The sequence below is a fragment of the Haemaphysalis longicornis genome, unplaced genomic scaffold (assembly GCF_048455015.1).
Source record: "Haemaphysalis longicornis isolate Haplotype H1 unplaced genomic scaffold, Haemaphysalis longicornis Haplotype H1 scaffold_1, whole genome shotgun sequence".
Lineage (NCBI taxonomy): Eukaryota > Metazoa > Arthropoda > Arachnida > Ixodida > Ixodidae > Haemaphysalis > Haemaphysalis longicornis.
The window spans coordinates 69,887,168-70,029,992 of record NW_027526203.1 but is presented as its reverse complement, the minus strand read 5'-3'; the positions used below and the strand labels follow the sequence as shown (position 1 = coordinate 70,029,992).

Genomic DNA, 142,825 nt, shown 5'->3' with positions numbered 1-142,825 from the left:
AATGGACTCAAATTCAAAATGTACTCAGGACTCAGAATTCACTAGGTCTCAGGTGTACTCAAACTCAATCGGACTCAAACTCAGTCAAGATCACTCGTCTCAAACTCACTCAAGCTCAAACTCACCATGCCACACTAGCCTCGCGCTCACTCATACTCAAACTCACGCGTGAGTTTGAGTCCAAATGAGTCTGAGTGAGTGGACTCATGAGTGAGTTCGCCGACCTCTGGATAAATTACAGCCCCAATCGGGCACCAGTTGTGGTTTTTGGCCGCTGCGAGTCCGCGCTAAACATTTCCCAGGCAAGGCGACTTTCCCCTCAGTTGCCTTTGTTCCCTCAGTTCAATCAGAGTCATTGAAGGACCCTGGTTCAGTTGAAGGAATTGCTCTGTTCAACAACCGGTCCTATTCATGACCAGTCCTATTGTTGCCCACCGCCCCTCCCCTCGTTTTGCAAGGCGTGTTTCATGCGGGTGCGCGCGGTGGGTGGGGGCTTGTTCCCCCTCTCACGACCGACCCGCAGAGGAAGTGCGTCAAAAGCCTGTTCTTGCGTCTTGTATTCCGGGGTGAGGCTGCCTGGTATTTTTCTTTTCTGTCATCTGCACCGAGCGCAAGAAAGAGCGACAACACAGAGCAGCAGAAGGTGCTTTGCGTCACCGAGAAGCACACTTGTTGCCGGGAAAAAACGATTTGCAAGTAAAATGCAGGTTACTTCGAATATACACGAAAACACGCTTTTAACTATTTTCAGTAAGCATCATAAAGTTAAATTTATTTTAAAAAACAGTAATACTGAAAAAATGAATAGGAATTGATAGTTTTATGTGTAATTTTTACATCCCTGTCACGTTTGCACCGCAAATTCTGCGCTATTGAAGCAGAAAACAAAAATGTGAGACCTACTTCTTATCAATGCGGCGATCGAATTAGCACCCATTGGATGATCTGGTAGATTTGCAACCAACTCACACCTACAGTGAAAGCCAGAGGTTCGCGTTATTTTGTTTCGTATTAGCCATATAAAGTACAACAGTATTGTTATGGTGCGTCAGCAACAGAGGAAGGAGACACGAACGCCATTTCCTAGCCTGCTCGGACATATGCTTAATTGCAGCCAAAACAAGACGCTGGGCGCGCTCAGATCGATTCTGAGGTGTACATGTATTGAAAAGGAAGTAGACGAAGCTCAGGCGTTCTTGGTCTGCGCGGGGCCTTCTGTTCTGTAAATACGCCTTGTTGGTTGATGGATTGTAAGGTTTAACGCGCCGATGCAACGCAAGCGATAAGGCGCGCCGTAGTGGAGGGCTCCGGATTAATTTTCACCACCTCGGGATCTTTAACGTGCGCCAAAATCTCGTACGGACGGGCGTTTTTGCTCTTCGCCTCCATTAGAAAAGCGGCCGCAGCGGCAGGGAATCGAACCAGCATCCTCGTGTCCAGCAGCACAACGCCTTAGCCACTGAGCCACCACAGCGGGTGTGAATACGCCTTGTAAATACATCTTCGTTTCACGTCTTCCTCTCCGTAACATGTTGGTGGCGGTTGCTAACCATACATCCGTGCTCCTGCCTCGAGCCTATACGAGCGCGTAAGTGCTCACAAATGATGATACCCAACGCTCACGCTCGCGCTACAAACGGGAGGTTCCCGTTTGAACCCATTCCCATTTCGCCCTTCCCGCTTGTTCCATCCCGTTTCAACCCGGCGCAAAACGACCTTCCCGTTTCGTCCTTTCCCACTTGGCCCGTTCCCGTTTGAACCCATTACCATTTCAACCTTATCGTTGGTTCCTTCCCATTTCAACCCGTGGCGAAAGAACCTTCCCGTTTCGTATTTTCCTATTTAGTCCGTTCCCGGAATAACGTACCCAGTTTATGAAACGTTATAAAAACATTTTCATTGTGTTTTTCATTTGGTTACAATTCAAGTCATACCAATTAATTATTTTAATCTTTTAAATTAACAAAGCCTAACCAACAAATTAACAATTAACAAATTAACAATTAACAAATTAACAAACAAATCTTTAAATTAACACACCAATTAAAAAATTAACAACAAATTAACAAATCACAAACACGTCGCTTATGAAAACGAAAACAGCAAAATACCTAAATGCACTTAACTAAATGTATTTAGGTCGCGAGGGTCGCCCTGCGCCTGCCCTCGTTTGCACTTGTTTGGTCGACTGACTCTCGTCTCTAGCTTCTTTAAATCCACCCCCAAAACACCAGGCCCTTAAGTTTTATTACATTAAAACGACGCCATCATGGCCGTGTCCCGAAAGAGTGTGAGGAGGAGCTACTAACACACACGATCAACCAAAGGTTTATACACAAACATATATTTTACCACACTCTAGAGCTAACTTTAACTCAAGCTTCAAAATATTCCTCAAAGGACGAGTAAATAACCAATTAAAACAAATATTTGAAATCCCCCCCTCCAGAAAAGACAACAAATGTTAGAAGTGAACTAAATAAATCAAAACTATCTGATACTCCGTTACCAAAAATGATAAAATCAAAAAGCCCAGAAAAGCGCCGCGGAAGCACAAATAAAAAATCGCAAAAACACCCCCACTTTGAAAGAAATCGTATTTGTCGGACTAACACATTTAGTCGTTATAATAGCGCAAGTGTACATCAATGTCGAAAAGAAACAGACGAGAACTATAAAAGATAAAAAGATGTATAAAAATAAAATAACCCTATGTATCTGGATACATATGTCACATCTGGCTATAAAAAATCGCAGTCATGAGAAGCGGCGAAAATTATAAACTTAGCTTTGCGTTTTATTGATTCGGTTTATTCCCGTCCCTCTAGTGTACTCAATTTGCATAATAGAGCAAACCTTCACAAACTTAAGCAGCGCAGGGTCGTCTCTAGCCTGATTTTTTTTTTACTACAGAAACTTAAAATTGTCGCGGGAATACTACCTCCAAGGGCCTTTCAGACGTTTAGCGGGAAGACATCATAGTAAGAATATTAGGCAGCCAATCAGCTAAATTACTATTCGAAAGTTCTCTGTTTCCTCGTGCGATTTCTTACTGGAATAAGTTAACTGAACGAACAAGAACTCGGTATCATTAGAAGAATTTTCCCCACGTATTGGAAATGTGTGTTCTGGTTGAATCGTGGTGTTTTAAATTTTGAACACATTACGAATGCATATCGTTGTTCGGACCCCTTTGCGTTCGGACCTCTTTGCGTCTATTACATATTTATGTCTTTTACTTATTTGTGTTGGGCGTTTTTAAACTACGCCAACCAATACTGATGTGTTTTATGTTCACTCCTGCATGAGCCCGACCAGGCCGTAAAGTATCGGTAAATAAATAAAAAATCTGCCCATTACTCACGCAGGAAAGGCATTAGTAGCCAATTCTCAGATTTATGCACATGTTTTTGCCTTTTTTAAAGTCTCTCCTACAGACATCTTTGATCTATAGATCTCTCGAACCCGAAGACAAAGCTACGCTCGAAACAATGAGCATACGAGTGGCTAATAAATAAATTTCTGCCGCACGTACGAACACCAACTGCAGAAAAATCCAATGCGTGCATTACTCAAGATATTGGGTATCTTTCTAGTACGCTTTCGCCGCTACAAATTTTGTGTCAAAAGGGCAGTATCGGCCTAAGGCATTCAGAAACTTTTATCGGCCGGAAATATCGGTCGATTCCGGAAAATTTCCTGCATACAAGTTTTCAGTGCATGACCCGTTGCTTGTAAGCACATTTTGCAGAACAGTTTCGAAGACGGTAACACATATTTTCAGAAATACAAATGGGTTGGAACGATGCGGGCTCAAATGAGAAGGGCGCTTTGGGAGCGGGTTGTAACGGGAAGGGTGTTTCGGGAACGGGCTGAAACAGGAAGCGCCCAAGCGGGAAGGTCGTTTCGGGAACGGGCGCACACGGGACGGGCCAAGCGGGAAGGGCGTTTCGGGAAGGGGTTCAAACGGGAAGGGGTCAAACGGGAATGGGTTCTTTCGGGCTACACCCCTACAAACGGCTAGCCTCCTGGTTATAAGTTTAGTCGGGAAATAGACTGCATGTTGTCGATGGGCGCTGGACCCAAGGTGAAGTCAAGCACCGGAACCCTTGCGAGGTATTTTTATTCCCTTGCAAAGTATCGAACCAAGCTGCACAGCCTTCCTTTGTAGCCGCATAACTGTATTTCAAAGTGGATTTCAACTTTTAACGTCTACATATATAAACTGCACTCCGCTGTCGCTCCAATTCAGCGCTGTGCTGGCGGGCACAATTGCTGCCTCAATATTTTGATTACTGCTGCTGCGGTCTTGTTAATTCACTGCAAAAGCTATTATATTTGACAACTGTATTACCTTTGATGAAACTTCATAAAAATATTTAGGCGACGAAATTGAAACTTTGAAAACTTCCCTTTGCGGCAGACGTAATCGATTCGTCAATTTTGATGCAAGTCTAGGTTTATCCGCCGTGTAAAAGCGCGCACCACGTTGAAATACAGAGTTACCCGTACAGTTAAACCTAGATGTAACGAAGTTGATAAAAATTCAAATTTTTCGTTACATGCAGGTCTTCATTATATGCAAGTTTCGATTTAAGGCACGCGTAAATGAAGCAGAACTTAAATCAAAATACTTATATCAGGAATCGTGAACTCTCCCTTCAGGAATTTACTTCACAGTGAAAAAATGCGCTATTTGCGGCTTCTGCTTTCCCACGAAGTTCTTCAGTACACGGCAGTCCAAAGAATCAAGGTCACTTACCCCTGTGTTCGCAAGCGTAACTTAAGTATCAATTTTGCCTTTTGACATTCTTCGCTGCCTTAACCAGTTTCAAGGAACAAACGTATCTGAAAGGGCGCCTTTTCGCGAACTTGATGCTATGTAATTGCTGCTCTCAAACTTTTTGAGAAGGTGCGAGCTGGGATACTGTACCGGACGACAACGTTGATCCTACTTGCCGGCGCAGACGGCACTTTAAATTGCGAGCTTGTCTTGAAAAGACAAAGCTTTTCGTTTTCTAGTAGAAGAACTCATCACCAATGAACCTACACCTCATAAAGCAGTGACGCGCGACTATACACACCGACAGCTGGGCCTAGCACTTAACCGACACCACACTCACATTGGAAACGCGTGGTTCTTTGCAGTGCGGGCAATGTTCGCTAAATTAGTGCATATCTCCAGCCAATTTTTCAGAAAAAGTGCAAAAAACAATGGCTCATCAGCGTAGCAAATTCGTTACATCAAGGTGTAACTGTTGCCATGCCTTCGTTCAATGGGGATTTGAAAAACGTTGTTAAATCCAGGAATTCGTCACATGGAAGTTCGTTACGTCCTGGTTCAAATGTAATTGAAATGACTCATTTTTTCCCATTTTGTGCCTTGCAGACATTCTGCTAACTCAAAGCCAGAATTCTTCACACAGGCAAGGGCAAGACGATTAGGAAGTATTCGTTCCTGATAATCAGCCGAAGGGCAATATTTAGCCTCGAATTACGCGGACTTCGTTTAACACCTTGAGTTGCGTTTGTTGTTGAAAAGTTACATACCCATATTTTTCCCATCCTCGTGTGCGGCACAAAGACAGGAAGCCCTCGAAAAATGGGGAGGGTGGAGGGACGAGGGCGGGAAGATCGAGCCTTTTAGCGCCCACTTGGTTGGCGCCTATGCCATCGAGCTAATATGAAACGAATCATCCGATCACAGTGTCTCCCTGTTACTGTTATGACCGGGTCTGGGACATTTCGGTGAAGCACGTTTCGGCGCACGGGCTTGCCGATGCACGGACGTCTCGGTTCACAGGCATTTCGATGCGAAAACATTTTGAAGAACAGATATGGTTACTCGTAGTGTGCTCCTAACGTGCCACGATGGAAGAAGACAACGACGGTAGAAAACGACGACGAAGCGTTTGAGTACGCAAGCAGTGCACGTGCAGTTTTCTGGAAATAGAGGTAATAAGACAACGCCAGCGGTGCGCTGTCTCGAGCAGGTCATGTAAAATATATTTGTTGGTACCAAGTTCCACCCATTATCAGGAGCAAAAAAAAAATGAATAGGCTAGTGTGACGAGAGCGGCAACAGTCGCCTTCCAGTTTTCGAAGTCCAGTCGACGCAATGCTGAAGCACAAGTGACACCCCTCTCTCTCTACTTAGGGGGATGATTGCCGGCGGTGCTAAGCTTTCCCCTCCCCTAAGTAACGCCACCGTAAGTGCGATCGTTGGTTTGTTAGTTTTAAGTAGAACTGACACCGAATGCAACGAGGGCGAGATTGATTGAGAGATTAATTAAACCGAAATGCACACGCGCCTAATCGAACTCGTTTTTCTGTTGTTTTTTTGCGGAAGTTTTCCTGGGGGGGGGGGGGGCGAAAGGGAAGGAATAGACTAAAAGCAGCAGCGTCTTGCACCGTTGGGTGAAGTGAAAGGAAAGCGCTTTGGTAAAACTTAAAGTATTGGGTTGTTCACATGAATGTTAAAATAACAGCAAAATGGTTGAACGAATCCAAAATAACAACGCTAATTTTTACCATCTGCTACAGAAATTGGGTTTCACGTGGCAATGCTCCGCCAGGGTTTAGCGTTCGTTTCCACGAACGGCGGCGCAAGCACAAGTCTCGAACGTAAAATCATATCAAGTCACGAAATTACAATATTAAAGCTAAAATGTTCAAAGAATGCCTGGGACATCCACTCACTCAAAATGTCTGGGCCAAGACGTCGTGCACCAAAATGTCCGTGCACAGAAATGTCCACACCGAACCGTCCTGGACCGAAATGTCCGACACCGAAATGTCCGGATCCCGTTTAGCAGTCCGTCCGTTTCGTTGGCTACGTTGTTACCGGTTTGACCGGGACCGGTCTGCTCCTGAGCGCGCGGAAGGGCGAGTAGGAAGGGTGCGGAGGCACGGACATGGCGAAGGCAGGCCCGCGGAACTCATCCCCCTACCGCGATGAATGCCCAAGTTCCCAGCCGGTTCCCCGTCAACCCAGTAACAACGCATACGAGAGAACGGACGGACTGCTAAAACTCTCCATTTCCCCGCCAGGGAATAATTCTATATATCGGCCAGACGCGCATTCTGGCCTCCCCAGACAAACGATGAAGGGTGAAAAGCATTCTCGCGGCTACGCTATTCACCCGTCGAACGCCGCGCAGGCAACCAACATGAAAGCAAGCACAAGCTGCGGCCCGCTGCGTGGTTATTCTTCTGCCTTTGATCTTCGAGGAAGCACGTACGGCTGAAGGGCGGGCGAACTGACCATCTTATACGAAGAGAAACGCAGTAGCGCTTTGGGGATTTTTGTACTCGAGCTTTGGCATCAAAAACAGCAAAATCCTAGCGATGTAACGGCAGGAACGCCGTTCCTGTCGTTCCTTTAAAAACGTAACGAGTTACCGTTACAGTTCCACCGACCCTTAATGGAACGGTGGCGCTCCTCCGTTCCTCCAAAAAGGAACTAGTTCCAGGAACTCCGTTCGTTGTAACGCCGTTCCGTACAACACTGGTACCAGCCACCGACTTCTGTCTGGTTCTTGTATGCCTTATTTGCTTTGAACGTATTGTTGTATTTTGATTTTGGTAGACTATTTACTGCACTTACTGAATTGTTTTATTAATGCTGCGTTTCAAAAGTTTATCTTACGATTTGTGTCCATTGTTATGTTTTTCTTTAATACACTTGAAGTAACACCTATTATAAAGCCGATTGATTTTACTCGTTGTGACTTATTTCCTATTAAGTTGTGGTTCTTTGGGCAGGGGAGAGATTGCTCTAGATTCACTCAGAAAACATTTTAGAAAACATTAGAAACCGCACTTTCTAGCCGTGTTACGTAATATCTAGTGATTTACTGTGAAACGATATCTCATTATTTCTAGTCGTGAGACTGTAATTTTTCGGAGCCGTTTAACAGGGGGGGGGGGGGGGGGGGGACTCTATGTGCGAAGGCGTTCCTGGCGAAGGAATGCTTTATCGGCAATCAGGCGAGAATTAAATTACGTAATCGTGTTCGCTAACAGTGCTCAAGGCTGCAGGGGTAACTCGCTTGTTTAAAGCATACGTGTACGAAAAAAAAGAAACTTTTTTGTAGTTATGTGACCACACAGCAGTAGTTATTCGGTACGCACCTGCAGCCGGACTGGTTAAGTTGCCCACAATTCTTTTTTCATTGAAGCATGATATTTCTGACTATAGTGAATCGAAACGTTTCAGCTCTAGTTTACAAAAAAAAATGTCACTGGTGTTTTTGACAAATTTTCTCCCTACATCCCGGACTACTATAAAACTGGACGTGTAGCCACTCGTATTTCATGTTTGGTTATGAAGCGTTCCTTGATTCGTGCATCACGATCGATCAGTTTCGTTCAAAGTCATGCCTTATGAAACAATGTTAAATCTTGCTCGCGAGTCCTCCTCATTCTGTTCGTCGAGACGAATAGGTAAGCCTCAACGTTGGGTAAGCCTGTCTTCACATTGGAATGTAAAAGGCGAACCCCGCGGCGCTGTCCCCAAGGGCGGGTGGATAAGTGTCCCGTCGCATTGTGCGACGTTTCTTTGTGTAGCATCCCCCCACGAATTTTTGTTCATTCAGACAGGTTTCAGCCGCAGACAGCGGCTGCGGAAAGTTGCTTGGAGATCCCCTGCCTTCTCGCAAGGGCCCAAGGGGTCTTTTCTCGCCACTGCCAAGAGGACCCCGTGCGTACCCAGCTCCAGTCGTTGCACCAGATCGTTTACCTGGCACACTGCAGTTGTAGGCGTTGTTCAGTCGTAGCATGTTCGACGGAGTTATATCTTTCTCACTGGTCTGTCCAACCGAGACCCGTTTAATCGCGGGATATGCAAAACGAAGCGCCAGAGGCGGCGTTTGGGCAATGTGAGCGACATACAAGGAAAACAAGAATTGCGGAAGGTGTGCAGGAGCAGCTCGTGAGTATTTTCTTGCTTATAAGCCCGTGCAGCGACGAAGCAACGCGATTTCTTTCGCGGCGACAAATTGGCCGAGACCAAACGACAAAACTGTCGCCGGGCGGCAAAAGCTTCCGAAATCGCGTCGCTTCGTCGCAAGTGTGAAGGGGCCTGATACGTTTGGCGAAATATACTAGGCAGTATTGATGGAAGAATCGATGTTACGGGTTCGTTGCATGGAAACGATTTTTGCGCGCACACTCGAACGATTTTCACTTCAGTCTGGCAAGTGAGGTAGCGGCATGGGCGCGCGAAACAAAGTAATATGCTTCTCACGTTAGTTCGCTGTGCTAAATTCTGAAGAAAAAAAAAGCATTACGTTTGCCCCTAATTGTCTGGCGATGCGATAATCATGTTGGGAACGCCCGGGTTCTTTAACGTGAAAAAAAATTCACAGCATATCCACGGGGTGAATGATGATGAGTGGGCGAAGCTCCTGAGGGGAAATCATCGGTAAAACCGTGACTCTTCAGTGAAAGTTCGCCCACTACATCTGTGTCCGAACGTAACGTCTAGAAAGTCTCGCTTAAACCGCGCGTCGGCACCTTGGGGCTGAGCTCGCCTGATGCGTTTTGCAGACGCCTCACGAGCTCTCACTGCATCGGGGTCTGCCTGCCGATACGCGCGCTTTCTCGCCACTTCCCGTTCTCTGACGTTTTGGAGATCCTCTTCGCGCCGCAGCCGTGCCGCTTCGCGTACGGCAGGGTCCTCGCGCCGTTGCCGTGACGCTTGGGCCTCTCGTTCTCGAACGCTGGGATCTTGGCGGCGTCGTCGCGCAGCCAGACGACACGCTTCGGCCTCCCGCTCTCGTACGGCAGGATCTTGGCGGCGGCGTCGCGCAGCTTCACGGAGCGCTTCTGCCTCGCGGGCTCGCACATCTGCAGCCTTATCCATCGGGCGACTCCGAGCGCGCGCCAACAGCGAACGGATTTTATTACAACGCTCCCCGCCATCTAGTAAACAATCCAAGAACTAAACTAGAGGTAGCCACGCCGTCTAGTAAACAATCCAAGAACTAAACTAGAGGTGGCTACATACATACGTCGAGGATGGACAGACCCACGCCTTAAGGAGCTTCGCCCCTAAAAAAAAGGGTGGGGAGGAGGTGCAAGCTACTTCGGAATATAGTCGGCACTGCAAATGAACAGGTCAGAATACACCCCTTGGTAGCCTATTTTGCTGCTGGTTAACGTAGACGGTATGACGGTGTACCTATCGCAAAAAGTTCGTCAAACTTCTGCGCTATTGTTAAAAGCTGCAAACCTGAGCCGTTTGTCGTAGCTCTCTTCGCTGGCGAGAAGCAACCAGTCAACCTGCGTGACTATACAGCCAACTTTGTTAGAAAGGGGCACTTTGAGGGCTGAAGGTGCCACAGAGGGTGGGAAAAAGTGCGCTGTTGGGAAAAAGTGGGAAAAAGTGCGCTGTTCGAGTACATGCGCTCGTTTGCGACTTACATTTTTGAAATGCATTAAGGAGCATAGCGCGTTCTTGAGTTGTGAGAAATGCACCCCAAAAGGCTGGTAAATAGCTGCAGCTGGTAAAGAGTCGAAGTCACTTTCATTGCAGGCTATGGTTTTAAAGATACCCTCAAACCGGGAAAGCCGCGGAGTTCATCGACAATGAGTGCCAATCCCGAAACCATAGAAATTGGTGAGTAAATATTGCTCGATTGTATAAATGGCTAGCGGGTTAGCGAATCAAAATGGAAAAGCGAATTGAATCGATAACGCACAGCACAACAGGAGCTGGAATGACCCCGGGCAGGTGCCGCTTTCAACTAAGCCGATAAAGATCCGGAGTGGGTAATTGGGGGAGGTACTCATGCTAGCGATCACCCACTCCCTCTAAAGGGAGCCGTTCCGCCAAAATGAGGTCACTCTGGATACAGAATTTTGTCTACTGCACGTACTTTATCAGAAGTTTGGAACCAACACTCTTTCATTGCGGCCACATTGAGCATGCACAGCCGTCGTTCGCCGAAATGAAACCGACATGCTTCGGGCATATTCGCCCCGAGCGCGAACAGAGTCGGCCCCTGGCGGCGGCGGGACGAACCGCTCCTAGTGTGGATGGCGCTCTCGCGTCGTCTGCTTTTTCACGTTGCGTGCGGCGCAAGACGCGTGCTGCACACGACAAAACAACCAATATGTGTGCTCGTTTGGCAGTAAGCAATGACATAGTTACCTCTGCTTGCGCATTTCCTCTAGAAACGCAATAATCAGCGGCCGTTGAGGGTTAATGCGCTGGCTTAATTCCATGAAACATCTTCGCCGTGGTCACCGCTTGAGTGTGGACATTGCTTACACACATTGCACTTTTCCTATTGCTGAGTGCAGTCGTCTGCCGTTTCGGGAACGTCGAAGGGTGCTTATTGAAGGTGGCGTGGTGATTATTTAAAGGATAAAAGTTTAGTACGCGAAACGGGTAAGAAGCGACAAGACCTGTGCATACGCGTGCAAATTCCACACCCTTGTAAAACTGTGCTGTGTCCTTATAGAAAAAAGAAACAGACAAAAACATTTACACTGCACACGACCCCTGAGCTATCGCCCATACATTACCGGACACGTATTTTACACCAGCAAGCGCCTGTGTGATCGCGTCCTTACCGTACCTTTTCTAAAATAAATACCATTTTTGGACAGTCGTTGTTTATACTGAGGAGGAGGAATAAACATTTATTCAACTGTATCGAGTTGCTAATTTTACGTATTATTTAAAATACGTTTCTATGAATGCGCAAGAGTATTTATGGGGGATTTTTCGGTAAAATTAAGCAGTTGTGAGTTTGCGTCTGTCGTGTGGCATTTCGTGTGTCATTTTCATATATCATTTTCAAATCCGACATGAATCACCTTGTCCAGAAACGTGTCTCACTCAGCATAACCAAATGCCTAATATGGTCACGTCTTAATCTCTTAAGGTGGACCTAAGTTTAAAGAAAGAGGAGAAAACGTGTAATATAATGCACGTTGTTGCCCACATGTGTGAGGAGTGTGTGCCTTGACTCGTTGATTTTTTTTTAATTTTTTCCCGCAATTCTTGCTTTCAATACATTTTTGAAAAAGGCGAGCCACAATTCCTGGACAATCTCGGACCAAAGGGGGCTTAATTAATTTTGAAAATGCGTGTTAAAGTACTGCTTTTTCACCGCTACAGAACACAACGCCTAGTGTAGTTTCCATTGTAAGTAATACTGATAACCATAGTTTAAATTGGCTTTTCGCGTTACATGCGTTCTCTTCTCGCTGTTCTTGCAACGTTGGCAGGACCCCCCCCCCCCCCTCTTCCCGAAAAAAAAAAAGGAAATGCACAGAATTTCATTTTTTAACCAATCCTCAAGAATTAAATGCCAAGACAAAGGTGATATTCAGTTTGCAAAATAAAGTAGTTACCGGGAACCCGTTGCGCTGATTCGCAACGAGAAATAAAAAGGAAATGTTTTACTACATCTGCAACAGCGCAACTTCGATCATTTATTGCCATCTTTAGGGTTCGTAGGCGACCTTATAGGTAGGAATACAAACACATCTCGCTGTTGCAGGCACCTGTTAGATTTTAAAAGGAACGCAAATGGTCAAAAGAGCAGCCGTAACAGAAAACTTGTGCTCACTGTGAGATCCCAGAAGCTTGGTTTGCACACTGTAAACCTGCTTGTCACTTTGCTAAAACCTAGATAAACATGAGATGTGATTGTACTGTGTGCGTTGATAATTCAATTCGCAAGTTCACTTGCGACGAAAGCCGTAAATAAGTGATCTGAAACCGTTATTCATCAAACCTTCCTTCAGAGTCGCTAAAATTTAATTTAAAAGACCCGTTGGTTACATTTATATCTCTGCGCTGATCAAATTCAGTAATTTTATGTTGCCTTTTGAACGCACAAAAAATATCGCAAGTTCTTAGAAAGAATTTCGGGGCAGTTAAGTTGTGTAACCATTTCAGGGCATCCCACAAATGCTAGAATGCGTCATGCTACCAGTGAAAACGATTGAGATTGCCGTTGTAAACTGAGTTTCAGAGATCGAGGATTCCTGATTTGTTTCTATTTATGCTTTTATTGAAGGCTCAAAGCCATAGTCTGGAAAGATCGAGGTTGCTACGAGCCACAGCGTACAAGTTCATTGTCACAATTACGGCAATTCTGAGATTCCCGATGAGCCGTCGCTTTTTTTGGCGTAGTAATGAAAACTGACTGCCGCTTCCATGCTATACATTGAACGTTGAGGAACCGAACTACAGCATACCACTCTTGTTTGCGCCTTTCGTGCGCACATACTGCGAGAAAAAAGCACGAAGCGCGCCCACAGTGTGCATTCTTACGGGCCGCTCAGCGGAGCATCCACACTAGCAGCGCGACGGTGTCGCCACCTACATGTCGAGCTCGCGGCGAATAGTAGTACTGTCCATCGGTGGTGCGGTTTCGAACAGTTTGAATCAAAGGCTTTTACTTCCGTGGTTCCAGGCGCACTTGCCAACTTTTGAAAAATCCTGTAAATGCTCAGTAGTGATGAATAACAGGCTGCGTTTCATATGACGAAGTAACAACGCCGAGCGTGAAAAAACAAAAACCGTGGTTAAAGTGAACGCTAACAAATTTAGTGGCTGAAATGATGCGCATGGCTTTGACTGAAAAACTGAACCTTCCTGCATTCGTGCAAAAAAAAAAAAAATGCCCCGGTTGTTGTAAAATGCTCAAATTCTTCCTCCTTTCTTTCCCCTAGCCTGCTCCAAGCAAGTATTAAAACACGCAAAACAACTTTTTTCAGTGCTGAGAAAGACTAGGATCGAAGTTGTTCGTTTATGAGTTCTCACTTTGGTTCTCTTTATTACATAAGTAAACTTGGACCATTATACACATTCGTGTTTATTAATGGGTGTGTTATTTTGTGTGACCCATCTGTAATACCTTTGTAGCACTAGTGGACTTTTTTAGGTGAAAGATCTGCCGGGCTGGAGGAGCAAACGTCGCTTCTACAACCAAGCGAATTTTCAGATTTGTTGTTTCGATTGAGGCAGCTGTCATCTATACACAGTTGGACAGTAAGAAAAGAAGAAAAAGGTCCGAGAGGCTTAGAATCCATTCCCTAGTAGTATTTGGTGAGTGTATAAAATTTCTGAGAGCGTATTTTGATTTGTTTTAGTACAATTTATGAACTGCTATGCAGCCCATAACTAGTCTTGCCCTATGCTTCAAACTGCTGCGGGTGTGACCCAGGCCACAGTCGATAGCGGGCCACATCTTTGGTGACTGGCTCCGCTTTGCAAATATTATGCTTACAGGAACCCACAAGGTGGTAAGCAATAAACTGATATTCTCAAAATTTAATAGTGCATTAATATTTAAATCATTTTCATCCTAATTTCTGCTATATAATAACAATACATGAACCATGCAGAAGACATAAGACTCCGCAAGCGAGCAACAGTGAACTCGGGAGGTTCAAGTTGGGAGTCAGGTGACCCAAAATTTTGTGCGCTTGCTTTCTTCTGGTCATATGATTAGCACGAGTTGCTGCATAGCTGCTTGTTCATTTACTCTCCATTTAGTGTGTGCGTGTGTGCGCTCTTGTTAACTAAACAAATCCTTAGGCGGCAACTACTTTTTCGCGCGAAAACAGCCTACTGCTGCAGCGTACTGCAGTAGTAATTGTTTGCTTTTTCCACACAGACGCAGCCAGCCCCTGGATGGAGCCTCTTCCTAAGCCTGCAGAGCAGAAGCGATGGAGTGCAAATAAAAAAAAAATATATGTAACCATGCAAAATTAAATAAAATTTTATTTAAAATTTCACTTTTCCTTGTTATTTTGAAAATACTTTAAAATATATCGTATCCGGTATACGGGGATAACAGAAACAATGCTCAACGATATACATTCCACACGTTTGGCAAAACGTCACTATAACGTTCCTGGTCCACATTCTGAAAAGGTTTTGAAATGTTAAAAGATCGTTTCAAGCGTGTTTTCTGCAACGTTAGGTAAATGTAAATCCAAAATAATTAATATGTTGTCGAAATGCTTCCTCACAGTTTCAATAATGTTTGACGAAACGTTACTGTAACGTTTTTAGTTGTTCTTAAAATGTTTTTCTAGCTTGTTTCTGCAACGTTAGGTAAACGTAACTCCAAAAGTATTTATTTGTTGCAGAAATGCTTTCTTACTGTTCGCATGACGTTTGGCGAGAATTGATGTAACGTTTTCCATTGTTTTTAAACGTTTTTTGAACGTTATTAGATTATTCGCTGCAAAGTTAGGGAAATGTAACGTTAGCATTAAAAAGATGTTGTAAAAATGTTTTGCAGACGTTTAAATAATGTTTGCCAAAACATTATTGTAACGTTTTTGACAACATTAGTTAAACCTTTCAAAAAAAGAACATTGCTCTAACGTTAACACCAAACAAAAAAATTACGTTCTTCTAATGTTTTGGTGCTACTTGGGGCCCATATCGTGGTGTAACCATATCGTGTGTATAACTTGTCGTGGTGGATCTGGCGGTAGGCGGCTATCGCAGATTGCTCGTCGAAACATTTATTTCGCGCCGCCTAGGTTAGGCATTCATTGTATTTCTAACGCTGAACATGACAACATTTCGCAGCACGAAAATTCCCCCCTCCGCGGCACTATTTCACAAAAAAAAATTCTGCTGGTGGTGATTGCAGAGGATTGACGAACAGCATCGTTTCATGGCACTAATCAGCGTGGACTGCCAATGTAGACAATGTGATTGCCCATTGAGGAACAGCAGGCGTTCGAAAATGGGAAATGTTGCAACGAGTAAGAGCAGACCATGTCGTTGCTTTGGCCGCCAGCCTCTCCGGCGTATTGCGCACGTCAATTTTCGCCGATATATTTTCTGGGGCGCGAAGGAGTCATGCCGCTGCCATTGCTTGCGCGATTTGTGTAGCCGCGGGCTTAAGACCCCACCGGTATCGGAAAGCCAACACACGAACAGAAACTTCACATTTGCGCGCGTTCAAAGCAGCCTCACTGCATACGCGCCGCGCGTGCGTCGGCCGTGATGTCACGGCCGCGGTGTGACGTACCCGGGGAGAGGTCCATTGATAACATGTTCATTACTTACAGGTTCACGTGACCGATGACGGAGACGGACTGCTGCAGCTCAACACGAGCACAGGCTGTGAAAAGAGCAACGCTTCCCCTGATCCGGATCGAACCCGAGTCACTCGCGGACCGAGGACTATCCGATTGCGCCACAGACGCGCGGTTTTAGGAGCGAAGCACCTGAGGGGCTCGGGCTGGGTGTCTCCTGTCGTCGTTTCCTGTCGTCACGGTAAATGAAGTTGTCAAACGATGGTCAAAAGACAAGGTATAATGGATGGAACCGGTTCAAAATAAACTAATTACATGCTTTAAACTAATTCAATTACAGGAATAATCCGGATTTGTTGGCAGTAATAACAGAAATTTGTCAAATTCCCTCTCGAAATTGGTTTCAAACACCAGGTTTTCTCCTGTAAAGCATACTTCTTGGCATGCTGCGGCGTGTGACACGAAGACAACTTACGGCCAGTCTGTATCTGATTTAATTGCTTAAATCCGGTTCAACGCAAGATAGGGCACCACCACTTCACCAAGCGCGATTGCTCCTCCCCCCGGCGCTTTTCCGGCGCCCAATCAGCGCGTACCGTGTGGGAAGAGAGAGGCAACGGCGCGCGTTGGCTCCAGAAACGCTCTTTTCTGCGATGGATGCTGAAATTATACGTATTGACGGGGATTAGCTACGCGATTGCTGATTGTATATAATAAATACATACTTGAAACAAAATCGTCTTCTGTCTCTCATTGCCCATTAGCAGCTATTTTGCTGTGGGAAGCACCGGCGCACACTGCATGCTTCCAGGCACACGATTTGTGCCAAGAAGAATATGACTTTAGTTTATATGTTTGTAGACTGCATCAAGCTTAGCAAAGTCTATGAAGTCAAATTTGTAGCTCTACTCAAGCCACATGCGACGCTCCGCTGACTGGTACGCTAGCTAGTAGAAAATCTATGGCCAATTAAAGGTGGGAGAAGAGTCAGAGAAGCTAATATAGGCACTAATGAATTAAAATCTACCGAAAATTTTACAGTAAAGCGTAAAACCAAGGCGCAGGAAGCACATTTTGCGCTGGGTGAACCAGCACAGCGGTCAGCAGCCCTACCACACATTTGCGATCGCTTTTCTGCCTAAGGAATGCAGTTGCTAACGATAAGATATTTGTGGGAATTTGGGCTCGCTTACTGCACGAGCGTTATTCAAGAAATAGTCATCGAAGCTTCTGGGAATGCTGAATCTAAAAAAAAAAAAATAATAAACAGGCTATACCGTATATACTTTAGATTTCCCTCCGCAACAGCGCTTGGTTATGGCCCTGTTTTGCACCGGTATGTATCACTGCCGCTTACTAGCGGGAATTGTTGTCACTATTTTGTTCGCCGAATTCCGGATCACCCGTTTCACCCTGTAAATAAACTCTTTCATTACCGCGCCTATTCCAAATCGTTCAATTTGAACGATACCTTGGGAGCCCATTTTCATAGCGTTCCAGGAGTTTCTGGAACAGTAAAGCTATTTGGAGTTAGCCCAGAAAATGTCCTTTCAAAATCAGTTTTGTTTTCATTTTTGCAACAAAAACGTGATTTGTTACACTCGTTTGCATCACCTGGGTGTGGAGAAGGGGTGTGGTCATCACACGCCACTCCGTGCTACCAAAGAAGAATGCGTGCCACTCGTAATTACTCTGCATTACCATACCTGGTCGCAACTCCAAGAAAACTCTGCCACAATTTCGCCTCCTACAACTCGCGCTTGCCCACATCAATTCCCGATATTCACATATGGCCCACATTTTTACTGACGGCTCAACTACGCCTCACGGTAGTTCTTCCGGCGTCTTCATTTCGTCGACCGGCAAAGCCTAGCTTGTCCTACCGCCTGGAACGAACAACCTCATCTACGTCTGCCGAGCTCCATGCACTTAAACAAGCCCTGCGCTACAATATTCTTCGTAAGCCACCAGCCGAATGGGCTATATTCACGGACTCGAAGGCGGCGTTGCAAACCTTACGGCGTGCCAGCTACTTCAGCCTTCACGAGCATGTATCCCGTGACGTCACGTACCTGCACCATCTCGCCTACGTCGCCGGTCACCGAGTGACCCTACAATGGATGCCTGCACATTGCGGCATTCTCGGCAATGAGAAAGCGGATGAGGCAGCTCGCAGAGGCCTACAGCTGCGAAATGTAAGAAAGATTTTTTTTCACAAAACACGAGGCCGCGGCGCTAGCGAAGGAGCTTGCCTTAGAGGAGTGAAACCGGGTCTTGTCCTGAAACTCGGCACCCTTTCCTGCACCATATAGACCCTGGACTCAGAATGAGGCTACCAGAGCGGATTCCACGTAAGCTTCAAATCCTTTACCACCGGTTGCGTCTCAACGCAGTGCTCACGAACTCTCACCGCCATCACCTCGGTCTAACTGCAAACCCCTATTGCGATAATTGTGGATTGCCCGAAACAGTAGAGCACGTCCTTCTAGAGTGTCCGGCATACATCCAAGAAAGAAATCACCTCGCAGAAAAGATTGAGTGCCTCAACAACGCATCTGCATCTATATATCTTTGAAAGGTCTCCTTGGACCCTGGCCCTCTCCATCGTCCCAGAGAAAAGTGTTGGTTGCTTTATTTGACTATTTACACGGAATCGGCCTTGCAGAGACAATTTAGAACTTTACATGTGAGATCGTGTGGACTTTTAAGTCACCACGCAAAGCTTCGTGTTGACTTTTTCTTTTAATCTCTTCTTTTCTCGTCTTTCTTCTGCCCTGCTTCTTTTTGGGCCTTTACTCCCTTCTCCCCATCCCCGGCAGCATGCAGGCGGGAACATGCCGGCAAACCTCTCTGCTTTGATCTAATAAAGAGCTCTCTCTCTCTTTCTCTGCATTAGCGTTTGGTTTTTGTTATCAGGGCACGAATGGTGAATCAGATGATTTTCAATCGTCAGGTTTGCACTTTGACAGTAATAATCCTTGAAATTTAAATCAGCTGAAAATATCAAGCAGTGCCTGTTTGCAGTTACTTTATGATTTGAGTTTTTATTGCCTTTGCACACGTTGTTCCAAGTTATGTTGTAGTTCTACTTACCACAGAACCATTCGCAAACAGTTTACAACAGTTTAGGTTTCGTGTCTGCATCGCGAAATTCATATTTGGCGCTACTACGCAGTTACCCAACTACAAGCCTACCTGGTATGGCGTCTTGAGCGTCCGTTGCTGATGCTCAAAAAAGCATGCCGCTCCTGATTTCCCCCCACTTAACCCAATTTCTGCGATAAGAACTGCCGCTGAAAGTCCAAAGATAACACCCAGTCACTAGATATACGTTCCGACGAGGAGATAGCTCTCCAAACCACCCTTACACACCGCCAGCTGTTCGCCTGCCAGTTTCGTTTCGATACGAGGGTATCTCTGGAGGTCCATTGTTGCTTCTTAGTTGAACTGTCTATTTGGACAGAGTCTTCAACAAGTTTTGTACTGTTTTATTTCAAAAATGTTAAGTGGCGTTGCAATGCAGGAGGCTCCTAGTGCTCATCTCTTTCGTGGGCAACAGCCACTCGGCCTAAGTGTGCAGGGCAAGATTCTAGTGCATCGCACCTCGATCCTGCAAGCAGGGCTACAGCAGTGAGCCAGAAGGTGATAATAAACCGCAAGCTTATGTTTTGAGAGATAACTGACAGTGAACGTCAAGAAGCATCAACCATTGTGTTTATTCTTCAACTCCATGCATGTTTTTCTACACCGCGTGCTTATCCCGAATACTGTGCTGGCCGTAAATGCCAAGTGAGTCATTTACAAGATGTTTTACGTCACTTGGGGACAAATTGGTGCCTCTGATAAGGTCAAACCGCCAGATTTCTTCCAGGGAACCACCCAAAATTGTATTTTGAAATGGAGGTTGGGCTTCACCGCATGACACGGGCACCACGCGTGCTAACATCTATTATACCTTACAAGCTGTTCCGCGCTAGCCAACATTTTTTCTAGGAAGTGTTTTTGAAATGTTTCCCCACAAAATGTATATTCGAACTTTTTTCTACTATCGGTGGTTTGTTATACACAACTCCTTTTCATAATGTTGTTCTACAACTTGACAAAAAATTTCATTTTAATATTTTTTCGCAACTATGATGTATAAAAACATTTAAAAAATGGTGTTGTTGGAAATGGCGTTCAATCATCTGCATTTTTGATCCTCCAATTAGTGCCTAACCAATTTTTTTATCAGACAAAAATGTTTTCTTGGACCCCTAAAAATCGGCCAGTTTTCCCGCGGTAAGGAAAGTTAAGCACCAAGATTTGTAAATAGTTCATGTGTATGTTTCTCTATATTTGGATTATGCCATGGAAGAGAAAGAAAAAAAAAGATGGTCAAGTGGTCTGATGCAAAGCTCTACAGCACTAGATCCTTTGTTTTGCAGTTTGCAAGTTCGAATCCCCAATGGCGCATGTTTGTTTTCTTTGTGTGTTAATTTTTTTTGTGCTTGTGTAATGTTTTTCATACTGATTTCACCATTTTGCGCTGCAACCTTCATTGCTCTACGAGTGAGTTAGCAGAATGCGTGCACATTGACACTGATGCGCTGGCGGTCTAGTTGGCATGGTTTTGACATAAGCACCGACTGCTTGCGGGCACAGTGCTAAATCAGCTGACTCTCGGCCTGGTGCGAACATGCCTCTTACGACACAGGGATGAGCCAGGTCGCTCCAAAGGTGGGAGCAAAGCGCCTCACATTTCAGCCTTTTCTATGACACGAACGGCTCGCTTCAGCCACTTTGTACGCCTCGGCTAGTGAATATTACGATTCTATGCGGCGCTAGAAGGCTTATATTACGAATTCTAGAGCCGACAACATGGCAGAAGCGTGGTATGCCGATTCCTGAGATATCAGAATGCCCAGCGAACGATAGCGTCAGATGCCAAGCTGGTTTCACAGAACCGAAACTGAAACTGGTTTGAATTCCTATTGTGGACATAGTCCGATGCCGTCGCATCCTGAATACGCGTCACAGTTAGTTGTTGTGGCCGCCGCAAATGTCGCAAGGTATTTTTTTCTCCGTTCAGGCTTTATAAATTAAATACTGCTTTATTGACCGGAGAAACAATGAAAAGTGGGTTTATTCGAGCCAGTCTATGCGATGCAAACAAAAACAGAAGTCTGACAAATTCCCTTCAGTGTCCCTTTAATAAAAGTGGTGAGAGGCATAACTAAAAACTGACAAGCAAACTGAAAGTGAAATGGAGTAAGACAAGTTCTCCAACAGGTGCTTGCAATTGTGTGACGCACCACACTTGGCTGCACTCACAAGTCTAATGGACTGCTTGTGCAAGAGTCGCTCCCACACGCACACGCCTGTTTGCTTGCCCAAAGCCACCCCTTCCCCTGGAGCTCACTGCAGCATCAGTCAGTGCATAATGGTGATGTTCTCTCTACTGCACAGCGATAGTTTTGTGCATGCACCACAAATGAGAGTTGAAAAACAGTGAAGAGTCTGTGAACACATAATGCACACTGTTTAATAAGGACCGCATCCTCACTCAGCACTGACCGGAGGAGGAGGGCAAATGATCGTCCTCCAACTCAAACAGGATGCATGACAAGCTCTGCCCACGTCATGTGATGGGAAGGAGTGTGAAAAGACAGTTTTAAACAAAAGGATTTAAACCCAACAAAGGTACCGAGGCACATTGATATGTCCATACTGTTGCATCTAGAAAACTAGTAAACAGCCTCTGCCAATACTGTTGCATCATTCACTGTTGCATCTGGAAAACTGGTAAACAGCCTCTGTTAATACTGTTGCATCATTCACTATGTCCAACATTGCAAATCATAGTTAAATAAAATTTATGTGGCAGGGATGCTGTGCTTCCACGTTACCTACGCTGTTGAAAGTGTTGCATTCACATCCACAACCCTGTCATCAACCACTTTTCATTTTACAAGGAAGACTCGGTGGGCTAGTTGGTAGGGCGCCTTGGAAGGGGTTAACTGCGCATGTAGGCCAAGTCAGCCTCGTCTACCTCTTGCCATTAACCCCTCCACGTTTTAGTGTCCCTTACCGTGAAAATTTCGGAAGCTCTTCAGTGTGCGTTTTGACGTTTGCTGAGTAATGGTGGTAAGGAATCCAAGCTGCAGTTTACTGCTCGGAAAATGGGAGAGCAATGCCCAGCAGATGTGCGTGGGTGGGCCACAAGGTGGTTTTCATGAAAAGCACTGCAAAACTGGATGCATCGTCCTTTTGCTGGCTACTGAGGCAAAGTTGGGCACGCTGTCTCTTAGCCGCCCCAGCAGAAGGGGGGCCGTCCTCTCGCGTACGCCAGTGGACGGAACCGGGAGAGCAGCTCCTGCTTGCCAAGACCACTCGCGGGGTGGGCGCTCCACAGAATATCCCACACAGCCACTGGGAAGTTCCTTTTGAGGCCCACGCACGATGCCACTAAGTACTGCTCGCTATAACGAGCCGCCAAGAAAAGCGCCGCACACGTTCATGTTCCAGCGAGTGGCGTTCCGTCGTTGAGACATGGGCACAATGCAGGCCTCCTCCTTGTGGGGGACAACGTGCCAACAGTGGCCCCCATGGAAGAAAGGGAAGTCGTTTTGGCGAGCCTGGTTGGCGTGCCCTGGTGGCTCCTCTTCCTTCCACGCACCACCTGCAAGTACACGGATGGGCGTGATGCAGTCCACCCACCCAGCTCGTGACAATATGCATCCCACGTATCGTGGGCTTAGAGTCTAAAATTGGAACTGTCAAAGTGTTTGCAAAATCAGCTTTCAAATTATCTCAATGACACTTTATTTGCCCTGGGATGCAACTGGTTCTGAGATCCCAAATTGCCAGAAATTAATCTTTTGTATTATGTAGTAATATACCTGCAGTTTGCAAGTCCCAAAGAATGCACCTGCAAAATATTACACCTCAAGTTAGTTACAAAGGTTAGTTACACTGTAAAATTCCCTAAATGACCGTTTTCGCTTATGTCTCCAAACTTTGTGCCTTGTTTTCTAGGAACCAATTTTTGTTCCACAATGTCAACTGTCGGGTACAATATCATGGGATGCACCGGTCAGATCTGCGTAGGTTTTGCTTCCCTCGAAAGCTTATGAACTGGGCAGGGCAATACAGTTGCAACAATGTAACATTCACTTTTCTAGTGCAGTATATTATTACTTACTAACCTGTCATGTAATATGGTCCTAGCTTTTGTGGTAGCAATGCTAAAATTATTTCGCTGGTATGGTTACACTCCCTGATCCTTCTAGGGCACAAATGGATATGAAGTATTGTAGTCTTAAAGGGACGGACCACTGATTTTTGTCGCGTATATGTTCTCTAGCTCATATGAAAGCAAGCGTTTGATATAGCCCGGTAACCACAAGCAAATTATGAAAAAATTGGCGGAAATAAATTTAATTTGGCACCAAACTTTCTGATATCGGAAGGGTGGTGGTTTGTAGTGTGCAAACTTGACGCTACAATATGTGTCCCTGTCTCGTGACCTAGAAACCTAGCAGCTACTGTAACTGCTGAAACGTTTATTCATTTACTGAAAACCTTTCAACCCAAGTATTTGTATAAGTTTAAACTGTGTATATATTTTTAAACATTATTTTGAAAATTTTTAAGACACGCTCTTAGTGGGGCTAACTTCCCCGAATCAACGGCAGCGTTCAGTAAACAGACCCAATGAAGGAGCTTTGACAATTCTGCCTGAGTCAGGGGCGTTTGTTCTGGCAAAATATTCGATTTCAGTTTCCAAATACGCCAAAGGCAGCTTTAAAAAGAAAAAAAAGGTTGCTTTCGGGGAGGATCGAACTGTTGACGTCCACAATGTGAAGCCAGATTCTACCTATCGTCCATCCCAACAGATGGTGCCTTCGTGCAAAATAGTGTAGTGAATTAAAAAAAGAACACAAAGGAATAAGAAGCCTGAGATTCACAATTATTTTAGCTGGGGACAAGTTTTTAAATATCGCTTTTCATCTTGCACACAGACGAAAGTATGTTGCCCCACTACTGTATGTCATGGTTGTCAGCATTATTTTTGGGAGGACACATAAGGCTCGTAGATCTAAGAATTTCAATTTAAAAAGTGCTAGGGTGTTATCAGCAATACCGTTTCTCGTTAAGGTGCTTAAAGGATGCCCTTTCATTTGGGATAGAGGACCTATACTCAACAAAAATCTGTTGTCTGTCCTTTCACGTAGGTAGATAATAAAAAAAATTGTCCAAAACAGAATGGCATAATATGTGGGCAACTCCAAAATTAAATCGCATAGGCAGTTTGAAAACTGACTGCGTATTTGTGCTCAGGGCATTAAAATTCAGTGAATATGCAGATTTGAAGTGCATAAGTTAACAAATAACAAACAAGTCTTAAATACAGTGTCCGCTTTTCGAGAACTGGCGAGGTTGAACTTGTTACAGATACACGAGACCCAAAGTTGGCTAAAACAAAAAATTTGGTTACGCGGAACATTGCTGCTGATGATTTTTTACCTAGAGGTGAAGCAGCCGTGCTTGACTATAGTGCGCTGAGACAATGTCATTTCTAACACTGTTAGTGGATGGTGTATGTCACCTATATACTGAATTGACAAACTATTGTTAAAAACCATTGAAAAATAGGAAAACAACAAGTTTTCTGAAAGCAAAAACATCTAAAGCTGGTGCAGACAGCTAGTGGACACCAAATACTCAAAAACACTCATCAGCTCTTCAGGTGGTTCATCGCTGATTAACAAACTCCCAAAGAAAAAAATTATATCTGAATACATTAATTTCTTTTTTGTTCACGATGCTAGCCTGATATTAAAAGGTGCAGTACACATAGAGGTTCCTGGTAGGAGGAGCAACTGGTGTAGCATTGCCCAATAAAAAAAGCTGTGTCTCCCATGTCCAATGGGAGACAGCTTTTTGGGGTAGTGCCGTGCCAGCACTACCCCACAGAACCTTTTTTGATGTCTGTGCAGCTCCTCCACTTTGCAATGATGTCAGGTCAGCTTGCAAAGATGCAGTTCATCACTAGTTTCCCTGTCCCAGGCCTTGTACGTTGAAGAACAGGTGCCCCGTTTCAGCCAGTTTCTTTAAGATCAGTGAGGTAATAGAGCCGCATCGGAGTTAAGGTTCTTTGTTTTTGAAGCAAGAGGTTGCCAGCTATTTGTTTCCTGAGATGCCCATGTGGCTTGGAATGCAGAAGAATTTATCTTCAACCATTACGTCGCAGGCTTGAATGAAAAGGAGTAAGCTGTTTCATCGGTACTACACCAATATACATTACAGATCTTGGAATAGTGAGTGAAATGATGTGTGATAGCACTGTGAATAGCACAGTTCAGGTGTGAGCACACTTGCTACTTCATGTGGTCCAACCGACGCTTCGTCATAACTTAAGCCAGTTGTTGCACATGCAATCAGCACATAACATTCGGCAACAGGCAAAAACTCGGACCTCCTAGCACGAAATTCACTCGTTATTTCTTTGGGATTGCTACATTTGAGATGTTTAAACCTGTGCCGTGGTTGCAGGCATTGGCAAGGTTCACTCGGAACTGCAAGGTATAATGGTAGGCACTTCTTTCAATAAAACAGGGCTGGCATTCATCCAACAGTCTTACAGTGAGTGGAGCTGTTATAGGCTGACACCCCCATTCTTTTGCGTCTGTACGGCAAGAACAGCCACTCGTTCTCTCAGTTCCCGGGCCAGTGTGTACTGTAGCTGACCTCACGAGCTTTCCTCTCGCGCTGTATGCCCACTCTCTCCCATCGGCCACCCGTTTGCCTCCGGCGCTCCGTATTTCGATAAAAGGTGCCATGTACTGCCCTTACACAAAATGTCTTCCCAGCAATGCATTTGTGTTTAGAAGTGAAGCGAAGATTTGTGTAAGCTTGGTCTTTGTAAGTTGGCTTTTCTGCATTCAGTGTTGCACAGTGAAGCCTACTCGTAAAGGAGGAGAAAAATAAAAAAATAAAAGGAGCCCACTGACCAGGATCTGGCCACGGACAGCAAGCTAAAGTGCGATGGGAACCCCGAGTACCACGATCCCGAAAATGCAACCATACACGTCAATAACCTTATTAGTCGATTAGATTTCCCACTCTTTTGTGATTCTCACACTTGCTTGGGCTATAAGCCACCAGACATGAAACCACCCCTCCCCCCGAAACTCGTAAAAAAAGGCATAATCAAGTTGTCCTTCAACGATGCTTTGCCCACACGGTTCTGAAGTTTCCTTCTGCTATTAGGACACTTGCCTTCTTATGGTGGCTTACCCCTCACACCTCTTATCAGCAGTTGCAGCAAGCACGCTTAGAACAGGCCAGAATAAAAAACCCAGAAGATACTCTGACGACCACTCAAGAAAAGAAAGAATGTGGCTGTCATACCCTATATTCACAAAGTTGCGCACCACTTAAAAAAGATTGGTGAGCGTGCAGGCATACATGTGGTCTTCTTGGCACCTGAAAGACTAGTTTGTTTATGCTGAAAAGTAAACTCAAGGAATAAAAAAGTGTGAAATTGCGGCACAAAGCACCGCAATCAATTTGCAGCCTGCAAAGAAGAAGCTGCCCTTGCCCTCGTTACCCTTGTCCTGCACAAAACAATATGTTGGCCATTAAAGAAGATGCATTAATGACAGGCATTGAGAACACCACGACAATGTCGAGAAGCTCGTGGCGACAGGGCCCCTTGCCTATCATTGTAAGCAGTGTGGTTGCAAACCGCTGCATGATACGTGCAGCCTTGTAGTCAATGGTCGTGACAAGACCGCCCGAGAAATAATCGTAGCTTTGGAAATTTATTGGCTTCAAGAGAACTGTATTAGCAAGCCTTCTGTACCCCTATCGGATACGGTAGTGCTACACAATGAATTGGAATATCCAGCTGAGTGTCAATGAGAGAAGATTAGGGACTTCAAGTGTACTTGTCCTGTTTATTTCCATGGTATGTATGTTCAGCGTTTGCAATAAAACCTTCAGTTGTGAAGGTTGTGAAGCGCTGTGCCTGCATCCCTTTTTTGCATCCTGTTGCTGTGCACTGTGCATAAAAAAATGTGACAATGATGGCTAGCATCGCACTATAAGAGTCATACAAGTTGACGGTAAAATTGGGGATTAAGTAAGTGCTGCAATGGTAAGCCCAAGCCTACCCCCCGGGAGTGATGTACAGGCTCCCTTCAGCACTTCGAAACAGCCGTCGTACGCGTGCCACTCTGTGCTGGCACAAGTGAATCAGGCCCCACCCCACGCACACTATTTGACATCGTGGCCTGCCACCAAAACCCAAGAGGGAAAAGCCTCTGCGAACTGTTGGACCACAAGGGCCTCGTGCGCTCCAATGAGCTGCACAAACTAGAGTTCCTCTACCTAACTTTCACAGGGAGCTAAAAGTTGTGCGACCATCCGCCATTTTGTAATCTGTATTGGCGCAGGAATGTCTGGCATGTAGGAGCCGGGCCACCATGGCTCAGCCAGCCAAGCGGGGCGCAGCACTGCAAGTGTTAGCGCTTGTTCTTTTGCCCTCAATCTTCGTATAAATTTTATCGTCAATTTTATCGAGCTTAGCGGCGGTCTTTGCCTTATTCATAACAAAACACCTCATTTCACTGAAAATCCGCTCCACTACATGAAAGGCATGTCAAGTGCTGGTCCAGTTTTTATTGAAAAATATGCCCAGCATGAGGTGCTACCACTGTGCCAAGCTCGAGTGCGAATGATTTAGACGCTTCTTCTTTTCTACAACAATTATTTGCATTAGCTACCTTAACTCTTTCGTTACCACGCCTATTCAAATCGATCACCAATGATCGATGATTTATATTGCCTATTTCAACATGTTGTACTCGTTTCTCCTACACCTAATGCGGCCAGTGGTTAGTCTAGGCACTGCACTTTTAGAATCAGTTTAAATTTTCCTGCTCCGGCAACATTCAGATTTTTTACAGCGTTTTTTGCGAGTGGAGGCGCGTGTGTTTTTGAGGAAGGGAGCGTGGCCGCTGCACTTGACAAAAACGCATGCCGCTTGTAGTTAGGCTACATTACTATAATTTTTTTTCTGTCAAAAGGCTCCTGGCAAGTCAAGTACAAAATAATGTGTCAGATTTGTAATCCGACAACACTGAGAGGTGATAATTACTTGAAAATGACACCAGCTATTCACTAGTGATCTTTGGTTCGGAGAAAGGATAGCTTTATTCTGCCAAATCTTATTTCTGATGGTTCCTCGCATGTCTAGCAAGTGTGCCTGGCATTTTCAGCCAGTTTCCAACAGTTTCGGTTTCGTTTTTGCGTTGCAAAATTCATATTTGGCGCTACTACGCAGTTACCCAACTACAAGCTCATTTGCCATGGCGCCTCCGTTGCCCACTACTGTGCCTCGAAACAGGCGTGCCGCTCGTGCTTCCACTTAACCCACGCCTTGCTTCTGTGATTACAGCTTCAGGTGAAAATCTAAAGATAACACCAGGTCGGCGGATATCAGTTTAGACGAGGAGAACGCTACCAATCGGCCTTGAACACCGCCAGCTGCTCACCGGCCAGTTTCGGTTTTGTCCGAGGGTATTTCCGGAAGTCTAGTGCCGCTTCTTAGTAGAGCTGTCTATTCTGACAAAGTCTCCAACAGCCTTGTAATTGTTTCTTTTCAAAATTGTTAGGTGGCGCTGCAATGTAGTAGGCTTGCAATGCTGAACTCGCTTCATAGCACGACGGCGGCTTGGTGAAAGCTTTCTGGGCACGATTCTAGCGCATTGTACCTTATTCCTGCAAGCAGGGCTACCACAGAGAGTCAGAACATGATAATAAACCGCAAATTAAAACTCTGACTGATAAGCGATGATCAGAACGTCAACACGCATCTACCACAGTTTTTTTCAACTCTAAGCAGGTTTTTTCGCATAGCTTGCTTGCCTTCAATACTGTGTTGGTCATAATCATTGAAAAGGCGTTTATAAATCATGTGAAGGCTAATTGGGGTCTTTATGATGTCAAACCACCAGATTTCTTCTAGAGAACCATCCAAAATAGCAAAATTTGAAATAGAGGTTGGGCTTCACCGCAAGGCACAGGCACCACGCGTGCTAACATTTTCTTTTATATCTGACAAATTATACCGCGCAACGCAATCTTTTTTTTAGGATGGGTTTTCGAAATGTTTACCTACAAAATTTATATTCTACATTTTTTCTACTCGATGTGGTTTATTTACACAACTTACCATTTTTTATTTTCTTCGACGCCTGGACAAAAATTTTGAATTTGATAATTTTTTCCGCAATCATTATTTATGAAAACATAATTAAAACTGGTGTCGTTGGAAAGCGTGTGGAACCATCTGCATTTTATGTCACTGCAATATGTGCCTACCCAATACGTATAGCACAGAAAAAATGTTTTGTTAGACCCCTCAAAATTGGTCAATTTCTCGCGGTAACAAAAGAGTTAGCTACACTAGCTTCGGCAGTCGAACTACACTTCACATTAAACAGAACGCTGTAGCAGCATGTATTTTGTGCCAGGCAACACGGCACCCAAAAACGTGTTCATTTCCTGCTTCGAATGCATCCTTGCATGGTTGAGTGTCGCGACCAATGCGCAAGAGCCACTTCATTGGACATCTCCCTTCCCAACTGGAACACGGTAAAATCACTTTCGTGTTCTGTTTTGTTTGTAAAGCCAGGCAAGCAACGCAAAAGCACAGAAACAACACAGCAGTGCACGCAAAACCACAGATGCGCACGAAAACATGCTGCATACCACTGCACGCTGGATTCTTATGCTGTTGCTCCCAGCCATAGAGTTTCATACAAATATACACTAGAGGGAAATCTGTCGCTGCAGTCGTGGGCCGCCGTGGGCGGCGCCATTGCTGCTAGCGACGTTCCTCGCCTGCTTGGCTTAGCTAGCCATACGGCTTTTTTTTTGTCTCGAAGCAAAAGTCAACAAAGAAAAGTAACATTTTTTTTGTTCATCGTACATTAAGCTTCTAAAAAACTACTGTCATTTTGTAGGTTAAATTTATAATATCAAAACGAATTTTATGAACCCTCTGCGGTAATATTGTTGCTCTTTTTTTTGCAGCCATAGCCAATGTTTCAGCCTGTTCATGAGCCATGCCAAGGACAAGTGGAACGTACCTGCCGGGTACATGACGGAACGCTCGCTGAAGCGCGGCTCTCCTACACGGTGGCGCCAGATTTCCCTCTAGTATATATTAGTATGAAACTCTATGCTCCCAGCAGCAGCAACGCAAATGTAGAGGGGCCTTTTCTGCACGGCATCGGATAACCAGAGTGACGTCGTCAAGGCAGTGCGTGGGAAAGGGTCGCACAACTCTTAGCACCCTGCAGGAGCTCTATAGAGGAACGCTAGCACAAACTGTTCCCATCCCATCACGTGATGCTCAGACTGCGGTCCAAAAGAACGATTCAGTCTGTGGTGAGGATTGCTGTGCCATTTCCTTTGCTTGTATTTGTTATTAATTTCCTGTCAAGAGAGCATTTACATTTCAGGAATACGGAAGAGTATTGTGCTGAGCTCGATACCAAGGCAAACTGTACACTGAAGACAGCAGCGAGTCAGTGTGACACAGCTGGGCGCCCAGTCCACCTAATCACCGTATTGGTGACTGAGGGTGGTGCCAGGAATGTGAAAAAGACTTCCAACCATGAGGAGCCGAGGCAGCATTGAGTGCTGCCCTCCATAGGCTGGTGAAGACCGCCAAGGCTGCCATCAAGGCACGTGTGAACACTTGTGGGTGCCACATCCGTGCATTGGGCGTTCCGCTAACTTGGGGTCAGCTAGAACCACTAAATAAGCTACGCTAAGAGTAATGACACTGATGCACGGCGGTAGCTATTTTGGTGCCTGACGCCAGGGTGGCCAGCTTTATGCGCCCTATTGCGGTTGACATTGACGGGCGGAATTGGTCCGGGTGCCGCTCTTGGCAACCACGTCAGCTGTGTTTACTTTTCAAAGATTTAGACACAGTGCGCTGGTACGATCGGGTCAGGCTCGATTATGCTGGCGTAGCTTATTTAGTGGCTCTAGTTTATGCTAAAGCCACTAATTAAGCTACGCTTTTCAAGTGGCTGCAGGTTATGCTAGGCCACTGTCGTTCTTTCCCAGCAGGAAGCGAAGCAGGTGTTTTCCACCTTCCCGCCGGTTTAAACAGCCCAGTAAGAGCAGCACGGCATCGCTACTCTGCTTGGGGGCTTAAAAACTCACTTCAACGTGTCATACAGCCACACTGTGCTCTGAAAATCACGACTTATTGGAGAGCACACGCGTGGCAACACAGAGGCACCAAAATGTCTGCCCCTATGGGCCTTCCAGGGTAAACAAATGTCACATGACGCAGTTTGACAATGGCTGCTGTCGGCGGCATACAACAATGACAAAAAAGAGTGCCTACACTCTGAAACCTGATCTATTGGTCTGGGGTTGGCTTATGTGGGACAAACCAGCACGTGCTTGCATCATCGGCTGAGGGAGTACAACAACGTCCTGAACGCTGTTGTTGCCAGCCACTTCAAGCTTTGTGTGGGTACACCACAGCTTGACATGTTCAAGCTCGTGATGGGAAGGAGTGGAAATCAAAGCATGTGCAAGGGTACAGAAGCACATGAAATTGTCCGCCTAGGTAGCAAGTGCATCAGCACAGCATCCAACATGGCGTCCACGGCGCAAGTGCATCAGCACGGCAGTGGTGGGGCCGGACAAGAGAAAGATGGAGGGTAACACCGGCCACGTGTGAGCAGGCATCCCAAACTGTTGCTTGAGTAAGGGTGCCCGGTGTGGATTGATTAACCGGGTGTGAAATTCCTAGCTCGCCACAGGGAACTGTTTTTACAGCAACGAGATTGAGATGTTGGCCCACAGTTGGATTTGGAGGAAACGGCAAGGGCATGTGAAGTCTGTCACAGCGTGCAAAAAGAAGGAAATCCCTTTAATAGGGTTCAGCGGGTAGATACGGCAGGAGATAAAATTCCTCCGCGGCCAGTGTGGACAATTGGTCTGCCAACTATGGCCTTCCTAGGGTCAACAAACCACAGTTCAGAGCTCGTGATATTCCACGCTTCCTAGCCCAGAACGGTGTCATGGTCTAACGGAGGACCACAAGATGAGACAACCGGCAGCAGGCCAACAGCGCACTCTCGGAAGTTCCTGGGACCTGAAAGTGGTTGCTCCCCCCACTGTTAGCCCACGGGAGGGGTGAAGAGGCGCACACATCAGAGTTTGTACAAGTGGCACTTAAAGTGATACAGTTGGTGCTGTGTGTGGGCACCACAGCCACGAGGGGCATGCCAATGAAGCCGAACCAAAGCTGTCCACCAGGGCATGGCGATTTCATCAATGCTAAACATTCAAGGGGGCAGAAGGCTAGCAGATGGTTCCCTGTTTGGTGCTGGGTTATACGTTGGCCACGCCTTGGCGGGCTGTGTCACTCCTTGGTTGCGTGTTAGTGGTTGACAAACAAAGCAGTTTTCAGGAACAGTTTGTAAGTACCTATTTATAAAGCAAGAAAAGAAATTTTGCAGCAGTGTTGGGTGTTTTTGCAGCAGCTTGAACTCTTTCTTGTGCCCCTCTGCAGCTCCTATATGGCAGTGTCAACACAACAAGGTCTCGAGTGTGACATTTTTTCTCTTTGCAGCACAAATGGAGGGGGCATCATAGGCTATGCCTTTTGAGGTGTATGAATACCGAATAGTAGTAGCTTTTGAATCGAATATCGAATACCGATTCTTTTTTTTACAGTCCTCGATTTTCTACAGGTTTTTGTGCAAAAACAGATGCTATTTTGCATGTTTGGGAGCAATGACGTTCTTTTAACGACCCAAAGAACGGGCTTTTCAACTCTCATTTGCAGCACTCGCCGAACCACTATGAGGCAGTACTTCAGAATCTGGAGCAGGCATGATACGCGTTGAAGAATGACGTGCCCCAGAGTTGCTGTACTGCTACCATAGGCAACGACTAGTCAGCCCCTCGCAACTCCGAAGCAAGAGCTTTGCTGGCACTTAAAGGCATGCGAAGCACGGCACAGCCATAATCACGGACCCCGATAACTCACTTAAAGTAGGCAGTGGCGTAACTAAGGGGGGGCAGGAAGGTACAACTGCCCCGGGCGCCACTTGGGAGGAGGCGCCAATCCGAGTCCTTCCAACATGTGCTCGAGGGAAAAAAGCGGCAGCGGGTTACCGTATATCACCACAGCGGGGCGGCACTGCCGCAAAAGTCGCTGTTGAAGAGAGCGCCAGTTTGGGCTTTTTGGCACATTGTCGCAAAAGAGGAAGATAAAGAAGGGAAGAGGGGGTCACACATGGGGCGCAATGTCGGGGGACACACAGGGCGCTAGCGTCCCACGCACCTCCCGGCATAGCACCCCGTATACGTCCCCCTCTGTCCATCCTTGTCTTCCTCAGCACTATTCTTTTGCTACAATGTCGCTGTTTAAGCAGTTAAAGTGCTTTCCTTGTCACGAAGCGGCACCACCAATGTGTGGATACTTAGGTACGGAGTCCAGGAGGCAACCCCAGATGATATCCAGTGTGTGTGCATGCTGTGTGTATGCATGTGCTTTCATCTGTTTTCGTTTGTATTCCAGAAGCAAGTGGTATGGTGGGGGGGGGGGTGCTCTTAAAGGAGCCATGAAGAGAAAATACAACTTCGTTTAATTTGAAAGAACTAGGATTCAGTATCTCACTCAGCTCCATTACAGCCACAAAAGGTGTTTTTTAACGAAAAAAAAGCAAGAAGTATTTAAAAACTTTCAAATTTTGCGCCACAGTGACGTGTTATGAGCAAGAATGACGTCATACGGGCCGACAATAAAACATAATTTTCAGCGCGTTAACTGCACGTTAGCATTCAAGTGATGCGGTCAAATGGAACTAGAGGCCCCATTACAGACGTCCAGTAATGTGTCGTCGCGACAGGTCAGTAAGGCGGCCGCTAATCGCACAAACAAGGTTCCGTGACGTCATAGAAAAGTTGCGGGAAATTGGCTAGGGGGTCGCGACTGCTTCACACGTTTTCTTTAATATATCCGTTATTTGTGCGAAGATTGCGATGATACTGGTATCATTGTTATCGGGACTAAGCAGTCTTTCTAATAAACCTAACTTGTATTTTGTCTTCATGGCTCCTTCAAAATTTGCACCCTTACAATTTGATTAACCCTTTGCAGGTATTCTTACAAGGCGAGGTGAACACGTGCAGTATATTTCAGGGATCCTCTTTTATTTTCACACCACAGCATTATGGTCGTGTTCCATCAAAAACTACCTGCCACTAATGCTCAGTGGAAGGTGTTGCGCGTCTGAGCTTGCGCGGTTGCGTTCTGTTTCCAGCCGCAGTGCTTATTTTTCTCATGAAGTTGAAACACCCAATAAACAACCGGTCAATGACGAAAGACCGATTTAAGAAGTTAGGCGATGGTTGTCGTAGAGAAGTGAGCCGCTCGTGGCTAGCATATCTTCTTTCAAACAGGCAGCATTTTGCATTCGTTGCCTCGTTTTTTTTCCCGCTCAGATCAACAATCATCTTTTGAGAAAGAAGGGCGATTCAACAAGTGGAAGGCACCCGAGAGCATTGCACTTCATGAAGATGCAAAAACTCACAGAATGTGTTTCACACAGTGGAAATAAATTTAATCGGTACCGTAAGAATAATTGGTGCTGCCCTTCAATCACAGATGGAGAAAGGAAAGCACAAGTGGCGTGAAATTCTGACGAGAGTCCTCCACTGCATAAAATTCCTTGCTATTCAGAACTTCGCATTGAGAGGGCACCGAGAGTCTTCAAACAGCCACGAGAGCAATGTCGGAAATTTCCTTGCTCTTTTGAAGTTGCTGTTTTTGACCCCGTCATGAAGCAACACTTCGCATACGTTGAATGTCATCCCGGGTCCACATCGTACCTATATCACGTCTTGCCCAAAACGAATTCATCCACGTGATGGCTGCCGCAGTTCGCGAGTTCTCGTTGCAAATAATCAGTAAAGACAAGTATTATTGATTGATGATTGATGATTGATTGTATGGTTTAACGCGCCGACGCAACGCAGGTGATGAGGCGCGCCGTAGTGGAGGGCTCCGGATTAATTTTGACCACCTGGGGATCTTTATCGTGCGCCGAAATCTCGTACACACGGACGTTTTTGCTTTTCGCCTCCATCAGAAAAGCGGCCGCCGCGGCCGGGAATCGAACCCGTGACCTTGTGCTCAGCAGCTCAACGCCTTAGCCACTGAGCCACCGCGGCGGGTAAAGACAAGTATTATGACATTATGTTTGACACGACACCCTACCAGGCGCACCGTGAACAAATGTCAGAGGTTGTGCGATACGTTGAAGTTGATTTCGATAAGAAATAAGTTAATGTTGAGGAGTCCTTACTCGGTTTTATCTAGGTAAGGAAAAAATATGCTGAGAGCTTTGTTGAAGTGATGTTACTCAAGCTAGAAGCGGACAAAATCTACCTACAGGACTGTCAGTCGCAGTGCTATGACAACGCTGCCGTGATGGCTGGACAAAAAAGTGGTGTCAGCCCAAGAATAGCGAAAAAAAAAAATCCAACTGGCAATCTTCGTAAACTGCGACAATCACTCGCTCAACTTGGTTGGAGTACATGCTGCAAAGCAAGACACCATGATGATGACCTTTTTTGGGACCACGTGTTGCGTGTTTTTTTCTCGCTCAACACACAGTTAGGAGAAACTAAAAGATGCTGTGCCTGTTGTCAAGTGAAAGTTGCAGAACAACCAGATGGAGTGTAAGGGTCAAAGCAATGAATCCGGTCAGTAGATATCTTGAGGAGACACTTGAAATTCCCCAAGGAACGGCAAATAACAGCGAAGAAACAAGCGAAACAAGTGAAGCCAAACTATTGCACAAGCGGATTTAAAGTTATGATCACTTTTGCTTGGCTTTCGGAACGAGATACTGGTTCGCATAGATCTTGTTCAGAAAAGGCTGCAAGATTCAAAAATGATTCTTTCACGAGGCTGCCTTAGATATAAAAGCTCTCAGAGATCACTTTCATGATGAAAGGGAAACGCTGGTGAGTGAGTCACTCGATGAAGGGCTTGGTCTCTGTGAGGCGTGGGATGTCGATGTGGAAAGGCGTTAAAGACAAAAAAAAAAAAGTCAGATGCCTGGTGAAAAGCTGAAAGGAGGAGGGTTAACGGCTAAGCATGGAATAGAGATTTACAAAATCCACACTCGACCGTCTTCCTTCTGCAATCGATGAGAAATTTACTCACTTGCACGACACTGATGCCAAGTTTGGCTTTCTCCTGGACATCAACAAGCTGTGCTACGGCGACAACAAGAACTCATTTCATTTCATTTCACCTTACTTATAATTCCAACAAGATAGTTCAAAAACTGCCTGGACCCAAAGCCAAAAGCTAGTAGTATAGGGTCCAATGTTGCGATACAAGACATTGTACAGGACACAGAATACAAGATGCGAAAACATAACGAATATCGAAAAGAAGATTAGGGCACTGTACAAACAGATATGTACACACACTCAAACTTGGGTAGGATAACAGAAATATGCAATTTTTATACACAGATAAAAGAAAGGCAATAAATAATAACAACTAGGCTGCAAACTTTCGCTGGATGTAGTTGTATTGGTAGAGAAGAGTTTAGATTTTGTTACTATTTCGGGAGTGACTGCTAGTCACAGAGATTGATTAAGGAGGGCAAGGAAATGTTTCTTTATATTAAGGGGAAATTTAACAGCCGATTTTATGTCCCGGAACAAACTGTTCCAGACTTTGGTACCGATGAACTGTAGTCATCGTTCTCCATATACGTTATTGGTGGAAGGTAGGTTGAAGTTACGATCAACAGAATTCCTACATGAATTATGTTGCTGTCCTTACAGAATGAACTAAAAATAAGTGGCTACACATTTGACGAGATTTACCGTACCGACGTTGACGAGCAGGATCTCTAAAAAAAATGTTCGATTGCCGACTGCCGTTTTCCGGCGGGTTGACACAGAAAGTGTCAAAACCTCAAGTTCTTCTGCAATTTATCGTACAGTATGAAGCGTACTTCCAAACCATCGCGTCTTTATTGAGATATAGCATAGCATTTTCTCTCACTGGCTGCGAGAGGTCCTTCAGCAAGCTGAAATTGATACTTTCCTATTTTCGGGCCTCAATGGACCAAAGCAGACTTTCTGAACTCTCTAGGCCGAGCGTGGGAAGAGTAGAAAACTAAAACACGAACTTTTATGACATTATATAGAACATTCTGCTTCATCGAAAGCACGAAAAGTGCTGCTACAGACTTTACGGAGTGCCCTAGTGTATAGTATTTTCATATTTGTGTTATTAAGATGTAAATAAAGTGTTTCAAACACAAAGAACGAGTTTTTCTTGGCAATTTGCTGACGATGAACATCAGCACTGGCATCACAAGCGGCAGTGATAAGCGACGAGGAAACAACAGGGATTGCCCGCAGGAGTTTTTTAACGCAGCATTAGCATTAATTAAAAAAATGTGGGCATAGTATGCAGATATGAAGTTTGCAATAAATAATTTTGAGCAATACATTTCATGGTCCTATATGGTGTCAAGCGAGACGAGAACCGGGGACCAACAAGATCTATTTCTTCTTTCACTTTTCTTTCGAACCTTGTGGACTTCTGGCGTATGGTACGATGCATACATAATCTAAGACGACATAGTTCACTGTAGAGAACAATCAATCAAAAAATCACTCATTCGCTTTCCCAAAACAGCCAGATGGCCTTTTTCAACATAAATGACGATTATAATAATAATAATAATAATCACTATCATTATTATGCGGGGCGCCAAAATGTATTTGCCATGGGCGCCATCCTAACTATGTAGTTACGCCACTGAACATAGGTAAAAACGTGCTCAGCCACGGCGCCAAGTTTTATATCGCTGGCCAGAGTGCCGCTACTTCACTGGTCTCGAGCATCGGTTGCCTTGGAAACCAGGCACAGGCTGCTCGCGCATTCAGATAAGGTCTGGGACACGACTGATGATCCCGGTTAAGACTAGGGCCCTACCTCATGAAATATAGCGAAATAGGCGTCCCCGTCACCTCCATAGTAAAGCGGGCGATGTGTTTGGCATTGAAAAAATACAGGAGGTGATGGTTCAACAAAGGGGTAATAAAACTATCACGCCAATTTGTCCCCTGTGGTCTAGAATGTACACACACAAAAAAGACATGCAATGAGCATAGACCAACTAGCCACCTCTTTTTTTTTTTAAATTAACGAAGGCGCTGTCAAAAACACAACAAAAGTGGCGGCAATTGCTTTACCGGAAGCCGCACTAACAAGTAAACATCCGGTTGCAGAATTCAAAAGGGCGGTCAGAGCCAATGAATTAGTGCAGTCGCAAACTGTGCTTTGATTTTGATTGATTGATTGTAGGGTTTAACGCGCCGACGCAACGCAGGTGATGAGGCGCGCCGTAGTGGAGGGCTCCGGATTAATTTCGACCACCTGGGGATCTTTAACGTGCGCCGAAATCTCGTACACACGGGCGTTTTTGCTTTTCGCCTCCATCAGAAAAGCGGCCGCCGCGGCCGGGAATCGAACCCGCGACCCACAAACTGTGCGATAAAATTTACATCCTCTGCAAAACGCACCCGCAGAAAGTGAGATTTCGATGAAGCACCCGCAGCGCGTGCTAGCTTGGCAGGGGGGTGCAAAAGGGGCACTTGCCACCACCAAGCCACTTCACCACAACTGCCCCTTCTCCCCGCCACCTCACTCTCCCCCCTCAATAGCAGGGTTTGCTCCCTGTGGCGTTGGTGGTGTGAAGTATGAGGGACCACAGAGGACCCCCCAGTGCAGTGACTTCTCGTGGTTGGCGCGTTAGCGCTCTGCTGCCACGTGGGACCATCGAAGTTTACGCTCCCACCTGCCACTGCCCGTATGCTTGCTTGATGTCCGTTCAGCAAGTGGTCGGGCCTGCCATGGACTGTTTATTTTTGCACATCAAGCAGCATTGAACGGGGGTTAGGAAATAAAGGCGGGATGAGGCAGCGAAGTGGCGTAAAAGGTGAGAAAAACGCTGCTTTATCCCCACCAGCATCCATTGTATGAAGCACACCGCATGCACCCGAGCATTGTATAATGGGGATTTTTACTGCGTTGTTTCTACGGGAAGTTTGCCAAGACCGTGGCAATCTGGCGTAAAACCGCGGGACGCATAATCGAGGTTCCACCGTACCAGACCCTACTGCTCCCCTTCCGCACAGCACCTCCAATGACAAGGGACAAGGATATTTTGAGGCAAAGTGAAAGGAAATAAAAATAACATGCCTCGGCCTGCACCAACCTCCAATGACAGTGGGGTTGGCAGCACCTGGGTTTCCCTCACGGCTGGCATGTTAGAGCAAAGGCCTACTTGCAGTGGGAGGTGACATTTCCAGTCGCCAAGCCCCCTTGGAGTGAACCAGTGCCTTTGGGCACACCCCACACCTTCTGGGTGAGGAGTGCCCGATTCCCCCTCCCATGTCGAGGATACTTGGGTCAAGGCTCGAAAAAGCCTTCTTTTGGCCATTGCAGTGGCGAGAAGTATTGCAGATGCTGAGGAATAGGACACACCTGAGCCTCTTCCCGAGCAGGTCAGAGCTCCTGGTGCGTGCGGCCACCCCGGGTGTCCTGCGGGTGGAAGGCCCAGAAGGAGGAGGGCAGGCCCTGGACGTCACGGTGGCGCTTGACGAAGGCACTGAAGGAAGACACGCAGTTGCCCACGAAGTGGTTGGCCAGGCCCAGGATGGCCAGGTCCGTATGCGGGTCGCTTGGCTCCCGGCGCACCGCCCGCACCTGCACCGGGGGGGGGGCATCATCAACACCAGATCCCCTACTATGAGGGCAGAAGGCTGCACTGGGAGCGGGAAAGGTTCTGCACAGCTGGATTGCTGAATCAATCAGAGGCCACTGTGCACAGTTCATTCTCTATCATAATTGGGATAGGGAATTCCTGCAAACAGAACAGTGCTCGCAGATTAATTTCCTAGAATGAGTTGCTTTAAGGAAAGAAGAAAACGTGGCACAAACTAGACGTGGACGAAGGAGAGAAGACACGACAGATACACGCACCAGCCTGTATCTGTCGCACTGGCACCTGCATCTGTCGTATGTTCTCTCCGTCATCCACGTTTAGATTGCACCACGTTTTCTTCTTTCTTTAAAGGAGCCATGAAGACAAAATACAAGTTTGGTTTATTAAAAAGGCTGCTTTGTCCTGATAAAAGTGATACCGATTTCATCGCAAACTTCCAAAAAATAATGGAGATATTAAAGAAAATGTGTGGAGCTGTGGCGACTCGCTAGCCAGTTTCCGGCAACTTTTCTATGACGTCACAGAATCTTGTTTGGGCGATTGACGGCGGCCAAACTAATCAATCGCCAGGACACATGACTGGACGATTGTAGTGAGGCTGCTAGTTCCGTTCGATCGAATCACTTGAATGCTAACGGGCACCTAACCCACTGAAAATTGTTTTTAGTGCTGGCCCATATGACGTCACTCGCGCCGATAACACGTCGCTGTGGCGCTAAACTTGAAAGTTCTTAAGTATTTCTTGCGTTTTTATCGGTTAAAAACGTCTTTCGTGGCCGGAATGGAGCTGAGTGAGGTACTGAAGCCGAACTCTTTAAAGTTAAACAAAGTTGTCTTTTCTCTTCATGGACCCTCTAAGTACAGTACAACCTCATTACAACAGACCATGATAGTGATCATGATTTCAGTCTGCCATAAAAGAAGTATGAACAATCCAAATACTGTTACTACAGACTTTTACGGAATCATGGATGAAGTCTGTTGTAACAAGAATTTGGACTTTTCAACTGGTAAAAACAAGTCACGCAATACTAAAAGTATGCTGGTCATTTCTCAAGATTCAGTTACAACTTAACAGGTTGGTATTTTAGGCCAACAAACCCTCAGGATGGCTTGGGTTTTTCAGCAGTTTCATCCTCTTGTGACACTGTGAAGCACATCACAAAATCACATGCATGACTCTTCTTACATTTGCTGGGCTCCTGTTCTATTGCACCCCCTCAAAGTTTTGATTCACTCATACTAATATTACTCTCTTTCACGTCTTCACCCTACACTTGCATTTCCGTTGTCTTTACATGAATATAAATGAAATGCAAGTAAAGATCTCATTGCTGAGCTTGGAGATTTAGCCAGCTATAATGTATGAGGGAATACGTTATTTTGTTTTAATGATGGTAACTTTCATATATTAGCATCTCATCTGTTGCACTTTAACACTTAAATTCTAAATCCTATCACTTGACTGCCAGGACATCACACTTGTGCATACTGCAAGTGGGTGCAAGAAGTTTCACTTCTACTAATTCACAATTATTTTTAATTGTTGCAAATTGTTTTTGTTTGATCACAAGTGTGAGGTAGAAGCACAAACTCTGAAAACGTACCTATCAAATGAATGGTTGGTTGCCTGCACTTGAAAAGTCCACTTTAGAGATGCAAACGTGGACTTGTTAACCTTTCAAACTGGTCTGTTATATCCGAATGTATGTTGTAACAGAATCTGCAGTAAAGGAAGTTTAATCAATGGTACAGATAGGAAGACCAACCAAGCATTGCAAATCAGTATGTTGTATCCAAATGTCTGTTGTAAGCAGATCTGTTGTAACGGGGTTCTACTGCATGTACCAACTAGCTCAGCAACAAGTTTCTTTAAAGAGTTGCTTTAAACGTTGCTAGAAAGATTTCACCGCGCAGGACATCTTGGTGGCAGTGCCAGATCTTGCACCACACTGCTTCCGTGCTACCCTGACCTTTGCGACACAAGAGCCCAGGGCACAGTCTCACCTGGAGCGGCTTGAGGGCTTGGTCCAGCTGCTCCAGCATGGCGTCGTTGTCCGTGGCCACGAAGACGGAGCGTGCCCGCAGGGCCCGTACCACACGCACCAGCTGGCCACCAACCGGAGGGAGAACAGGGGGGCCTCCCCATCACCATCTGTTTCCCACTAGTCTGTGCTTGGACACAGCTACTGGCACAGAGGATGCTAGGCCCGACATTGGTGGCCCCCCAAGCCACCAGAGCATCATCTACCATCGCAAGCAAGAGATTTCTTGGCTAGAGAAGGGGTCTCCCTCCCTCACTGAGCACACACAAGACTGCTCGCTTCATTTGTTCGCACACAATTTTTTGTGTGCTTGCATGCATGCTTGTGGGGGAAAATACAGCATGGAAAGCAGCAGCCCATAAAAATGTCCTGCCGCCACAAGCGGTGGCTTTGGCCTCATGCCAGGAAATGAACCTGGGTAAGCTCAGAATAGGCATTAGTGGTTCGAGGAACAATCATCTGTTTTGTTTCTTTGTTTGACAAGAACAAGGTATGCAGTTAAGGGCAATTGTGACTGCAAAAAGTAGTCACACAATGGGTTACTGAAGGCCATTAGAAGGCATGTGTTCGTGATGAATGACCCCATTTTTAGTTAACACAACCTCTTGAGAACGTGCCCACATGGGCTCCTCATTGTTTTATGGCTAAACTGACCAGAAAAGTTATCAGTCGGTGCCAAAAACTGTACTCATTAAAGCAATTACCACACCCGGAAGAACATTGGGACATTGCACTTCCCTCCGAATTTATCACCTCGAGAAATGGAAAACTGGTGCCAGCCAGGCTAAGGCTATGAGGGCAGCAACCATAAGCAGCAGACAGAGGGGTGAAAAAGAAAAACACTAAGACAGGGGCGCCCCCCGATTGCAGCGCTCCTGTTTAGAAGCACCGGTGGAATGCAGTGAACACCAGTTTGAAATTTCAGAGTTAGACCTCAGGAGCACATAGTTGGCTGCACGTGCAAAGGGGCAAAGTTGGCTTCCCAGCACATCAAGGGAAATGCAAGGCCAGTGGCACCTCTCATGTGCCCACATAGTTCCCCTGTTGTGCTCACATTTTGGCTAGAAGGCACAAATGATTGAGCTAATGGCAGCACACACGAGAAGCCGTTCACAATGAGCTGCTGTGGTGCTCCATCCCAGTGGCTTGGTCGAAACGCTCCTTTTATCGCAAACCCCATCAGTGAATCATGTTTAAGAAGACCATGCTCTGAGTACGCTGCGCCTCAACTGCTAATAGCCTAAGCTCGTGAGCGAACGAAAGAAGCGGCAAGTGTCGAAAGCTGCGTACCAATTGACGTGTTTCAACTGTCAGCAAAGTGGGTACGCAGCCTCATTCAACAACTTCTCGTGCTAGGCAATTTCATGGAGCGTGGTCAAACCACATACCCTCAGCCCACCCTGCACATAGGGAGCAGAAAAAAAACAGCAAGCTCTGTACTCCTGTTCCACAAATAAATTCACACTTCCCGGTGTTCCCCAGCAGGGTCTGGGTGAACAAAGCAGCCTTCCATTGCCCTGTGGGTGCAAGCCTAGTTCCGCACGTCCGCTGGTTCACGTGGAACACTCCTGCCATTCTCTTGAGCAAGTGTGGAAAGCATTTCGTTGTTCAGAGCCATTAGCATATTGAACACTGGCAGCAACACATTTTGCCAAGACACAATATTTTTTTTTGCTGAGAAATATTCTCTTAGCTCCATTCTATGCATTACTTTAAAAAATAAGCATAATTTGCTACCTTTTAGGTCGGTTTAGTGTGGGGTGCAATCTATCAAAGCGTATAGGTATAATGTGCATTGCACCGGATAATGGTAAGCGCACCATATAAATGCTTGTTTTTTTTTTTTTGTTATTCTTTCCACTTGCTGCAATGAAGGCCATTGCAGCACTTTTATCCCAGCCATACCTCTTGCAATACACATTCGCTTTGCCCTGCCATACTGCACAATTCTAAAGCACCCCCAAACAACACGGGCAAGTAAGTTTACCCAGAAAAATTAGAAGAAACAAAAATTGACACCAATTCTATTGTACAGATGCAAATGACAAGTCACCATGTACTGTATTGATTTTCACGACAGAAGAAAAAAAATCACAAAAGTTATCTTCACAGCACAGCACAGAACTTCATTTATTATCGTGCTAGGATGGCTCTCGTTACCCTCCAGTCGCAACATACTCTATGGCAAACGACCCATGAAAACTGCCCTTCCAAACTTAAGTCACGAAAACTCCAAAAAATATGGTATTAAACAAATTTCAGGAAGCTCTCATGGAGCGGCTGTATAAAGGGGTGCACTGCATGGTGCTACTACGTACCATATTTGCATGATTCTAACGCGCACCTTTTTTGCCAAATTTGTGTGCACATTACAATTGGGCTCAAAGCCGAAATCGGCTTCAAGGCGGCCAGCAGATTTTTCAGACACGAACTCCTCCCAAAATCCAATTCTAAATCTGCGCGTTAAAATCAGCATGAACTTTTTTTTTTTAATTTTCCTATGTAAGCTTACCTGCACGTTACAATTGGGGGCACATTAGAATCGTGCAAATACGGTATGTTTTCTGCTTGTCTGTATGATTGCACCTTCATCACGGCAAAGCATGAAAAAGCATGGGCTTGCTGCCTTGGGCTTGCTGTCTAAGGAGGGGCATTTGCTATCTGCTAGCATTTCATTTTAATTCTTCTTGCACTCAAAAGGGGCCCACACAGCACCTCACACCAGCTGCACCTTTCACATAGCATGCCAGCACTCAAGAACGCCCCACCGGAAGAACATCTTTTTTTTGTGTTTGTGTGTGTGTGCATATGCGTGTGGTACATTGCTGTATGTAGTGCTTAAAAGGACACTGAAGTGAATTTGTAAAGCTCCTGTTTTTGCTTGCACTGCATGGACTGGCTCAAATAAACACACTTTTAATCATTTATCCAGTCAATAAGGGGGTATTTATTTTATAAAGCCCGAAAGAGGAAAAACTACTACGCACAGTCTGCGGCGGTCTCACCAACTAAAGCAGTGACGTCCATACGAGGTGCCATGTGATTGGACGATGTGCAAGAATAGAATTCAAACCAGTTTTGGTTCCGTGAAACAACATGCTTGACATCCGACGTTATCGTTGGCTGGGCATTCTCGATATCTCAGTAATCGGCATACCATGCTTCTGCCATGCTGTCAGCTGTAAAATGCATCAGATAAGCCTACCAGCACGGCTTTGAATCATAATTACCACTAGCCGAGGCGTACACAGTGGATGAACGCTCTCCGCGTCACCGCAGACGTTCAAATGCGATGCGTTTTTCCTCCATCTTTGGAGCTTTCCTGGCTCGTGCATGCAGTATCGTAAGAGGCATGTTCGCACCAGGCCAAGGGTCAGCTGTGCCCGCAAGCCGTCGGCGCTTATGGTAACACCACGATAACGAGTCAGTATCAGCCTGCACACAATCCGCGAACTCGCTCGTGGAGCAATGAACGTTACAGTGCAAAAATGGTGAATTCAGTATAGAAAATATTGCCCAAAAACCAATTCAACCAATTTCAAAAAAAAAAGAAAAAAAAACATGCGCTATTGGAGATTCAAACTTGCGGATTGCAAAACAATACACCTAGTGAGACCACTCGACCATAAGCTAGAGCTGCCAGGTGCGGAATTATAAAGTATATAATGTATAGCCAGTTTACACTTTTCTTTAGTTTTAGCATTTCAAGCAGCTTAGATGACTATTTCTTGAATAGCGCTCATGCAGTAAGCGTCCCGCAAATTTCCACAAATACATCACCTCTAGCGACTGCATTCCTTATGCGGAAAAGAGTCTGCAGATGTGTCGTCAGGCTGCTTACTGCTGTGCTAGTTCACCCAGTGCACAAAGTGCTTCCCGCACCTTGGTTTTACGATGCACGATAAAAGTTACAGTTCATTTTAATTCCTTAGTACCTATATTGACTCCGCTGACTCTTCTCCCACGTTCCATTGGCCTTACATTTTTCTCCTAGCATACCAGACAGCGAAGCATCGCATGTGTGCTTTTGTGGAGCAACTTGGACAGCTTGATGCAGTCTACAAACTAACAAAAGCCCCGTGTACATGGACGCGACGGGGGCGGGGTGAGTTGAGTGGCGGGTTCAGCTTACCTCGACGCGTCCGAGTTTATATGAACCCCGTCCAAAGAATCGAGGTGAGGGGAGCGGCGGGGTTCACGGAAAAGGGGCTACCGTATTTTCACGATTCTAACGCGCACCCTCTTTTGCTAAAGGGTAGCTTAATATTTGTGTGCGCGTTACAATCGGGCTCAAAACCGAAATAGGCTTTAAAGCGGCCAGCAGCATTGCCATGCGCAACGGAGATGAAGTACCCGCAAAATCCAACTCAATCCGATAAAAACAATCTGTCAACACCACGTGAGTGAATTTCGGCGCACTGATTCCTCAATGGCATGCCGCATACCCTGGTCAGCTGTTGCACATTTTTTTGTGCTTCTGCTTAGCCCCTAACGCTTAAAATTATGAAGATCAAGGCACTTGAAACCGCAAGCAACTTCAGTGTTCTCCGCTATAACTTTATTTCCAGCAGCAGCTGGATAAGCAACCTTATGAAGCACAATTCATTTTTGGCTTCCAGAGCTGCATGCCAAATAAAATCTCCCTCTTCCAGGTACGTGATGTCATGTCTTTTCCGTCTGCGCAGTACCGTCAGTGTCACATTTTTTTTTTCGAATTTTCCTGCGCGACGTTACCCGCGCGTTACGATTGGGGGCGCGTTAGAACTGCGCAAATACGGTATTCTGCTCCCTGCGGCCCGCCGACTCAGCCCGACGAGCGAGCTAACCCACCCCCTGCCTCCGAGTTGACTGGACTCGCCACGACGGCTCTCTGACCCACCCCGTTCGCTTATACATGGGGGTGTCGAGTCCAAAAAACCTGTTTATTTCGACTCAACGTGCCCTCGTCGGGTCAATGTAAACAGAGCTAAACTAAAGGCACATTTGTCCAGGCGCAAACGTGTCATGGCTTAGTTTCAACAGTGAATGAATTACAACAACCCGCCACCAGCCGGCCGACTAAACGCTGGGCCGACTGGTTCTGTCAGAGGATCGGCAAGCCGTGCAGTAGCGCAGTGAAGCCCTTCTTGAAGCGCAGTGAAGCCAACCCATCTCTTTTTGACGTCATACGAAGCGTCACAGGAAATCGGCAAGGAGGATGCAGAGAGAAGGACAGCATTTTCGAATTGATTTTTCTACTGAATAAAGTTGCATAAACGCAGCAAGAGTGGTCAAAGCATGGCCTAGAGACTCCAGACTGCAATTTGCGCTAGCAATCCCACAATGTTTACGAATCACTTCAGTGTCCCTTTAATACCTTGTCTTCATTCCCCACAAAGAGATAAACCTCTGCTGGATTTTTCTTTAGTAATGTGGCGTTGCCATGGGTTGTGCAAACGTGGGATTATGGCTGCCCTGCCATGTCGATAATGATAGGCACTCGATCTTGCCACGCATACGATATTGAGACGCATTTTCGGGGGGAAAAGTGCATGTCAGAATTGAGTAAATACAGCTGGAAAAGGACACTCTGACGCATGCGCAGCGAAAATACCTTGTGCTTCATAAACACGCTCATTTGGCTCCTGGTGGCTTAAAAAGTGGAGCAGGGAATGTTGACAGCCTGCTCAAGACTACTTTGAAGACTACACCGAGGGGAAGAAACCAGTGCACACGAGAACGGTGCCAATGCGGTAGCAGTGCAGCCCCGACCTGAAAAGGAGCCCCTGTTCCACAGACAGGTATTCCCCGAGGGTCGCTTACCTGCTGGGTGACCGTGTCGGCCGAGGGCAGGCAGGCCTCGGGCGGCAGGGGCCCCCGCTCCCCCTGGTAGCCCACGCACTGCGGGGCCGAGAAGAGCAGGGGGCTCGCCGACAGGTGCTCACACGCACGCACCTGCACCCGCACGAAGAGGCTGCTCAGGGCCTGGTTTGGTCGTACATGGTTTACCTTTCCACTGACGAGGTTCACATCTCATCCCTTCCAGGTTTACACATCATTCCTTCAAGGTCCCACCTCCCGGACAAAATTCTGTGCACTGTGCTTCTGTGGGTACTATGCCCCTGTGCCCCGAGACACTGGACTAAAATGATGGTGACAGGAGGCAGCTTCCTCTGTAGTATGTTCAACACCCTCCCGGCTACTCGATAAATGGAAGAAGATGCTGAACTGATGAAGAGTTCATCAGTACCGTATTTTCGCGCGTATAACCCGCCCCTGCATATAATCCACACCCCACTATCAGCCTGTCAGAAAAGAAAAAAAAAAATCCTCGCGTATTGCCCGCATTTTTTATACAGAAAAGGCTGCACCAAAGCTGCTGCTCCAGCAACACATCACCTACAATGTAGACAGAAAAAAAGTATATTTAGCAAGTAGAATACACTGATTGCAAGACAAAAGTCACAATTCACTAATAAAATTCAGTTGTTAGAGTGTGCTCGTCTTTGTTTTTTCTTCCTTGTCCTTGTCCTTGTTTGTGCAATCGCTGCCATGGAAGGCTTAGTCAGTGTTACTGCGTAGGAGCTTCACGGCACAAAGCGCATTGCCGTGAAGCTGCACTAAAGGAGAAACCCCGCGTATTATCCGCACCACTACTTCGCCGCTGAAGTTTTCACATTTTTGGTGTGGGTTATACATGCGAAAATACAGTAATTCAGTTTCACTGCGTTTGATGTAGGCCACTGCAGAAACACTTAAGTTCATAAAATCGTCCATTATGATCAGAATCGATGTCATGTACGTCTGTGTTAGCTGCACCGTGGCAGTCCTTTCTTCCGTCTCCATCTGTGCTTCCAGCGTCTGTGGCACCTGTGCTCTGAGGAACTGGGAAAGTTTAGGCGGCTGATCTGGACTGTTGTCTGTCCTGGATGACAACATAGCAGTACTCACTGAAGCTTCATGTGGCATGCGCGTTGGAGTGCTTGTCGTTCCCTTAAGAAATCCACGTACCAGCTGGCCCTTTTCATGCGTACAGATCCTCCTCCACGTGGCTACCTTTTCCTTCCTCCTTTTTCTGATCAGTGGGAAATTTCTCGTGCTTTGGTGGACCCTTGTTTAGGGCGCATGTATCTACCTGCATGCCGTACGGCCACACAGTTCCACCGTTTTCACAGTCTTTGAAATGAGGTCAATGTGAGGCAACTGGCCACTTTCCAACGGTGAATGACAAATGCTGTTCTGTGACGTTGCTGTACTGTCACTCGCGTTGGTACTATAGCATTTGTGCTCAGTGCTCTGCACGCACTTTAAATCATTGAGCTAAGCATTTCGAGTGCGTGTTGTTGTATGGCCAACCACCAATGCCGTGTGGCATCCGCAGCAACATTGCGGGAAATGCGTGTCAACTGGCCACACTTTAGCTAGTGCAAGAGAGTTTGAAACACACGCTTGTTCCCAGAATAAACACGTGTCGTGGAGCTCCCGGGTCTGCCTCCTGCCTACGGCGCACACTTGTGACTGTCCTTAGAACATGGTGCCCGAAACTGAGTGGAAGCATCACAAGAAACACAGCCTGCAAGGACCACAGTCAATTGCACCACGGTCAACCCAGGACCACGGACCACAGTCAACCCAGCAAGCCATGATGGATCACCGCAACACCACAGCGAGAGTTAGGGCTTGCTGCCCTTCGCCTTGATCACACGGACACGGCACAACGACTGCGCACCCATGGAAAACAAAGAGGCCACACTGACCAACAGAGACACCTCCTCCAAGTACGTCGTCATGTATTATCAAACCTCCCAACCTCTTTTGCTTCTTGTCGCCAAACGAGTGGCCCAAATAGTGCAAAACGTTTTACCGCTCCCACACGTCATCATGCCTAAGCGCAAAGCTGGAAGAACACCAAGTAGATGCCTTGAGGACGACATCTTCAGCCCATTTGAGCTTGCCGCTGACGAAGCAAAACATGTGGGTCTGCCGAAGACTTTGTGACGGTGCTTCACGCACTGATTTAGGCGCTCTGTCAGGTTTCTGGCAGATTAAGCTCGCTGAACCAAGCAAAAAGGTAACGACTCTCATCGCACCATTTGGAAGATCTCCCTTCAATGGCCTCCCCGTTCGCATTGCCTCAGCCCCAAAAATAGTACTTCAGAGACAAATGAACACTATCTCAGAAGGAATACCAGAAGTCTTTTGTCACATGGACGACAGCCTCACTTGGGGAGTTACTGAAGAGGAGCACAACGAGACTCTTAGCACAGTTCTATGACGCCTTGCCCAAGCGGGAGTATCGCTCAACAATGCCAAATGTGTGTTCAACATTCGAGAGCTCATCTGCTTAGGGGGGAAGGTCTTCCAGGAGGGCATCTGACTGGATGAAGCCAAAATCAAGGCTGTCAGAGAGATGATAACCCCCCGACGAACAGAACAGAGTTGCAAAGAGTACTAGGCATGGCAACATACCTAGTTCAGTGCATTTCCAACCTCGCCGAGGTGTTACAGCCTGTCACTCTGCGCCTGTCCAAGAAGAAACAAGAGTTGTATGGGGTTTTTATCAACAAACTGCTTTTGACAAGTAAAAGCAGTTACTCACAAGCCCAGTCCTAGCTGCTAAGGAAACCGCCGTAACAGCTGATGCTTCTTAAGTTGGACTAGCAGCTGTTCTTCGTCAACGACAGGTTAGAGTCATCACCTACGCTTCTCACCTCTTGATGGACACAGACAGGCACTATGCGCAGACGGAGGAAAAAGCTCTAGCCTGGACTGGCGACAAGTTCTCAGGCGACCTCGTCGGTAAGCAGTTCCATTTGGAAGGATGCTCATTCCAATACTCCCCTCCAGCACAGTGAATAGCTTCACGCCAAGGCTGCAACGTCTGAAGATGCGCATGACATAGCCATCATGTCAGGAAGGGGGGGGGGGGGGGGGGGGGGTGGTAGAAAGAACTGCTGGCTGCTGTCACGTGCACCACTCACAACTTCAGGTCCCTGGGATCTAGCGAAAGAAGCCGAGAGCTCCGTACGCTTCGCGAAATCGAGCGTGCTGATCAAAGCGGCAATGCCTGCAAGGACAGTCTGTGCATCTAGCAAAGAAGATTTTGCAGCAAGCAATGGACACCTAGAAGAGACCTGCGTCCGGGGGTCAAGCAGTTCTTCCAGTTTCGTCATGAGCTGCTTCACGAAGATGAAGAAGCACTTTGGCATGGGACCAGAGCAGTAGTAGTTCTTCACTTGTGCTGACCAGCTATCCTGAGGCTACTGTACGAAGGCCATTTTGGAATCATGAAGCCGCTGGCAAAAGTGAAAGAGACCATATGGTGGCCCACAATTTCACAGGACATCAAAGGTGTGGTCAAGAGTTGTCATAAATGTGCTGAAACCACCATCAAAAGGAAAATGCCACTCTCCTGGCACTATCTCCAAACGATCTATAGGCAAATACAAGCAAGATCCTTTTGCGCACCCCTATCTCCAAAGCAGAATGTACCTCGAGATATACGAGAAAGAGTGCAGCTTCTGTGGGCAATTGGGCACGCTCCAGCACGTCATCGGAGAGTGCGATTTCACCGAGACAATCCCCCCACCCCTTACCCAACCCTCCACCACCCTTCCCACACCCCTTAACGAGCGATGAGAGACCTTGCTAACCAGCCCCACCTTGGAAGACCAGCTCGTCCTGATCTCCAGGGGCCAGGCAGCCGCGGAAGCATATGGGTCCCGTGAAGAGGGAACCACCCCATTTGGCACGTAGTCGCTGCAATTTTGTGCGGCTAAATAAAATTGTTCTCTCTCTCTCTTTCTCCAGAAAGATCCTGGCAGTGGATGGCAGCGAATCTTTATTTCCAACACAACAAGTGGTGGCTGATCATCACAGATGCGATCTCCAGTTACCTGGAAATTGCACGTCTTGATCACCTATTGGCAGTGACGGTGCTAACCCACTGCAAGTCAATCTTTGTTTGCCATGAAATAACTGAAGTTGTTGCCACAGACAATGGACCCCAGTTCTCAATGGACCCAGTCCACGTCGGAATTCGCCACCTTTGCTTGTGAATGCAGGTGTTGAGCCAAAGCGTAGTGGGAACTGAGATATGAAGCTCGCTGCGGAACAAAAAAACAAAAAGAGGAAGAGTTTGCATGTAGCCCAAGTCGGGTGCTCGATGCTGGACATCCCGAGGGGCAAGCCTCGTGCCGCGAGAAGCAAGGTCCTAGCGCGAGCTGTGAGCTCAGCCTCTCCATCGCAACTAGCTGTCTTTCTCGTCATCTTCATGCTCCGGAGCAACATGGCAATGATAATTTCCACATGCTTCAGCACATCACTTCAAGTGCTCACTACCTTCAGAGTAATGGTATGGCAGAAGCCACTGGGAAGACCATTAAGGCATCGACAATCTGCATCACACTTGTGGCCTACAGGGCAACACTGCTTAGAAACTTCTACGTACAGTGCGGCCCAGTCACTGATGGAACGCCCGTGGCATCCAAACTGCTGCTTCCTGTGCTGCCCGACGTCCCAGCCGTCTGCAAGCTCTAACAAACCGACAAGGAACGCCAGCGTAAAGCTAACGACTGACGCCACGACCTGCACAACATATTCGATGGAGGGGATGTCCGGGTGGCAGACCTCAAGAAAAAGGGAACAGTACTGCAAGCCCAGATCGTATATTGTCAACACAGGAGATGCAGTTGTGCGTTGGAATCAAACCAACCTCATTCCTCTCTCTCAAACTCATCGTGGATCATGGCGCATGACACATGACACATGTGTGCGCTTCATGACATGAAGCGCAAGGAGCTTCATTGCAAGATGAAGCAGCTGGGGATGCCAGGATATACCGCACAGCCATACCTCTGATACCGCTCAGCCCAAGAAGGTTACCGCCTGAACCTCCCCCACACACGCACTCATTCTCAGAATAAACGCAAGTCGTGAAGCTACCGGGTCTGCCTGTTGCCTGCGGCACACAGTTACAGCCATCTTTAAAGGAGCCATGAAGAGAAAACACATGTTTGGTTCATTCAAAAGATTCTCTCGTTAGAATCATACTGACACCACTTTTAACGTAAACTTCGCTCAAATACGCTACATAATTAGGGAAAACGGGAATGGTCATGCGACCCACCAGCTCATTTCCCGCAACAGAACCTATGATGTCACATGAGCTAAGCTCTGCGATTGGCGGAGGCTGGCAGAAGCAGACGCAAATTAGGTAGAGCTTACAAACTAGACAAACGAGCGATTTGCGCTTAAATTTAGGGCACATTCTTTACAAAGCAATAAGAATGATGGGACAAACAGTGGAAGTTACGAAAGCACATGTAAACATAGAAGTACTGATGCGTTCTGCTGTTCGTACTGCGCACAGCATGCTTGGTTTAGCTGCACAGCACTACGGGGCTTGGGGTTGTCACAGACGACACTGGCCGATTGACGCAAGCAACGGTGTCTTATGTGACCCCATTTGTCGAGCGAGCACTGTTTCAGGGAACGAATATTTTCTCCCAGAACAAAAACAAGCCAGGTTTAAATGCGGGCAAAAACAAACCAAACGCTTGCCACGGTATGGTGGCGCCATCTAGGTTACGGAACGTAAAGAAACGCGGGAACAAACCAACACCGTTGTACAGGGTGGAGACAACCTTTGAACGGTCCCGTGCCGCCGCAATTGGGCCAACGGGCTCAACGCGTTATTCTTTTCGTTTCCCACGAGACCTAGCAATGCGAAACAGACAATATGATTCAAACTTCTTCAGTAAACCGCGTTGCGGCGATAATTTTAGCGCGGTTTTGACACGACTTGCTTCGGCGGCGAGCGAGCAACCGAACATGGCGGCGCCAGCGTATACGTGTCTCTACCCTGTACGGCGGATGCGTGAATGAAGGTACTCTAGGCTGCAGAGCGGTCGGTTCCTGTGATGTCACTTGGGACCACGAAAACGCACGATTGAGCGGGAAAATCAAAATTTTAACCTAAATTGTTTAATTTCTCAGTGAATAAAGCACCGTTTGTATCCGGACAAGCGCTGGGGGCACTATAAAACACGAAATCTTTCGAATAAAACCAACTTGCATTTTCTTTTCATGGCTCCTTTAAGGCACCTGTAGACGTGAGCAAGGCACGCACGACGTGCTTTGAGTTAGGCACAGCAGTCTAATGAAGCTGGTGTGATAATGCACAAAGCACATACCCAGCAGGCGACAGTCTGCATTAGGAAACAAAACAACCAGACAGCCACAGATTCGTAGCTTTCTCTAGTGCCACGCAAGAGTGAATCACAAAAACGTGCTGACCATGAAAATAGTACCATAACAGGTATCGGGAGTACTGCCCCTGGAAACTCGGACGGTTGCTCTGCACGAGATCTGTCACGACACTGCTACCATCTTTCCATTTCGGCGACATGTTTGCATATTTTTTGCAATTCTCAATGCGTCTGCTAAGTCAGCTTTATGTAGCGTTCGTTGGTAGCTTAATACAGTCACCAAGAGGCAGACCTGCCCAGCCATTCAAGGAGTGGGAACAGGCAAAGTTTTGGCATTCCGCATAATTGGATGGAACGGAATTGAGGCAACTTCCAATTTCTCGGAATGGAACTGGAATGGAATAGGGTCTGCCCATTTTGCAACACTGGTGGGCAGCTTCTGGAGTGCCACACTGTCAATGCCTTCTTGTCAAGAAAGCATTACCATGGTGCCTAGGAGCACGAAGCTAGACAAGTTCATCATTTTTCTCGTGTAGCCTAATGAAAAAAAGAAAAAAAGCAAAGGTAACAGGCAAAAAAAAAAAGCCAAATTCACCAAACAGGGGACTGTGTCAGCACAGAGCTGGGCTTTCTTATCTAGAGGGTGTTGACCAGGGCAGCTTGAGCGCCACTATGTTACCACGACGCGAAAAGAGATGCAACAGAGAAACAAAGACAGTACAGCGTGTTGTTGGGCTAGTTGGTGAATCATTTTTAAGGGGGGGCCATGGCTCTGAAAACTATTCCTTTAAATTTTCAAGTAAATGCTGTGAAACTTGTAAGCCTTGCTGCTTTTTCCCCACTGATTTCAAAAATGGCATTATTTTTTCAGTTGGTCAATTAGTTCCTGAGATAATTAGAAATAATTAGTCATTTTTGGAGGAACAATAGACAAAATAGTGTTAGTCATAGCACTGTAATCTTTACATTTTCCGACACTACGAACCCTGGTGAGTGCAATAAGAGAATCGGTTACTTGATGCACTGCTTGGAACTAATTTTACAGCTCATTAAACTTTGGTGCTTGAAATTGGCATTCAAAATGGTTCCTTGCCACTGGTACCTACAAAGTTTAATGCGCAGTTTTTTAACCCTTAAAAAAAAAAAGACCTTTGTTTACATCCTGATAACATGGTTGCGCTCAAGCTGCCCTAGCCAACACTCTCTAGATAAGAAAGCCTAGCTGCGTACTGACGCAGTCCCCGAGTCCCCAGTTTGCTGAAGCTGATGCTGCTTGTTTTTTCTCGTTATGGGACATATGAAATTTTTCTGTGCTATGAGAGGAACGCAAGGGCGGAGCTGGCGCAAGGAGATATAAGAGGCGCTGCCCCCCAAAATCGCCTTCCCCTTGCCGCTTGGCCGCACGTCACCAGAGCAGTGCGGGAAAGCCCATCACCGCAAGCGGAGTAATGCAGTGCACATTTACGAACTTGGAAATAAAGATGCGAAACCATGAATGTCATGTGGCAGGCAGAGACTGCGTCCACCCTACTACTTCCCCTCCAGCATTCAGAAGCAGCGCTACCCCTAGCAGACTTGTGGCTTCAATTTGGCAGAGCCCCTTGGCCACCATTTCAACATTTTAGTTTACGGTAGCCTAGATAAGAAAGCCTAGCCACTTACCGACCTAGACCCCCCCCTGAGTTTCTTGATCAAATGATGCACAGGATTGCTACATATATTTTTGACTTGCAATGTACTTTTTTTCTACATAGGACAACCTAAGGAGAAGTGACAAACAGTGTCCAGCTCCATTACAGTGAGATAAAACTTCACAGACAAAAAGGTGTCAACACCGCAGCACGGGCAAATGTAGTTTGCCGGCCATGCGTATTTACTGCTGCGTACTTACGCCAATTGTGGACTTCTTCCGATACATTGATATTGGGCATGAAAAGCGCTTAGCAGAACCCATATTCAAAGATACTAGTGTGTGCAGGAACATTTGCAGCCCAAGCGTTGAGAGTAGCAGCACCAGGAAAAGTGATTGGATGGTAGTCTCCTGCCATAAGGCAACCGTCGCAAGGTTTCATCAATCAGGCCCATCTTTCATGCCCTGTGTTGCTCCACGTGCCGAGTTTCCTTCCTAGCACTGATGTGAACCTGCGCAGAACTGCCACGCGTTTTTTTTTTCTTTTTGCCTAAAGGAATTGAAGTTAATCATAGATTTCCGGGATATAGCATTACACTAACACTTTATAAATATTTACATGATTAAAACAGTGCAAGGGACAGGACGAGAAAAGCGCAAGCTGTCCCTTGCGCTGTTTTAATCATCGATCCTTACCGACTCGCCCAGCTTCGCACTCTTGTTAAATATTTACACCTTGAGTCCATCGCATGAAATAAATGTTTCCTCCACATGAAATATACAAATGACCAGTAAAGCTAAACGCAGCCTGATAGCATCTGTTTTATATAAAAAAAAATTATTCAGACTCTTAAACTAGCCCTCCCCCACTTTTTTTCCACAAGCTATTACTGAAGTGCACCCAAGAAATCGTAATTTCAGTTTTAATATTAGAAATGGCTAAATATATATTTCAACAAAATGATTATTTGCTTGGAACACTTGCACAGCCCGTATAAAGAGCCCTGTTGAATCCTTCGTGGGGTGTTTGTTCTATCAACATCACCATCATCACCGTGTACAAACTGTGTCAATTAAAGCTGGCATCCCCATCTGTCTGTCTCCTCTGGCTTTAACATTTGGGGCCGACCATCCCGGGAAAGGGACCAGGGAGACCAACGGGAGAGCGGTTGGGATGCCAGGGCTGCTGGCGAGCCCCAGAACCGTTCGCCGCAGACTCCCCCTGAGCCAGCTCTATTGTATCTACTGGCGTATCTATTGTCTTCTTCGAGGGTCGCCGAGTTACCCACATGTGACCGACACCAAGCATTGACATCCCCGACCAACACAGCACCGACACAGACATGCCCTGTCCCATCCAGTCCACCACGCTTGAGACGAACCCTATTACTACCAAACATCGAGGTGGTGAGCTGGACTCTTTGCGTTCGTTGTGGAAGCATGTCCAAACCGATTTCAAGAGAATTTTGACCAATAGCGACCAACTGTTAATTTTAGAATCTCACCACGTACTAAAGCTGAAAGCTGACTTTTAAAAGAAACCTGCATGAAATGAGAAATGAACTTATCGAACTAGATTCAAATATTTTTTACTTGATAGAAGAGGAAATTGAGCCATAGATGGAGGAGGCAGATCACTACACGCTCTGCTTTTTAAAAGCGAACGCTTACCTCAACCATTGCATAAAGTGCTCGAGAACAAGCAACCCATAAAAATGAAGTCTACATCCTTCTCTGATATAGCCATCTTTCTTGAGACTTCAAGAGAACTCTTATACTCGTTCGTTGAAAACATGTCTTGGCCCATTAAAGGGGACAACAAGAACTTGTTATTGTCCATGGAGCTTGGGGAAGCGCAAACAGCCCCTGCCGAATCGAAAGTACCACGAGTGCAAAGTGCCGTCACAGAAAGTGTGGCATGCCTGGAGCCTACTTATGAAGACATTGTTACCTACAACAGGGTTTGTCTCAGAGAAGGCATTGTCGGCCTGAAACCTCCGGTCTATTGAAATTTGCCAACACCGTCATCGAACTGAAAAACAACCACAAGACCAAAATGCAGCGCAGCAAACTTGTAAATTGCTGATACATCTGATGCCTACCACTGAACACAACTCACAATACACGAAGGCTCAAGATTCAAAGGAAGCCCCAGAAGGCAACCTTTCCACCTCCTACAGGAGCGCACTACCTCCTCCGAGCTCATTAAAAGCTGCTGTCTCACTATCTAGATACCAGTATAAAAATTCTGTCTGAGCCATTGTGACGACATTTGGCTTTTCTCACGATTCAACAAAGATTGAGGCACTGGTGGAAAAGAAAGTTTATGAATCCTATGGATGTTACGTGAATACCTATTACTGATGTCAACCAAAACAACCAAATATCAAGATTGCGGACTAATTGTTCATCCCTTGGATGATTTTTCTCGTGGGCGGGAGTACAAGAGGGGCAAACCGGTTTGATCTGACAGGATGTAGGTAGTGACTTTTGGGACAACGTCGAGTCTTCAATGGAGCCACACCTGCCTGAGCACCGGTGCAAGAGTTCTTTGCTTTGCGCTATCGAGCTCCACCGAGTCACGCCCATCGTACACCACCTTCAGGACCTGCTGTGTATTGCACTATGTGTTGAGAAGCAGAGGGACCCGAAGAGAGACTTCTTCAAGGGGGAGCTGCGACACAGCATGGACATGTCCAAGGCCCGTCAAGGGCCATGGTGCCAATCAGCACGCATTGCTTCCCCTCAGGGGTTTCCACTAGGAAACTGCAGATCTCGCTGGGCTACAGCATCGTTCCTCCGTGAAGAACTTGCTAGACAGAGGATGGCTGTTTGCAATGCCCAAGCATTACTGATACAAAGCGCCAGCAGAGAAAAGCACTCATTGCGCTCAAGCTATGCTCACTGACATTCTTCGGAAGAGATTCCCACACGACATCACAGTGGACTACCACTGAAAGAAAGCTCCTGAAAGAACTCCCTCAGCTTCTTCACGAACGGACTCAGCCGATGGGCTCTTGCAGAACCTCCTTAGTTTTCTGCATGTCGATATTGAAAGCCGCGAGAAATGCGCCGATGAGGCGACATGATCCACAACACAAGCCCAATACTGCTTCGAATAAACACCAAGTTCCAACCATATCTGTCGTCCACCATTCAGACAAGAGAAATTTGTCATGCTGCTTCTGCAACGATACCGACCCCTGAGCTGAAGACTGCACATCTCCTGCCTCAGACGACAATAAGAAGGCTATTCTTCGCCGTGAAGGACAATGATTTTGTTCCTTGATGCGAAGACATAGAGCTTCACAGACTGCCGCTGGAGAATTGTTTGTCATCTGCTCCACTGTACAGGAAACATTATGCACTAGGTTTTCTTAAAGTAACGCCAATGCTCTTTTTTAAAATATTGGTGCATCATAGCTGGGACACCCTGTATGCCCCCAAGAAGCTATATGCACACATCCTCTACTCTGGGTTCTCTCAATGCTTGCATCAGCGCAGTGGTTTCCAGTGAATCAAAGGCTTTTTCGTAGCCAATAAATGTCACATAAAGAGGTTTATTATACCCATTTTTCCATTGCCAGGTTGACCACATAAAAGTGATCTAGTGTTAAAAAGCCTTTTTTACATCCAGTCTGTCCCCTCGGTTGCTTGAAATCTAGGGCATCACTTTGACAGTTAACTAGTATTTTCGTAAACAACTTGCATACAAGGAGTAGGCTGATAGGTGGGTAATTCTTGAGCTCCTAGTCATTACCTTTCTTGTAAATTAGAACTACACTTCAACTCTCCCAGGCCAGTGGTACCTTCCCTGCCTGGACACACTTTAAGAATAATTTTGCCAGCTTTCCAGCTTTCCTAGTGCAAAATTTCCCCCCTCTTTTAGCATATCCGCAGTTATTCCATCGTCCCCTGCAGTTTTTGCACTTTTCTTTTCCTTCAGCGCCTTTTCTGCCTCGTCTTTAGTTGCTGCTAGAACCTCAAGAACCACTCTAGTCCGCTCACTACTATTTCCTGGCTTCAAGTTACTGGCATACAAATCTGCATTGAAACCTTTCCACTACTTCATCACTTCATCCAGGTTGTTTCTTATGTTACCACCAATCAATATATGCTAATCGACCAGGTTTAGAGCAAATCCCGAAGGTGGAGTAGGCTTCTGCGAAGGAAAATTTCACATCCACCTTGATGGAGCCATATAGGCTACAAAGGTAAGCTGAACAGCTTTCTTGAAACTTTGTAGTTGAAGGAAAATTCATCCCGGTTAAGGACGAATTTTCCTTCAACTTGGGCATTTCCCCTAAATCTGGTTGATTAACACCTGTCCATCACTTCGAGTTATTGATCGATTTGCTCTCGCACTACAAACAGCTAGCCTCCTGGTTAGCTCAGTTGATAGAGTGACTGCCCTAAATATCTGCTAACAACAAGTTTCCGCTTTGCTGCCTCTGCTCAAAAGAGCCCTGCAACACTTTTTTCAACTTTTTCAAACTCTGAAATGCTTTCAGAACATAAAAAACAAGCACAGCAAGTACATAGACTGGGGACCACAAAGAACCTCAGACAAAAATTTCCGCTCTACGCCCACCAGATAACTAAAAAACTTTCTCAAAAGATTTTCCCCTCTTTCCCAGTGTTGGCGTTGTTTGCGCGCTCGAATGACATCATTTTAGTGATTTCACAAGTATTGGCTGGCCCCCATTCAGTTGCAGCAATCAACAAGTTCAATAGCCACGTTAAAGAAATTTGCAGAAAGTGCAAAACAGAAACTGGAAGGCGAACTGGCTGCAGTGAGCAAATCACTCGGCGCCACTCTGTGCTTTCAGGCACAACGGAAAGAGTGAAAGCGTTTGTCGGCAGAGTTGCAGGGTCCTTTTAATGTTTCCTCCATCTTTGACTTGTTGTAGGCATGAAAGTCACTCTTCTTGCTTTTGACAATCAATTTGGCCAGTTGCACCAATTCAGTTTTGACACTTTCATATTTTTGCATTTCTCCATCAGTTGCTGCTTGCACAGCTGCTGCTAAATCTACACTTTGTTCTGCAATGTTGCTTGAAACTCCACAGCATTGTTGCCTCATGGCGGCTGCAAGTTGGCTTTCCTTCTTCAGGCTCTCTTGAAATCTGGCTTCATTCTCCCCCTCGCCTAGCACCTCAGTGTCCGAAAAACTGGGGTTTGTCATTTTTACGGTCTTTTTTTATTCGTCAAATGCCCACAACTCCTCTAGAGCAGCACCAGATTTTATTTGCCCATAAAATTTCTATTGCGAGAGAAGTTTTGAACTGCTCCAATGAACAAATCTCTCAACAGGCGAAGAACTGAGACCATGTGTTATACCACTGGGCTTTTCCACGTCCATTTCCTGTTTCTAAACGAATCAGTTCCCTATCCTCAGGTTACTTCGCTCCAAAAAATCCAACTCTTCCTTCCACAGTTTCCCACAACCTGTGTGCTAAAGTCTCCCATCCCAATATCGTGCTTACCTTCTTCACTACTGATTCTGCCTCTTTGTAGAGACAGCCTCGCCCTCGTAGTTAGGTGCATAGGTTTTAACTCATACCTTCTACTTTGCACGCCCACAACCTACTGCTGTACAATTCTTCCCCGCTATCTCTTTGTGGATAAAGAATGCCACCGTACCAATCTTGATGCCCTCGGTAGTGCTAACTGATCAACACTACTGCCCACTGATCAAACCTAATGCCCACTAATCAACAACTAACTGTTCTTCGAACCTCCCTGCAATATCCCATTTACCACCTGAGATTGTTAAGTAGCACGGTTCAGCTAACCTAGCCAGGCCAAGCCAAACGCTGTCAGGCTGCAGTGCAGGTGTGGACCGACGGGTCCCTGGCACCCGAACACCCCACCAGGGTGGGTGGCTGGTGAAGGCTGGGAGAGCCTCACGTAGCGGTACTACCTGGCGAGATGTTTTCCCTGTTCCGTGCCAGACCGGCACAGTCCAGTGGGACGTACCCAGTCGATGCCGTTGCGCAGGTGTATGCCGACGAAGGGGGCGCGCAGGTTGGTGCGGATAAAGTGTCGTGCCCGGTTGAGCACCGCGTCGCTCCAGCTAAGGTGCGCCTGCAGGGCCAGGTTCTCCTGCTGCACGGGGAAGTTGGCCGGGGCGCCCACAAACGCCAGCACTGGGAAGCGCTCGCTCGGGTACCTGCACGGCGGTTAGTGGACGATGCTCACTGCTCAATGGCTCAGCCTGACGAGCACCACCAATATGATGCTGCCCTCATTTCCCCTTGTAATCAATCAGTCTGCCATACTCCTCCGGCTATGCCTAGCACGCCCAACACCCCTCAGCGTTGCCTCCATTCACTCTGTGACCTTGACTTGCGGGCTGCTTCCCACTACAAATTAACATCTCCTCGGCGTACATTTCTCTTATTAGTAACAGTGTCATTGACAGAACTAATTATAACTAACACCGTGTGATTATTTGGAACTTTCCAACAGCGAAGCGAATAATGCAATATTCTGTACGGTTTTGAATCAACTAGCATGGAAGTTGACTCTTGGTAATTTCAAGTCGTTCCAAGTGGAATTTTCAGTTAACTGGAAGCGACGTAGTGGTCCATGCAATTTGACATGCAATCCAATGAAAGAAAGACTTTCATTGAGTGACAGCGGGAAGCGTGGTGGCCGTAGGTTTGAAGTCTGTGGCAACGATGGCAGCTCATTCCACCAAGGCAATCTGAACACCTGGGTCGGAGCTACCCGGCGCAAGAAGGCGCTTTTGGGCAGCACCTCTTGTCTCCTTGGCACGAGGCCAACTCTGCCGCCCTGCTTCTTTTTTCGCATCCTGCAAACGTGCCCCACTTGAACTGCCCCAATCAACGCCCTCTAAACAAGAAAGCCCGGCTTCATACTGTCATAGTCCCCGAGTCGCAAATTTTCTGATCAAATGATGCACAAACTGATTTTGTTTATTAAAACCTGTACTGTTCCTGTTTTTCTTTTTCTAAATGAGACATAAGAAAAAAGAAAAGCAATAAATTTGTCTAGTCTCTAGCTCTTATTATGAAGCTCCCAGATGAAGCGCCCTCGACGAGCAGGTGTTGACACTGCGGCACACGCAAAGCTGGACCAGCCATGCACATTTGTCATAATGCATTTGGGTTTGTTATGCACTTGCTCTGATTTTTGTCTTAAATCTTTTCATAGATTTATGTTAGGCATGACATGCCCTTCTCCGTACCCATATTTTAGGTTCTTATCGTTGCGTAAAAATATGTGCATATGCACGGCCCAACTGCTTTTTAAAAGCAAAGTTCATAAGTTATTAGTACTGAGAAAGGGAGCCGCAAGCAAGCGCAAAGTGGAGATGATACCATCACGTCACGAAGGCATGCAGAGGATGCTTTATGAATCAAGCTAATTTTTCACACCTTGCGTTGCCCATACGCTGGCCTTTCTGTTTTTTTTTTTTTTTTTGAGCTGCCATGAAGCTCCATGAAACTCGCATTTACAGTTCTAGCTCATAAAAGAAGTGTGCTAATCATATAGATAGTCAAAATATATAGCTACACTCTGATTACACTAATACACTGAAGCACTTGTGGTTGAAGTCACTACAAGAGGAGAAGGCTGCCTCCATGTAAAATCCGATATCAATAAAGCCAAGAGCAGCAGCAAGATAGCTTCCATGTGTTTATGCCACATAAGAAGTTTGCAAATCCTTTTACACGAGCTTTTTATTTTTCTTCAGGCTAGCTACTCAAGCGTGCTTCAGAAATTGTAGTTCCACTTTTCTTATCAGAAATCACCTGCAAATATTCACTCCGATTCACAACTATTCGAACAAAATCATTATTAGCTTCGTATTAGCTTCGAGAGCAAAAATCTGTGTGAAAATTCAGAATTTACAAATATTGAAACAAATATCGTAGTATTTGATTGATAGCACTACTCGAAAATTTCAAAAGCATGCCCTGGCATCCTTGTCTCAGGGTGACGGCTTTCCTGCCCTTCTCCCTTCTTCGGTGACGGGTGGTCAAAGGGCAAGAGGCCTTTCTCCCCTTGGTGTCGGGCGAACTCCTTCCTCATGCTTCTCTCATAAGAAAAAAAAAAAAATTTTATGGCCCATGGTGACAAAAAAGGTACACAACAGGTTGAAAAAAAGATCCACTTAATAAGCAAACCGTGGACCATGTCCATACACAGCTGGGTTTTCTTATCCAGAGACCAGGGCAACTTGAGTGCAACCACTTCACCAGGCGCAAAAAAAAACGTCTCTCTTCCTGATAATGTAGTCGTGCTCAAGCTGCCCCAATCAAGGTAGCCAATCCTCGGACATGACTTATTTTTGACAAGACCAAAAAGTGTATCAGTTGTGGCTGGGTCATGTCCAAAATCCCCATGACCGAGTTATTTTCACCAGTTGCTCAACAAGACCAGGCAGCTTCCACACAACAATTTTGGCCTGACTAGACTTTGGCTGTGCATACGGGCCCGCATACCTTTGTTCTACAAGCAGTGCAGTTCGTTTGCACTGTGCAGAGCTGGGCAACTGCAAGCCTACGAACAGCAGACACAATTCACCTTTCCCAGAGGCCGGCGAAGAACAACATTTCTCACGTGCTTCAAATGCCTTGCCCTGTGCAGCGCCACAAAGCAAGGATATGTCGCGCATCTGCAATGTAGTGTCCTGCTTGGGGTATCCCCCAATATCGGGCACGTCCAGCCATATGCATCAGCAGACACCCCGAGCCAAGACTCACAAACACAAAAGAAGCTCGCTTGTGTGGCGGCCAGTGGAATGGCGACTCACGTGTCCCTCCAGCGGCGTGCCATGTCCCTGTGGTGGATGTCGTACTGCAGGGGCGCGTAGAACTCGGACGCGTCAAACTCCACCCCGAAGGTGTCCCAGAAGGGCCCAAACGGGTTGCCTTCCTTGGCTTGGCAGCCCTGGCCAGACGTCCGTGCCTGGTAACAGAACACTGCGCCAAAAGGGGCAGGGGAAACGCCCTTCTACTGCTGGCCTCGCATCGTGTGATCAGCTTTATTTGGCGCTGACATAACCTGCACCACCAGCATCCTGCACTGCTTGCCACGCTCTAGTGACCCCTTCTCTCGCTAATGGGGCCAGTGTGTCAAAATACCAGTTCGGTTACGGCTCTACTTAAGGTGTCACTTCATTACAATTCAGTTCCTGTTCAACTTAATCTCATACTGAACCCGTTCGCAAACCAGCTTGCTAAGTTGAGTTACAGTTCTAAGAACCCCGCATTATACGACTTTCTCGCGACCGTGAAAAAGCGTCGCAAAATGCGGGAGTCGTAAAATCGGAACAATTACGCCTACAGATGCAGTTTCGCATTACAGATCGGCAAGAAACTTCAATGTAAACTACAAACAAATGCTTTGCAGGGCTGGGAAACCCGAATCGCTGAAAAAAAACGTAAGTTGAAGAAGAATAGTGCAGTGCAGGTGCCGATCCCGCTGTACTACAACCAGCTTTGTACCGCAGTCCAGTGCGGCAATTACCGCGAGCAAGTGCAAGCAGGAGCACACACGATCGCGACCAACATCTGGGCGAGCCCAAGCCCATCAGTGCAACCTCGCCGACGATTCATTGCCAAACGGGAGGAGAAATGCACACTGCCCCCGTGAGCGCTGCGCAACAAGAGGAGACGCCAGCGGGGAGAGTGGGAGAGCGATTGTGCACAGGGGCAGGCGGCTGCTGGAGGGGAGAGAACTGAAAAGGCTATGCGCGAGGGAACCCCTTGAGCAGGCTCAAGGTCCGCGGAACAGGCCCGCAAAACTTGCATTTTGTCCGCCTGCCGGTCGGTCTCGCCTTTAGCATGAGTTGTCGGATAAAGCGGGCCAGGCATGAAATGGCGTCAGATAACCGAGGTTTCTAATGCATTGTTTCTACGGGGACTTCGCCGGGACTCGACTAGAGTTTCTTTCCATCCTATTTGATAGTGACGCATTTTACGGCTGTCACGCCTTGATTGCACAAGCCTTGGAGGAGATGGGCATCAGTTCCATTCAGAAGTTCCCTCTGAGAAGTTGCTCTCCTGAAAGCAGTTCAGCGCACCATGAAGCTGTTTCACCATCACCCATGTCTGTTTGGCTAACAAGGCTGTTTTCCAGACAAACGTGGTTTTGCAATGTAGTTCCATCTAAATATGGCTTTCTGACAACTTGCTGATTTTGAAGACAGACTTAGCAACCACTTGCTCTCAAGGGAAATAGTTTGTATAACCTTGAGCACAAATTAAAGCACCACCGAACGCGAAACAAGATGTGGGTTGAAAACGACACATACAAAATAAATCACTTGTTTTGTACAAAACAATCATGTTGTCTGTAACCTCAATCTTGTTTCCCATTTGGTGGTGCTTTAATTTCTGCCTAAGATGGCCACACTGATGTTTCAGGTCCTGCTTATTAGGTGGCCAAAAATTGTGCAAAATCTGCAGGCTCGCTATTCAATAAGCTGGTGAACTGTTTCAATGCTTCCCGGCACATAATTTTGCAGGACGGTATGGGAAAAAAGCATACGGCATCGTACAGAGCAAGGTATGGGTGCTTTAAGTCCACTCATGTGGTTCTGCTGATGATCAATTGGTAAGGAGCTCCCTGCTGCCTTGTAAACAGACAAGCCTGACCAATGCCGTGTCCTGTATTCTGTCAACACATCATCACACCGGGATGACAGAGCTCAGAATGTCTTTTATGCACTTGCCTTCTCCGCACAGTGCCGTGTGGTAAAGTCACCACAAAAGATCACGTTGTGACATCGATAAGGTTTGTGCATGCTTATGGGAAATTTTCTGATTTGAAACTGCAGAAGTGTGCAGCAAACTGAATCAGCACTATTCGTGAAGTGCTGTTTCAAGTATTTGGACACCTATAAGAACAAAAAAACCACTCGGCAGGCCCACACTTGAGATATAACTTTGTGTCTACCTAGTTGTGACCATGTTTTTTAGTGAGTGTTACACTCCAAATAAAAATCAACAGCTTCCAGCCTCCGCTTTCTTTCTGTTTTTAAGAACAAACAGAATGAACACCTCCTTGGTTACGCTTGTGCTATTTCTTTCTATCATGTCATGCCTGGCATGAGATGTAGCAAAACTGCTCTCAAGGATTCTCAAACCACAGTTTGCACTTGAACTGTAGTGACCCTAAATGTGGCACGAAAATTCCTCTTGCATCGTGCCGTACGCCATCCACTCAACTTTGTCTCACCTCCGGCAGCTAACCTTCCACTAAATGAGCGCGTTTGCACTAGGGTTCTCCTCTGGCTCACCTGTCCGGTTTCCCACCGGCCAGACAGTAGGTGCCAGCCGGTCCATGAAGTGCTCCATGGTGAGGACCCGGTGGTACCTGGCCACGGTCTCCACCCGGAAGTAGGTGTCGAAGGGCACCTGCACCGAGCGCGGCTCACCCATCCGGTACTCGACCCAGGGCGGCAGCACCAGCGTCCGGTCCAGCGCCTTGCTGAAAGCCAGTGCCCCGAGGAACTGGTCTGCCTGGTTCCCAAAGCGCCCTGCACCCAGAGGACAAAACTGCTCCCTCAATGCTAGCCACATGGGAGGACCCTAGTTCTTTTAAGCAATGCCAGCACCCTCTTTCCATGATGCTCTTCCCACGTGACTTTTGTGGCACCCTGGTGGATCGGTTGCTCTGCGTAAATTCGATTCCCGGCTCACTCTCCGCTACAGCTATCGCAGTCGTGACCGCACCAAAAACAATACACTGCAGTAGTATATTAAGATACCAAAGTTCCCGTTCACACTGGGGCTTGATGCACTGAATCATGTCTATGAGGCACACCATAGCAGAGAGTCAGATGAACCTACACCTCCTGGGTGTCAACCTTATTTATGCCGAGTTCTCAGAAATACAAAGCTGCTTCCCAGCAGTGTTGTTCTTAATGGTAGATACGTTCGGTAATATTTTTGCTTACATGGAGATTCCCGGCACTTTTTACTCAAAACTACAGCGACTCCTAAAATTTGCCAAACCTGCACCTTTTTGCTAAAATGGCGCAACTTTGTTTTAGATGCAAAGCATCTCTTGCTCTCGGCTCCGTCGTCTGTCGTCCGTCCATCCGCCGGCCCAGGAAGACATTGGCAACACTGTCGCTCCAGCATCTCATGGTCGGGGCTATGTCCCTCCCTTGTTGTGGCATCGTCCCCACCCCCACTGCGCATGCTCGGCTCATCTCGGGCCGGCCCAGGAAGGCACCAGTAACACTGTCGCTCCAGGAGCCATTAAAGGGTAAGACACCACCGGGCGTTCAGCAAGCCGAGCATGCGCAGTGGGGTGTGGACGGCACAACAACGACAAGGGAGGGACATAGCCCCGTCGCATCTAATAAAATTACACCATCTTCCCGAAGCGGAACCCTCAGTAGTATGCGAAACAGCCATGGGCTCAACGCAATTTCCCCTTTCGTAGTTCCGGTAAGTGAGAAGTGTGGTAGTTACTATGGAAACCAAATGGTAAATATAACGGTATATGGAAAGAATACCCGCACCAACACACTTTTAAATGCAGAGCATTTCAGTAACTCACGATGTCACCCGCGTTGGCGTCCGTAGTCCGCATCGCTCCCCCTACACTATATAAAAAAAAATAATACTTTCCGGCGCCACGTTTCGAACCAACGACTCTGCGGGCCGAACGCAAGGTACATGGTACTCTACCCACTGCCCCACAAAGCCGACACACAAAGGAAGGTTACGAACACGCCTTATATCCTTGACTCATTCAACCGTCGGCCACAGGTGCGCCCTCTCCCCCGCGTCCTCCTCGCCTTCTCTCCGCTCGCAACGCCCTCTCTCGCCGCATTCGGTTCGGGCGCACAACAGGTGGGGACGTGCGCAACACCCTCTCTCGCCGCGTTGGGTTCGCGCTGATCAACAGTCGGTTCGCACGCAAGAACAGGTGGGGGCGCTCGCATCGCGCTCTCTCGCCGCGGTCGGTTCGCGCTGATCAACAGTCGGTTCGCACGCAAGAACAGGTGGGGGCGCTTGCATCGCGCTTTCTCGCCGCGGTCGGTTCGCGTTTAAACCACATATGTCGTTTGCGCGTGCTCCGGTCGCTAACATCTGTGGCGTGATCGTGACGTCAACATCACGCGTTCGTGTGGTGGCGCAATTTTGGCGCTATAACACTCTCTCGCGAGGGGCATTGGATTGGATTGGCTTGGTTTGGATTTGGATTGGATTAAAGTGGATTGTGTTGGATTGTGTTGCGTCATAACCGCGGCAGGGGGATGACGGCACGTTTCACGTTTCACCAGCGACTTCATCGACAATGTCTACGCTGGAAGACAACAATTACAACAACAACCAATACGTAATCCATACGACTTGCAGGCGCACCCCCCGCGGAAATGCTCTGCATTTGATCGTGCCCCTCGCGAGGGGGATGTTTTTCCTCGAGCGTTCGCGCCGATGCTGGTGGGGCCCTTCGTGGCAAGCCTCAGAGCTCGCGCCAGGAGTTGCTTCGAGATCGGCACGTGCTTGCCGCTCTTGTTGCTGTGGTAAACGCGGCGGCATTTCTGCTTGAATGAATGAATTCATAATACCCTACCACTGACAGCATTAGCAGTTGCTCATTAACACAAAAAATGCCAGAAGTGTGAAAACAATAAATCCCACTGCACTTTCCTGCAGTACCGTTTGTGACCCCATAAATTGCAAATGTATTGTGAAACAGGGCTTGTGGAGCTTCTCAAAGCATTTTTCTGAAAAAGCACCGAGGCAGGAGTATGTTAATGTAAAATAAATCCACGCAGAAGGTATCGAGGAGCATGTGCTTTTTAGGAAACATGAACCTCAACTAGCAAGCACTATAAAGAGATGCCTTAGCACAACTACATTGTTTTTTTCAGTTCATAACGGTATAGCTACGTACCTCAAGCTAACGGAAACGACGAACTGAAAACTAATGGGTACTTGAGTCGACCCCATGGCTGCTTTGCATACTACTCAGGGTTCCCCTACGGGAAGATGGTGTAATTTTTTTGTATGACCCCTTTTATGGAGGCTCCCTTAGTTAAAGCATGGCATGCAAACTGTCCTAAAACACCACTCAGTCATAAGCATCATAAAAAGTACAGCAGCACATGCGTGTACTGTTAATGACTGCTTCTAAAAAAGTGGTCAAAGTATAGTACCCCTACATCCCAGTGACTTGCATGCCACCCTTGTCTGGGTAGCTTGATCGATTCCTGCCAAAGCTGATAGCAGTGCAATGATGAGTGTACCACTCTACTGTATGGCCCTGTGCTTCCCTTGAGTTTGTTATGTTAGCAAACCACGTGTGCTTTCACCAAAAAAGCAAGCACAAAAAAAAAAAAAGAAAGTAGTCGCCCTCCCACCCTACGAATGTGGATGTCCACCGACGTTGTTGTAAACCACTCAAATGCTGATGGCAGAGGGTATGCAATGTTTCTCGTCATTTCGGTGGGCTTGTTGCTTGTGATCGCCTTCTCTGGCGACAAATGCTAGGTCCTGCCTAGCCTGACACATGCGCTCAGCGTCTTGGGCAAGAACTTCTCTATTTAGTGACACTAGCCCTGCCTAGCCTTTAAACATAATCTTGACAAGAAACACATAGTGTGTGTGTGGGGGGTCCCATTGTTCATAGGTGCCTTATCATCCATAATGCGGTTTCAATGCTTGCCTTGTGGGTTTTTTAAACGAATACCGAGCTCTATGCTGTATGCCTGACTAGCCTGATGCTTGCACTCTGCGTCTTAGGTGAGAACTGCTGGGTCCTGCCTGGGTTTCTTGCTGACGGCACATAATTTTCCAACCAACTTGAGGCTAACAGCTTCACCGTAAAGACATCTACAAAATTGCAATGCGAAAAATTTACTGCAACTGCGCATACGCTGCACATCAATGCTGCACATCAACGCTGCACATCAACGCTGCCTGTAAAAGAGATACCAGTTGGAGTAAATAAGCAAGATTGCGAGAAAGTAAAAGCTTTTTTTTTTTGTAATAAAAGCAAACCATTCCCTGCATTGTTTTTTACCACTGAACGCAACCAACAAAATAACTAGCCATTTTTTAATGGAAAATTTTTCTATTTCACACTTACTCTTTTCTTTATTTGGCATAGGATGTATAGGGAAATTTCTTAAGTTTTGTAGGGACATTAAATAGGATTTTTACGCCCGAATGTTGGGATTTTCGCAAAGGACGGTTGGTAAAACTGTTTGGTCAGATGGTCTCAATTAGGTCGGTCGACTTGGTGAAAAATCACTTCAGGATTGTTCTTTGCCATTGAGTTGTGCATTTGTACCAAAAAAAGAAAAACACTGTTTATGCAACTTATAATGACTGTGAGGGTTTCCTTCGGTGTGTCTGGCATCAACTGCACAATTTCAGGACTATGATAAAAAAAAAGCCCGTCAGCAAAAAATTGATCAATTCACTGTCTTCATTCAATGATGAGACTCATAGCCCAAGGGGCCCCAGTACCCCCACCAAGTAGCCCACGCACATAAAATTGAAAACATTCTAATAATAAGTAAATTGGTGCAACATAATAAAAATCTAATGACCACAGCTTTTTTATTTTCGTTAAGGGTTAAAGTTGTCAAATTAAAGGTATTTGTTCTTTGAAGCCGCTAACTATTCCTTGTTCAGACACCTGTCTGCGACCTGAAGTTTCAAAATTCTGCCCTCATATGACCGTCAGCAAAATCAGCTAAGCAGCTTAAATTTCGCATCATTTCAGTATTTTTAGAGCTTCGGCTCCTTGAAAATTCCGACGAAGTATGCAAAAACTGATCTAACACAGCTGGCAGGTTCACGCCCTCATCCCCCCACATCACCTGCTTCTCTAGCTGAGCAAAGCCCTTGGTAAACTGCAAAGTGGCTGTTCCGGACCCTTCAGCTTGGACTCTCCGGGCTCCCACTTCTTTCACAGCTACCCACGGGGCCCCTAAACCCCTTTTAACTTACAGGGCCATTACCCTGCACCACCACTTTCTCCGACAAACTGTGCCTACCCCCGACCCCTCCCTCACCCCCTCTGCAGTTCACATGTGGCGGATTCTGCGAGCACAGACTTTCCTCCATCGCACCCCACTGGTCCACACACCACCACATTTTCGCCTCCCCTAATTCCTCAGCATGTGGGGCTCTGGACACCCACTACTGCTCCCTTTGCGGGTGTCCAGCTTCCCCATGCCCCCCTTCCCCCTCCCCCAACCTCTGGGAATAGGCCCTGGGGAGCCCGCACATCTCGGATAAAGTATGACGTCGCGGCGGTTCTATGGGCCTATAAATAAAGCTTTACCTCTCCCCAGTGCGCAGAGCTCCACTGGAGCATGCTCAGAGACCCTTAGGGCACCTCCCTGGGCACGTGGCCACACAGTTGACCCCAAAATTCAAGCTGATGTTGCACAAGGTGGCAGAGCTGCCATCTGTGCCCTGCAACAACGCGACCAGATTTATAAAGATCAAAATTTAATGGGGGAATTTTGCATCGAAGTTTAGTCATTGCTATTTCTCATAGCCTTGATTCACAAAACATCGGCTTCCATACACGCTTCCATACACGATGAAGGTGGCTATAATCCCTACAAGAAAGAAGGGCGTCTTGCCGATAAGTCTGGAGTAGTTGTAAACGTCTAAATCTCGCCCCCAACAGAAAGCTATCATTTGGACATAGCACGACCACGGGGCCACCAAGAGACATACTGGCTAATTGATCTGCCACTTCATTGTATGAGATTCCAGCATGTCCTGGAACCCACACCAGCCTAACCTCACAAAGCTTATGAGGAACAAACGCGCTGTACTATCACGCATGCCATCGTTTTCCTTTTGTGGCAGATACCCACGTGAGGCATTGGAGAAGGCGTGTAGGGGTGTCACTAAAGTTTAAAAAATGCACGCACAATCACACCGGAGGTGGACTGGCTATAAGAAGGACCAAATTCAAGTTTTGTACCGGTAAAACCAAGCGCGACTACCCCGCGCGAAAGCAGACATTGAATCGGAGCGCCACGGTGACGTCTCATGAGAGAAAAAGTACGGCAATACTCCGTTCACAGCGCTGACAGCGGTAGCGCGTAGCTGTAAGAGTATAGCCACGCGCGTACTCTGACAGCTGAGTAGCCTTGTACCGAAATGTGGCGAGATCATCGACATTTACAGTCAGTGTAGTCGGGACGCAGTGCAAGGCACGCTGATCCTGTGGCTGCCCTTCGCGAGTACTCTTGGAGCTCCACAGCTTCGGCAGTGAGAACGTCGCATTACAACCAAACTCGGCCTGCGCAACCGCAGATTCCCCAGGAACGCGGAGCACTGGCGACGCTGCCCTGACGTCGGGTCCAGTAGCTTGGCGAGTGTTAACGTACCCATGCAGGGGCAGTAGACAATGTACCCCTTCCGGTCCACTCGCGGTGCGTCGCCACACACCAGCGACAGCGACAGCCACAGAGGCACCGCACGGAGCACGCCGGCCGGCATCGCCATGCTCCTCGGCAGCAGCTCCTCCGCTCACTGATGTCCTGCTGGCTGGCTGGCGTGAATGGCACGCATAGGGAACACTTCTCTCGACGCGAACGTGATTTCAACCACGCAGAGAGGCAATGCCGCTGGACCAGTACCTAAACTGGCTGCATTCATTATTTATTTGAAAGTTTGTAAAAAGAAAGCCGCGTGTGATTGGCTGGCGACTAAAATCAAAGCTTATCACGGTCATCTTCTTTATTAACGAAAAATTTCCACCTTGGTAATATATTCTCGGTTCGACAGGATGATTTTTCGGTTTCGTCAGACGCAAAGCGCTGAATTCGTGTAGGGCAGGGTCAGCAAGGTCAGGTCAAGCGGCGACGACAGCTTCGCCCAACGTTACTAGGCTTCGCCAGTGCCACATTCCAAACAAAGACACAAAAAAAAAAATAAGTACGACGCCACGAAAAAGCGCAAAGGCTCATGGGTGCGTCGTCTGCTCTTGCCACTTCCGGTTCGAGATCTCGCCTGGCCTCCCGTACGCCGATGGCTTTTACGCGCGCGTGTGCGTGTTGTTTATTCGTCCCAGAGTGCTTACCTTTCAGAGGAGCCCCTAGTAGAATTCGTCGTTGTTATTCATTGAGAATGCGCGAGGCATAAGCGTTTTTGTTTCCGATGAAAAAAGACAAACAACCAGCACACGTTCGCGTGAAAGCCGCCGGCCTACGGGAGATGTTATTCATTGAGAATGCGCGAGGCATAAGCGTTTTTGTTTCCGATGAAAAAAGACAAACAACCAGCACACGTTCGCGTGAAAGCCGCCGGCCTACGGGAGACCAGAGAAGAGCTTTCGAACCGGAAGTGGCGGGACTCCGCAGGAGCAGACAATGCACCCATGAGCCTTTGCGCTTTTTACCGGTCACCTCAACTCCATGACTCAAGGAGGCGACGTAACGTTGGCACAAACTTTTCTTTCCTCCATGGTTGGCACTGCGCACCTTCTTTCTTTCTTTTTTGTTTTTTGTCGTGCTTGGACGTTCCCTGGTTTCCCTATAGGCGGCGTAAAAATCGACGCCCCACGTGACCAACCTACAACGCAGTTTTCGACCAGAGTTACTGGATATAGACAGTTGCGAAACTCCCCATAGGCCCCATGTATCGAAAGCCGGTCTTCGGTTGCCCCCCTGCGCCGGGGCAAGCACGGGGCAAGTTGACTAGCCTGTCGTCTGTCGGCAGGACGTTGAAGCAGTACTCAAGTGCTTGCGGCTGCTGCCGTAAGTCATAAAAAAGAAATCCGCAAAAACACAAGTAAATTTTACGTAATTATTGTGTTTTAATTCAAAAAGCAATCTTTATTTTACAAAAGAATTTTGAATAATAATAGTTTAGCGAAGTTCCGTTTTCATCTCCCAGGTGCCGCGCGCGTTGACTTGCCCCTCAGCTTCCACGGAGTGGGGGGGCTAGCGCCGCCCGGATTCTGAAGCGGAGTTTCGCAACTGTCTATATTGAGTAACTCTGGTTTTCGACCATTAAGTCCACCAAACGGCGCAAGCGAAAAGTTACTTTTGGTATAGAATACAAAACATTCATTCCGTGACTCAAAGAGCCAACACAGTTCGCTTACAATGTGTTGTTTAAAAATATCATTAACAAGTTCCGCATCAAACATCCGTTCAGCAAAAATGTACGCAACTTTTTACGAACAGCCGACTGGTGCACCACCTCGTTTCTTAATTCGCAACCACAAAGCCGCCACGCCAATTCAAATTGAAACCGCTGCAATGGTTTTCGTGACTGTTATTGCTGTTATGCTGTTCTGTGGTTATGTGCTTTTGCGTCCATCGGTTGTTGAGAGGACTGGCAAAACACGGGAATTGAGTGCTTGTGGAGTGACAAATGTGGGAAATTCCGCATCGGAAGACAGCTGTCGAGGCCAGAATATTTGATTCTTCCAACAGAAGGTGAGTGTTATGCACTCCGCTAGAAAGACGGTGCAAACGAAACCGTTGTCGCCGTCACTACCTCATTTGTGCCCTTCGTTCGAAATCTTAGCGCAAGTGAACGAGTTGTTATGGCAAAAAAAAATGTTGTCACGAAAGCGACGTACAATTGCAGCGATCGAAATGAAATGATGCCCTGGCCGCCTCTGTAAACTTGCGGATGTCAATAAACGATTTGTTCTCACTTGCTGCTCACTGTGGTCTGTGCCAGTCGAGGCCATCTGGTCACCTGGCATAACATCACTTCACTAGCGCGGCGCAAGTAAACACGCGGCCAGCGTGCCAGCCAGGAACCAGCAGGAGCAGCCACGGCCGGACTCGACGCTCCTTTCGCGCGCGGGAGGAGGAGAGTGGTGGTGGTGGTGATTTATTAACAAAGGAGGGAAGAGAAAAGGCCTGGGGATATTGTTGAACTCAACGGGGAGTTCACCCTCATACGACCCAGTCCAGGGAAGGGGATTGGGGCTTCAAAGGATATGAAGAGAGAAGGGGGAAGAGAAGAGCGGTAGGAGAGTGGGAGATAGTCTATATCGCGTTCGTTTAGTCCATGACTCGATGGCTACAAACGCAGCGCTAGTCCTGTTGTAACCAGGAAGTTGACTAGGTGCTGGAAGACCTCCCGTCGCATGGCGTCCGGTCCCGTGGGGAACAGGATCGAAGTCTTCTAGCTTGTGGCTTGGGGCACCGAGTTCGGCCCGGAGTTGTGCCCTTGCGGTGTCGTGCTGCGGGCAAGAGCACAGCAACAAGTGCTCTAGCGTCTTGGGCTCTGGGCAGTCGGCGCAGGTGGGGGATGCTCGGCGGCCTTGGTGGTGCAAGCGCGCTCCCACGTTGCAGCAATTGAGCCGCAGGCGAAGAAGGAGCGACCGGGCGTCTCTGCTAATGCGTCCGGGCAAGACCCGTGGGGCCTGGCCACTGACTACTCGGGCATCTGGATGCATGGCCTCCACCACTCGTGCCAGGATAGTCCTTGCAGCGTCAAATGACACCACATCCCGGGAGGCTGGAACCCCTGCCTGGCGAGCAGCACCTTTGGCCAAGGCGTCTGCAACCTCGTTGCCCGTGATGTTCACGTGCGATGGCAGCCAGTGAAGTCGCAGGGGACACCCCTGCGCTTCCACCGCATGAAGCTTGGCCGCCAGCGACCGCTCAACGTAGCCGCTAGAGCTGGCTGGCTGGTCGGCGGCACGCAGACGGAGGAGGGCAGACCGCGAGTCAGTCAGGATGATGGCCCCCCGGGCCTGGGTGTCCTGCTTGAGAAGATCTGCAGCCAAGTGGAGTCCAGCCAGCTCTGCGTGGGTGGATGAGGCAGGGAAGGGCAGGCTGCACACCTGGCTGGTGCCGAGTTCTAGGGCCGTGCAGGCGGCTCCGGCTCTGCCCATCGACTGCTGTACAGATCCATCCGTGTACACTTGCAGATGTCCGGCAGCGTCGCCCTGCAGCAGGGCAGCCACCTCTTGGTGGACGGCCTGGGGTGGAGTCGACCTCTTACTACGGACCCCCGGCAATGTGGTGACAATTCGTAGAGCCTGCCCCGTGCCTGGGGGTGGTGGCTCCAGGCGTGGCCGCTGCGGCAACGCGATGTGGCTCTCGTACGTACTGAGCAGCATGTCCATCCGAGAGTTGGGCCGGCTGCGGTAGCGCTCAAGGAGTGCCACGCCGTCAGGTGTGCCCTGCAGGCGGTGGATGTGGTGGAGACCCACCTGCAGGGCCCGCATCTGGATGGGCCAGAAGCCTGCCTCCGTGTATGTCGCCACCACCGGAGATGTACTCGGAAGGCCCAAGCAGAGGCGGATAGCCCGGCGCTGATCCATCTCCAGCTCCTCCCACCGGCGCGGCTTGAATTGCACTAAAGGCAGAGCATAGAGGACGGCGGACGATGCCATCCCGTGGAACACCTTCAGGGCCACGGTGTGTGTGCAGCCCTGTCCATGCGCCAGCAACCTCTGCACGCCCTGGTGGACCCTCGTTGTGCGTTTCCGAAGCGCCTTCACCGCAGGTAGCCAGGACAACTGGCAGTCGACCAGGAGCCCCAGATACTTGGCGCTAGTGCACCAAGGAAGAGTCTGACCGTTCAAGGTGAGCGGCAGTGTCGTCTTGCGTGCTCTGTAGCCCCTCGAGTGGAAGATCATGGCCTGCGTTTTCGTCTCGGACAGCTGCAGGCCACGGCTTGTCAGGAAGGCGGCGACTGCCCACGGCACCCCCTGGAGACACGCCTTCACCTTGGAGAGTAGCCTCGTTGGTCCGTGCGATGTCGCCAGCATAGACTGCCATCCCCACTGGAAATGCAAGCCCAGCTGGGATGCAGTCCGGGAGTGGAGCCAGGACGAGGTTGAAAAGGAATGGGCTGAGCACACTCCCCTGGGGAACCCCCGAGCTGACATCTCTTGGGCTGCTCATTGCTCGGCCCACCCTGACTCGTAGGGTCCGGTTAGTCAGGAACGCCCTCACGTATCTTCGGAGGTGCCCCGAAACGCCCATGCTGTCCAGGGCGTCCAGGATGGCCGTGTGAGGGACGGAGTCGAAGGCCGACTTCATGTCCAGCAGGAGCAAGAAGGCCACCTCCTTGTCGTGGCGGGCCTGCTCCAGCATAGACACCACATCTCCCAGGGAGTCAGCCGTGCAGCGGTGGCGCCTGAAGCCGCTTTGCTGCTCCTTGAAGACGCCCCGACGATCAGCAATCCACTGGAGGCGGGCCAGGATCGTGTTCTCCATCAGCTTTCCCGCCGCGGACGTCAGGGAGACCGGCCGGTACAATGCAGGCTCGGTGGGCGGCCTACCGACCTTCAGCATCGGCCTGACTCTGCTATTTCGTTCATTCACTTTTAGCTTTTGTTTTCCCCTTGGAGAAACAACTACATATACACTACTACAACTGAGTCCTCGCTTCGCCATTTGCGCATTATCTTGCATATACAAGGTATGCTTTTTGCGGCTATGATTTTCGGCAAAGAAGGCTCATGATTGATATCTTTTATCTGCGAAATCAGACAGACTTAGTGAAGAACAGAGCAATTCATGTAACATACCTCTCCCGCGAAGTCTTTGCACAATACATTGCCGGTCGAATGCACTTATAAGACGCAACTTTTTCGCAGATGAGATTTAACACCAAAACTAACGATCAAGAAGCGAGCCTCATTGACGCATTATTATACATGTTACATATAAAAGTGTAGAGACATTGCGCTGACTTAAGTTTACAAAACAAAGAAGTGGGAGACGCACGTACGCGGTAGCGCACGGATGCGCTTCTGTGTGTCGTGTTTCTCCCGCTAATTCGTCTTGTCGACTTAGCTAGCGCAGTATTTTCACTGTTAAGACGTACAAATAAGCCCACAAATAAGTTCTTCTTCATTCTGGAAGCGGTTTGTGGCCACGGAATGCGTGGGCATATAAGAATATATCCGATAGCATATCCCCGTGCTTGCAGCGCGCTGCCCCAGCGGCGGGGAACAAAATGGCAGCTTCCGTAGCAGACGATGCAGTTGTCTCCACCCGTCACGGAGGGGCGGCGAGGAGGAACATCCAGGCACCCCACGGTGTAGGCACCCTAATCACCCTAATCTCGACGCGACGTAAGTGCCGCTGCGGCCGGGGCGGCCGCCTCCGACGGCGGAGTTTTCAAACTGGCCTAATCTTTTGTCGTAGCGACTGCGCTGGTTTGCAAGCGTAGCGAGGCAGCGACATACTAAGCGCCTTAAAAAATTGTCCGTTCTGTTTGCCCAAATGTGGCCGCCGCAGTTGTAAACAAGTAAGCAACATTGTCCAAGGGCTCAAGAAAAATGATGTAACTTCCTCCACACTTTTCGCAATGCATTGGGGTGCTAGGGGCCTCTCCTGAGTATTCCTTCCTCCATGGGCCTGTGCAAAAAGCATGGAGGAAAGAATACTCAGGAGAGGCCCCTAGCATCCCAATGCATTGCGAAAAGTGTGGGGGAAGTTACGTCATTTTTCTTGAGCCCATAGACAATGTTGCTTACTTGTTTGCAACCATTGGCGGATCCAGAGGGGGGGTCCGGATGTCCTGACCCCTCCCTTAATTTTTGAATTTAAACTTCCAAGAAGATGACCACTCAGGTCGCAGAAAAAGGTGAATTGATTACTTGTTGTATTCCTTGTGTTTTTGCTTTCCCGAAATTTCAGTGAATAAATAAGGCTCCGCCTCCTCCTGCTAATCATCCTCATCACTGATAGGAGCTGACCCCCCTCTCAGAAAAAGCCTGGATCCGCCCCTGTTTGCAACTGCGGTGGCCAAACCTGGGCGAATAGAACGGACAATTTTTTAAGGCGCATGGTATGTGGCTGCCTCGTTACGCTTGCAAACCAGCGCAGTCGCTACGACAAACGTTTTTAGATTAGGCAAGTTTGAAAACTCCGCTGTCGGAGGCGGCCATCCCGCGAGCCTGTTGCTATGACGACGACCAACGCTACTTTTGCCAGGCTTAAGAGCTGAAAAATCGTCCTTCTATCTCAAAAACGAAGGCCGTTTTTTGATTGAAACTTTGGGTGAGGGTCAGAACGGGCAAATTGAAGGCGAAATCAACAGCTTAGAACATGACATCGCACCGAGGAATTAGCGACGAAGCTGTTTTCGCTTCGAAGCGGGAGGGCTGGGCCACGCCATGTTAGTCAAATCAAACCGGAGACAGCAAATGATGATGGGATAGAGTGCCGGGCTCCGTGGGCTCAAGTCATGGCGGGACTCGGCTTCACAAATGTGACGTCAGGGCCTCTCCTAACCTTTTCTTTCCTCCATGGCAAAAAGCATCCGCCATGTTTACATGATGATGATGATGATGATCAGTGGCTTTCCCTTTGAATCGGGGCGTCGGTTGTCAGCAACCGACTTGCCTGTTTTATTACGTTTACTTGCCTTACTCCCAGCTAACCTATAGATTTGCTTCCTCCCTCCCATCTCTCCCTTGTTCACAAAGCCGTGTTTACAGCGCCATCAAGCGGGCGTACTCGGTGGTTCACGACGCCGCCACTACGCTTTTTTTTGGCACTAGCGCCAACTGCTCCCTCCTTCTCCGCTGCCCTCCTATTTTTTCTTTCCACTCACCCGCGGCGCCGCGGTCCCTTTAACTCCGCGGCGGGGCCGCCATATTTGTTGGCTTCCTCAGAGCAGACGCCCTCGCAACGGTTCGGGCCGCTCGCTGCAGTTTTTCGTGCAGGTTGCTCTTGTTTTCGCGCCGCAATCGCTCTTTGGTAGCATTAATAGTATTTCTAGAGCTCCGTTTTACAAACACGCAATAAGTGAGGCTGTTTTGTTGTATTATTTTGTCTAGAAGGGGATATTTGCGGGGTGGATACCGCGGGCGCATACGTACAGCGCGGTGTTTGTTTACGTGTGCGGCATGCTCAGGATAGTTCGTGAACGCGAAAGGACCGAACGTGGACGTTTCCAATTGCTCTGTTACAGTAATTCCGTTCTTGCATTTGCGTGATTAAAGGGACACTGAAGTGAATTTGTCAAGCTCCCGTTTTTGCTTGCACTGCGTAGACTGGCTCAAATTAGCACACTTTTCATCGTTTATCCGGTTGACAAATCGGTAATTATTTTACAAAGCGCGAAAGAAGAAAAACTACCATGCGCGGTTTGCGGCGGCCGCACCAACTAAGGCTGTGACGTTGGGAGGAGGGGGCACCGTGATTGGACGATACCCAAGGTTAGCAATCAAACAAGTTTCGGTTTCGGTTCTGTAAAACACAACCGATGGCGTTGTTGGATGGGCATTCTCAATATCTCAGTAATCATCGTGCCGCGCTTTTGCCATGTTGTCGGCTGTAAAATGCATAAGATAAGCCTCCCAGGACGGCTTGGAATCGTAACATTCACTAGCCGACGCCTACGCATTGCATGAACGCCCTCCGCGTACCCGCAGACGCCCAAATGTCATGCGCTTTTCCCCCATATTTGGAGCTTGCCTCCCTCATGCCTGTATCGTAAAAAGCGTGTTCGCACCAGGCCAAGGGTCTGTTGATTCTGGCCTGTGCCCACTGCCCGCAAGGAGTCGGTGCTTATGGCAACAGCACGCCAACGAGAACTCGCTACCCGCCGCGGTGGCTCAGTGGCTAAGGCGTTGCGCTGCTGAGCACGAGGTCGCGGGTTCGATTCCCGGCCGCGGCGGCCGCTTTTCTGATGGAGGCGAAAAGCAAAAACGCCCGTGTCTGCGAGATTTCGGCGCACGATAAAGATCCCCAGGTGGTCAAAATTAATCCGGAGCCCTCCACTACGGCGCGCCTCATCGCCTGCGTTGCGTCGGCGCGTTAAACCCTACAATCGATCGACGAGAACTCGCTAGCGCGGCAGTGCCAGCCTGCGCGAGTTCTGTGGACTAGTTCGTCGAGCAATGAACGTTGCGGCCCAAAAAAGGTGAACTCAGTATAGAAAGCATCGGCGAAAAACAAAAAAGTTAACTCATAAAAAAAAACCATCTACCCGCGGCGATTCGAACTTCTGACTGGCAAAACACTTCCGATGACATACCTAGCACCCCAGACGACTAGGCCACAGGCTGCCGCTGGCGTCGATGGTAAAGATAAGGTATATAATGTATAACCAGTTTACACTTTTATTTAGTTTTAGTATTTCAAGCAGCTTAGGTGACTATTTGTTGTATTGCGCTCGTGCAGTAAGCACCCCCCGAGTTTCCACAATAGCTCACGTCTAGCAATTGCATTTCTTAGACGGAAAAGCGTTCGCAGATGCGTAGTCGTGCTGCTGACCGCTGTGATTGTTCGCTCAGCGCAAAAAAGTGCTTCCCGCACCCTAGTTTTACGCTGTACGGTAAAAATATCAGTTGATTTTATTTCCTTAGTACATATATTCACTTCGCTGACTCTTCTCCCCCTTCAAGAGGCCTTATATTTTCCTACTGGCGTACAGCGAAGCGTCGCATGTGCGCTTGTGCAGCGCTTGTGTGAAGCGACCTTGACTTGGAGCTAGATACGCGTGTACAAACTAACCAAGTAAAGAAAGGCACATTCTTCCATTCACAAACGTGTCCTGGCTTCGTTTCAACTGAGCGAACGAATTGCGACGACCCGTCGGCGGCCGGCGGACGAAACGCTGGGCCGAGCTGACTCTGTCTGAAGGCCGGGGAGCCGTGCAGTAGCGCAGCCAATTGCGAGCTCGGCTCCTCTCGACGCCACACGAAAACGCCACAGAAAATTGGCGAGCTTAAAGAGAGGAGGACAGCATTTTCGAATTAATTTTTCGACTCAATAAAATCGCGTAAACGCGCTCAGAGTGGTCGAAACATGGCCTGGGGACTCCGGACTACAATTTGCGCTAAAAATCCCGCAATGTTTACATATCACTTCAGTGTCCCTTTAAGTTGTGGTCCTGCAAGCGCTGCACAGAGGGCTTGCGCATGGTTCGCGGCAGTTCGAGCGCTACGCTGGCTTTTTTGCGTTTGCGTTTTTTGCGTTAGTTATCATTAGGCAGCGCTCAGTATCCGCCCCGCCCGTCCCGCCTTAGCTACTGAAATTCATGCCACCTTAATTCCGTGCACTTTCTGGTGCTTTGACGCTGTTGCAAAATATATGTCACCTTCACGTCGTTATAGGCTGCTGTCAGGGTCAAAGTTCTCGCGTCTCCTCGTTGGCCTCGCCCATGACGGCTGTACTTTTGGCAGTGCGTCCATGGCATAGCAATGTTCGTGCGATTGGTGTTCACAATTACTTCGAGTAAGGCCCTGTCGGGCATATCTGGAAAAGGCTGGCACAAAGAACGCGCAATTAAAGAATGCGCTCAGCTTACAATTAGGCCCAGTTCTATAATAACTGCCGTATTCCAAGGCCAGAAGCGCGCTAACAAGCGCAATTGTGAATACTTTTTATGCTGTACAGCTAACATTGATTCATGCGTGGGCTTTGATAAATTACAGCTTGCTACAACCTGTTATGCGTGGGTTCTGTTGGTATGCCAGATTCAAAGAATACGCATGAGTGGCACGTGGCATGGGCTGCTTCGATGAACTGCGGCCATGTTGTGTTTTATTATCCTGGTGGCCCACCCAGGGTTGCCAGAACTAAACAAACAGTGTTATACATAGGGGGCGCTGCTTACTGCCACATAACACGCCCCCCCTTTTCTTTTTGTTTACAAGTTCATTCGGTTAGGAGGGCGAACTTCTCTTCCTGAACGGGTTTGGCACAAAGCTGAGGGTCCACAGCCAGCACCACTAGACACATTCACTGGTTGAGAACAGGTTTGGCCCACAGGTGAGAGCCCGCAGCCAGCACTACTGGACACATCCAATGGTTGGGTGGGAACCTCATTTGCGTTGGGCAATGGGCAGAGGTCCTCTGCACTTCTTTGCACTTGATGTCGGGCCTCTGGGTTCCAAAAAGGCAAGTGTGCCTCTCGGAGGTGATAGCGGTTCCTGCGGTACGTCCCTCCATCGCTGCTTTCTACAATGAAGGACTGCGGTTCTTCAGCCAAGGCTGTGATGACGCCCCTTGTCCACTTGTTGTTGAGCCGGAACCATACTTGCTGACCAGGATTCAGCGGCTTCAGGGTGGCCGTGTGCTGGTCACCGTGCTTGTGCTGTGCCATCTGGCGAGCTTGCAGCCCTTGGTGGTGAGTTTTGGTCGGATACTGTGGGCCCAATAATGCTGGGTGCACTGGAAGTGGCGTGCGAATTTTTCGGCCCATCAACATTTCTGCTGGAGATGGCAATGTGGATGTCGGTGTTGCCCGATAGTTGAGGAGCGCCAATTCCAAGTCCTCTCCACACTCTCCTGCTTTGCGGAATGTCTCTTTGAGTGTTCTTATCGCCCGCTCCGCTTGCCCATTGGACTGAGGGTAGTGAGGCGAAGATGTGACATGCTTGATAGCCCATGACGCATTGAAGTCTGCAAATTCCTTGCTGTCAAATGGGGGGCCGTTGTCCGAAATGACCTCATATGGAATTCCGAACCGTGCATACATCTTCTTGAGGCTACTGATGACTGGGCGACTGGAGGTTGACGACAGCTTTTCTACCTCCACATACTTAGAGTAATAGTCGACCACAAGCAGGTGTGACGATCCATCAAAGTGAAAAATGTCCACTCCCAGTTTTTGCCATGGCAGAGATGGCAATGGGACATCCATCAGGGGCTGATGATGGTTTGCTGGCATTTGGCGCTGACATGTGATGCAATGTTTCACCATGTCTTCCACGTCCTGTGTCATCCCTGGCCAGTAAAGAGCTTCTCGAGCCCTGGCTTTGCATGCTGACATTCCACGGTGTCCCACATGAAGCTTTTGTAGCGCTGCTGGTCGACTGGCTGCTGGCAGCACAAGCCGATGCCCTCGACAGAGCAGTCCTTCTGCAAAGTGAAGTTCTTCTCTGCAGTCCCAGAACTTTTGTGTTGATGGATGTGCCTGCTGCCGTGCCGGCCAACCATCCTGCACATACTGGATCACACGCTGAAGGGTAGGGTCAGCTGCCGTCTGTGCTCGGATGAGGTTCAGTGTGTCGCACGAGGCCATAACGAGAAGGCAAACTGACTGGTGAGCGTCCACCAATGATGTGTCCACGGAGACCGAAGCTAGAGGTGCTCTGGACAGTGCGTCTGCTGTAGCAAGTTCTTTACCAGGCACGAACACCAGCTGTGCGTCATAGGATTGTAGACGTAACAGGAGGCGTTGAAGTCTGGGGGAGACAGCATCAAACGGCTTCTGTACTAGACCCAGAAGAGGTCGATGGTCAGTTTCCACGACGAAAGGACGTCCATACAGAAAGTAGTGGAAGTGCTCTGCACCATACACTATGGCCAAGAGTTCCTTCTCGATCTGGGAGTACTTCTGTTGAGCACTTGACAGCGTTGCAGATGCAAAGGCGACAGGCTTGCCCTGCTGCAGCAATACCGCACCCAAGCCATACGAGCTGGCATCAACTGACAGTGTTGTTTTCTGGTTCGCATCATAAAATGCGAGGACTGGAGTTTTTGAGAGCGATAGCTTCACCTCGTCGAAGCATTTCTGTGTGTTTGCGTCCCACAGCCAAGGAGTGTCCTTCCGCAACAGCTGCCTCAGTTGGTGAGTCTGCTGAGCTAGTTGCGGGGCAAACTTTGTCAAGAAAGTAGCCATGCCCAGGAAGCGTTGGAGGTCTTGTCGATTTGTTGGTTGGGGGTACTGTGTGATGGCCTCCAACTTTGCTGCATCTGCGTTGACTCCTTCTGCTGTGAGCACGTGACCAAGGTAGTTGACCTTTGGCACTGCCAACTTCAGCTTGTCCTTGTTGAACTTCAAGTTGGCGCTGCGGGCCTTCTCCAACACCTTCCGTAGCTGCTTGCAATGCTCGGACAGGGAGTTCGAGGTGATCAGGATGTCATCAAAATATGGGTGAATGTCTTCCTCAGAGGCAAACACTTGATCCATTGCTTGCTGGAACATCTCGGGAGCACAACTCAAGCCAAATGGCATGACCAGAAATCTGTACCGTCCATATGGAGTTGTGAATGTACACAGCCGAGAGCTGGCGTCATCGAGCCGCATGTGATGAAAGGCTTGGGCAGCATCCAGCAGAGTAAACACGGTAGAGCCATGTCGCCTCGAGAGAAGAGTTTCAAACGTCGGCATCTGGTAGTGAGGGCGCTTAATGGCCTCGTTGAGTTTCCGGGGGTCGAGGCAGATTCGCAGGGAACCATCTTTTTTGCGCACAACAACAACAGGGCTGACCCAGTCAGTGGGCTCAGTGACCTTGACGATCACTTGCTCTTTTTCTAGTCGCTGCAGCTCCTGCTTTACTTTATCTTCCAAGGCTGATGGAATCTTGCGAGGTGCCGAGATTACAGGTTGTGCATTTTCTGCCAGAGTTATTGTGAACTCCCCTGGGAAACGGCCTATCCCCTCGAACACATCCTTGTATTCGTTGATGATGCTTTCCGGAGTTTCATTCTTTTCCTGGATGTGCTCAACCGTGTTGCAGTCAAGTTTGTCAAGTCGCTGTATCAGCTTCAGTCTTTGGCAGGCATCCAAACCCAAGATAGCAGCAGTTGGCATGCCAACTATGCAGAACTTCAATGTTTCTGATGCAACGGGTGTGCTGCACTGGAGAAAGCATTCCCCAAGTAATGGCAGTGGCTCACCGGTGTAGGTGGTAACGTGGGCGCCTGGGCTGCTCAGCGGTGGTGGGTCTCTCCACTTCTGCCACTCCTCAGCGGAAACAAGGTTCACATCTGATCCGGTATCCAGTTTAAATGAGATGGGGTGACCGTTGACGGTGACTGTTTGATGCCATGAGGAGGACCGCTGCACAGCGCGAACAGTCAGCACGTCCAGGGACAAGGGTCCGTCCTCCTGCAGCTCTCGCACGACACGAGCAGGGCGCGGCGGCTGCCACCGGCGGGGCTGTTGACACAGTGCCGCATAGTGATTGGGCCTGCCGCAGTTGTGGCACTGTTGTCCAAATGCTGGGCACTGCCGTGGCTGGTGTCGCTGACCGCACCTGGAGCATGTTCTTCCCACATAGGATTGATGCTGCGAAGGCTGGCGGCCCATGGGTGCCTCTGCTTGGGCTAGGTTCTGCATGACTGGAACGTTTTGTGGGTTCGGCGGGTCGCGGCGATACATTGCGAGCACTTCAGGTCGCGACGGTTGCATGTCCTCGGCGTAAGCTCTGGAGAGTTGAGCTGTCATGCACTGATCCATAACCTTCTCGAGAGTGAGTTTCCTTTCGCGCAGCAAGCGCTCTCTTAGGGCATTGTCCCGGATTCCCTGAACAAGCCGGTCGGTGATCATTCTATCACGTGCTTCGCCAAAAGCACATTGATCCGCTTGCTTCGCGACAGCCTGTGCGAACATCTCAAACGTTTGATCCGTGGTTTGCTTCAGGTTATGAAAAACGTAAGATGCATGTGTTGTATTCTGATACCTTTCAAAGTGAAGGTCAAACCGCTTGAGGACGTCTGCGAAGTTCTGCTGCTCATCAGAAAGCGCGAAGGTATTGTATGTCTGCAGGAGCTCTTCTCCACCGACATGAAGCAGCAGCGCTATCCGCGTTTCATCCTCTTCCTTGTGGTATTTCATGGCTCGCTCGTAGACCCTGTGCCTTTGCTTCCAATCGCTCCATGCCTCTGCCGGGTTGGAGCGCGCCGAAAATGGTTGAATCGCGGGCAGAAACGACGCCATCGCCGGAAAGAATGCGCTCACTTCGTTGTATACACCACTTCTGACACCATGTTATGCGTGGGTTCTGTTGGTATGCCAGATTCAAAGAATACGCATGAGTGGCACGTGGCATGGGCTGCTTCGATGAACTGCGGCCATGTTGTGTTTTATTATCCTGGTGGCCCACCCAGGGTTGCCAGAACTAAACAAACAGTGTTATACATAGGGGGCGCTGCTTACTGCCACATAACACAACCGAGCTGGCCGTGACTGCAGTGACTTTATTCGAGCAGCCGAAGGCACAACAACTTGGCATCGCGAAGCTACATAAAGTGACGCCGACGCAACACTTGTTTGAAACGAGAAGCTGAATCTTCGGTTGTTACACGCTGGCGGCTTCGATGAGGCCTGCTCCGAGGCAGCTGAGCCTAAAATGGCGAATTCAAATGGACAGTGGCGGCGAAGAAAAAACAAACAACGCGGGGACGAGGTACTACGTCACTGGCCGTTGGCCAATGGCGCGCGGCGTTCGCCGGCGAAAAAGAAAATGGCAAAAAACGAAGGAGGAAAGGAGCGCGGGCGAGGGCGAAAGGCGGCGAGATCTAAAGAAAACACAAGTTTGGTTCATTCAAAAGATTGTCTCGTTAGAATCATACTGACACCACTTTTAACGTAAACTTCGCTCAAATAAGCTACATAATTAGGAAAAACGGGAATGGTCATGCGACCCACCAGCTAATTTCCCGCAACAGAACCTATGATGTCACATGAGCTAAGCTCTGCGATTGGCGGAGGCTGGCAGAAGCAGACGCAAATTAGGTAGAGCTTACAAACTAGACGAACGAGCGATTTGCGCTTAAATTTAGGGCACATTCTTTACAAAGCAATAAGAATGATGGGACAAACAGTGGAAGTTACGAAAGCACATGTAAACATAGAAGTACTGATGCGTTCTGCTGTTCGTACTGCGCACAGCATGCTTGGTTTAGCTGCACAGCACTACGGGGCTTGGGGTTGTCTCAGACGACACTGGCCGATTGACGCAAGCAACGGTGTCTTACGTGACCCCATTTGTCGAGCGAGCCCTGTTTCAGGGAACGAATATTTTCTCCCAGAACAAAAACAAGCCAGGTTTAAATGCGGGCAAAAACAAACCAAACGCTTGCCACGGTATGGTGACGCCATCTAGGTTGCGGAACGTAAAGAAACGCGGGAACAAACCAACACCGCTGCACAGGGTGGAGACAACCTTTGAACGGTCCCGTGCCGCCGCAATTGGGCCAACGGGCTCAACGCGTTATTCTTTACGTTTCCCACGAGACCTAGCAACGCGAAACAGACAATATGATTCAAACTTCTTCAGTAAACCGCATTGCGGCGATAATTTTAGCGCGGTTTTGACACAATGACTTGCTTCGGCGGAGAGCGAGCAACCGAAAATGGCGGCGCCAGCGTATACGTGTCTCTCTCTACCCTGTACGGCGGATGCGTGAATGAAGGTACTCTAGGCTGCAGAGCGGTCGGTTCCTGTGATGTCATTTGGGACCACGAAAACGCACGATTGAGCGGGAAAATCAAAATTTTAACCTAAATTGTTTAATTTCTCAGTGAATAAAGCACCGTTTGTATCCGGACAAGCGCTGGGGGCACTATAAAACACGAAATCTTTCGAATAAAACCAACTTGCATTTTCTCTTCATGGCTCCTTTAAGCTAGACAATCCTCCCTGTTCTGTGGCTAGACCTTTGCTTCTCTAAAATCCTCCCTGTTCTGTGTGATGGCGGCTTGCAGTCTTGTCCAACGTTTATAGATACTTGGTTTTGTCTGCATGGAGGAAGAAAAAGGAAGAAGCTGTTCTTTCCTCCATGCTTGTCTGTATGTTCGGTCGTTGTTTTCAGTTGTGGCAGTGGCGGGTTTAATCAACCGATAACCAGCGATGCGAGATGGTGAGTGCGATCATAAAGTGTCATTCTAATGCGTATATTAGTATGAAACTCTATGACTGCGATGAGTACTTCCAGTTTGTTAGGATTCAATGCTTAAAAATACGTTCACGTTTTCCCTCCTTTCCTGTCCCGTCCCGAAACAGTTGTCGCGAAGTCTTGCACACTCGATTCCCGAGGACAAATTAAACGGACGATCATCGTTTCTTTTTTTTTTTTTTTCACCGTAGCTTTTCATTACTTTTGGAATACATTGGCACTTGCGGTTAGTAGTGTCAGTCTTAGATGTTTCGCAAACAAGCTGGTTGCTCAGCCTGAATGCAAACGAATGAAAATGCAACGCAGATTACGTAGGCAGGAGGCCAGCGAGGCCGACTAGACGAGTAAGGTAGCCACCACACTCGTGTGGTGTAGTGCCTTCGTATTTAAAACAGCAAAATGTTTGCATTAAGAAAATGATGAGCCGTTGCGGTCGGTATTCATCACGTTAAAACTACATTCTCGCCATCTTTTTGAGGCATTGCTACGACATATTGTTCTCGACGTGGTAACCTAGTTAATTTCACTCGCAGCTTCGTACCGCAGACGTACAGCTGTGGCCTCGCCGATTTTCTGTCTCTACCGTGGCATATTGTCGCCACATTATTCCGGTATGCACTCGTACGCCTAAAGTCAGTAGGGAATTATCACGCGATAAAAAGTTTTGATTTGTGTCCGTCTTGTGCTGGAGTCTTCAATTGTGCATAAGTTAGAGTTTGTGTTTTTTTTTTTTTTTGCAATCGTTTTCTCATTGACTCAGCAGGAGTAACTGTCTCACATAAAGCCTTTTCAAAGATTGCGTTTTTATACTTAATAAACGCGCTCAATTGATAACCTAGCATGGCATGCAAAGTTCTGCACCAGCAGACCCGACTTGTGCAATATACCCTTCACCGTCTGTCTCGTTGCACTGCGACACTGACTATGGATGCAGTCCGAGCACACATCATGACCAGCACTGACATCACCTCTGCAGCATCCTCAGAATCTGTCACTCCACCGATGCCACTGCTCAGTCACTCAAGATGGTTCTGTAGCTGCCAGTCCACACATTGAAGCACCATTTCACAACACAAAACCACAACGAGGGTTGTTGCACAAGCATTTATTGGAGCCGATAAATGAAGAAAGTAAATTGTGTGGTGTCTTATTTCCAAAGGTCGTGAGTGAATGCTGAAGTTCTAGCCAGGGAGTGGTGTTTTTTAAATGTGAAAATCGGAGAGTAGCTAATACATTTCCTATTTCCAGTAAAGCATACAGAGAACTGGTTTATGCTTAACAGAGCCTGCAGTTTTGTAAATGAGCATTGACTTTTTCAACCCACATTTTTGTTGCTTTTAATTTGTTTTTGTACAATGGCAAAAAAAAAAGCTAATAGGATTTCCAGTTACCATGGCCAGCGAACGTTTCGAAGCACTAGGCATCCACGATTCGATCAAAGAAAAAATCGAAGCGCAACAAACAGCCCAATTGGAACGCCTGTCTAAAAGCGAAATGGGGAGACATTCTGCAGTCACTTGGAATTTGAAGCAGAAGTTCCCTCCCTCCAAAATGAAGTTGACCTCCCACAAAAATGGCGAAAATACATTTGCATCCCACCACTACCAAGAAATATGCACCCAGAGCTAAATGTGGAAGAAAGACAAGTTAGAGCACGAGCCCTTGGCAAACGTTCCCGAACCCATTGTGAGCCATGGAAGATTGCCTACGTTGACGCTGCCGACTACTACAACAGCGGCTCTTGTCTCAATGCCATGGCAATTGCAGTCGTCGGCAATGGCGGAGTCACAGTGGTGTCAGCATCCACACTGGCCAAAGATTCCACTTAGGGCGAGAAGATTCTACCCGAGCGACCACAACCGTAAGCAACTCGGAAGTCCGCCATACTTAAACTTCGCAAAGGACAGAATTGCCCCTATAGCAGCCTCACTGTTAGAGCAGGCTCCCAACCAACGAAAAATTCTTTTAACATGGACTTAGGCCACAGGGGAATGAACTGGCCCACGCAGCCGCTCGAGCTCTTGCCAACCGAGCTGTGTTACCAACGACGCCACCACAACCACCATCATCTCCATACCAGACAGCACAGGAAGGCCATGAACTAGTAGACATTATTAGATCACACAAAGACAGGCTAGTCATGTACAGGGATATAGATCACTGCAGGTTAGCCAAGTGCAAATATCCACTGGCCCACCTCGCCCTTACCAGGAAAGAGGCAGTCATGGGGCGATGGTTGCAGACAAACACTTTTCCAAGCCCTGTTTCCCTCAACCGTTGCTATCCAGGCCTTTGCTCAAACCTCGGTGCTTTGTGCAACAGCAGCGCAAACCTACAACGCATGATATGGCCCTGCCATGAACTCCGAAAAAATACAGCAGGCTATAACAGCAAGTCTGATATGAATATAGTTAAAAGAGATAATACTAAGACTACAGAACAATGGAAGACTTCTGTTCACCTCCCACCGGAGCCGCCACTCACAGCAGTCCGGATGGCCGAAGCCGCCCTGAGGATACAAAGAATCCTGGCTGACGGCTGAAGGAAGGAGACCGTCCAAGTCGTCTACCCTTCAGAACACATCTCGGGCATCAAATAAAAGTCAATCCTTTTTTTTTTTTTTGTCCGTACAGTCATTCCCGCCCATTCCAGGCAATGAAGTAAGCTGGGAAGGCTTGCGCACTTGCAAAAGTGGAGCTTTAAAGCTGCTGCATAAAATACAGAAGGATGGTATTCATGCATATTGCAAAACAAATCAGCTTTAACCTACACAGAAGAAGAAGAAAAAAAAAAAACAGGATGAGTGCTGAAAATGCAAGACTCACTTTTAATGCTTGCATAAACTTGCCACACAAACCAAGAATTGGGCTGCGTTCGCAAATTCATCAGAGCAGGGTTCGACTGTTACAACCAGATGTCGGACACTTTGGGAAGTATTTGCATGGCATTGTGTGGGGTAAGTAATGCACTGATGCTGTATACATTGGAGATACTCTAAGCAGTGCAGAAGTTTAAACCGGAAGCTAAGCAGCCAATTGGGTTTAATTAAGGGGCTTATTGCCAGCAGCTGTAAAAGCAGGAGTGGACAGAGGAACATTCAGCAGCAGGAAGAACTTGTCTAGGTGTTTGTGTAGACTAATTTTAAGTGTAGGGTTCTCCGTGGCAGGGCCGGCCTTACCTCATTCGGCGCCCTGGGCGAACTGCTGCCAAGGCGCCTCCTCGCTCGTCAAACTCATTTTTTACAGCGAAGCTGTCTATGGCTGGAATCCAGCAGACCGTTTCCATGTACAGAGCGATGTAGACAAGAATACCACGCGAGCGTAAGGCCATTATGCGGCGCCCACTCAAATCCCCGGAATCGTAGAACTGTGCGCCACACCTTCAGCGCAAGGGGGGAAAAAATAAAAAAATAATAAAAACGTCCCAGGGCCTCCATGTTTTGATATAACACCGTTTATATTGCCCCCGAAGAGACGTCTTTCCACCAGTGAATTTGTGCTTAGAGGTGAAGACGACTTTAATTGGCCTCTAATTGTAAGCTGGCTTTGCCCACATTGTGTGTAGTGCAGTGAAGCATGTCCGTTTACGGAGGAATAATGATTGCAGAAGGCGGCTATAACTCCTGTTTCATTGAAACTGTCCCAAAGTGAATTCTATGACAATTAGCCGCTAAGACAACTCTACAATTGCACGAAATTTCACTGACGTTTCAAAATTATATACTTCACTGTGAAGGTGTAAATTTTGGGTAATTCGCGTCTGCTGTCAATACATGGGTTTCTACGGGAGGGAAACGGACAGCTCCATGTTTGCTCGCTGGAATAAAACTCTAGTCCGTCCAAGTTTCATTCAGGTTACTAACTAGGAAGTATGCTCAATTGCCAGCAGGGGGCACGACACCGCAAGCCGCGCCATGCTCAACCCGTTTCTGACATTGCAGATGCTGATGTGCCTCGCCACCGCCGGTGTGTGCCCGTCGATTCAAGGAAAACCCGGACTACCCCACCCCCCTGCACCCAGAATCCTGACCTGGGAATCTGGCCCGTTTCGTGAAACCGCCGACCGCCCTGCTCCGCTAAAAGCAGCACAATGGACAACCTATACAGCTGGCAACCAACCCCATCAATGACGTCGCCGGTCACATGCCCGATGTCGACGCTACATAATCGCTGCACCGATGCCGCCAGCTTGGGGCACGACACCGCAAGCCGCGCCATGCTCAACCCGTTTCTGACGTTGCACGTTAGTTATTTAAGCAACTGTAAAGAGTTTAGAACCAGTAATCGGTTTCTTCTTGCTGTGTCGTGCCCCAACGACTCGAAATTGCGTAGTGTATTAGACTTGTGCATTGAAGCTATTGCCCTAGGTCTTTCTTCTGAAATAATACTGCTGCTCTCTGACGACATCGAACTTAACCCTGGCCCATCAAAAAACAGTGAAATAGCCGCGGTGCTGATTCTATTAAACGTGTGGAAGAAGAAGAAGAAAAAAGAAAGGAAAGGCCGGGAGGTCAACCAGGTGTAGAGCCCGGTTTGCTACCCTGCACTGGGGGAATGGGGCTCAGGGAATAAAAATGGGGGGGAGAAGAGGAAGAGATATAGGAGTGGGAAAGCGCGCACTCTAGTCCCGTTTCGGGCACTATAGTCTTTCAAGCAAGTTCGTTTCACTCAGGAAACGTAAAAGGGCTTTCGTTGCCTTCTGCGAGGTGGATGGTGAAGACCGATGACTTAAAGGGACACTGAAGTGATATGTAAACATTGCGGGATTACTAGCGCAAATTGTAGTCCGGAGTCCCCAGGCCATGTTTCGACCACTCTAGGCGCGTTTACGCGATTTTATTTAGTAGAAAAACTAATTCGAAAATGCTGTCCTCCTCTCTTTACGCTCGCCCATTTTCTGTGGCGTTTTCGTGTGACGTCAGGAGGGGATAAGCTGGCAATTGGCTGCGCCACGGCTGCGCTACTGCACGGCTCCCCGGCCGACAGAGTCAGTCGGCCCAGCGTTTCGTCCGCCGGCCGCCGGCGGGTCGTCGCAATCAAGGAGGTTAAAAAAAATTGCTTGGTCGCAATTCGTTCGCTTAGTTGAAACGAAGCCAGGACACGTTTGTGAATGGAAGAATGTGCCTTTCTTTACTTGGTTTGTTTGTGCACTGTATCTAGCTCCAAGTCAAGGTCGCTTCACACAAGCGCTGCACAAGCGCACATGCGACGCTTCGCTGACTGGTACGCCAGTAGGAAAATATAAGGCCTCTTGAAGGCGGGAGAAAAGTCAGCGAAGTCAATATAGGTACTAAGGAAATAAAATCAACTGATATTTTTACCGTACAGCGTAAAACTAGGGCGCGGGAAGCACTTTTTTGCGCTGGGCGAACAAGCACAGCGGTCAGCAGCACGACTACGCATCTGCGAACGCTTTTCCGTCTACGAAATGCAATTGCTAGACGCGAGCTACTGTGGAAACTCGGGCGACGCTTACTGCACGATCGCATACTGTTCCTCTAACTTCAGTATTGTGTTTTTGAATATGTGCCAGTTGGTATTTACTGTGCGGGTTTGGTAGGCTTCGCGAAAGCTGTCGAGGAAAGAACCGAGTTTGCTGTTAATAGCGTCGAAATTTGCTCGTTTGTAGTCAGTAATGAATTTTTCTATTGGTCACCTTCTTATAAAGGGCAGCGATAAGCTAATGTGGAGCAGGTTATGGTCGCTGAGGCCAGGAAGAACTGATACGCGCTTAATGTCGTCTGGGCTTGATGTTAGAAGAAGATCTAGAGTGTTATCGCCTCTCGTGGGGTACGTTATAGCTTGGTGTAGGTTAAAATCTAGGGTCAGTTCAAGGAATTGTTTGGATTCGTTGGACGTGGAGGTACAGGGGACTGAAAGTAAAGGCCAGTTTATTTGAGGAAAGTTAAAATCTCCAAAAAGAAATATAGGGGCTTCCGAGAATTTCTCTTTAATGGGTGAGTGAATGTGAGAGGAGGCTGCAAAAAGAAGGTTCGCAGTCTGGTGGCCAGTAACAGATACCAAAGATCGCTTTTCGGGCAATGTTTGAGATTCGTACCCATGTTAATTCTAATATGTCGTCATGAATGATAAGTGAAGATGATAGAGTGTTTTTGATAGCAATGAGAACGCCTCCACCTCGACGACACGTGCGATCATGGCGATATAAAGTGAAGTTCATGTTAGACGGGAAGATTTCGTTGTCGAGTATGCCTCCACGTAACCACGGCCGCTCGATGGAAACTAGGTTCCATCGAGCGGCCGTGGTACAACGATGTCTGCTTCTGTATCTTCAATAAAACTATGTAGTTCGTCACGTTTAGGCAGCATGCTTCGTATGTTGGTGAAAGCAACATTTATATCTAGCGTTGATGGACGGTTAGGTCTTTGATAGGGGATACAATGTCTAGAGGAGCGTCATTTGGTTGTTTGGGTGGTCGCACCTGATGATCCACTAACTAGTGTGGGTAAAGTTGATCTTTTGTTAATTTCTACAATTTTGTCACAGCTGTGATCGTAGATGTAGCACCTTTTATCGACGTGAAGTTTGTCGAGGCTGAGTTTAAATGCGCATTTTTGAGGGCGGATGAACTGCAACAGCTTTGACCGTGCAAGGTGGGTAGCAGCTGCGAAGTCCTTTCTTATAGCATAGTCAGTGTCCTTAAGCACACGTCCGCAGGCCGTTCTTTAGTTTTAAAGTGCGCGAGTTTAACAATGATAGGTCTATTTTTGTTTTTGGTAAAAGCTCCAATTCGGTGCGCACGTTTTATTGTACCTGAGTCCAGTGAAAGTTTTAGTTTGTTGGCACAAAACGCGAGTATCCTTTGTTCCGACTCTTCCCATGTTTCTTTTGCGTTGTCTTTTATGTCAAGGAAGAGAAGATTATTTCGGCGTAGACGGTTGCTGGCGTCGGTAGTGGCGGCTTTTAGTACGGAAATTTCACGACTTATCTGGGATGAAATAGTATCGCTAGGGTTGCTGGTTTGGGGCCTTGGTGATTCCAGGTTATCGAGTCGGTCGCTTATCGCACAAATTTGTTTTTCTTGGGCAGCTTGAACAGTTTTAAGGTCATCTATCTCTGATCGGATGGTTTCTAGATAGTCTTCCACACGTTCTGTAGCTGTCGAGCTCGTGGTATGGCCAATACGGAATCGAGTTGTTGCAAAATCTGCTGGCACAAACACTGCACCTGCCGAACTGGATGACGTTACTGAGCCATCTGTGTACACATGTTTCCGGTCGTTGTACCGTTCATGCAGTAATAGCAGCGTAAGCTGTTGAAGGGCCAATGATGACAAAAAAAAAAGTCAGCTTTTTTTCGAATTCCCGGAACACTGAGACGAATCTCAGGTTGTGCCAGGCACCACAACGGGGAGGTCGGTGTTGCCGCAGGGGCGTACCTTGAAGGGATTTCAGCCCTGTGCGTTGTGATAATGGCTGAAATTCGTGAGGCTCTTGACCATATCATCGGAGCTACTCCTCAAAATTGGGCGATCTTTTCGGATTCCAAGGCTGCGCCTTACAGAGCTTGCGCGCAGCCCTGCGCTACGGCCCCCTACACCAACTGGTGACAGAGATAAGAGAAAAATTCCATCAAGCCATCACAGCCGGCCATGGCGTAATTTTCCAGTAGCTTCCAGTCATCGGTAACGTGCTGGCGGATGAAGCTGCCCGTACAGGCCATGAGAGGGACCGCACCATTCTACTTCCGCTTTCAAGAACCGATGCCGCCAGGACGCTTCGCTCCCTTGCACGCAAGATCACTATGCAGCAATGGAATACACCGGACTTTTCGAATCCCCGACTGTATATTCAGGATCCCCTTCTTCAGCGCCGTATTCCGTATGGGCTGTCTCGACCCCAGTCAACTTTACTTTGTAGACTGTGGTTGGGAGTGACCTTCACGAAAGCCTACCCCTTCCTCATCGGGATGGCCAGCAGCGCCCACTGTGACGCCTGCGGGGCGGAAGAGACTATAGAACATGTGCTGTGTCGCTGCCCCGAATACTCGTCGGAGAGGAGCGTGCTTGCCACCGCGCTGAGCCGATTGGACAATCGACCATTTACGGTGGAAACTATTTTAAAGGGACACTGAAGTGAATTTGTCAAGCTCCCGTTTTTGCTTGCACTGCGTAGACTGGCTCAAATTAGCACACTTTTCATCGTTTATCCGGTTGACAAATCGGTAATTATTTTACAAAGCGCGAAAGAAGAAAAACTACCATGCGCGGTTTGCGGCGGCCGCACCAACTAAGGCTGTGACGTTGGAAGGAGGGGCGCCGTGATTGGACGATGCCCAAGGTTAGCAATCACACAAGTTTCGGTTTCGGTTTCGGTTCTGTAAAACATAACCAATGGCGTTGTTGGATGGGCATTCTCAATATCTCAGTAATCATCGTACCGCGCTTCTGCCATGTTGTCGGCTGTAAAATGCACAAGATAAGCCTCCCAGGAAGGCTTGTAGTCGTAGCATTCACTAGCCGAGGCCTACGCAGTGCATGAACGCCCTCCGCGTACCCGCAGACGCCCAAATGTCATGCGCTTTTCCCCCATATTTGGAGCTTGCTTCCCTCATGCCTGTATCGTAAAAAGCGTGTTCGCACCAGGCCAAGGGTCTGTTGATTCTGGCCTGTGCCCACTGCCTGCAAGCAGTCGGTGCTTATGGCAACAGCACGCCAACGAGAACTCGCTAGCGCGCCAGTGCTAGCCTGCGCGCGTTTTGTGAACTAGTTCGTGTAGCCATGAACGTTGCGGCCCAAAAAAAGGTGAACTCAATATAGAAAACATCGGCGGAAAACAAAAAAGTTAACTTACAAAAAAAAAAAAGCACGTACCCACGGAGATTCGAACTCGTGACTGGCAAAACATTTGCAGTGACAGACCTAGCGCCCCACACAACTGAGCCACGGAGCGGAACGCGGAGGCCTAGTTAATATAGGGTATATATTGTACAACCGGTTTACACTTTTATTTAGTTTTGGCATTTCAAGCAGCTTAGGTGACTATTTGTTGTATACACCCCAACAATCCGCGTAAAATCAGATTCACACAATCATTGGTTCAACAAACAACTGAAAAGTCTTCTAAATCGAAAAAAAACGCCCTTATCGGACCGCAAATCAAAGCAATAACACAGTAGCCTGCAAAAGTATCACCTGTGCGCAAAGAAATACATCGAGGAACTGCAAAATGCTAAAGATAAATATTTTTCGTGCGACCTGCTATCAATACTTCGCTCAAACCCGACTAAATTCTGGCGCATGCTCTCTAGCAAAAGTCAAAGTAACAACATAGAACTTACAGACCGAAATGGGGAACCAATAGCCACAAAGGACGTTGCAACCACCTTAAACGACTACTTTTCTTCTGTGTTCTCCACATCTAACTCCACCCAGTCAACGCTACTGCCTACTCATTCCCCCTCCGCTGTATCCTCCGAAATAGCAATTCACCCTGATGGAATCGCTAAACTAATCAAAGCTCTTAAAAAAATTCCCCCGCATTTCCCCGAGGGGGAGAATGTGAAAGTGCGAATGCACGGTTGTCGGCCCGCTTGCGGCGCTTGCGCTCGGCCCCCGCAGCCCACCCCCTCGCCGCCTTCTCTTCCATCTCTTCCATCGGGTTTGTAGTATCACGTGTACACCACGCAGTTATCAAGCCGCTATAACGCCGCTGAGTCGCCAACGCACGCCGCTGACGACGTAGTTTGAATGCGTTAAAGATATAAGGCGCGTCTAACACTGATATCACCGTCGCGTCTGTGGCTTGGTCGGTAGCGCGTCGCGCTGCGGCCCGCAAAGTCCTCGGATCGAAACCTGGCGCCGGATGCTGTTTTTTCTTTAAACAGCACTGCGGACGCCAACGCCGCCGACGCCGCCGCCGCCGGCGGTGGATGGTGTGGGGTCGCTTATAAAGAGCATTCGCTCTTAATATCTTCAGCGCCAGGATGTGACCGAATAACCCCCAAATTTTGAGTAAACACCGTCACAGTGGTGAGTCAGATACTTTGCCTCATCTTCACCCAATCTATTGAAACGGGCGAAGTCCCAGACGACTGGAGGGTAGCCCAGATAGTTGCAATATTCAAAACAGGAAAACGCGCCAATCCAGCAAACTACCGCCCAATTTCACTGACTAGTATCCCTTCTAAACTACTAGAACACATTATATCTTCATATATTGCGTCTCACCTAGAATCAATTAATTCTTTTTATCATCACCAGCACGGCTTTCGAAAGCACTTCTCATGCGAGACCCAACTAGCCGAATTCACCCACGACCTCTTACAACACATGGATGCTAACGTTCAGGTAGATGCTATATTTTTGGACTTTTCGAGAGCTTTTGATCGCGTACCGAATAACCTGTTACTTTGTAAACTTTCTTCACTGGGTATTGCACCGAATATTGTTTCCTGGATACAACACTTCCTCACTAACCACAAGCAGTACACGTCTGCAAAAATTACGACTCCTCCAAAACTTACGTCTCATCAGGCGTCCGTCACGGCGCAGGCCCATCACCTCTTCTATTTTTAATATTCATAAACGATCTTCCAACTAACATACAAACAAACCTTCGCTTATTTGCAGACGATTGTGTCGTATACTCCGCCATTCAAAACACCGCAAACAAAACTAAACTACAGCAAGACCTCGGCACAATTGCACTACGGTGCCAAGAATCTTTGATGCCTTTAAATCTTACTAAATGTAAATCAATGTCATTTTCCCGTAAACGCTCCGCTGTTCATCACACCTACTTCATTAATTCGCTTCCTCTCGACACGGCCACGTCATACCCGTCTTTGTCATTCGTGCCGCACGTGCAGTCTATCTGCTCAGACACTCTGCGCACACTTGGATTCCTTCGTCGTAATCTAAAATCTGCATCTCCCGACATTAAAAAACTAGCATACTTAGCATACGTGCGCCCAAAACTCGAATATGCGTCGTCCATCTGGAATCCTTCCCAGGCATATCTCATCAACGAACTAGAATCAGTACAGAACCGTGCAGCTCGCTTTATAACCTCACAGTTTTCTATAGAAACCAGCGTAACCGCCTTAAAACAGTCACTCAACCTGCCATCTCTCGCCTCACGTCGCATCATCTCACGTTTATGCCTCCTGCAGTTTCTTTTTCCGCCCACAGTCAAGGCACAAACGTTTAAAACCGCCGAACAGAACTTCTTCCCGCACTAATCATTCAAACCCCATTGCACGAATTAACGGCCGTACATCGGCGATGAACGACTCCTTTTAAATGCAGAGCATTTCAGTAACTCACGATGTCACCCGCGTTGACGTCCGTAGTCCGCACCGTCGTTGTCCATACTATATAAAAAAAAATACTATCCGGCGCCCGGTTTCGATCCCTCGACCCTGCGGGCGGAACGGAATGCACATGGTGCTCTACCCACTGCGCCACAAAGCCGACACAGAATGTGACGCTACGAACGCGCCTTATATCGTTGACTCATTCAAATTACTGCTGACGAGTGCTGTCTCGTCAGCAGTTGCCACAAGTGCAACAACATTAACGTAACGCAAACTACTTAACGTCGTGCGCCCCCGGAAATGCTCTGCATTTGATCGTGCCCCTCGCGGGGGGGTTGTTCCACTGCGTCTTCTCTCGGTCGCGGGACCCGTGGCGCCACCTGGAGGAGGCGCGGCACAACTCGTAGCACTTTGAAAAGACGCGCTGCCAGCCAGCTGTGTGTGTGCGTGCCGCACTTGTACAAATGGCGAGTGCATTGGCTGTGCACAGAGCCAAGCATTCCTGCAAGTAAGCCGTTGCAGTCAGTCAGTCAGTCAGTCAGTCAGTCAGTTAGTTAACAACGCCGCAAGCATTTGCGTTTCTTCCTTTGTAAACAAAGCGAAACACTCAAGAATGACGAAATTTCCTTGATTCATTCAAACTACGTCAAGAAGCTGCTGATACAACGCATTCACTACCACCAACTCCCCAAACACTAAACGTTAACGCAATACACCCACCCCCTATGCGACGCATTTACTCGAGTCCCCCTCGCGGGGAGATAGGCACAATTTCCCCCATGCAATTAAACCGTGGAATCACCTGCCCGAGAATTTTTGCGGTTACACCTGACCGGACATCATTCCGGCAAAAGCTGGAAACCCACTTGATTATTATTCTTACCAAATAGTTCCTGTTTTTGAATCTAACCCCCAGTGAAAGTGTTCGTTTATTGTTTTGTTGTTCGTTATTATTACGCGCGTTTACTATTGTATAATGTGTATTGTTTGTCTCCATCAAATTGTACACAGTCACTGAGTATTTGTTGCCCCCCCTTATGTAATGCCCTCGGGCCTTTAAGGATGCAATAAATGAAATGAAATGAAATTGCAAACAGACATGTATTGTTTTGTGCACTCCTTCGACTGCGCCCCGTTAAAAGCGTATTGCCGCGCACATTGCGGCTCGGCACCACAGCTTCGCTGGTCATCCTTCTTCACACAGCGGCGGAAGGACACTGAATTGCTGTTCCAGAGATGTCCCAGTCGTCCGTGTCAGCGCCTCGGGACTCCAAGCGCCGGCCCCTTTGTTTTCATGAATGTGGAAGAATGGCCTATGTGGATCGTCAAATTCGAAGATTATGTCTTTGTGTCTGACCTCGACACATCGGGCGACGAACGAAAGGAATTCGAATGTTACCCCTGCGTCATGGGACCACAGATGCGGACCTTGTTTACTCTGCTAAGACTGCAGTAGAAGCTCGTTAATTCGAACTCGAAGGGGACCATAAAACTGTTCGAATTAAGCTGAGTTCGAATTAGCGGGCGGGCACTGCAATGAATAGACCGTGCCACACTGCAAGGGCAGAGCACAAAGAAGCCACCTCTGGACCCGTTATCGCGAATCAGGCGCTACTACACGTTTGTGGCAGGTGATTTCGTAAATAGTGTTTCGTAAACAATAGTGGCATGCACCGGAGCACTAGCGCCGGTGGCGCGGCGCCTCTGTAGAGCCAAAATAAGCTGTTGCAGGAGCCTAACACGCGCACCACGCTGTTTTGTTTCGTTGCTTTGCACCTCTAGTAAATTTGGTTTGGTTTGGATTTGCACCACATTGTAATCACTCTGGGTCGACTTCTTCTGAGGAGCGATGGAAACCACGGGATCCCAATTCGAATTAACCCTTCTGGATACTGACACGTTCAAATTATCGGGAGTTTCCCCCCATTGAAATATACAGGGCTGTGCCGGGCCAAGGGCATGAGTTCAAATTAACTGGAAGTTTGAACTAACGGGCTTTTACTGTATTGGCACTGGAGTCGCAACTGATCACCACAGTCCAGCAGACCTTGGCCCATCATTTTGTCCATCCTGTCAATGAGATCTACGGGAGCACCATAGCTACGCTCCCACAGTCAAATGCAGCAGCTTGCTGAGTCAGTCTATGCTTTCTACAAGAAGCTTCAGAACCTGGTCAAGTGGTGCAGCTACAGTAACTCAGAGGTATAGAGCCGCTTGGTTCAAAACAGATTTGTTGTTGGCCTCTCAGATGAACAACTTTCAGACCAGCTTTGTCGCAGCATGAAGCTGACCGCAGAAGATATCAGGCTCACTTGCATATCTGGTTCACTTGCATGAGGGAGCCCAGGAAAAACACGCAAAGCAGTCACTTAACGCACCAGAAAACCTGAGTGTCGACGCAGCTAAGAAGGGAAAGCATCACTGCTCAGGAAGCTTCTACTCAATCGCGCAGCATGAGAAACGCAGGTTTCCTGAGAGCTGTGAATACTGCAGTCACCAGCCTCACCCTCACGAGAAGTGCCCGGCATGGAGGCGTCTTCATTGCTCAGGCATTGCCCAGGTGTCTTCACTGGCACTGTGCTGACACTGAAGGCAGGGGACAGCAGAAAGTCTGCACAATGTCACATGTCAGGGATACTGTTACTCTTGAAACTGGACACATACTAAAATTACTGCTCACTAAATTAGTTCTGTATGCAACAAAGTGATGACTTCCTTGTTTTCCCATAGATAACATTCCATTAAATAATTCGGCAGTGGACAGGTTGTACCACTGATTACAGGCCAGGCATGGGCGGAAACCCATTGGGTTGCAACAAGAGGCATGCACATAGAAGTCCCCACTAAAGGGCAGGTGAGCGATGACTGCAGGCAAGCTTGGGGCACCGTGACTGCAGCCAGGAGATGCTGCAAGGGAAAGAAATCATTGTGAATAATCGAACAACGCATTCACATAGCAGTAAATAAAAAGTGCATGCCTGATGAATTTAAATGCAGGGAAACGACAGAGCAGACCGCACGCTCCTGCTCTGTTGATAGCCCGGTCGTTTCCATTCTCATTTCACAGTTATGGTACACCGCGATCAGCTTGACTATTACGCATCAAGCTTTGGCAGGTGTGTCTGGGCCCGGTGCAAAAGGCTACGTTACAGCGTGTTCCAACGCCCTCACGAATCGCACGCTCACACAATGCCACGAGCGTTCTTTCGCCCTCTAACTTCACGCATAGATTGCACTACAATATTTCATTTTCGTTACAAGATCTAATGTAACAAAATGATTGCTACTACCAGCCATGTTGCCTAGGAAAATTTCAGAGGATGCCGAGTGGTGTCAATAGCCACACTGAAAAATAAACGAAGAAATGCCATGGGAGAGAGAGATTTACGAGCCAACGGGGAAGACAGCTGGCACACGTACAAAAAGGAAGAGGACTGGACACACACGAGCGCTTGGTGTTTTCAGTAAATTTCCACGAATGTCCTTCGGCCAATCCTTTCCTTATTCATTTGTGCTGATTTGGTAGTTGGTGAGCTCTACCTGCTACCGCACCTTATTTTCTGGCAGTTTACTTATTATCTTTTTACTCCCGCTCATACTCACCTTTTTCTGTAATTATTCACTTTTCTTCTTTTAATCCAAATTAGTTTTTTCTCTTCTCTCAGTTAGCGCCCATTTCCTGGCCAATCCCCCTGAGTGGGTACGAGCCATTTTTTTTTTGGACCAACAACAACAACAAATTTCCTTTTTGTCCACGTCCCAGCAGCACTGTCTTCCCCTGATCATGTCCGACCAACACGCCCAAACAGCCACTTTAGAGGCAAATTTCGTCACAATGCTCCGTGCAACAAACCGTCAACAGCGCACGAATGCTGACAGCCGCGAGCAGAACAACATAAACAGCGACAATGCAAGACGGAAAGAGCGTGCCGTCATGAATGTCGTAAATGTCGGAATTATGACTGTCGCGAGCAGAAGTGTCGCGAGTAGCATTGTAAGTACACGAAAAGTGCCACACACTTTCTGGTTGCCCGCAAGCCCGCCAAAAAAAAGAGCGCTCACCCGAGTATGCGCACGCTGAACGGTTAAACGTCCGCAGCTGACAGTAAAGCCGCAGTGCTAGGAAGATGCTACAGCTCTTGAACGATGTGCGCTTGACTGGGCGACAAGCATTACCAGTTTCACGAATTCCTGCGTCAAACGCGGCTACGCGAAACGCTGGCCCGCGCTACGGTGCCTACACTGCCTACACACCACGCCGCGCGTTCGCCGTGTAGGCAGCCGCAGCCTGTGGCCGCAGTGTTTTTGACCGCAACGCTTCACACCGCGCCCAAAGAAGCCCTACAACGCCCTGCATACTGGTGGCCCTACGCTAAGCCCTACGCTAGAAAACGGCCTTTTTTTACATATATGCCAATATAATTAAGACTTGCATTTTCGTTTCTGTTTATTTCAATACGTTGAAAGCGAAGCTGTATATGTTTCGGAACGAATCGGCGCAGAACCGAAATTTTTCGCCTCCCTGCAGAGCTATAACGTTTCCTGAATGGTTCCTAGAGTTGCGTTTTGGACTGTGTTTTTACCGTCCGGAACCCTCCCCAGGGACCCTAACACCCCCCCACCCCCAAACACCTCCCAAGAAGGATTTCGACCCCCTCCCCCCCCCCCCCAAAAAAAAAAAAGATTCCACGACCACCAGCACACTGCCAACACCACACCCCCAACACCCCCCTTCGGCAACCCCTCAAAATTGAAATTCTGGATAAACCTCGTCTTGAAGGGCTTCCGGAGCGGTGTTTTGAGTACTGTCTTTCCCGCTTAAGCACGCTCTCATCACCGGTTACCCATTACCCGTCCTCTCATCAATGTTTTCTTGTTTCCTCATCATGGGATGTTCCCCCGAACACTGGAAGCTATCGTTTGTCACACCTCTTTGAAAGGTGTCAGTTTACCAACCGAACCTCGTCCTACCGGCCAATCTACGTTACCTCCATTGTTTGCCGCACCATGGAACGTGTCGTCTCGAAAGAACTCACTGAATACCTGGAGCAAAGTTCCCTTCTTTCCCAATACCAATTTCGCTTCCGACCCGGCCGCTCTTGTGCCTCAGCGCTTGCTCTTGCAGTCCATATCCTGAGCGACCAGATCCATGGATAGCAAGGTACCCTGTCACGTCCTACAGATCGACTTTCGTCAAGCCTTCAACAGGGTAAACCATGCCCTTCTCGTTGAAAAACTTGGTCTCTTTGGCATACACGGCAACCATCTTCGTTGGCTCATGGACTTCATTGCCCACCGCCAGTTTCAGGTTTTCTTTCATGGCTGCCGCTCCGAGCGCACACCAGTTATTCACTCGGGTGTCCCGCAGGGCTCCGTCCTTGGGCCAGTGTTTTTCAACATCTTCATCAACGACATAACGAACAACCTTGAGCCCATGCCCCTACTGTACGCTGACGATGTCACCCTCATCCAACCGATCCGAACATCCCAATATCTGCTTTCCTTGCAGAATGACTTGAACAAAATTGTTTCCTGGTCCAATCGTAATCGGCTCCCGCTAAATCTCTCAAAATGCACCTCTATGATCTGCACAGCACGCCGCCCAGCCAATTTAGACGTCTCTGTCCGGAAGATACTTGACACGCCACTCATGCAGACTACAAAGTTAAGCTTCTGTAGGTGTCACCATCGAGAACAGACTCTCCTTCAGCGTACGCACGGACGCCACCATTGCCCGTGCGCGTCGTCTCTTCGCATTCGCCCAGCGCGCTACGTCCGGCGCTGGACCGGTTGCCCAGCGAACACTATTCACAGCGCTTGTGCTTCCCCAGTTGGAGTACTGTGCCCCTGTGTGGTTGCCGCATCAGGCCTCCCGTATTGCACGTCTCGCGAGTGTACAGAGGCGGGCAGCATTTGCCATCCTCAACAGGTCCTCCTCCCCCCCCCCCCCACCCCTCCCGACCGTCCTTACCGAGACTACCGAACACCGGAGCTGCTTCGCGCCGTCGGTTGGCAGTCCCTTGCGCAGAGGTACGACGCTGTATCACTCCAGCTGCTTCTGGCAGTCGTCGGCCCTCTCGGTTACCCCACCCACTGGCAGGGTATATTCAGAATTGCTTGGGTTTGGGCGAGTTGGTTTCCCATATCGACTTTAAATTTCAGCTTGAACAAAAAAACGACAGGACTTAGGAAGGAAACACGGACACAGTGCTGACTATCAACTGAGTTTACTAACACAAAGCGGGAACATATATACATGAAACATTACACAACATTGGCACAGCGCGACACTTTTTTCCGAGATTAGTTAATGGGATAATCGCTGAGCAGTTCCAGTTCTTTCTTCGTCAGCGCCACGGAAGCTGTGCTGACGCACCTGTCACCTTTCTTGCTGATGGCTACTGCTTCGACGACCTCACGTGCGAGGCAATTGCGTTTCTTTCGAAGCACGTTGATCTCGTCGATGCGCGCCGTGCATTTCGGGCCAAGTGCGGCAATGGGGTGATAAGTGGCCGGATGACGTTGTCTTGAGTGAGGCGGCATGTTCACGTGCCCTGTCAATAATGCACCTTCCGGTTTGTCCCACGTAGACTTTTTTGCATGATAATGGGATGCTGTATACGACTTCATTCTGGCATTCGGCGTATTTTGTTCGATGGTTGGTGGTGCATGTCTCCCCTCTTGCTTCGTTGTTTACGCGTCGGCACATTTGATACGCCTTGTTGGGGGCACTGCAGACAACGAACACACCTTGCCTGGCTGCAATTTTTTTGAGGTTGTGGGCGAAGCCATGTACATAGGGAACTACCACAGTATTCCCTCTCGTGCGCTGCACGTTCTGTCTCCTCTTATTTCTTCCCTTCACACGCTGTAGTACGCTTTCGCTCACAGCCGCCAGGAAGCTTTCCGCGTAGCCGGCGTTAAGCAGCCTGGTTACCTGCCGATGGAAGCTCCATGTCATCTGATGCGCGCAGGACTTCTCAATGGCGGAGCGCAAAGCCATGGTTACAATCGCTCGCGCTTCACGTTCTTGGAGTGTGCCGAGTCGTGGGGTAAGAAGCCCTTACTGCTCCGTGTCTCGTACGGCCAGCAGATATGCCCCTTGTCGAACCGCAGGCTGAGGTCCAAAAAACCTCCGGTAGTTCATGTGTGAAGGATAGTCCCTGGGCGCTGTCTTCAAAACTCCCCATAATTTCACCCTTCAGGCGTTCGTCACTATCCAGGTCATTCGCGCACAAAACCAAATAGTCATCCACATAACGAAAAATGGCCACAATCGGCTTTCCTTACAGGCTTCCCTGAATGTCCAGGTATAGGTTGGACAGGTAGGGGGCGACGCGAGATCCTATGCATATCCCTTGCAACCAAGCTGCGCACTGCGGCCTCCCGAGGCTGCGACCTGCGGCTTCACTGGCTGCCGGGCCACAGTGGCATCCGGGGCAACGAAGACGCCGACGCCCGCGCCAGCCGGCCAGGGAGGCCCACCAGGAGGGCACCCCAGTCTCCCAAGACGTCACCGCGTTCGACGAGGCCCGCACTGCCCTGGCCCGCATGGTGCAGACGATGCACCCCGACCCTCGGGTCGTGAGCGGCCTGGCGCCCAGACCGTTGCCCGCACGCATCAGCAGGGACGCCCGCTGCCTGCTTCTCCGCATGCGGCTCAACTGCGGCAATGTGGCGGAGCTTCTGCACCGACACGGGCGCAAGGACTCCCCTACATGTGCGGACTGTTCCGAACTGGAGACGCTCGAGCACCTACTCTGCTCTGCCCCCACCACGCGGGCCCGAGAGCAGAGCTCCACCGAGCGCTCCAGCGTCGAGTCCTTCCCAGCGCCGACATGGAGGACCTTCTGTTCCCGAAGGGGCCTACGGCAACCCAACGGGAAGTCTTCACTTATCTGCTTCATTTCCTGGAGACGACCGGCCTTACGCAGCGGCTGTAGCCCGGAGTGTGTGATTGACTGGTGTGCCCGGACTGACAGCGTTCTAGGACTGACAGCTCTCTTTATACTTTTCTCTCTCGCTCTCTCTCTTTCTACTTTATCCTATCACTCCCCCTCTACTTCCCTTCCCCTGCCCTGGGTTGTATGCAGGTGAGCTCCCTGCCGAGCTCAAAATATCCCCAGTGAATTTCCTTTCATTTTCCCGTCGCAAACCACAACCCCCCCCCCCCGCTCGTTGCACATATAGTTACGGCCTTGATGTGACACTGCGGTAGATCGCAAGTACGTGTTGAGCAGCTCTAAAAAGGCGTCACAGGACATTCCAACTCCATTTTGGAAGGAAATCAGGCCGTGTTCCTCAATCGTTGCTCGGAGTACAGACATCAGTTTGGCGTAACGGTCAAAACGCCAACAAGCTAGAACACGCACAAACGTCACAGACACACGCAACGCTCTTTCCAGAGTTCGTTAGTCGTCGGTAGCCTCCGCGCACGTTGAGTCCGAGAGAGGGGAGAGAGGAGGACCGTTGCGATCGACGGGGTCTCTGTGTCCTTGAAGAGCGTGGAGACGAGCCTCGCAGGGAGCCGCCGAAGTTTTTGAAATGCGCTCAAAGCGAAGCGTCTGACGCGGCTTGTCGCCACTTGTCACCGACATGGTTGCGCCTGTTTCGAAGGAGCACGCAGGGGCTTCGCCGCACAGCCGAGGAGTGATGCGGGACAGTACGGCGGCGCTGGCCGATTCGTAACAGCAGGCAGCCGCTTGGCACCGGCCAGCATAGTCAAAATTATAGGATATCTCTGCTATCCCCCTGTTTCACAAACACGCAAACCACGAGAGAGCGCATGTTACGACCATGGCACCGCGCGAATGCGCCGCGATGCTAGCCTGCAGGAAATTCCTTCATGACTGGAAAAACGCTATTCAAAAACGGAGCGCTTCTCAAAAATAACAGTCATGAACGTATCCAGTTGGATTTTTATACATGGAGCTACACCTGAAGGATGACCACCTGTGCGCGCTGGTGAAGCTCAGAAATGCGAAAGCAGCCTCAAGGAATTTCCTTAGGCGCTCCTGCTGAAACGAGGTCCTGCCGTCAAGCTTCAGTAGAGTTGCTCTATGTATAGCTCCCTGCGGGAGCAACTCTAAGCTCCAGCATTCAAGTGCGGCGCCTGGTGGCCGGTGGTTTCCTCATCTTGTCCAGCGTGGCCGAGAGCCTTCTAGCGGAGTCAAGCACAAGGCAGGCAAAACCAGCTCGAAAAGAAAAAGGCTCCAAGCGCGCAGTCATTCCGCGGGTCCAAGGTGTCTCGCACAGGCTGTATAAAGTAGCAGGCACGTAACGCAATCCTGTTCCTTGCGTTGAAGGGGTTTTTTACAAAGTGCTGCGGTGTGAATGATCGCCTTTCGGAGAATGCTAATTCCCTGCGATCACTCGCGGGCAGCGAACATTTCAAGGCATGTCACTGTTCACCCCAGTGCACAATTCTGAAGAGTTGGGTACCATTGCAAGAGAAATCTCGCAAGGAAATTGCTTCTTGCGTCAGCAGCCCATCATTGGCCCTTTTCGGCGCGGAAATGATACTAGGATACCCAAAGAAGCCTACGGTTCATTGATAACTCCAGCCTATAGTATACATATATGCATTCCCATACTTAAAAAAAAGCGCCTTTTGGCACATCCAGACTTTCCATTTCTTCCCATTGTCACCCGGCAATTCTTGCGACGCTTAACCATTGTGTAGTCCTGCCTTTCCTCAAGCTGCTTTTCACCCGTAATCTTTGTGAAGTCTGTATTGTCGTCTTCAGAATTCTCGGTTAATTGATAGTCAGGGGCCGCGTTGTTTGCCCTTATAGTCTTGGCTCCATTACCCGCTCTGTCTTTTTTTTTTTTTTTTTGCTCACGAAGTACGAATCAACTAGCAGAAATTATACCTTGTTCCCGTTTTTGCCTTTTGGCCCTTACTCAGGTAGCCTTGGAGAGCATTCTACGTTTGTGCAATAGGAGTATCCTGAATATTCTACCCTCATCAGCAAGGATATTACTGATGTCGTTTCGTGGTGGCTCATGATTTCTTATAATTTCAAAATTACGGTTGGAAAAATAACGGACAAACTGTTTTTGTGCATCCCTTGGGATCTCCTAGACCTCCGAAAGTCTTGAATTGCTTTTCACACCCAATGGTATGTATTAGTACGAGTGGCTAAAAAAAGAAGTATAGTAGAATTGTTTTCTTAATCAGTCTAAAAAGAGCAGCAACAAAGCTTGGGCGGTCACTACTATTTCCGCGGTACAAGGCTTGGTGTTGCGAGAGCATGCATTGTTTATTTCTCTTTCAGAGGCTGCCTAGGAAGAATGCACGAAAAACAGCGCTCCTGGGCCCGAACAGGTTACTGACGAGGTCCTCGCCAACCTTGGGGGCGAAGCACAAGCGACACTGCTCACTCATTTCAAAGAGTTCCGGTCGTCTGGGAAGCTTCCCACGCAGTTGAAGACAGCTGAAGTACGTTTCATACCAGCCAGGCAAATCCCCACATATCGACAACCTCAGACCGATTTCACTCACCTCAATCCTGTATTGGAAAAGTACTAGAGCAGCGCATTATCCTCAAGAGACTCCAGCAGCATTTAGAATACACGGGACATATGCCAGACTCCATGTATGGATTTCGTCAACACCTCAGCACCCAAGACATGCTCCTTAACTGAAGGAAGAAATAATCGCACCAGCCACCCGTCACTCCCCTCGAGCCATCCTTGCTCTGAATCTTAAATGGGCATTTGATAACGTGACCACGTGGCTTTTCTTGTTCGGCTTAATTCGACTGGCTGCGGAGAACGAACCTACAGCTACACCGCCGATTTTCTCACAGATCGCGCCGAGCCATTCTCAAACTAGGGTATCTCACCTGTAAACCAATACAACTCGGCATTCGCGGCACGCCCCAGGGGTCTATTGCCTCCCCTCCTGTTTAACATCGCATTCATTGGACTTCCCGCTGCCCTAGAGTAAATACCCTACCTTCGACATGCCCTTTATGCGGATGATATCACCCTGTGGACGGGCAGCGATTCTCTCGGGGGCATTCAAGAAACTCTCCAACGTGCTGCGGACGCAGTGAACGCGTATGCCCAAGCCAATGGCCTCCGCTGTTCTCCTCAAACGTCAGAATTAATTTTAGTTCGTAAGCACAGCCTCAACTCTGACCCTGACAAAATCTCGATTATCCTCGACGGACATACTATCCAATCGACTAGAGCCCTGAAGATCCTGTGTCTTACTATCAAAGCCAACACCAGAAATGACCAAACACTTTACAACATCAGTAAAGCGACTGATCGGGTAATACATATGATTCGTCGCATCACCAACCGGCGCCAAGGCGTGAAAGAAAAAAATACTCCGGCTCGTTCAGGCCTTTGTCATCTCCCGTCGCACTTACGTAGCGCCATATATTGTCCAAACTCGAACCGCACCGACAAACTCGATCGCCTCATTCGCAAAGCAACAAAACAAGCTTCGGGTCTCCCGATGAGTACGTCTACGGCCAAACCACTTAGCATGGGGCTCCGCAATACCATAGAAGGGCTCACCGAACGGCACCTTCCTAGTCAACGCCTTCGATTTGCACAAATCAAAGCAGGCCGCACGGTCCTTCGAAATAGTCAATGGTCCCAGAAATATGCACACGGACCTCCACCCTGCTCGTAGAGAAGCCCGAAGCAAAGCCCACGAAAAACTTTATACAGCAGCCTATAGATGCGACCAGCTACCCAGATAACCAAACTATGGTGGCAGTGGTAACCTCTAAAAACGCCTTCTTTCCACCACATCCTCAATCCGGACAACTCCCTCCCTGGAGGCTGGAGAATTACTAATCGCGCCCACCCTTACCCAAACCACACCTCCACGATTATATTGACCGATTCACACGCCGCCTGCCGCAGGCTCGCCACATGCCGACTTCTAAAAGAACATCCGCCTGCCCATCGGGTGGACATTGTGTGGACTCCCGCCCACTCTGCATTGACGGGCAACAATTTTTCTCATCGATAGGCTCGAGACCTTACTCACCGAGCGAGACCGGGGCTGTGTCCGCACCTCCCCTCACCTACCAAGAAATCGCCTAATACTACCGAACCACGAGACAGACCTTCCCCAGTCCTCCCACATATTTGACCAAAAGCCTGCAATCACACTCATACAAATTCAAGGAGGCACTTTTCCCAACCTCATCCGAATGCATTTACTCTGATAAGTGTAAATTCTGCCGGGAACCGGGAACTCAGACACACATGGTATTTGGCTGCACAAAAAACTCAGATTTTCCACCCCTGAACCCGTCCCTTTCCCCTGTGCAGTGGGACTGTCGACCTGAGGACCAGCTCCTGCTTGTGGCCAGAGACTGGACAGCACATGGGCTCCTGGGCTGAAGAACCACTCTCACATTATTGCGTAATAAAGTTCTCTCTCTCTCTCTCTCTCTCTCTCTCTCTCTCTCTCTCTCTCTCTCTCTCTCTCTCTTTTTTTTTCTTCTCTTTCATGGGACCAATTGAATTGCATGCATGAATGCTTCTATTGTGTTTCTGGTTCTAATGAGTACAGGCCAAGCTGAGTGAAATTGCTGGCCAGAGCTGATGAAGACGAAAGATTACAGCTATCTTGATTCTTATACTTGTTCAGTATATCTATATCTCCTGATCCAAAGGATATGTTAAAATTAATGATGCAACTGATCTAGCTGTGTCATTAATTAAGTAGCTGTCTTTCCGTCTGATAACTTTCACTATTCACTAAATATACACTTTGTAAGTGACACGGTGCATGTATGTTCTACCCAGGCATCTCGCTGCATGGGTCACCTCGGCTGGAGGCAAGAAGCAAGGACACTCAGATTAATGGGAACAAGCCATACTGCTGATGCCTGCCACATGAAGTGACCATCCCTGCTAACGAATGGATAGCTTGTTGAAGGTTACATTTTTTTTTTTTTTTTGTAAGAGCTTCCTCCTGCAGCTCTTACTGTTTTAACGTGTACAGCTAATTTTCTATTAAAAATAAAGCTTGGTTTTCAAAATATCACAGGTTGGTTTTACTTGTTGAAATGGCAGTGATTTTGCTGTGCACAGGACATAAAACAGGTCAGTGCCGGTCTTTTGGGTGGGCGACCAGGGCGGTCGCCCAGGGCGCCGGCGAAAAGGGGGCGCCGACCTGCACTGAACGCCCTCCCCCCGCTCCCACCCCCTCTCTCCCTGTTTTCTCCACCCGGCTCTGTCTTCCGTCCATCAAAAGAAGATACTTCGGCGGTGCACTTTGAAGTGAGGGAGGAAACGCCTATGTCCAAATAATCCCAAATTGTCAAGCCTATACCGAGAAACATATGGACCCACAATTTCACACCCAAAACGATGGTGCGAAGGGGGAATTCGTCTTCCGAGAAACCGCCTCAGGAGGCCTCGGCAGACAGTATTCACAAAACTAACTCAAGTGTAACTTCGGACACTTATACTGAAACAAAATGCTGAAACAAGAACAAAACATATGCTGAAAGGCGCCTTGCCGGGAAGTTATCGGCCGGAAAAGTAAGCTATATATACTACGCCAGAAAAAAGTGACGCACAAAACTGAATTGAATTGAATTCTCAAAAATTGAATTTTTGAGTAAAGAATGATTTTTTTACTACTATTGTTACTGTGTGCATTAATATGGCAAAAATTCGAACAATGGCCTGGCTACTTCGGAAAAAGAGGTAGCATTTACGGAATCTAGGATTATTTCAAAGCCCAGGTTGGTTTTATTTTACGACAAAATAAAAGAGAATAAATATTTATTTATCGAGCACAGGTTGATGTTCTAGGCTTCGCCCCGTGGAAGGCATCCCTGGGATTCTTTGGCTTCGATTGAAATCTCCGCCCTCCCGTGTTGCAAACAAACAAAAACTTTATTACGACAACCCGTGGCTGCAGCTGTCTTCTCTTACATTCTAAGCAGGGCTGCTTGTTAAAGAAAATAAAGACAGAAATGCTAAAGTTACTGGCGTGTGTTGAAAGTTTTAAAGAGAAACAGGAAACACTGGAGAATGCCATTTCGTATTAGGCTAAACTAACCTGATCTATTCTGACAAACCTCGCACGGTCGAGGTTGTGCTCATTTTTGCCAATGTGTGTGAGTGTGAGAAAAAGTGGTGCGCCAACCCAAGGCCACAGCCGAGAGAGAGAGAGAGAGAAATCACTTTATTGAGCCGGGTTCACGGGAGCGGTGTGGCCGTCGGTTTGAGGCCGGCGGCGACGTTGTCAGCGCGGGTGACCAGAAGTATCTGGACCTCTGGGTACGAGCTACCCAGCGCTCCCTCCCACTGCTCGTCACTAACTTATGGAGGGAAAGGGATCTTGAGGGCAGGCCCACATAGAGTGGACCAGTGTGGCTGGGTCCCCACAGAGTGGACAGTTTGGCGAGGGGAATTGCGAGGGGTGAATGCGATGCAGAAGTGCCCGGTAGGCCAAAGAGTGCGCCTGCAGGAGTCGCCATAAGCGCTCCTGATGGTTGGTTAGCTCAGGGTGGGCAGGAGGGTACCGACGGCGGGAGAGGCGGTAATGCGTGGTTATATCGTGGTACGTGATTAACTGATCCCTGGCTGACCTGGCGCCGTGGTAGGGGACGAGGCTGGCACCGGCACGGATGGTCAATCCTCGTGCTGCATTGTGCGCTGCCTCATTGCCCCCCAAACCAGTGTGCGCCGGGGTCCAGACGATGTCTACCAGGGAGGACGGGGGATTTCGAAGGAGAATTTTGGACGCCACGGATGATATGTACCCGCGGGCGAGGTTTTGGATGGCCGTTTTCGAATCGGTGATTATAATTGTAGGTGTTGGCCGGGTTGTTAGTGCGAGCGCTATTGCCGCCTCCTCTGCCGCTGCAGGGGTGGTTGTGCGTACGGATAGAGAGGTAACAGGGGGGTCATTCAGGCTATTAATTACGGCGAGGGCAAAGGCGTCGTGATTGCGGTATTCTGCCGCATCCACAGCCGAGACAAATCATATTTGTGCATTTTCTATGTAAAAACCACAATATGCCCCACTCCACTGTCATCAAATTTAATGCTAAAACTTTGCCCTTCTGTCAAAATGTTACCTGAGGTGTCTACCTGGAGCTAGCGCACCCGCTGTTTTAGTTCTTCAGTGCTAGGATCTCCACTTCCGCATATCGTCGATGTTTCCTTGTCTGTCTGGTCCTCTGCGTAGCACGCGTAACCATTGAGAAGGCGCCGTACGTGGTACTGTAGAAAACTCCCCAATTTTAAGGGCGTCTACTACGAACAAGAAAAAAAAAACGGACGCTTTATCCGTCCCTTCAGTACGGAGATCTTATTCCTGCTGCTTCTGTCTGAGAGTAGCTATAGCACTAGTTGTTTCGTTGTAATGCCCGTTCTATTCGTGCCTCTAGCACTGGTTGGGTGCTTATGAAGGCGCAAAATGAGACAGTCAACGGAAGGTTTAAAATTAGACAGAAAAAATTCCCCGCATTTCCCCGAGGGGAAGAATGTGAAAGTGCGTATGCACGAGTTGAATTTGCGCGATTCGGTAATGTTCGCGAAAGAGAGATCACACACACACACACACACAACTACGAAGAAAGAAAAATGCATTTATTCACAGACACCTATTTGTGTTGTCGTTGTACTTGATTGCTAGAGCGGATCTCAGCTTCGAAATTTCGTGTCAGTACTCCTTTAAGCGGGTGCATACGCCCGATTCCTGGCCAATCCCCCACGTGGGTATGTGTCATGTCAGCGGCCAGGCAGCGCGCGCCCATCTCCCCCCGTTGCTAAGGAAGACGAGGAGCGCGCGCACCCGCAGCTGTTGCTATGTGGACTACGGCGGCGGACGATTCAGGCTCGCTTAAGAAGTGCATTCGCACTTAAAACTCAGACAGTCAATCAGAGATTATTGGGGCTTCGCTAGTGCGCGCTAGCTTCTTGATGAATAACTGCAGTTGTCTGGCATTTTGGTTAATACAACTACCTTTTTTTTTTTTTTTTGCTGGCAAGCCCCTTTCAGTTTCTGTATTTTAAGCAGCATTATCTGCTCGAAATGCGCCCTGATCGGACCTTAGGCGGCGTCATGCATGAGAACCTAAATCTGGCTGGCGCATTGATTCGCCGTACCCGTTGCAGGCTTCAGCCACCGAAATACGGGTGTTGCGACGATAATAGGAACACTTTAAAAATTTTCCTGGGCGAGCCGCCGCTCTGTTCGCGCTCAAACTTGCCACGAAGGTCGCATTTTGTGGTCTATTTTGTTTGATACCGGGAACAACGATGTTACTTATCTGTGTATTCTGAAAATAAATAAAAACGATTTTCGCCTATGGGAAAATGGCGGCTGATTTGGACGTGCGAGCCAGCGCAAGTTGATGTTGGAACGACGGAACCACCTGCAGAGTGAAACGCACGTTTGGGATTCACGTACGGAGCCAAATGGTGCAGCAGACGATCAGAAAATTCACCTAGAAATGAGCCAGCAGACGATCAGAAAACCCGGTATTCGGGCTCGCACGTCCAAATCAGCGCCATTTTCCCATAGGCGAAAAACGTTTTTATTTATTTTCAGGATAAACAGGTAAGTACCGTCGTTATTCCCGGTGTCAAACAAAATAGACCACAAATGCGACCTTCATGTGAAGTTTGAGCGCGAACCGAGCGGCGGTTCGCTCAGGAAACAATTTTAAAGTGTTCCAATTACCGTCGCAACACACTGTACATAGCTGGCTTTAATGAACTGTCAAACACCAATTTGTTTTACGATTAGACGTTCTCTTTAAAAAAACGAAAACAATCAGTCGTAAAACGGTAATGAGAAAACATCCAGCATCCCTTCCCAAAGAAAGTTGAGAGAAGAGCGAAAGCGACGATTTTTTGCGCAATATGCAACGCATCTACGGACAATTCAAATGTATACGGACACGTGATTTTCGAGACATTTACTATTGTACTCCTCTTTCATGATCGATGCTTGTATTGTGTTATCCACACCCGTTCCTTTTTCGCGATTTTCAACTGACCGTTTTAACACAACAAAAAGCCGGTGTCATATATGTAGAGTCAATTTAGCGGGTAACTGCCACGTAATTTGTTTCGGGAGACTTTCGATAACACAAGAGTAAAAGCCGTTTCGTATAATCATGCGCTCTCCGTAGATGCACAAGCTTCACTGCAGAACACGCAATGTGGAGAAGCCAGATTACAAAAAACAAGCTGGCATCAAACAATGGAAGCGAAAACGTCGTCAGAGATGTACAGGGCTGAGAAATTGGACATCAGAAAGGAAAATTTCTACGATAATTCCCAGGGAATTGCTTTGCTTTTATAGGCAAGAGCTGATTGCTTGCGAACTAAGAGCTTTGTGGGGAAGTATCCACAAAATGATGGTGTATGCGTGGTCTGCGGAAAAGAAACAGGAAACATGCGGCACACAGTGTTAGAATGCGAGGGTATCCATCCAAATCTACATGAAGGGAATATTCAGCTTCCACAAGCCCTTGGATTTAAGGGTAGCACAGAGAGTCAACTTCAAGGCTGTCGAGGCGACGAAAAGAAGATTAGAATGCTGGTGGACGAAAAGCAGAGGGGAATGTTGCCTAGGACAGTTACCACCTGTAACAGGAAAAAAAAAAGTATTTTGTGCCTAATAAGTTTTTTGTGCCTGCCCTAAGCAGCGCTAGTATTAGAGCAAGATTATAAAACATAGGTATATTAGTCCTTTTTTGTAAGGTGACACGTCATCCCCCCACTACAAAGGGGAAACGAATAGCAATCATCATCATAATATTACAGCTTACATCGATATCCTGAAAGTCGGCTTCCCCCTATACACAAACGCATAGCTGGCAAGACATTTCTCCAGGAGCCACTTAGGCCATCTTATCTCAAAATGTGAAGGCCGTAGGCTGTGTTCTTATTTTTTGATGAGAGCTTTTCGGTCGGCCAACCAGCCTATGGGGAAATGCATTAGAATTTTGACAGGACGCCATCGGTCCCACTAAGGAAGTTTCCGCTTGAAAAGAAATGCACTGTCCTTCCGCTGTGTGAAGAAGGATGCCCAGCGAAGCGGTGGTGCCGAGCCTCAATGTGGGCGACAAAAAATATGCACATGCCCGGGCGCAGTCCAAGGAGTGCACATAACTAAACACGTTTGTTTGGAAGTTGCGATTGCGCATACTCCCTAAAGTTACTTATAAGTACCTGAATGAAACTTGGACGGACTAGAGTTTTATTCCAGCGGGCAAACATGGAGCTGTCCGTTTCCCTCCCGTAGAAACCCATGTATTGACCGCAGACGCGAATTACCCGAAATTTACACCTTCACAGTGAAATATATAATTTTGAAACGTCAGTGAAATTTCGTGCAATTGTAGAGTTGTCTTAGCGGCTAATTGTCATAGAATTCACTTTGGGACAGTTTCAATGAAACAGGAGTTATAGCCGCCTTCTGCAATCATTATTCCTCCGTAAACGGACATGCTTCACTGCACTACACACAATGTGGGCAAAGCCAGCTTACAATTAGAGGCCAATTAAAGTCGTCTTCACCTCTAAGCACAAATTCACTGGTGGAAAGACGTCTCTTCGGGGGCAATATAAACGGTGTTATATCAAAACATGGAGGCCCTGGGACGTTTTTATTATTTTTTTATTTTTTCCCCCCTTGCGCTGAAGGTGTGGCGCACAGTTCTACGATTCCGGGGATTTGAGTGGGCGCCGCATAATGGCCTTACGCTCGCGTGGTATTCTTGTCTACATCGCTCTGTACATGGAAACGGTCTGCTGGATTCCAGCCATAGACAGCTTCGCTGTAAAAAATGAGTTTGACGAGCGAGGGGGCGCCCTGGCAGCAGTTCGCCCAGGGCGCCGAATGAGGTAAGGCCGGCCCTAAAGCAGGTGCAGTAGACTCTCGATAAACGCGAAGAAATTAGTTCCGTTTAATAGGAGTTACGTTTACTGAGATAGATGTGTGAAAGTGCAAATGTATGTACGTACACACTCTTAATACCATTTCATGGAACTATAAGCACCAGAAGGTGAATGTCGCTGATAGTTTTTCAGAAAGCAAGAAAACTGCAAGAGGTTTAGGCCCAGAATTCACAAAGTTGATTTGGCAACAATGAGTCGACATGTGCACTACAAAATGCATCAATAATTTTTGTTTGAGTTCTTGCAAGTGAACCATAGCAACGCCGCCTGTATAAACAATGCCTAACGCGTGAGCGAAAAATGGCCAAACAGCCACTCTCCTGTTGCTCTCTCCTACCCTTCCCCGCTCCGTAGCCTTCCAGCGTGCTTTCGTGTCCGCCAGCCAGCGCCGCTTCTCGGAAACTATGCAAAATAGTGGAAAGTTTGTTTAGCGTTCTCGAGGCGGCGCTCCTACGCCTTCTTGTTTTTCACCATGCCTGTCTGTCTTGGTCTGTCACTGATAAAACTTCCTTTGTCACGAAGCAAAATCCCTTGCGCTGCCGCAGGCTGATGCCGGCTTTGCGCTTATCTACTCGGATCACAGGCCCTGAAATTTTCTGAGTGGGGCATCCCACCTCTATCCCCTCCGCATTTAGGTATTGTTTAGACCCCGCTGTTCGCCCTCCGCATCGGTACGCACTTCTAAAATTGAGGACGTACTGTAGAAGCGCCAGGACAGCGTGGCGGGATCCCAGCTGCTTATCCTTTTGTTTCCTATAATTTTCTGAAGTTTACAAGCACGTGATATTATTGGAAAGTAATCGTAGAAGTGAGCGCCTGAACAAAAAACGTGCACGCAATTTTTTCTTATCTAAATACTCCAGAAAGAAAAATATCAGTAAAATAATGGCTGCCCCATCCGAAAATATCCTTTTTCTGTTAGCTATATGTCTACCCGACAATCAGTATGTTCTTACACTAGTCCGCCTCCGTCTTTATCTTTGGAAAAATGCAGCAAGTATGAAGCGAGCGACACGTTGAACGAGATCCCCAGTGCGCCACAGAACTAGCGCCCCGTCGTGGCTAAGATGTAAGCGAAACGACCCTTGAAGCCCAATAGGCAATCTGACAGACACACGTCGTAGAAGTGGGTGCAGCGTTCGCGACTCGCGAGCAGTGACGTAAGGCGAGATGTCCGCCGGCACGCGCCACATAGCGGATCAGTGCCTGAACTAAGCGTTCCTACCCTTCCCATTGAAAAGCGCGCGACGCGTCAGGCAATGTTAATACAGGCGGCGTTGACCATAGGCGTCAACTACGTCAAGCGTCAAGCGGGGTGCGTGCCCCCACCGGGATTCTCCGCAGGGGACGACGCCCCCACTGGGAGCGTAGGCAGGGGGACTGACCGGGTTTAAAGGGAAGGTGAAGCGGTTTTCGAATTAAAAGAAAAGTTGACTAGCAGCAAGTACACATTGAATAGTTCATGTGTACGAAATATTTTCGCAATACATGCAATAGAAGCGGCGCAATGAGCAAACAAAAGTGGCCCGATGCCCCGCCCCCATCTCGCCGCGCGATGCCGGAAGACCGAAGAGCGCGGGCGAAAACCGGCTGAAAAACGTCATACCTGGACTTCCGGCCGGATCGGCCGCCTCGGCCATGCTCTTTTCGCCGTGTTTCCTTGTGAATGATACTTGTTGTTGTGGTTGATAGCACTCATTTGTACAATTTTCGTGTTCAAAAAGTATGCACGAACGGCAAACGAGGCATACGTTATCATGCCGTATTCCTAAGCAGAATAATGCCACGCCGGGATGCTTGATAACATACGGAAGCGACAGCCGAGGTGGCTGTGCTTGATGACCGAGAATATACTACACTACGTTAAATACTTTGTAAACCGCTCCAATTCGTTTTTTTTTTTTTATGCGACGGACGTGAATGTTCACATTAGATTCTAGATTTAGGAAGGATGGGGAATACTGCTGTACTTTGGCGGGGGATGTTTCGTTCCATTCCAGAAACCAAGTAACATTTGTTCAGGAAATACTTGTTTCGTTAAACGCGTCGGTTTCCTTTCCCTATGGGCTCAGGACAGTGTTCAAAAAAACAATTTTTTGGCGAAACTAAAAGAAGGGGCCAATCCTGATAGAAGTTCTCTCCCGGCTAAGAGGTAAACAGTATTCCTACAAAGTAAAAGAACCAAGACAACCAGATTACTTATTTCGCAAGTATACATGTCACGATAAGGTGATGTTTGTCTGGAATTAAAAAAAAAACACCACTCCGAACCACCACCGTGCCATAATTTGTGTTGACTGCGGGGGCCTAATTTTTTGCCCAAGATTCCGTGTGGCTGCATATTATAACCTCGCAAGCACTTGTTGTCACTGAACCTCAAGTGTGCTCCAGTCATAGTCGGTGATATATATAATAATGATACTAAAAAAATTAGGAGTTAAGAGTAAATATACGGCCTCTGTCCGACTAGCGCGGTCAATGCTTAAATCTAGAAATGCTGAAACAGGCCAACGATTCATTATCACAAACGTTTGGTGATTGTTACCTAAAGTAACGTAACTACAACGTAACTGCCTTGTCCGACTGGTCTGTTAATTATAACGAGGTGGCCGTAATATTGTAGCAGAATGCGCAACGCACAAGCGAAAATCAAGCCCTACTACAGCCAATAATGCTGAGCAGGCACTAGTATGCTGCAGTGTTTTCAGAATAAATGCATGTGAAGCAGTAAGACGCCACTCATTGAAGTGCAGCTAGCAATCACAGAGGCGCCGTAGTGCCGCTGCCGAAATGGCGCGCGCGTGTGGGTCTGTGTACGGGGATGAGTAAAGGGGCTGGGGTGGGCGACAACGAACCAAGGAAATGCGGAAGCAGAGTCTGCTTGTTGGTTTATGCGTGTACCGGCAAGATGTGTCTCGCATATACGTTTACAGCGCATGAACGCTATTTTTTCGCGCAGTGCACGTACGTGCTTTTCGCTGGTAGATTGTTTATAAAACGCCCATTAATCTTCGGCATAAATGGTTTTGTGTATAAGAAACATTTAAGGCAGTACCTAATATTAACATAAGGTATAAAATCCCCCTATGCTGGTTGCCTAATTCAAAAATATTTTGATGGAACCCACTAGTCGCCGTCACAGTCACTGCTTTGGGGTTCTCTGTCGTGTAAAGCAAATTTAAGCTCCAAGATAATTGAACCAACCGCACGGGAAATTGCAAAACAAACTTCCAGTCATGTGCGAAAATTAAACTGCAAGCTAAATTGCCGCAAAGGCAACCGTGCGATCGTTCGCAATGCTTCCGACAACCCGCGAGGCCGAAGGGTGTCCTCCTTTGACGTCATGACGGGCGCAACCAATCAGGGGCGTCAAAAGACGAAAAGCGCGCGTCTTTCAAACGGGGCCGCGCTTTTTGCAAGATAAATGCCACTTGGACTCATGCACGATAAATTTCAATGTGATATTCGGAATCAGCGCGCAAGAAACTATATAACTGTTAATCTAACTCAATTTTTTTGGAAAGCGCTTCAGCTTCCCTTTAAGCCCCGAATTTTTTTCCCATCGGTGCCATGCTTCCTGTTATGCGCGGTACGTCGCGTGTTAACAAAAACGCATAATCTTCCAACGTATCGCTATTACAAACGTGCACGCCTCAATGCTTGATCGCCGCGTCGGTGCTTTCATAGAATGAAGCGCCAGTCAGGATGATTGCATAAGAGAAGAGTGGAGCTCCCAAACTAGAAAAGCTGTTTTTTTATCCCACTAGTTAAATAATAGACGTCTGTTAACCAAACGCTCATCCCCGTGACGTATGTTTTTCATTTTCTATATATATATATATATATATATATATAAGGTTAGTAGAGACAGAGACACACGAGAAAGACATTGAAAATAAAAATAAAAGTTTACTGACGTTTCAGGGAGAGGACTCCCTTTCTTCAGAGTACTCTGAAGAAAGGGAGTCTTTCAGGGAGTCCTCTCCCTGAAACGTCAGTAAACTTTTATTTTTATTTTCAATGTCTTTCTCGTGTGTCTCTGTCTCTACTAACCTTATTTTTTCGCGCTCTGTGTGAGTTTTTGATTCCAGACTAGATATATATATATATATATATATATATATATATATATATATATATATATATATATATATATATATATATACAGAAAGATAGGGCAGCAGTCTACAACGCCAAAGGAGGCATAGGGGTGTGGTTAGGCTCTTTTCTTTTTCACTACGGTTAATGAAGTAAACATTTTTTTTTAATATACAGAAGAAAGAAAGAAAGAAAAACACGCGCCCAGAGTGGGGACCCCCACTCTGGGCGCGTGTTTTTCGGCATCCACCAGCTGCTGGTCCGTTGCACGAACTCCAGCCAGCTGGCGGGGCTCCTCCGCACGCTGAAGGTATCCTTGGACGTCGGCGTTGATGTCATCGTCTTCTACGTGCGGAAGCATGGCGTCGAGCATCGTAGTCGGCCGTCTTCCGTAGACAATTGCTCGAACGGCGTCATCTGCGTGGTTTCCTGGATAGCCGTGTTGTACGCAAAGGTGACGTACGGTAGCACTTCGTCCCAAGTCTTATGTTCAACGTCGACGTACATTGACAGCATATCCGCGATTGTCTTGTTCAGGTGTTCCGTTAGTCCGTTCGTTTTGGGGTGGTACGCCGTCGTTCTTCGGTGATCCGTGTTGCTGTAGCGTAATACCCCTTGCATCAGCTCCGCAGTAAAGGCCGTTCCGCGGTCCGTGATTAGGACTTCCGGGGCTCCATGTCGCAGCACAACTTGGATTATGAAGAACTTTGCGACTTCTTGTGCAGTCCCCCTCGGAAGTGCGGCGGTCTCTGCGTAGTGCGTCATGTAGACTGTCGCTACAACAATCCACTTGATCTCGGATCGGGATGTAGGGAACGGGCCCAGAAGGTCCATTCCAATCTGTTGGAACGGCATTGGGCGCCGATCGGTTGCAGAAGTCCGGCGGGTCTCGTCGGTGGCGTTTTTCGTCGCTGGCAGTCACGGCAGCTCCGGACGTAGTAGGTGACGTCGGATGCACGGCGGGGCTAGTAGTACTTCGCCTTGATTTTCACAATTGTGCGAGCTGTGCCGAGATGTCCGGAAGACGGGTCATCGTGGCACGCTTCCAAAATTTCGTCACGAAGATCTGCCGGGATCACAAGAAGATAATTTGCTCTCGTTGTGGGGCTGAAATTCTTCTTCACGAGGACGGAGTTTTTCAGGCTGAATGCAGGTAAGTTGCGTTTGAAGGCCCTGGGCACGGCGACGTTGCATCCTTGGAGGTAGTCGATCATGACGCGTAGATCGGGGTCGGCACGCTGCTGGGCGGCCAGGTCGCTCTCAGTCACGCCTCCGAAGAACGCGCTGTCTTCATCGGAGTCTTGTGGTGGTGGGTCGACGGGGGCACGGGACAGGCAGTCGGCGTCGGAGTGTTTCCTCCCGGATTTATAGACTACTGTAACGTCGAATTCTTGCAGGCGCAAGCTCCACCTACCAAGACGGCCAGAGGGGTCCTTCAAATTGGCGAGCCAACACAGCGCATGGTGGTCTGTCACAACCTTGAATGGTCTTCCGTACTCGTATGGGCGAAATTTTGAAATGGCCCATATAATCGCGAGGTACTCTTTCTCAGAGGCTGAGTAGTTTCTTTCTTCCTTGGACAGACCACGGCTGGCATAGGCGATTACTTCCTCGCAACCGCTTTGCTTTTGTACGAGGACGGCATCCAAGCCTAAATCACTGGCGTCCGTGTGCATTTCCGTTTCGGCATTTTCGTGGAAATGCGCGAGCACAGGCGGGCTTTGCAGGCATTGTTGCAGCTCGCAGAAGGCTGTTTCTTGGGCATTTTCCCAGCTGAAAGGGGTGCTATCTTTCGTCAAGCGGGTGAGTGGCTCTGCAATGCGGGCGAAATTTGCGACGAAGCGCCTGTAGTATGCGCATAGTCCGAGAAATCTCCGCACGCCCTTCTTATCTTTCGGTCTTGGGAAGTTCGCTATGGCGGAAGTTTTCGCCGGATCAGGCCGGACTCCCGCGGCGTTGACGACATGGCCCCAAAACTTGAGTTCCTCGTACGCGAAGCGGCACTTTTCAGGCTTCAGCGTTAACCCCGACGTACGGATGGCCTCGAGTACAGACTGCAACCTTGCAAGGTGTTCGTCGAAAGTCCGGGAGAATACCATAACATCGTCAAGGTATACGAGGCAGGTGTGCCACTTCAGGCCAGCTAGCCCCGTGTCCATGACTCGTTGAAACGTTGCTGGCGCCGTACACAACCCGAACGGCATCACCTTGAACTCGTATAGGCCGTCCGGGGTTATAAATGCAGTCTTTTCTCGGTCTCTCTCGTCCACTTCAATTTGCCAGTAGCCGGTCTTCAGATCCATCGATGAGAAGTACCGTAAAAACCCGCGTATAATACGAGTTTTTTTTTTCAACTTTTACTACGTAAAATTTGTGCCTCCTATTATATGTGGATCCCAAAGTTTTCAGCCGAAAAGTTGCAATTTCGGTTTCTGTTTCAGCGGAGGGTGGGCCTACTTGCCGTGGCGTTAGCTGGCTGCTGCTTCTCTCAGCCGGCGCCATTTTGATTGTTTTGACCACGCGAAGGATCGGCACGTTCACCGCAAGTCTATCACGATGTCGGGTGCACAAGGCAGTATTCGGCTGCAATTAAAAGAAAAGTTATTTTATGTGCCGAGACCATCAGGAATTGCGCCGCAGGACGGCAGTTCGGCGTCAACGAAGGCAGCATTCGCGGGTGGAGAAAGCAACTGGTGCTTGACTGGATAAAGTCTGTGTGGTGTCGGCGGCCTGGAGCACTGTTGGGGGTTCCCGTCAGTGCTCGTGTTGGACGCCTTTCGGTGCCACCTGGCTGATTCCGTGAAGAAGTTGTTGCGCGAACCCCGCACCGAACTCATTGTCATTCCACGAGGAATGACATCCCAGCTGCAACTGCTAGACGTTTGCATCAACAAGCCTTTCAAAGACCGCATCAGGTCCTGCTACCAAGAGTGGATGAGGTCAGGAGACCCGTAAGTGACAGCTACCGGATGGCTGACGCGGGCTTCTCCAGCGGTGCTTTGTGGCTGGATCGTGGATGCGTGGGCCAGCATCCCAGAGGAGCTCGTCAGTCGTTTTTTTAAGAAATGCGGCATCTCGAACGCCCTTGATGGCACTGAGGACCCCTTTCTGTGGGAAGACATTTCCGACAAGGCGACTTCAGGAGACAGCGGAAGCGAACCTGACGATGACTGAACCGACGTCGGCAGACAGTGCCAGCGAAAACTGAAAATGGCTGAACGGTAACTGCAGTGCAAATAAATGTTTTCTGCGCTCTTTACCTCGCATTATATGCGGATGAAATTTTTTTTCTGATTTGGATGTCTCCGAATTGCACCTCGTATTATACGCGGGTCCGTATTATACGCGGGTTTTTACGGTACTTCGCGTGGCAGAGGTGGTCGAGGGCGTCGTCGATTCGGGGGAGGGGGTATACGTCCTTTTTGGTGATTTTGTTCAGTCGCCGGTAGTCAACGCAAAACCTTAATGTGCCGTCTTTTTTCTTCACGAGTACGACCGGGGCAGCCCAGGGGCTTTTCGACGGCTGTATAATGTCGTCGCTGAGAATGTCGTCGACTTGAGTCCGGATGGCTTCCCGCTCGTGTGAAGAGACGCGGAACGGTGACTGTCGGGTAGGTCGGGCTCCATCTTCGGTTATTATTCGGTGCTTCGCCAGAGGTGTCTGACGTAGTTTTGAGTTCGACGAAAAACACTCTCTGTAGCGATGCAGCAAATCCAATAATTTCTTCAGTTCTTGCGGTAACGCCGCATTCACGTCGAAGGGATTCGGAAGCTTGAAGGTCTCTTCGGGTGCGTGTTCAAAGTCGGCAACCGCGGTCACGTCACTTGCTTCTTGCGTTTCTTCGAGGTACGCAGTTGTAGCGCCCCTGTTTAAATGCTGGTATTCCTCGCTGAAATTAGTGGCCAAAACTTGGGATTGGCGTTGCGTAAAGTGCGCAATATGCCTCTTGTAACGGAGACACCGCGGTCGAGGAGCAACCTTTGGTCACTCTCCACGATAGCGTCGACGCCAGGAACAGCATTTTCAGAGTAGACGGTGATCATCAAGCTTGCGCGGGGTGGCAGTGTGACATGATCATCGGCGATCCTTAAAGCAGCACGGTGTTCGGGGTTCGGTTCTGGCGTCATGGAGTGATCGGAGGAAAAAGTTATGGACTTGGTCTGTAGATCAATTATTGCACCGTTGTCCGTCAAAAAGTCCATTCCAAGAATTACGTCGCGGGAGCAGTTAGGCAAAATGACGAACGTCGCAGGGTACGTTGTGCCGTCTGACGCGCGATGTGCACGTTCCACTTGGCGTAACGAGGTGGCCTCCTGCTGTGCGAATGTGCGGACCGTCCCATCTGGTCATAACTTTCTTCAGCTTAGACGCAAAAGGTCCGCTCATGACCGAGTAGTCGGCGCCCGTGCCTATGAGGGCGACTACTTCAAAGCCGTCGATGGACAGCCGAACGTCGGACGCTGCCTTCTCCGAGTTCCGGGTGCGTCGTGGCGTCGTATCTCGGCTTCTGCGTGTTGACGGTCGGGCACTGTGCGTCGTGGTCTTCGTTGTATTCTCATCAGCAGGTTCGGTCATGTCGAGTACACGTCACGCCGTTTTGCTGTCGTCGTGGTCGGGAGTCACGTCAGGGTTAGATTGGGTCGTCGGGGTCGGGGCATGTCTTGAATCATGGTCTTCAGCGATCAGCAAGTCGCTGCGTCATTGGAGGGTTTTCATTTTTCCGCCATTGTGCAACTTTACCTTCCGAAGTTGCTGCTTTTAGTTTCCCCCGCGTGGGCTGGGGGACCTTCCACGTGAGAAGTCAGCAGTGCTGCGGCGGTTCGGTGACTGATACGGGTAGGGCGACGGTGAACGGTTGAAGCGGGCTGGTCCTCGGTTGGTGTTGGAGAGGTATTCTTTGATCTCAGCAGGGCGCTGGCCGTATCGGGGGCGTGGGGCGTCGACGGAAAACCCTCGCAAACCGAGCCTCTTGTAGGGACAGCGACGGTAGATGTGGTCGGCCTCTCCGCAATGGTAGCACAGCGGGCGATTATCGGGAGTTCGCCACACGACAGTCTTCCTTGGCATCTTGTATTGGCATAGGCGTGCGCACAGGGGGGCCAGGGAGGGGCGGCCGCCCCCCCTAATCATCTGAAGGGGGGGCGCCAAATTTGCCCCATACCTTGCCGATGTAACACATGAAAGTAAAAATTTCTGCTCAGAAATATTTTGGGTGTTACAATTCCATCGCATTGAAATAAAAATTTTATGAACATCCCTCTTTGCACTGTGTTCGGACCGCCAGGCCTTCAGTGGGAAGAGATCGCTTGGGGCTGACGGGGTGCTTCTGAAGGCGTAGAAGTCCCCAGCGCCTGTTGAACTTCTTCTCGGATGACGTCAGTCAGCCACTTGAGGTTGCGGCGTCGTTGGAAAAAGCTTCTGAAGCTCCTCCTTGACCACTGCTCGGATGGTCTCACGCAATGTATCGGAGCTCACAGTTGCGGCACCGATGGACTCCGAGAACAGTGCGTTGACAGGGCGGTCGTACTGCCTCGTTCGAATTTCTAGCGTCTTCTCCATCGCGGCCCACCTCAGACGCGAATTCCGCTGTCTTCGGGGGGCTCTTGCTTCACTCCTCGCTTTAGAAACCTGAGCTTCTTTTCTTCGGTCATTTCAGGGTCGGCACGGCGAAAAAGTCGCTTCATCTCCTCAGCGAAAATCACAACCCCTTCGTGGGGTGCTCCGTTTGAGTTTCAAGCAAAAGCACGTACAGCTTTTGCTTGAAACTCAAAGAACTCTCAAAGAACTCTCATGGTTCTCGAACCAAGTTCGAGCAGCATCTTCTACGTAAAAGAAGACATGCCGGAAAGTTTCTTCGTCGTCCCACCTGTTGAAGATGCGGACGCGCTCCAGCCTGCATTCTTCGGGGTCTTCAGCGGGGGCTCCCCGGAACGATGCATGGCGGTTCTCGGGGCTGCTGCAGGATGATTGGCGACGTTGTTTCTTGCACCATGGTGTTGTTTGCAGCGTTCCTTCTCTTGGGCCCTTCTGGCAGAAGACCGAACTCGGGTAGCAATCCTTGCAGTTGGGGGCTTTCTCTGGTTGGACTGGCTTGGCGGGTTCGAGATGTCCTAGCACCTCCACCAGATGTCACGAAGACAAGGACGACGCAGTTGTCTTGAAGGAGAAACAAGTTTATTGGAGCGAACTTGTGCTCCCCTAACAAATCAAAAGAATACACAGGCGGCGAAGCAGCGGTCAACGACTTGCGTCAGCGAGCGTCGAATGAATGCCGGGGCGTCTGCTCTGCAGGCTTTTTTTCTTTCGGCGCAAGTGTTTCTGGAAACGTCGATTCACATCCAGAACATTGTAGATCGCAGAAGATTATTCTGGGCTAGTGACGTTAGGGCGAAACAGTCTGCTTATCTGAATGTGGCCCGTGCGGCATAAAAGTAAAGAATGTAAGACGCGCTTCGTTAACGCAGATAACACAGCCGGGCGTGGCCCGGCAGTAAAAACAACAATAAATAAACAAACCCATTCATGGTTCACGGCAATATATGAAGTCGAGGGTTTGACGGAAACCCGTCTGGTCGGGAAACATGTTGGAGTAAAAACGGAGACACCGACCAAAAGAAACTTAAAAACTTTAAAACAACAACAAGACGTTTCGGCTTCGTTACTGAAGCCTTGTTCACAATGAGGCGAATAAAAGTTCATGCACGCTTATGTTCTCTTGAGCACGTGACGTAGGCAGCGCGTGTACGACGGGGGGAGGGTTCCTTCATTTCGATTAAGTGTATGACGTGTCGTCTGTATTTCCAGAGACTCGAGATAGAGCCGCGATCTGAAGTTCCTTTCTTGGCCGATGATTGTGGAATTATCCCAATCAATCCCATGGCCCGTTGCACCCACGTGCTCGGCAAGAGCGTTCGACGCCACACGCTTGTTTTTTACATCGTTCTGGTGCTGCCGTAATCTTTGCTTGAAGTTACGGCAATATATATGTGGGATGATTGCTCACTATGTCCCTGCCCCCTCCGGGAAAATGAAAACTCTACGCTTATGCTTGCAACTGCCCCTTCACGGAGGCTAGAGGCCTCAACTTCGCGAGTGCTTACGATCCACCGATTTAGACGGCAACACGATTAGGAAGCGCTAATAGTACCACGACGGCACGAACAAGGCGGCAGGGGCCGAGCCCTGTAACCTCGGCGTCTTGAATCGAGACCGAACGACTGGAACAAGAACTGCAATATTGCATTCGTTGCGCTAACACGGCTGACCACTAACGAGACAAGGCTTGCGAGGCAAACGAGGAAAAAAAAAATAAAAAAAAAAACATGGAGGAAGAAAACAGAAAACAAAAACGAAGCAGCCGGAACCGTAAAAAGCTGATTCTCATGCCAATGTGTTTCACAAGAAGTTCCACTTCTGGTTCCCTTTAAACGGTGACGCGGAAACCAACTGACAGGCTACAACCCCGTTTAAGCGATTTACGTTTATCGAGATTTTACGGTATTCGAAAATTGGCATAGCCCAATGCAGGACTGTTATGATTCTTTTGTGCTCGTAACCAGCAGGTACTGGAACCACCTTCCGGCCTCTGTTGTCTCAATCAAGGATCATTACACATTCAAAACCGCACTTCTTTGCTGAATAACGTAAGACTTTCCGCCCATTCCTTGCTGAAATGTGTACCCTGCAGTGGCGTTCCTGGCTAAACTTGCACCCGGGGCCCCAGCAAATTTGTCAGCCCCTCTCATACAAAATGTCAGCAATAATCAGAACAAATCAGCACAGTTTCCACTATTTTATTTGATATTAAAATAATTTACTTTATTTTATTTCCTTTATTTTATTTTATTCATTTTATTTATTTTGTATGCCTTTATTTTATTTATTCTATTTTCCTTTATTTTCTAAATTACTCAGTTATTTTGTTTTTTTAATAAGAGTTGAAATAACAACAAGATCGACATATCCATTTTTGCATAGAAATGAACAAACTTTGCAGGTTTTATTTAAAGTGAGGGCTTTGGAATACACAATACACGAATACACAATGCAGTTCCGGTGAACGTCTAATACGACATAATGGACAATATACAACGTGTGTCAATACATAAAAAGGAGACAATGTATAAAAAAGAAGCAACAAAACAGCAAGACATGCTGTACATACACAAACCAAGTCATAATCGCTACATGGGGCCAATCTGTACACGTGGAGGGCAGCCAACGAACCAAATTTGGTATGACGAATACACGATCACAGGAAAAACAAGTCTTACTTCCCCAAAATTTTGGTTTGTCTGTGTCACTTCCTTCAACCACTCAGCCAACAGTTGTAACAACTGTTCAGCAATAAGTATACACAGAAAAACTGCTACCTACAATAAACTACTAAAGACCAACGTACTAAAAGCACTGGCGTGGGTGATGCTTGTTCATCTTACACAGCGCCAAGAAAAAAAATGCCGCAAGATATTCGTACCCAACCTACAGAGCAACACTTAATTAAAGAATACACTGTAAATAGCTTTTGCAGTAGAAAACAAATGGATTCAGAACAAAGGAGAGTTCCGCACGTTCTTACTTACGAGGATATCGTATTGGAGAGGACACATGTGAGGAGGCCGTCGAGTTGCGAGTGCGGGAAAATTTAATTGCAACGAGAAAATAAACATGCATTAACCGTTGGAGGAGCAAGAGAGGAGGGGAAGAGCCTGAGGGATGGAAAGGGAGAGGAGAGCTTGTGACGCTGCAGGGGATGTAGCAAGCTATTGTCTTTCGGCAACATTGCAACGCAGCAAGCCTATACGCGGCCGATTTTTTTCTGTGAATAATTTGCAACGGGGCATTTTGAGACTAGTGTTCGTTGAGATAATAATACCTCCTGGTTGACAAAGCAGGTAAGCAGGCGTTATTGCATGACCCTTAAATAAAAAAAAACACTGAACGAACGATGTTTCTCGTTGAACGAAAGCAAAATCGACCTTTCTGTTCTTTAAAATTTCTCTCTGCGTGTCTTTTTCTCCGCAAACTTTTCTATGATAGCATCAAAATTGATCTTTTTTATGTATGCCCTCTCTATTGGCCAGGTTAGATAGCCTACTTTCAGTCATAGTTGATCGCAGAGCAGTTTTTATTAACTTTAGTTTTGAGAAGCTTCTTTCGCACGATGCCACAGACACACACACAGTTAAGAACAGTCGAAAGATGACGCTATTACACTTAGCAACGTACTCCAGGAAGTTAAGTTCAGTCCAAGTTTTTGTAACATTCGGATGCATGTCAGTGGCCTTAAGGAGTCTGCGTAATCGCATAATCTCCAAGACGATGTCCTCTTCAGAAAACTCACCGTACACGGACAACAAGTTGGTTGCGAGACTAAGTAGCTTATCCTCTTCCTCAAAAATTAAAGCAGCTGGTTGAATAATGCCAAAAACTGACATCACTTTTTCCATGGCCTGAAAACGCGTGTCCAGCTCCACATGAAAGCGGTCTAAGCATTGGAGCATCGCCCTTCTTATTTCTTCTTGTGCACTTAAACCTGCGTCTTTTCCTGTTTCTCCTGGCATTAATTTACGGAACCGGACTCTCTTAACTATCTCAATGTTCAACAAGTCGCATTTTTCGGTTGCCCGTGCAACTGTTTTCTCCACAACCTCGGCACGATCATCCTCAAGGAATATCTTGAGAGCCCTGAGCTTCCTTGTGCAGTTTTCTGGACTCATTCCTTCTGTCTGCAAATACTTCTGAGTGTGATTAACTTCCTCTAGAACTTGCCTCCAGAAATAAAGAAAGCTCAAAAAAGAAAAATTGCACACAGCAGGCACAAGGTTCAAAGCCCCCCTTCTTGTTTCGGCGCTGTACTTAGTGTCACAGAGATCCTCTAAGGTAGAGATAACGTCATCGAGCTTCTGTTCTACAGCATGCACAGCATCGTAGTGTGCACACCACCTCGTCTGGCTAAGCTTTTTTACGGCAACACCGGCGTTTTTAAGGAACTGCCATCGCTGAGGTGAGGCCGAAAAAAACGAGTAAACAGCTTCTAATGTGCGAAAAAATGTCAAACATGCGTTCACACTCTCAAAAGAATGCACACCACCTAAATTCACAAAGTGATTTGCGCATGGAACAAACAAAGCTTTCTTATTTACCCCTCTGATTCTAGCCTGAACACCGTTGTGAACGCCTGCCATAGTTGCTGCGTTGTCGTAACCTTGACTGCGACAAAGGTTAATGTCTAACCCATCCTCTTGGAGTTGCTTCAAGATCTGCTCTGTCAGCTCTGCAGCAGTTTTTCCCTCGATTTCAAAAAATCCCAAGAAGGATTCCTTAACTGCTACCTCTGCATTTTCAATGTGTACGTACCTTACCACTTCACACATCTGATCAGTATGCGAGACGTCTGGGGTACTGTCAAACATTATACCGAAGTATTTAGCCTTTTTTATGTCCCTAATTATTTCCTTCTTTACGTGTTCTCCAAGTAGGTGGATGAATTCGTTCTGAGTGGACGGCGATAAATAAGACGTCACTCTCCCCTGAGAAGGAATAGCAGCTCTAATTCTGGTAAAGTGTTCTTTCAATGTTAGGTCGTAATTCGACAGGAACTCCACTAACTCTAAAAAGTTCCCTTTGTTGTCGGAGTCCACGCTTTCTCTGTGCCCACGGAAAGGGAGGTTCATTCTAGAAAGAAAGAAAACAATGTCTAAAAGACGATGTAGAATGTCTCTCCAACGTTTTTTCTCCACCTCCTTTTCCAGTTGCAGAGCAGCATCAATAGTGCAGTTTTTTTTCAAGCTGATTTCCATGGCCTTTCTTTGCCTTCCATGGCCTTCCATTTCCATGGCCTTCCATTGCAGGACATGTGCAACTCGGAGGATTCGTGCTCTGGTACCTTCGGGTTCAGCTACCACCATGAGTTAAATCCAGTGATGAAAGCGGGTGTCGTCGAGGACCTACAGCCTGCGAAAAGTTTGCAACAAAAGCAGTACACACAATTTCTTGATTTTGAGTATACTAGCCATGTTCTGAGCACTTCACTGCCGTCTGCTAAGCATTTGTAAAACCAAGACTTCGTTAAATGTCTGCTCACGACTTTCCCTTCTCCTGCTGCCCTTTTGAGTGTGGGGATCGGACCATCTTTGTTCTGCATCGGTGCGCTCCCTATCTTTACCAGGCTGGCTCGCAGGTCATCTGGTATGGGTGTCGTCCACGCTCCGGCATCGCAGAAAACGCCTTCATTGAAGCAGTCGTCCTGGTCCGCTAAAGCAACAACAGTGAAGGACTGATGCTGCTCCGTCTCCTGCACGCCCTGCAACCGGCTGTCTTGAGAGTCTTCACAATGCTGTAAAGTTCCTTCAACCTCTGTACCCGCTGACGTGCTGGCTTCTATAAGTTCATCTGCAGTGGTGCACTCGCTGTACTGCATGCTCTCGTGCTCGGGCTCTTTTTGCTTCCCGTCTGAAGATGCTGGATCCTGAATACCCAACAGCTCTTGCTCTCTTCGCTCCTCCAATGCGACTACGGACGTGCCGGCCGGCTGACATACAGGCTGCTGATCTCTCGGTCCCTCCCCAGTCACGGATGCACTCGCCCGCGCAGGTTCAAAGTGCTCCCTTCGTTCTGTTAGATGGCTTTCAGAGGTTATGACCTCTTCCTCTTCATGATGCTCCTTGGACGAAGGAAGTTGATTCGTGACATATCTCCGCATTGACATGCTCTGCAGCATCCTTTTTCTTTCTTTCTTGGCTCTTCTTTGTTGAGTGCCGCTGGGCCTCTGCTGCTTCATTTTGTTCCTGAGAAAGGCAAGACTGGGAATTAATTTTTTAGTTTTAATACCCATGCTGCGTGAGGCTCAGACAATCTCTTTATACAAACGTATGGTCAATATATTCAAAACAACTACTGCCGGGAATTGAAAAGTGGAAGATGGTAGCGTTTCATTGGTTTCTTCAGTAAAGTTAGTAGAGTCAGTCAGGGATTGCGTTATGAGAGCGATAGATGTGATTTGCAAAGGTTAGTTGTTACCTGGAACTGAAAAATGCACTAATCAATATATATTTAAATGCCCCGCATTTCTCATAATGAGATATCAGGCTAAGTATTGTCCTAACCACACATGGTTTTCATGAAATAACAGAGCGGTGCTGTACCTTTTCAATGCATTTCATGTCGCAGTGGCGTTTGTCGTTGTAATCGCACATTTTTGCCGTGTTAACACAATATTATTGCCCGCATATAGAAGGATTCCCTTTGAAGGTGAGTCTTTCTTAGTCTACTTAGGCGTGAAAATTTCTCTGTCTGTCTGTCTGTCTGTCATAAATATAGCGGAATGCTTCATGCTTGCCAGTACTAAGGAATAAGTTTGCGCAGAAGACGAGGACGAAGAGACGAGAGGACAGGACATCTTCGTCCTCGTCTTCTGCGCAAACTTATTCCTTTGTACATCATGAACCAACTAGCCAGCAATCAAGTCCTACTTGCCAGTACTGTTCAGCAAAAAGAAACCATTGGCATTGCCATAAGACGAAACTCATATTAGCAGTGTAGCAAAAACGCCTTAAAAATTATTTTGACCACAAAATACAAAAACAGCTTGCGCTCCAGCCTCAACCTCGTGGCGGCACTCTCCTAGCCAAGCAGTAAGAAAAGGTGCTAAGTGATGGCGCGCGAGCAGTGCCAAAGCAGAATCGAATTGAGTTTAGCAAACCTTTATCACATTTATTATGGGACGAGCGAGACGGGAGGCGAAGAGCGTGTAGGGTGGGTGGGAGAAAAAGGAGAGACGTTACGTTACAGGGGACGCAGAAGGCTGTAGTCTTTCGACGACATTTGCAGGGAAGCGAGCAGAAACGAGGCCGCTTTTTTAAAGTGTTGCATCATAACGAGATTTCGAAACCCGATAAGGCCCTTGATCCCAATAGGAAGTTTCGGTGGAGTCTACCAACAAATGTTCGAGTGACAATTGGTACAAAGTCAGAAAGAAGTTAAGGAAAAAAAACAGGGTGAACTGGGGTACAAAACTACCTTACAAAACCCCTTAAACGATCTTTTTTGAGCCAGCTGAACGCGAAACTTTAGTCTTTCCCTGGATTCACCATTCCGGCGAACAGAACAGAACATGAACAGAACAATTGCAAGTTAATGAAACTCTCAGCGTAGGTCATATATGTCCCCATCAATTAGCACAATGGAAAGCTCAGTCACATTTGAGGTAGAACATAAGTACTTTTCAAGTAGTACCCCCATTCTTATAGTTTAGAATACGCGCTGGGTCGGTTCTTAAGGTAGCAAGTGAAAAGAACAACACGTTCAGAATGGCGCAGAAAGGCTGCACCTTGCGCGAGATAAAGCACAAAAAATAGGCGGCGTATCTGCTGAGTTTGCTGCAATTGTTGTCGAAAGTTTTCTGTGCCTAAAGTTTTCTGTCGCCCCTGCCACGTAAATACCTCTTCTCTTTCCCGCTCACCTCTCATGCTGTTGACCTCCCGTCTCGCTCGTCCTGGGACCTTTTGTTACTGTTGGACCTAATATGCCACTACGAGTCTAGGGCCGAGCGCGAGCGCCTTTTGTCTTTTAAATTTTCGGTCAAAACATTATCACTAGTCACGTATCTTGAATGAAAAAAAAAAGTATTTTGAATGCAAATACCATTCGTATATTCAAGCTTGGCTTCTAAAATGCCTAAATTTTTCCTTTAGCTGGACAATGTTGCAAGTGTGAGGTGTGTCTCCAGACTTAGTGGTTTGCAAAAGTTTTTCCTGTACCAACTTCTCGTTCAAAAATTTTTTTCAACTTTTGGTCGGGTGGCTCAATCGAGACAGACAGCCAGACAAATTTTCACGCCTAAGTAGACCAAGAAGCACTATCGTCTTTACAAGAACAGATCGCCCACTCGTGCTGTTCCAAGCAGAACAAGAAACAAGGGATAAAGAAAAAGATGTACGCTGCCCCAACTGATAGCGCGCGAGCAGTGAGAAGGCGGGGAAACCTGCCAGAGGAGCGAGAGGAGAAGGGAAGAGCGTGAGGGGTGGGAGTAGAGAGCGGAGGAGCGGCTGGGGCGGCAGAAGACTGCCCTACATTTCTACACGAATCAAGCATATTCACAGCAGATATTTTCTTTCTTAGAAATTAAAATGCTTGATCAAAAGCAGCTGTGCTTAATAGCGCCCTCCCGCTCTCGGAAAAGCTTTGTACGGTAAGACTTGTCCGATGCTGTGGATGGAAAGTTGTATGAAAGGCGATTTGCCGCTTTCCTTAGGGTGTCCCTTATTGAGGGCCGCAATATGCACAGCCACCTTCCACCTCCCCGACACGCCCCTGGCCACTCCTGAGGAAGAAGAAGCCCGAAATACCCTGCACATTACCGGGTAGCAGCCTATTTGCAACCAAAAGCTCGTAACAATTTTTGCGGATTCTATAGATGACTACACCCAAAGAACATGAACTGAAGGAAGAAGATCAAGATGATCAAGAGAATCCATGACCTCAAGTCCTGAAAATGGCAGTGTCCCTCGACCTCTAGTAGATTACTGCGTAGGTGATGCGAATTTTCGGACATTCATCCTTAAATTTAGAGTAGGCCCACTTCTTGTTCTGTTGTCTTGTGAACATTTTCTTGGTGGAGACGACGGTTACACGCCATTTTGTTTTAAAATGGCGAGGCCGAGTTATATATGATAAATGTTAAGCATAAACCAGTCATGGTTATGAAGTCGCCATATATAGAGATCCGATGGGCTATTATTTTAATAAAGAGTGCTGGCAGGATAGTCTGGAATTTGTGCTGTTCGTGTGTGTGCTAGAAACCACAAGTAAAAGCATGATGTTAGTTTCAGCCATTCCTGTTATCGACGGTCTACATGGTCTTGGTGACCTTGTCTTCTGAAATTTGTCTGACAAAAAAGCATGTATATAAAAAACATCAACGTCTGTAAAAAAACCAAGTAAAAAGCAAGCACGCATATTTTGTAAAATATATAAACATTTTTTTAAACGGGTTGTTATTACGTAGCCCCACAAGCGTCTGACGTAAATGACATATTTATATAGTAAACTGAATCAGACAAAAACTACGACATAACGCGCACCCATTCTAGGGACTAGCGGAAACAGCCCAGTGCTGTGCAATTGCAAATGCGGTACGCAAAAGAAAACAAACAAGAAAGCCAACGCAGAAAAGAAACGCTGTATCAAAAAGCTATAAAGCTAAAACAATTAACTGCCCTGCATATATGCTACATGTCCTTCAAAAAGATAAAAGTAAGTTTTTTGAGTCTACATGGCATACTACATAATTTCCACCTTAAACGCAACTTGCAATGTCCATAATGAGAGGAAAAACAGGCACTAATAAAGCGCCAAACAGTAGCAAGCAGCCTGATATGTCGTTTCTGGGGCGCGAAAAAATAGCAGCCAAGCAAGAAGTAAAGAAGAGTTTCTTGCAGCAGCGCGTAGTTAAATGTGCCCAACAAGAGCGGAGGTGAAAATTGAGGGATGGTACCGGGCACCGAAATAGTGCCACGTCGCACAGTCAAGACCGAGCAAAGGGAAGCTTGAAAGAGCACCAGAGGTTATGGGTGTCAGAACACCACTCGAGAAGTTTAAATTTGCTGGTTCCTCTCCAGGCTAAATGATGCCGACGTAACACGGGCTTGTAAGAGACTAGTCAGAAATGACAGGGCAGTTTAAGGGGAATGCACGGAAAACAACTACCCCCTCCAATACCGGAAATAGAGCCTGATCAAAGAGAGCTAGACGGGAAAGATCATTTATCATGACGATTAAACACCACTGGTACGAATTGGCTTTTTTAATGTAAAGGCTAGTCAAATCAGCGAGGAGCATGGGCGTCCCGAAGGGGGGGCAAGGGGGGGCAACTGCCCCCCCTTGGAAATTCGGATATTTTATGCACTACAAAAAAGCTGCACAGCTTGGCTGGCCAATAATTAAAATAACTTTGCCCTGAATGACGGAAGAGAGGAGAGAACGCACCGAAGTTCTCTCCTTTGTCCCGTCCTTTAGCGCAAAGTTTTTTAAATTATGTACGTGAACCAGCTAGCGCAACAATCCACGCTACTCAAATGATTAGCACACTCAGGTCCTATGTACCCGTATGGAACGCCCTTCAGGACTGCGGTCAACATTGTACTTTAGACACTGACTAACATTGCTGGTCATTAGACGGCAGTGGAACAGACTGCCTGTGCTGGCTATTGGGCTATTGAAGATAGCGAACAATTCTGAAAGGTTTGACTCTTTTTGTTTGTTTGTTTTCTAAACTCTAGATTTATGTAGTCTTATCGCAAGAACTTCAGTTTTCGAACAAATTTGCAGCTATATCTAGCAAAAAATCTTCACCGCTACCCCTATAGTAGGGAGAAGAGTGTAACATATCCTTCCGTGCCGTCCCATCACCTTGTACACCCTTTCCTTCGAAATTGCTAAATGTCGGCACCACCCAAACCCCGAAACAAAATCTATAAATCAGCCCCTCAAAACGCTTGTACGCCTGCACTGCATTGAAAGCCAGGGAGGCGAGTAGTATCTTTGTTGCGTGAGCCATTTCAACAGACTTCATCACACATGTCATCTCGCAATTTGCCCAGAAAAACCCGAGGCGTCTGCAGCTGCTATTCAAGGAAGATTGACGGAGTGCAGTACTGTGTATGTGAATTTATTGTACTGTGTGCTGGTGATCAGTTGGCGTGATGAGTCGAGAACCATCACGCAGCGAGACTGGCCACTCTTTACAAAGTGACAGTAAGTTTTCGCATTTTCTTTATTAACTTTATTTCTTTGTTCAGTAATAAAATCCAATGTATATCCTCCAAGTCTGGTTCTAATTCGCTGTTTGTACTTTTTGTAACCACAAATAGCGCATTTTTGGTGCTATCCAACTGTACACCCCCAGCTGGATGCCCCCCCTTGCAAAAAGTTCTGCGGACGCCTTTGGCGAGGAGTGGCATAAATAGCGGAATATGATCGTGAACAGGCAATGTTTTATACTTGCTTTTTTACTCGTTTAATAATTTCTTCCTCTTACAGTTATGTGTAATAACGTCCCTAAAAAGAAAGGATCGTTTGCTGATGTACTCTAGCAAGATGCCTCCAATTGAAACATAGAGCACACTTCGAGTTGCTTTATGGGGTCGCTTTGCACGATGACCGGTCCGGGGCCACAAGTTCATGACCATTTATTTCGGGTTTTGCGATGAGTTACAGAAAGCAGCTGTAGCTCGTGTTCTATCAGAAATATCCAAAAGCAAATTATGACATTGTACTGCTGAACTGACTACACCTTGGGTCCTGGGAACGTTTATCTCCATAGGTATTATGATAACTGTCAGTCGAAGTTGCAATACAAGTAACATGAAGCTGCTGCTTTTAGGCCACTCACCGCGGAATATGTATAGTCCCATGTTTGTTTGATAGAATAAAACTGCAGTCCTTCCTAATTTAATTAACGTAATTAAATTCAGGTGACGTGGTCTACATGTCGCGCATGAACATCTAATCTATGTCTGCGTCGCTACTGAATTTTCCGCAGTAGCTTAATTTGCACAATGGACCTCTTTGCAGTAGCGTAGCCGCGTAGCCCTGTAGCGGTGGCCCACCGAACCACACTTTGGGGATCATGGAAGAACACTCCCCCCTTTCTTTCTGCCTGCCCGGCACAGTTGAGGAAAGCGTTCCAGGCGCCACGCATTGTTTCGGTGGCAGAAATATTGCTCGATTGCCGCCGTAGTGCCTACCCGTCGGACGTTTTTGAGTGCTTTAAGAGAAGTGGGGTGGTAAAGAGTAAACTGACTTTAAAGGTCTGCCAGCCCAGCCATCGCCGCTGGGGAGTTGGAGCGGTATTAATACAACCCCACGCAAGCTGGTTCGTTATGCGAGCGGCGGGCAAGTGCGGTGTGGGTGGAACTTTCTAAAAAATCTCAAGCCACAGCCGCCGTTCAAACTTTCCGTCCAGACTATACCGCAGCACAAGAATGGGGCATCCCGGAGCAGGTTCCCGTTAGGAAACACTATGCACGTGCTTTGCTCTCGACAGCGACACAGCGATTAGAACAGCACACGGTAAACTACGCGAACAAAGACGAAAACGAACAACGTTAAATTGATAATAATAAAGCAAAAAAGTATGAAAATTGATCAAAAAAGACAAAGGTAATAGCACAGATAAATGAGCAGCATGTAGCTGGCTCGGTGCTCGCAAGTGGGTAATCCAATATGCCGTCGTTTTGTTTGCATTTTGAACCCCAATAATTTCAGATCGGCCGTTGGAAGTGAGAGTAGCACGTGCGCAGAGAGCTAGAGGAGAAAGGTCCCCTGAAATGGCTGGAATTTGTCGTTTCAATGAAAAGTACTTCACTTCACCAAAGAGCCATTTATTATACCGGCTGTGTCGCTCTAATTGAAACTTACCTTCTGCGGCTTTCAAATCAGTGATCACCGCAAATGTTTCTTAGCCATGGCAGCTAAGTCAACATGAAAGTCTCAGTTGAAACAAGCTCAGTTGAAACAAGCAGTATTTGAAACTAGGGAACCAAAACAAGGCAACCAGCCCGCTTGAAATGGAAGTACATATATGCTTCGGTGCTTCGGTTTTTACATTTTCTTAATTATATCAGAACATTTACTGAGTTCGATAAGTAGCTTTAGTAAGGCATAGGCCTGGTCCAAAGACACAAAACCGTGTCAGGTATAATGCGTAAACATAGGAATCAAGCATTGTATATGTCAAGCCCAAACCCGCGTAGACGACCTCCTAGCTCCCATTGAAAAGAAGTGCAGCATTGGGCGGAGCATGATGAGAGCCTGCTACACACAAGTGTACCACCTGCAGAATAGCTCTCGAGGGGAAAAAAAGTACGGGTGGAGCGGAAATATGGTGAGCGATGATACCAGAAGATCTGGCAGAAAAGATTAATATAAGAGCACTCTATGGGAGGTGAGGTCGTCCTGCACATGGTTTATTTATCTACTTCAAGTACCCTCAGGGCCCAAACGGCATAACAAAAAGGAGTTAAAAGGGAAAAGGAAATCTTTGAAAAAAATGTAGCATAAACTAGTGTTATGAAATGTTGATATGAAGAAATGAATACACGCAATAACTGAGTGAAATATGGTAGTATCACTTAGGTGACAAAAAAAAGATGAAAGCGTATCACTTAGGTGACAAAAAAAAAGATGAAAGCAGTCAGTGCCAGTCACAACATTACAGACTAAGTAAAAAGATTTTAGACGCTCC

At 47.8% G+C, this 142,825-nt stretch overlaps 1 protein-coding gene across 2 annotated transcripts; it reads right to left on the bottom strand.

The window, feature by feature from the left end:
• Positions 1-21,532: 21,532 nt before the first annotated feature.
• Positions 21,533-73,936, bottom strand: LOC144177279 (GDP-fucose protein O-fucosyltransferase 1-like). Of its 2 annotated transcripts, none has more exons than XM_077705256.1 (8): positions 73,805-73,936; positions 67,026-67,265; positions 64,536-64,704; positions 61,730-61,922; positions 47,735-47,866; positions 41,895-41,996; positions 39,647-39,868; positions 21,533-22,687 (listed from the first exon to the last, which is right to left on the bottom strand). In XM_077705256.1, exons 2-7 carry the CDS (start codon positions 67,165-67,167, stop codon positions 39,668-39,670), a joined length of 939 nt encoding a protein of 312 aa, XP_077561382.1. In that variant the 5' UTR covers positions 67,168-67,265; positions 73,805-73,936; the 3' UTR covers positions 21,533-22,687; positions 39,647-39,667. The 2 variants fall into 2 exon arrangements, with proteins under 2 accessions (XP_077561382.1, XP_077561381.1); XM_077705255.1 differs by lacking the exon at positions 73,805-73,936 and adding an exon at positions 73,110-73,695.
• Between the last annotated feature and the right edge of the window lie 68,889 nt (positions 73,937-142,825).

Excerpts from the sequence above, each read along its gene's own strand:
- LOC144177279 (XM_077705255.1), bottom strand. The coding sequence starts at position 73,227 with ATGGCGATGCCGGCCGGCGTGCTCCGTGCGGTGCCTCTGTGGCTGTCG. Across the intron at positions 61,923-64,535 it reads GCACGCCGCTGGAGGGACAC|GTACCCGAGCGAGCGCTTCC; the intron begins GTGAGTCGCCAT and ends ACCGCCGTGCAG. Across the intron at positions 41,997-47,734 it reads CCGACACGGTCACCCAGCAG|CTGGTGCGTGTGGTACGGGC; the intron begins GTAAGCGACCCT and ends GTTGGTGGCCAG.